This window comes from Salvia splendens, chromosome 13, assembly GCF_004379255.2.
Source record: "Salvia splendens isolate huo1 chromosome 13, SspV2, whole genome shotgun sequence".
NCBI classification, from domain to species: domain Eukaryota; kingdom Viridiplantae; phylum Streptophyta; class Magnoliopsida; order Lamiales; family Lamiaceae; genus Salvia; species Salvia splendens.
Genome location: NC_056044.1, coordinates 21,620,966 through 21,763,196, shown reverse-complemented (window position 1 = coordinate 21,763,196; position 142,231 = coordinate 21,620,966). Strand labels below are relative to the sequence as shown.

At 40.5% G+C, this 142,231-nt stretch overlaps 12 protein-coding genes and 3 non-coding genes across 22 annotated transcripts; 7 read left to right on the top strand and 8 right to left on the bottom strand.

The window, feature by feature from the left end:
* Window positions 1–1,108: 1,108 nt before the first annotated feature.
* LOC121762788 (CBL-interacting serine/threonine-protein kinase 11) lies at window positions 1,109–2,899 on the bottom strand. The gene has a single exon (XM_042158779.1). The coding sequence runs from the start codon at window positions 2,642–2,644 to the stop codon at window positions 1,397–1,399; it is 1,248 nt and encodes a 415-aa protein (XP_042014713.1). The 5' UTR covers window positions 2,645–2,899; the 3' UTR covers window positions 1,109–1,396.
* Window positions 2,900–23,204: 20,305 nt separating this feature from the next.
* Window positions 23,205–24,907, bottom strand: LOC121761445 (EPIDERMAL PATTERNING FACTOR-like protein 6). Its single transcript, XM_042157088.1, has 3 exons — window positions 24,471–24,907; window positions 24,277–24,323; window positions 23,205–23,509 (listed from the first exon to the last, which is right to left on the bottom strand). The coding sequence occupies exons 1-3, from the start codon at window positions 24,622–24,624 to the stop codon at window positions 23,306–23,308; spliced, it is 405 nt and encodes a 134-aa protein (XP_042013022.1). The 5' UTR covers window positions 24,625–24,907; the 3' UTR covers window positions 23,205–23,305.
* A 23,172-nt stretch (window positions 24,908–48,079) lies between these two features.
* On the top strand, window positions 48,080–50,524 carry LOC121761868 (protein GRAVITROPIC IN THE LIGHT 1-like). Its single transcript, XM_042157562.1, has 2 exons — window positions 48,080–48,456; window positions 48,801–50,524. Exon 2 carries the CDS (start codon window positions 48,829–48,831, stop codon window positions 50,188–50,190), a length of 1,362 nt encoding a protein of 453 aa, XP_042013496.1. The 5' UTR covers window positions 48,080–48,456; window positions 48,801–48,828; the 3' UTR covers window positions 50,191–50,524.
* A 1,069-nt stretch (window positions 50,525–51,593) lies between these two features.
* Window positions 51,594–52,463, top strand: LOC121760690 (transcription repressor OFP1-like). Its single transcript, XM_042156323.1, has one exon. The coding sequence runs from the start codon at window positions 51,594–51,596 to the stop codon at window positions 52,461–52,463; it is 870 nt and encodes a 289-aa protein (XP_042012257.1).
* Window positions 52,464–57,617: 5,154 nt separating this feature from the next.
* Window positions 57,618–61,402, bottom strand: LOC121761867 (probable serine/threonine-protein kinase WNK4). Of its 4 annotated transcripts, XM_042157560.1 has the most exons (9): window positions 61,102–61,402; window positions 60,873–60,930; window positions 60,696–60,800; window positions 60,121–60,386; window positions 59,426–59,643; window positions 59,117–59,274; window positions 58,719–59,034; window positions 58,326–58,646; window positions 57,618–58,171 (listed from the first exon to the last, which is right to left on the bottom strand). In XM_042157560.1, the coding sequence occupies exons 3-9, from the start codon at window positions 60,783–60,785 to the stop codon at window positions 57,765–57,767; spliced, it is 1,776 nt and encodes a 591-aa protein (XP_042013494.1). In that variant the 5' UTR covers window positions 60,786–60,800; window positions 60,873–60,930; window positions 61,102–61,402; the 3' UTR covers window positions 57,618–57,764. The 4 variants fall into 4 exon arrangements, with proteins under 4 accessions (XP_042013494.1, XP_042013495.1, XP_042013492.1 ...); XM_042157561.1 differs by lacking the exon at window positions 60,873–60,930; XM_042157558.1 differs by lacking the exon at window positions 61,102–61,402 and having other exon boundaries at window positions 60,922–61,080.
* Window positions 61,403–61,988: 586 nt separating this feature from the next.
* On the bottom strand, window positions 61,989–68,648 carry LOC121762802. 3 transcript variants are annotated; one of them, XR_006042284.1, is made up of 10 exons: window positions 68,026–68,648; window positions 67,121–67,306; window positions 66,783–66,875; window positions 65,816–65,998; window positions 65,624–65,726; window positions 65,291–65,476; window positions 63,816–64,933; window positions 63,423–63,739; window positions 63,109–63,340; window positions 61,989–62,168 (listed from the first exon to the last, which is right to left on the bottom strand). XR_006042284.1 is itself a non-coding variant. In XM_042158808.1 (9 exons), exons 1-9 carry the CDS (start codon window positions 68,260–68,262, stop codon window positions 63,280–63,282), a joined length of 2,484 nt encoding a protein of 827 aa, XP_042014742.1. In that variant the 5' UTR covers window positions 68,263–68,648; the 3' UTR covers window positions 62,952–63,279. The 3 variants fall into 3 exon arrangements, 2 of the variants coding, with proteins under 2 accessions (XP_042014742.1, XP_042014743.1); XM_042158808.1 differs by lacking the exon at window positions 61,989–62,168 and having other exon boundaries at window positions 62,952–63,340; XM_042158809.1 differs by lacking the exons at window positions 61,989–62,168; window positions 66,783–66,875; window positions 67,121–67,306; window positions 68,026–68,648 and adding an exon at window positions 66,129–66,272 and having other exon boundaries at window positions 62,952–63,340.
* Window positions 68,649–74,993: 6,345 nt separating this feature from the next.
* Window positions 74,994–75,098, top strand: LOC121763138. Its single transcript, XR_006042380.1, has one exon. It is a non-coding gene; the product is annotated as a U6 spliceosomal RNA (small nuclear RNA).
* A 4,450-nt stretch (window positions 75,099–79,548) lies between these two features.
* LOC121760181 (expansin-A4-like) lies at window positions 79,549–80,930 on the bottom strand. Its single transcript, XM_042155807.1, has 3 exons — window positions 80,755–80,930; window positions 80,148–80,460; window positions 79,549–80,058 (listed from the first exon to the last, which is right to left on the bottom strand). Exons 1-3 carry the CDS (start codon window positions 80,897–80,899, stop codon window positions 79,755–79,757), a joined length of 762 nt encoding a protein of 253 aa, XP_042011741.1. The 5' UTR covers window positions 80,900–80,930; the 3' UTR covers window positions 79,549–79,754.
* A 6,029-nt stretch (window positions 80,931–86,959) lies between these two features.
* On the top strand, window positions 86,960–88,137 carry LOC121760689 (serine/threonine-protein phosphatase 7 long form homolog). The gene is made up of 4 exons (XM_042156321.1): window positions 86,960–87,336; window positions 87,410–87,497; window positions 87,580–88,026; window positions 88,114–88,137. The coding sequence occupies exons 1-4, from the start codon at window positions 86,960–86,962 to the stop codon at window positions 88,135–88,137; spliced, it is 936 nt and encodes a 311-aa protein (XP_042012255.1).
* Window positions 88,138–92,741: 4,604 nt separating this feature from the next.
* Window positions 92,742–93,170, top strand: LOC121760688 (RING-H2 finger protein ATL74-like). The gene has a single exon (XM_042156320.1). The coding sequence runs from the start codon at window positions 92,742–92,744 to the stop codon at window positions 93,168–93,170; it is 429 nt and encodes a 142-aa protein (XP_042012254.1).
* Window positions 93,171–101,796: 8,626 nt separating this feature from the next.
* TRNAW-CCA lies at window positions 101,797–101,868 on the bottom strand. The gene has a single exon. It is a non-coding gene; the product is annotated as a tRNA-Trp (tRNA).
* Window positions 101,869–102,248: 380 nt separating this feature from the next.
* LOC121762795 (B3 domain-containing transcription repressor VAL1-like) lies at window positions 102,249–108,560 on the bottom strand. Its single transcript, XM_042158796.1, has 14 exons — window positions 108,098–108,560; window positions 107,773–107,918; window positions 106,971–107,052; window positions 106,773–106,889; window positions 105,808–106,418; window positions 105,604–105,700; window positions 105,325–105,499; window positions 104,832–104,908; window positions 104,636–104,716; window positions 104,322–104,540; window positions 104,180–104,229; window positions 103,773–103,886; window positions 103,412–103,476; window positions 102,249–103,043 (listed from the first exon to the last, which is right to left on the bottom strand). The coding sequence occupies exons 2-14, from the start codon at window positions 107,883–107,885 to the stop codon at window positions 102,388–102,390; spliced, it is 2,457 nt and encodes an 818-aa protein (XP_042014730.1). The 5' UTR covers window positions 107,886–107,918; window positions 108,098–108,560; the 3' UTR covers window positions 102,249–102,387.
* Window positions 108,561–127,558: 18,998 nt separating this feature from the next.
* On the top strand, window positions 127,559–127,665 carry LOC121763102. The gene has a single exon (XR_006042350.1). It is a non-coding gene; the product is annotated as a small nucleolar RNA snoR100 (small nucleolar RNA).
* Window positions 127,666–133,802: 6,137 nt separating this feature from the next.
* Window positions 133,803–136,464, top strand: LOC121760184. 3 transcript variants are annotated; one of them, XR_006041837.1, is made up of 2 exons: window positions 133,803–135,578; window positions 135,875–136,462. XR_006041837.1 is itself a non-coding variant. In XM_042155812.1 (2 exons), the coding sequence occupies exons 1-2, from the start codon at window positions 133,985–133,987 to the stop codon at window positions 136,054–136,056; spliced, it is 591 nt and encodes a 196-aa protein (XP_042011746.1). In that variant the 5' UTR covers window positions 133,803–133,984; the 3' UTR covers window positions 136,057–136,464. The 3 variants fall into 3 exon arrangements, 1 of the variants encoding a protein (XP_042011746.1); XR_006041836.1 differs by having other exon boundaries at window positions 133,803–135,514; window positions 135,875–136,461; XM_042155812.1 differs by having other exon boundaries at window positions 133,803–134,393; window positions 135,875–136,464.
* An 822-nt stretch (window positions 136,465–137,286) lies between these two features.
* Window positions 137,287–139,883, bottom strand: LOC121762481 (trans-cinnamate 4-monooxygenase-like). The gene is made up of 3 exons (XM_042158364.1): window positions 139,056–139,883; window positions 138,341–138,471; window positions 137,287–138,084 (listed from the first exon to the last, which is right to left on the bottom strand). The coding sequence occupies exons 1-3, from the start codon at window positions 139,838–139,840 to the stop codon at window positions 137,486–137,488; spliced, it is 1,515 nt and encodes a 504-aa protein (XP_042014298.1). The 5' UTR covers window positions 139,841–139,883; the 3' UTR covers window positions 137,287–137,485.
* Between the last annotated feature and the right edge of the window lie 2,348 nt (window positions 139,884–142,231).

Below are 142,231 nucleotides of genomic sequence, written 5' to 3'. Positions count from 1 at the left end.
GGATGTCTGTCATTGTGCAGTGGGATGTCCGTATAAGGTGGCATCCGCAGTGGGATGTCCGTATGACGTGGCAGGAGGTGTTTTTGGGATGTCCGTCACTGCTAATGCTCTAACTAAGGCTTAGAGCATCAGCAATGGAGGCGTCAAAACCGCGACGCCGATTTTTCGCTGACGCCGGTTCTAACGCCGAACCATTGCGATCGGCGTTGGCAAAATCGGCGTCAATTTCGGCGTACCCATGCCGATTCGTGTGGTGACGCCGGTTCTAACGCCGATCCTCACGGCGCCATTGTAGGCCCCGGATCGGTGTCAGAATTTAATTTTTAATTTTTTTTTTGAAAACACTATATATACGCGCTTTGGACGTCATTTTCATTCGCACCACTTGTTCCAGAGCCAGCATGGACCCCGAGGTGAAGGATTATCTTCGTGTATTGCTCCAGAGCCAGCGTGAAGAATTGGAGGCGATGAGGAGGGAGACCGGCGGGAATAGCCGCGGCGTAGGTGGCGACAGAGGCGGCGGCGACGATGGTGAAGAATGGCTGGGCGACGACGGAGACGAGGACGGCGCCGAGGAGTGATTTTTTTTACTTTTTTAATTGTACTTTTTAATTTTTGTACTTTTTTATAAATTATTGTACTTTTTTTTTAATTAATGTACTTTTTAAATTTTAATAGTATTATTCGAATTTCCCGTATTTGTCTCGTAAATTAAATTCCGTATGTTGATACGATTGTAAATTAAATAATATAATTGTTATTAGTGATGTGGATAGGTAGTGGGAAGGCTATGTGAGGGCTATTTGATGTCCAATTGATGTGGCAAGCTGATGTGACAAGAGAGTTTTAGTGCTGATGATATGGCAGTATGAAGGCTATGTTAGGACTATGGGAGGTCTTAGACCATTGTGGATGCTATTAAGTCATTCCCTCAATACACATGGGTGTGCCCATGTTGCCCTGGTCTTGTACGGCTGTACCGTTTTATCCATGCTCTACTTTACAGAGTAACTGTAACTGTCACGTTTTTATCCATCCTCACAAAAAATCATTATCAGACACCGTTAAAAACTAGATGTCAAGAACCATCAATAGAAAGAGCCAAAGATAGAAACAACACTAAGTACAAACCCGAACTAACCAGAAATTTGTTTTCATTTTCTAAGACGATGATGAATCGCCCCGCCATGAATTCCAAAATCCGGTACCTGCGTTCTTATTTTTCTGAACACTAAATTTATACACTTTGAATAATCACTGAAATCTGAAACACATAAATTTACTATCACAACTCAAGAGTAAGTATATGTTTTTGTATCGCAAATAAACCCAAAAAATTAAATAAAAAAAAGTATGACGAAACTACCCCTGCAACCGTCGTGGGCCGAGTGGGAATCTAGTTGCTGGTTTCCGGTCGCCGCTGAATCACCGGCCTAATCTTGTCATTCCACAACCCGGCGAACGCAGTGGCATCTCCGGCCTTCCGTTTCACCTCCACCACCACTAACCGGTCTGTTAACCGGTAGACGTCTAGAGACACTACGAAATCACCATTTTGCCCCTCAAGCTCCATCCCGCACTCCTTGGTCTTCCTCAGCTGCAAGCCGCCGCTCTCCGCCTTCACCACCTCCTCCACCTTCTCCATAATTCTCTCCGGCTGCTCCTCCGCCGTCAGACGGTTCACATCCTCCGACGCTACGAATTTCCCGTCGAACAGTCCGGTGAGATCGAGTCCCCTGGAGAAGGAGATGATATCAAACGCGTTCAGATTCTGCAATTTTCTCTCTTCCTCCTTTACCAAACCGATGCTCTCCGATTTCACCTCCGAATACCCCTTCCTGAACCACGGATCGAGCTTCATTTCCTCAATTGAGATCCTAGACTCAGGATTTGTGTCCAGTAATCGAGAGAAAAACCGCTTCAGATCTGGCGACATCCACTTAGGGCACCGGAATTCGCCTTTGTAGATCTTCTTATACATATTCATCAAATTCGGATCGTTAAACGGCAAATATCCCGCGGTGAGGACGAACAAAACGATGCCGCACGACCAGACGTCCACCTTCGCGCCGTCGTAGCCTCTCTTCGCGAGGATCTCCGGCGCCACGTAGGCAGGCGTGCCGCAGAGCGTGTGCAGGAGTCCATCAGATCGCACGTGATCCCCCAGCGCGCTCAAACCGAAATCCGAAACCTTCAGATCGCCATTCTCATCCAGCAACAGATTTTCCGGCTTCAGATCGCGGTGGTAGACGCCTCTGGAATGGCAGTAGCTCACTGCGGATATCAGCTGCTGGAAATACTTCCGCGCCAGATCCTCGCTGAATCTCCCCTTGGCAACCTTAGCGAACAGCTCCCCGCCCTTGACAAACTCCAAAACGAAAAAGATCTTCCTCTTCGTCGCGAGCACCTCATAGAGCTTCACAATGTTAGGATGCCTCAGCCGGCTCATGATCGAGATCTCACGCTTGATGTTATTCACCAGCACCGCATTGTTGTTCAATCTACTCTTGTTGATTACCTTAATCGCGACGCTGCGGCCGGTGGCGACGTCGCGCGCGTGGTAGACTTTGGCGAAGGCGCCGCAGCCGAGCAGCTTGCCGACCTCGTACTTGTTGAACAGAGCGTTCTCCGGCGACAGAGCCATGGTCGAAGCAGCGGTGGCCACGGGCGGCGCTTGAGCGGTACTCGACGCCCTGTGGATCTCTGAATCAACGGTGGAATCTAGTCGCGGAACAACGATTCTGAGGGATTGGATTGTTGAAGAACAGAATTGGGTGTGTAGAAACAGGGATGATTTAGTTAGGTAATACAGCTAATAATAGCTGTTGTGGCAGTTTCCAAATAGTGGTTGGGAACTATTCCAAAAAAATTTAAAGAGTATTTTAATATTTTGGAGACTGGAGAGTTTGAATTTTAATATGGCTGTTGTATTTGACAATGAAATGAACTTACGCGTCATATGAAAATGCCGTCTGTGGTCGATAATAAACTTGGACTTTTTTTTTTTTTTTAAATTAAACTTTGAAGTTTGCTTTTTCTTTATTCTCTTTTTCTTTGCTGGGGTCAAGAGGTGGGAAACGGTGACAATTTAAACAAGATATTTTCAGATAATAATTGTTGGCTGTTTAAATTTTCATGGAAAATGAAAGTCTTGTTATTATATTGGGAAAATCGATAAATGTCTTTTTCTTAGGCAATTGCAACGTGCTTATAAGAATATATTGAGCATATTCGATGTTATCATTTCTTTGTTGATTTTTGGAAAAAATGAAGTATAATTAGCCGTAATACTTAGAGCATCCACATCCGTGCTCTTGCCAGCAAGTATGGACGTGGGTCCAGCCCCACTTTTTCTGCATGCTCTTAAGCAAGAGTACAATACTCACATTCGTGCTCTTCCGCAAGGACGAGCACAAGAGTCCAATCATTCTATTATTCAATTTAAATAAAAAAAATTTCACAAAATTAAAATTCATTAAAAATACCCGTAATAATATTACAAATTACAATAAAATTAAAAATTACATAATTAAATTCCTAAAAAATAAAAATTACATTATTAAAATCTTAAAAAATAAAAATTACATAATTAAAATCCTAAAAATGAAATTACATAATTAAACTACTAAAAAATAAAAATTACACAATTTAGGCGTAAAAATGCCCCCGTTGAAGACTAATCATCATCCGGCAATACCCCCAACGTTCTTTGGAGACCCCGTATCATCGCCACATGCGATCGAAGTTGCTCGGGGTCATATTTGACCTATCGGCCAAATTGAGTTGGGCCAAAACCCCCCACAACGAGTTGGTGGGGGGTTGAGGTGGCACATAGGGAGCTGGAGCGGGTTCGGGATCGGGGGCGGATGGAGTCGCGGCGCGACGTGGTTGGCCGCCGCCTTCTTCCTTCCTTGCGGTCGGCGTTGGGAACCGCTCGGGCGGCGTCGGGGCTACCCAAGTTAGCTCCGGCAAGTTGGCTAGCCACGTCTTCAGAGCCAGCGTCGGATAGGGATACCGACCTTGACCATTTGGAGGAGCCGCTAGAGGAGGATGTTACGCCTCCCCTATACTTCGGATGCGACCGCGTCTCCTGCCAAATGTTGAGGTACTTGAACGGCTTGTAGTTCATGGATTGGTAGGTCGACAAGGCGGAACTGATGATGTCGACCTCGCTCCGGACGCTCCCCGCCGACCGCTCTTCCTGGAGGTAATACCCCTGGAACTTTTGGATTTCTTCGTTGGCTCTGTATATGGCGTTGCGCACCATACTCTCGTTGCGCTCGATTGTTCCAGCCAGCCAGTTTACATTGTACTGGCGACAGATGCGCCACCAATAATGATCGCCGGATTGGTTCGTGCCAATCTCCGGATCTTTGGAGATTGACAAGAACGCTTTGAACAATTGCTCCATATCCGCCGGAGTGTACGATGTGCGGACACCGTGAGTAGGAGGAGTTCGAGTTTGGGAGGGCCGCTCAACCTCGCTCTAGGCTCGGGTGTCCACCAGTATTGCCCTTCGGGGGCATCTTGGTCGTCGATCGGGTAAGGCCGGTAGCCACCCGAAACTTCCGAACCTTGTTGATTTTTGGGGAAAATGAAGTATAACTAGCCGTAGTACTTAAAGCATCCACATCCGTGCTCTTGCCAGCAAGCATGGACGTGGGCCCAGTCCCACTTTTTCTGCATGCTTGTCACGACCGCACTTCCTAAGGATAGGAAGCACGGGAAAAACGTGACTAGTGGGGGAACTAAGAAGCGGGGAAGAAGGGGGAATAATCAATTCAAGGCAATACAACTTAACAATCAAAGAGGAAATTCCATTTAAATCGATCAACGTTTCAAAACCCAAGTCTCATAATGAAAGATAACAGAGTTCAACCATAAAGGAAGTAACAGAGTTCAACAGTTCAAAGAAAATAACAGAAATTCTGAAAACATTGAGTAGCGGAAGCAATTTTGAGAGTTTAGCTACTACTATGTATGTAGACATAATAGTAACCGGAACAGTGATTTAATACGTTCTTGGATCATCGCTCAACATCCTCCGCCTCCCGACCCCGCTCAACCTGCACATAGGGAAAACATATGCAGGGGCTGAGTACTTGGTGCACCCAGTGAACTCATGCCCAAAAACATTCACCGTTAAGATATGTCAAGCCATCATCGTGTGAATCCCGGGTTTTACTTTAAAAAGGCCGAGAGACACTAAAGTTCATTTCCTTAAAAAGTGTCCGCGCGGACCAACATCATCCTCCATCATATACCATATCTGAACCATCATGTGAAACGAGACTGTGGCCACAATCTCGATCACTGGACCGGACGACCTAGGGGATGGCTCACGATCCCCATCAGTGCACTAGTCTAAGTAGGGCGTAGACCCTAGTTAGACCCGAATTCGTTAACCGTCAAAGTCTAGTAGAGTTTTATTCTAGTAGACAAACAGATAGGCAGTTTCAAAACATAAACACGGCATGGCATACTTATAGAAACATCCTTATAACATCGTAAACATATTGATTTAAAATAAACGTTAAAGACTAAAGCCCACCTCAAAAGCTTATGATTTCCGTAAGAATTCCTCGTTCCGACTGTTAGAGTGCGTGCGGACCACCTTCTCGGAAAATACATAAAATTCATATCAATTCTCGGTAACGACGATATTTGGAATGCATGCACTCTAATTCAAATCTTTTAATTCTCTTTCTCGATTTCCGTGCATTTTCGATTATTCGGCGGCCGCCCAAGGCGTCGCGTGCGACGCCGGTCGGCCGCTTACGCTCGTTCTTTCCTTCGTTGGCTCCTCGTATTTTCCATAACGTCGAAAATAATTTCTAAAAATTATTCAAGCGTATAATTTAAATTTTCATAATTATTTACCATTGAAAAAAGGTATCATTTCATACTTAGGTAAATTGTTCATTCTTTAAAAAGTCTTCCGGAAATTAATTAAATATTTTTTTCCGATTAAATTTTAATTTCCGGCCCCTAAGATTAAGCTTAGCCCACCTTATTCCTCCAAAAATTTAATTAGGAAGCCCATCAAATTAAAAGAAGTACATGGCCCAAACTTAATAAAATGTTGGCCCAAAATCATCTCCCTCTCCAACACACTCTCTCTCTCTTCCCTCTTTCTCTCTCCCCGTCGTCCTCTCTCTCTCTCGGCAATCACACAGCAGCCGACCGCCACCACTGCCGTCGTCGTCGTTCTCCCTCCGGCTTGCCACTGTCGCGGCTGGAGCCGCCTGCTGCCGCAGCTGGAGCCGCCGAGGAAGCTGCTGTCTTCGCTGCTCGCCGGCGGGAGCTGCTGCCGCGGAGGAGAGTCCACGTCGCCGCTGCCGTGCGGCTGGGGCTGCTGCCTCGCCACGCCGGGGTTGATGCCTCACCGTCGCGTCACCGGCCGCCGTCATCCGCACCGAGAACGTCGAGCGCGGCTTTCCGCCGCTGCCCGTCGCCGGCGGCGGCTTCTCCCCCTCCGAACCACTCCGAACCCGCCCGGAAATACTCCGCAAAGGCTCGCAACACGTGTTATGAACATAAAGCTAAGTTCTTTCTAAGTTTCGGTTACGCGCGGCGATCGTTCGGTTGATTCTTAGTTGGTTTCTTACTTGAATTGGTTATGGAGGATAATCAAAGCTATATGCATGTAAAGCTTAAAACAACACATGCTTTATGATAGGAATGGATTATACCTCGAAGAAGATTGAAAAAGATGGAAGAAAACACAAGATGGATGGCTCAAAGCTTCCTCCTTCTCCTCGGCACTTCCTCTCGCCGCCTCTCTCTCTCTCTTTTTTTTGTTGTGTAATATGAAGGTGGGGGTGGCTTTTGGGGTGTAGATATTGATGGGAAAGTGGGGAGGTGAAAACCGTGAACATCATGGGGGGAAAGAAAGAACCGTCGGACGTGGTGGGGGGAAGAAGAATTAATTTGGGCTTAGCTAAAATAAATCCATACTTGGCTCCCATGATTTAATTTCCAATTGGGCTAAAATCAACAATTAAATTACAAGCCCAAGCTAGAATGGATTTAAAGAGTTATTAAAATTCAAGTTATTTCATATTTAATTGGACTTCAAATTTATTTTTGGAAAGTCCAAAATAAATTCATACATTTATATATTTTTCGTATTTTCCTTCATCAATTAAAATTCACGGTCCCTTATTAAATTTTGTTATCTCGTTCTTCATGACCAAAAAATTAAAGTACGAGAAATCGTACATAATTTATATTTGGTGTTGTTCCAAATATAATATTCATTCAACCGTTCCTTGCCTTACGCGCGTAGTTATCCATAAAACATATATTTCTTTCCATTTAATTCATTCGTCTTGCTAAAGAATAGCAATTTCATCATCGAACTTTCAACGAGACCTTAAACGTGTCTCCCAACGTTCATTTTTAAAAAGAAAACACATTCCTTTTCCCATCAAACCCATAAACCATAATTTTTCCCATATCACATTTATCGAGAAGCATAGCATTTTGAAATAATTTTATCAATTATTCCGTTACATAAAAGTAAATTTCAAACTTAAGGTACGGGTGTTACATTCTACCCACCTTAACAGAAATTTCGTCCCGAAATTTACTCATTTCTAACGAACAGTTCCGGGTATTTCTCTTTCATTTTATCCTCGAGTTCCCAAGTAACCTCCTCGTGGCCATGGTGTTTCCAAAGTACTTTCACGGACGCGATCGATTTGTTCCTCAACTCTTGCACTTTCCTGTCTAGAATAGCTTCGGGCTTCTCCTCGTAACTCAAGTCAGGATTCAGAATCATTTCCTCCTGATGAACCACGTGTTTAGGATCGAACACGTACTTTCGTAATTGTGACACATGGAAAACATTGTGCACAGTCCCAAAACTTGGTGGTAGTGCCAACCTATACGCTACGGGTCCCACCTTCTCAAGGATTTCATAAGGCCCTACGTATCGTGGCTTCAACTTCCCCTTTACACCGAACCTCGTTATCCCCTTCGACGGAGACACTTTCAAGAACACCTTATCTCCCATATTGAACTGTAAATCCGTACGCCGGACATCAGCATACGACTTCTGTCGGTCTTGAGCTTCTTTTATCCTTTGTCGAATTTGTCGCACGATCTCTATCATTTCTTTGACCGAATCTGGCCCGAGTATTCTTCTTTCACCAACCTCATCCCAGTAAAGTGGTGATCTACATTTCCTCCCATACAATGCTTCATATGGGGCCATATTTATTGTCGCCTGGAAACTATTGTTATAGGCGAACTCGATCAATGGTAGTACTACTTCCCAATTTTCTCCTCTGTCGAGCACCACGGCTCTCAGCATGTCCTCAAGAGTTTGAATCGTTCTCTCGGACTGTCCATCGGTTTGTGGATGGAAAGCAGTACTAAAATTCAGTCGCGTACCAAGCTCTCGTTGCAAACTTATCCAAAATCTTGAAGTGAACCTGGTGTCTCGGTCCGACGTGATTGTCACTGGTACTCCATGTAGCCGAATGATTTCTTTCACATAAATCCGAGCTAGTTTGTCGGATCCATGTGTTATAGGGATAGGTATAAAATGTGCACTCTTGGTGAGGCGGTCTATGATTACCCAAATGGCCGTATTCCCTAGCCGGGTCTTTGGTAAGACTGTCACAAAATCCATAGTGATATGTTCTCATTTCCACTCCGGGATCTCCAACGGTTGCAACTTCCCATAGGGTCGTTGATGTAAAGCTTTTACTTGTTGACATGCCAAACATCTCTCTACAAACGAAGCTATGTCCCTCTTCATTCCATCCCACCAAAATTATCCCTTCAAGTCCTGGTACATCTTTGTACTTCCAGGATGGGCGGTGTATGGAGTCTCGTGTGCTTCGGTCAAAATTTTATTTCGAAGTCCTTCGTCGCCTGGCACACATAGTCTCCCCTCGTAGGTGAGAGCATTATCAGCCTCTTCTCGAAACTTCTCTTGTTCGCCCTTCCTCACCTTTAGTCGAATTTTCTCCAAATTTTCATCGTTGCGTTGCCCTTCTATTATCCTTGTTCGTAGATCGGATGCAATTACCAAGGTGGCAATCTTTCCCTTCACAGTTTCCGGAGCTCTCACCACCTCCAATCGCATCTTGCTAAATTCGCGAATCAACTCCGCTTCCTGAGTGAGAAATGCAGCCAATTGCGGTTGAGCTTTCCGGCTCAGAGCATCCGCCACCACGTTTGCTTTACCCGGATGATAGTTAATACCACAGTCATAATCCTTGACTAGCTCGAGCCATCTGCGTTGCCTCATGTTCAAATATTTCTGCTCAAAGAAGTATTTCAGACTCTTGTGGTCGGTAAAAATCTCACACCGAACTCCATAGAGATGGTGCCTCCAAATCTTCAATGCGTGTACCACAGCCGCTAGTTCTAAGTCATGAGTAGGGTAGTTCAACTCGTGTGGTCTCAACTGCCGCGAAGCGTAGGCAATCACCTTACCATTCTGCATCAGAACACACCCCAGTCCAATCTTCGATGCATCAGTGTAAACCACATAGTCTACTCCCGGTTCCAGCACGGCTAGAACAGGTGCGGTGGTCAATTTCTCTTTCAACAACTGGAAGCTAGCCTCACACTCCGGTGTCCAATTGACCTTGGTCCCCTTCTTCAATTGTTGAGTCATTGGCCTTGCGATTTTGGAAAATCCTTCAATAAATCTTCGGTAGTATCCCGCCAGACCAAGGAAACTCCGAATCTCGTTTGGGGTCTTTGGCACCTTCCACTGTTGTACGGCCTCCACCTTTGCGGGGTCAACTCGAATCCCTTCGGCTGTCACAACATGCCCCAGAATATTCACTTCCTTTAGCCAGAATTCACACTTACTGAACTTGGCGTATAACTTCTCTGTTCGGAGTGTTTCCAGTGTGATCCTTAGATGCTCCTCATGTTCCTTTTCATCCTTCGAGTAAACTAGCACATCATCTATGAATACCAGGACGAACTTGTCCAAGTATGGATGGAATACTCGATTCATTAAGTCCATAAATACCGCCGGTGCATTTGTCAGTCCAAACGGCATTACTACAAACTCATACCCATACCTCGTTCGGAATGCCGTCTTGGGTATGTCCTCCCTTCGTACCCTCAGTTGATGATATCCGACCTTAAATCCATCTTTGAAAATACTCCTGCTCCCCTGAGTTGATCGAACAGGTCGTCTATTCTCGGCAGAGGATACTTGTTCTTGAGAGTCAACTTGTTCAATTCCCGATAGTCTATGCACATTCTCAGCGTCCCGTCTTTCTTCTTCACAAACAACACAGGTGCTCCCCATGGCGATACACTGGGTCGGATAAAACCCAAGTCCAGTAGTTCTTGTAGCTGGATTTGAGTTCTTCCAACTCCTTCGGTGCCATCCTATATGGCGCTTTCGATACAGGTGCGGCTCCTGGTTCCAGATCGATAGTAAACTCCAACTGTCGGTCAGGCGGAGGGCCTGCCAACGCATTGGGAAATACGTCGGGAAACTCACGTACCACCGCCATATCTTCAACTTTCCTCTCCTTCTTGTCATGTCCCTGTAAATACACCAGATAGGCCGGACGCCCCTTTCTAATCATCGTGGTTGCTTGAAGTGCCGATATCACACAGGTTCGTTGATTCATTGAAATTCCGTGGAAGGTAGAGGGCTCCTTCTCCGGGGTTTGTAACGAGATTTGCCTCTCTTGGCATCGGATAGTGGCATAGTTTTCAGCTAGCCAGTCCATCCCCAGAATAATGTCTACATTATTCATCGGCATAACGTGCAAGTTGTACGCCACTAAACTAAGTTCTCCCACCGTGAGTTCTATATTCGAGCAAGATCGTGAGATTTCTACAAGGCCTCCTACCGGTGAGTTCACATTCATCTTATGTTCAAGTTCATCAACAGGCAGTCTTAAAGCATTCACGCAGGAGTGCGATATAAAAGAGTGCGACGCACCCGTATCAAACAGAACAGCAATAGGCATGTCAAATAATGTTCCCATACCTGCCAGATTTTTTTGTTTCGGCTCCCCCTATGGGGCTTTCGCTTGCTTGCGTCCCAAGGAATAAGCCCTAGCTTGAGTCGGGTATGACTGGCGACCCTGCTGCTGCTGTGGAGGTGGTGTAGGATTCCCTCGAGGTCCGTTCAGCGTTCTCCCACCTCCAGTATTGTTGTTGCTCGGGCACTCTTTGGCGAAGTGTCCAACCCCACCACACTTGTAGCACACGTTGGTCCCGACTCTGCACTCTCCCATGTGGTTCTTCTGACATTTGGCACAAGGAGGTGCTCTCTGACGGAAATCTCCACTTTGGAATGGAGCAGCTTGCTTTCCTTTTCCCTGAGAAGAGTTTGGGGTACTCTGGAACCTCTTGTTGTCGAAGGGTGCGCGGTTCCCGTCCCATTTCCTCTTATCCCGGAAATTCTGCTGTGAGGTCGGCGGTGTTGGAGTAGTGGGTGTAACCGTCCTTTCCCGTGGCATCGCTTCCTCCATTTCCAATGCACGAGATAATGACTCGGCATACGAGAGTCTACCACGGCACGCCAACGCCATCCTGATTTCGTGCCTCAGGCCGGCACAAAACTTCTCCGCCATCTTCTCGTCGGTGTTTACTTGCTCGGGTGCATAACGAGACATGTCACATAGGGCACGGTCATATTCTGTCACAGTCATCCGCCCCTATTTTAAATTGTAAAACTCGGCCTCCTTTGCCTTACGGTAGCTCCTTGGAATGTATTTGTCATACAGTTCCTCCTTAAAGTCTTCCCACGGCAGGGTGTCTAACTGTTCCTGCGTCATTGTCCGCTGCTTCGTCTCCCACCAGAATTCTGCGGACCCGGTGAGCTGATAAGTCACGCACGATAGGCGCTCCTGGTCAGTGCACCTCAAGAACTTAAAGATGCGTTCTATGGCCCGAATCCAGGTCTCGGCCTTGGTTGGATCTCTCATTCCATCGAACACGGGAGGACGTTCCTTTCGGAACTCTTTCTCGATGTTCCGTTCCGGCTGTGGCGGTGGTGGTGGTGGAGGTTGTCCTTCGGGACCCACACTGCTTTGGGTCTCGTTGCTTGCCCCATTCTCGTGGTGAACTGCGGCACGTCGGGGAGGCATTCTGTTCAACACATGCATTAGTATAAAAACCTACTTTACCATCACCACTCCACACAACCTTTCCAAAGCGATAACACAACTTTCCATACACAGCATGGTAAAACGAACACAACGATAAAACAACGGAAACTTAATTATCTTAAAACCAACAAGTACGTGTTTCACACGGTCTTTGAAACAGGGAAGGAAAAACAAACGTCAAAAGAAACTACCACATAGTTCGTCAAAACAAAACATTCGAAACTAACAAAACAGTAAAAGAACACTACTCCTCGGGAGCTCTCTCATAATTCGCCCCTTCCTCGCTATCAACTTCAACCTCTCTCGCAAGGGGTTCTTCTTCGGGGTCTTCCTCATCCTCCATGGGATCCTCCTCGTCTTCAAGGGGATCTTCTTCCTCTTCCTCATCACTCTCCCGCACCTCAGTAGCGACGTCGATATGCTCATCAACCACCAGGACTTCCGTCGCGGGAGGTGCGGAGGTGCGCATCCCAAGTCTTCTCCTCTTAGGGCAGTTTGGTTGGGGCGTCTCACTCTCGTACCGACCCCCGCTGTAGGGACTGCGGCTCGATGAGGACGCCTCCTTCCTAGGAGGAGCATAGGGTGGCGGTCCATCACGAGCATCGACCAGTGTTTCCAAGAGAACCTTCACAAAACCATGCATGTCTCCCTGCATGCTGTAGTCGGGAAGCTTATGCCAGACGTATGACCGTGAAGCCTCGTCGGCCCACCTATTCCAAGGTGCTGGTAGTCCATCAATCAATCTCTTGATTCCCTCATAGTGCCTCACTCTGCAGCCATGAGCATCCCGCCATAAGGTCAAGTAATCAGCGACATAAGATATCAAAGTGGCCCTCGCGTCCCTCTCGAACCCGCGGTACATTTCCACCGCCCGCAATCCATTCTTGACATACCTTCCCCTTAGCGGTGCGTGGATCGTGATCGCCATCTACACAAAAGTAAGTTCCCTTAGCAACCAATCGTAGAAAAAGAATAAGCGAGGTAGAAAAGATAAAACGCGTAGAGAACGTCATACGTGTTACCGTTCATATATCTGTCGGTTTCCATAAGGAAAAAGTCATAGCAGTTCTTTTCTTGTTAAGTTATCATCTAAGGATAGATGTTTCGTATTTTATAAACGTGGTACTATTACAATTTCGTCTATCCTTCAATCTAACGCTAATCGCGCTTCACAACGTTTTCCTCGTCTCGTCATTTCATCGTCCTTTGGAATTCGCACCCCATTCATTCTATCACTTCTATTATGCTTCGTTTCAACTTTTGCCTTCTTTCGTGTTGAGCGCGGTGAGACGGAGTGTTGAGTGTTAAGCGAATACTCTTTTAGTCTAGCGAAACGAGTCTAGACTAGATTGAATAAATGACTCTCGATCCAGAGCGGAAGGAAAAAGCGGCTCTGATACCATTCTGTCACGACCGCACTTCCTAAGGATAGGAAGCACGGGAAAAACGTGACTAGTGGGGGAACTAAGAAGCGGGGAAGAAGGGGGAATAATCAATTCAAGGCAATACAACTTAACAATCAAAGAGGAAATTCCATTTAAATCGATCAACGTTTCAAAACCCAAGTCTCATAATGAAAGATAACAGAGTTCAACCATAAAGGAAGTAACAGAGTTCAACAGTTCAAAGAAAATAACAGAAATTCTGAAAACATTCGGAAGCAATTTTGAGAGTTTAGCTACTACTATGTATGTAGACATAATAGTAACCGGAACAGTGATTTAATACGTTCTTGGATCATCGCTCAACATCCTCCGCCTCCCGACCCCGCTCAACCTGCACATAGGGAAAACATATGCAGGGGCTGTGTACTTGGTGCACCCAGTGAACTCATGCCCAAAAACATTCACCGTTAAGATATGTCAAGCCATCATCGTGTGAATCCCGGGTTTTACTTTAAAAAGGCCGAGAGACACTAAAGTTCATTTCCTTAAAAAGTGTCCGCGCGGACCAACATCATCCTCCATCATATACCATATCTGAACCATCATGTGAAACGAGACTGTGGCCACAATCTCGATCACTGGACCGGACGACCTAGGGGATGGCTCACGATCCCCATCAGTGCACTAGTCTAAGTAGGGCGTAGACCCTAGTTAGACCCGAATTCGTTAACCGTCAAAGTCTAGTAGAGTTTTATTCTAGTAGACAAACAGATAGGCAGTTTCAAAACATAAACACGGCATGGCATACTTATAGAAACATCCTTATAACACCGTAAACATATTGATTTAAAATAAACGTTAAAGACTAAAGCCCACCTCAAAAGCTTATGATTTCCGTAAGAATTCCTCGTTCCGACTGTTAGAGTGCGTGCGGACCACCTTCTCGGAAAATACATAAAATTCATATCAATTCTCGGTAACGACGATATTTGGAATGCATGCACTCTAATTCAAATCTTTTAATTCTCTTTCTCGATTTCCGTGCATTTTCGATTATTCGGCGGCCGCCCAAGGCGTCGCGTGCGACGCCGGTCGGCCGCTTACGCTCGTTCTTTCCTTCGTTGGCTCCTCGTATTTTCCATAACGTCGAAAATAATTTCTAAAAATTATTCAAGCGTATAATTTAAATTTTCATAATTATTTACCATTGAAAAAAGGTATCATTTCATACTTAGGTAAATTGTTCATTCTTTAAAAAGTCTTCCGGAAATTAATTAAATATTTTTTTCCGATTAAATTTTAATTTCCGGCCCCTAAGATTAAGCTTAGCCCACCTTATTCCTCCAAAAATTTAATTAGGAAGCCCATCAAATTAAAAGAAGTACATGGCCCAAACTTAATAAAATGTTGGCCCAAAATCATCTCCCTCTCCAACACACTCTCTCTCTCCCCTCTTTCTCTCTTCCCGTCGTCCTCTCTCTCTCTCGGCAATCACACAGCAGCCGACCGCCACCACTGCCGTCGTCGTCGTTCTCCCTCCGGCTTGCCACCGTCGCGGCTGGAGCCGCCTGCCGCCGCAGTTGGAGCCGCCGAGGAAGCTGCTGTCTTCGCTGCTCGCCGGCGGGAGCTGCTGCCGCGGAGGAGAGTCCACGTCGCCGCTGCCGTGCGGCTGGGGCTGCTGCCTCGCCACGCCGGGGTTGCTGCCTCACCGTCGCGTCACCGGCCGCCGTCATCCGCACCGAGAACGTCGAGCGCGGCTGTCCGCCGCTGCCCGTCGCCGGCGGCGGCTTCTCCACCTCTGAACCACTACGAACCCGCCCGGAAACACTCCGCAAAGGCTCGCAACACGTGTTATGAACATAAAGCTAAGTTCTTTCTAAGTTTCGGTTACGCGCGGCGATCGTTCGGTTGATTCTTAGTTGGTTTCTTACTTGAATTGGTTATGGAGGATAATCAAAGCTATATGCATGTAAAGCTTAAAACAACACATGCTTTATGATAGGAATGGATTATACCTCCAAGAAGATTGAAAAAGATGGAAGAAAACACAAGATGGATGGCTCAAAGCTTCCTCCTTCTCCTCGGCACTTCCTCTCGCCGCCTCTCTCTCTCTCTTTTTTTTGTTGTGTAATATGAAGGTGGGGGTGGCTTTTGGGGTGTAGATATTGATGGGGAAGTGGGGGGTGAAAACCGTGAACATCATGGGGGGAAAGAAAGAACCGTCGGACGTGGTGGGGGGAAGAAGAATTAATTTGGGCTTAGCTAAAATAAATCCATACTTGGGCTCCCATGATTTAATTTCCAATTGGGCTAAAATCAACAATTAAATTACAAGCCCAAGCTAGAATGGATTTAAAGAGTTATTAAAATTCAAGTTATTTCATATTTAATTGGACTTCAAATTTATTTTTGGAAAGTCCAAAATAAATTCATACATTTATATATTTTTCGTATTTTCCTTCATCAATTAAAATTCACGGTCCCTTATTAAATTTTGTTATCTCGTTCTTCATAACCAAAAAATTAAAGTACGAGAAATCGTACATAATTTATATTTGGTGTTGTTCCAAATATAATATTCATTCAACCGTTCCTTGCTTTACGCGCGTAGTTATCCATAAAACATATATTTCTTTCCATTTAATTCATTCGTCTTGCTAAAGAATAGCAATTTCATCATCGACCTTTCAACGAGACCTTAAACGTGTCTCCCAACGTTCATTTTTAAAAAGAAAACACATTCCTTTTCCCATCAAACCCATAAACCATAATTTTTCCCATATCACATTTATCGAGAAGCATAGCATTTCGAAATAATTTTATCAATTATTCCGTTACATAAAAGTAAATTTCAAACTTAAGGTACGGGTGTTACAATGCTCTTAAGCAAAAGCACAACACCCACATCTGTGCTCTTCCGCAAGGACGAGCACAAGAGTCCAACCATTCTATTATTCAATTTAAATAAAAAAAAATTCACAAAATTAAAATTCATTAAAAATACCCGTAATAATATTACAAATTACAATAAAATTAAAAATTACATAATTAAATTCCTAAAAAATAAAAATTACATAATTAAAATCCTAAAAAATAAAAATTACATAATTAAAATCCTAAAAAATGAAAATTACATAATTAAACTACTAAAAAATAAAAATTACACAATTTAGGCGTAAAAATGCCCCCGGTGAAGACTAATCATCATCCGGCAATACCCCCAACTAGGGCTGGGGAAAAATATCGAAAAAATGATATATCGCTCGTATCATATTGAAAAATATCGAAAAATTATCGGATTTTCGATATATCCTAATTTTAGATACGAAACGATACCGTATCGTAAGTTTTCGATTCGATAACGATATGAATTTCCTTATATAGCGATATATCGTTTTATATCGAATATACGATACATATCGATATTTTCGATATATCGTTTTATATCGAATATACGATATATATCGATATTTTCGATATATCGAATTTCGGTACGATATATCGAATTTCGGTACGATATATCGTTTATATCGAATATACGATATATATCGATATTTTCGATATATCGAATTTCGGTACGATATATCGAAATATCGATACGATAACGATATAGATATCCTCTATATCGAAAGTTCGATATATCGAAATTTGATATATCGAAAGTTCGATATATCGAAATTTGATATATCGAAACTTTTGATACGATAACGATACGAAATTCTTTCATATCGATATTTTCGATACGATATACGATACAACGTTATATCGTATCGACCCACCCCTACCCCCAACGTTATTTAGAGACCCCGTATCATCGCCACATGCGATCGAAGTTGCTCGGGGTCATATTTGACCTATCGGCCAAATTCAGTTGGGTCAAAACCCCCCACAACGAGTTGGTGGGGGGTTGAGGTGGCACATAGGGAGCGGGAGTGGGAGCGGGTTCGGGATCGAGGGCGGATGGAGTCGCGGCGCGACGGTGGTTTGCCGCCGCCTTCTTCCTTCCTTGCGGTCGGCGTTGGGAACCGCTCGGGCCGGCGTCGGGGCTACCCAAGTTAGCTCCGGCAAGTTGGCTAGCCACGTCTTCGGAGCCGGCGTCGGATAGGGATACCGACCTTGACCATTTGGAGGAGCCACTAGAGGAGGATGTTACGCCTCCCCTATACTTCGGATGCGACCGCGTCTCCTGCCAAATGTTGAGGTACTTGAACGGCTTGTAGTTCATGGATTGGTAGGTCGACAAGGCGGAACTGATGATGTCGACCTCGCTCCGGACGCTCCCCGCCGACCGCTCTTCCTGGAGGTAATACCCCTGGAACTTTTGGGTTTCTTCGTTGGCTCTGTATATGGCGTTGCGCACCATACTCTCGTTGCGCTCGATTGTTCCAGCCAGCCAGTTTTCATTGTACCGGCGACAGATGCGCCATCAATAATGATCGCCGGATTGGTTCGTGCCAATCTCCGGATCTTTGGAGATTGACAAGAACGCTTTGAACAATTGCTCCATCTCCGCCGGAGTGTACGATGTGCGGACACCGCGAGTAGGAGGAGTCCGAGTTTGGGTGAGGCCGCTCAACCTCGCTCTAGGCTCGGGTGTCCACCCGTATTGCTCTTCGGGGGCATCTTGGTCGTCGATCGGGTAAGGCCGGTAGCCACCTGAAACTTCCGAACATTGGGTTTGACGAGGGGCCGAATATTCCATTTCCGGACTAGGAAACGGTTGTGAACCGAACCAATCGGGGTTCCAACCGTGGGAGTGCCAGCGTCGGACAGCGTCTCCGTGCCGCTGGCACAGACGAACGGACGTCCTCCTGCTCGCCGTTGTGGATGCTATTAGCATCAAGTAACTAATTTCTCATATGTATTTATAATTTGGAGTATAGAGCATTCATTATATATTAAGGGATATAATTTTATGTGCATATTATCAACAATACTTAAAATTATGTTATGTTGTTATTGCATCCTTTTTAGGTAAGTCATTAGCACATCAGAGAATCCACAATAGCGGACGTCCTAGCGGGTCGTCCGTCCGGGACGTCCACTATTGCGATGGACGTGCGCTCGGAAGACGAGAGCGAAGGACGAGAAGTCGTCAGCGGCTATGAGCGGACGTCTGTCGGGTCGTTCGCTATTGTGGTGACTCGACGGACGTCTCGGTGGCCGGATAAAACTCTATATATACTGCTCGTTGCACTTCATTTTATTTGCATCACTTGTATTAACGAGTTTCTCACTCTCTATTCTCATATCTATTCAAGATAAATGGAGCACGATAGTGATTCTCTTGCCTCGAGCGAGTCACAAACGCCGATGTTCCCCGTTGGAGGTGAAGGAAACGCAGGTGGAAGTCCAGGGATGCCCGGGATGGCGGGGGTGATGCCCCTAGTGCCAGGAATGATGGGCGGGTACTATAATATGTACCCTTGGATAGGAGGGATGGGTGGGATGGTGGTATGCATTTTTTTATAAACTTTGTATTTTTTTTAAAATTTAATTATGTATGTTTTTTTTAAATAAAATGGTTGCATTTTCCCTGTATTCGTGTCGAAATTTTAATTCCGTAAATTGCATATTTGTGAATTTGTGAATTTTTATTATTGTGCTTGTCCGTCGGGATATCCTTGGGGATGTCTGCTATTGTGCAGTGGGATGTCCTTATGACATAACATGGGGTGTTTTTTGGGATGTTTGTGGGCTTGTCCGTCGGGATATCCGTCCCTATTGTGGATGCTCTTAGCAGTATATGTAAGGAGGGGGAGACGCACACAGGGTACTGTGACTAGCACCCCCCTCCGTTGTGGACAAGCCTGCGACAGAGGAGGAAGCACACAAGGCATCACGCCAAGCGACATTCACTAGCGGCCAAAAGTGTATATATACATCCAACTATCCTTGTAGGAAGCTTCACATTGTGGATGCCCTTAGTCTAGTACTAGAATAAATTTTATTTTTCTAGTGTTAAAAGATATTGAAATTATCTAATATAATCTTCCTTCTACATTCATAAATAATTAGTAGTAGTAAGATAGAGATAATAAATCACGTCTCGCTTAACCCACACTCCAACTTACACTATCCGCTAGTACTATATTGTGCATTTACATATCACATTAAACTTGTTGGTTTCTGAATTACAATAGATAAACCGGGCGTAATACAACCCAAAGAATGAATACAAAAGAACAAACCGAAACGAAATTACAAAATAGAAATCAAAACAGTAAACCGTAAAAGTGGAAATAAGTCGAGTCAAGGAGGCCTCTTTCCGCAAGACGGGATACGCTCCGGTAGTGCTCTCGGATTGGCGTGTCGTCCCCAAAGATAAAACGGCTTTCGTCTCTGATGAAGCAGCACCTCCAGCGAACTGGATGGAGGGCAGAGCTTCGACAGAAAAGACAATGCAGAGAGGGATATGTTGTGTGTATGCTTATGAGTTGGTGTTGTGATGCACGGAATGACTAGCCTATTTATAGGCTCAGTCCACTGCAGGCGTCAACCAGCCATGATGGTTGTCATCATTGCGAGTCTGTAACCGCCGGGTGTTACAAAGCCTTATAAATTGTTAGAGTCTGATCCCGGACGGATGTATCGGAACACGCTGCGAGTCTAGATTCGTTCACGACCCAAGCACCGAACCCCACGACCAGGCCCAAAGAACAGTCCAAAGACTGGAGAGTCTGATCCTGGACAGACGTATCGGGACACGCTGCGCGTCTAGGTTGTTCACGACCCAAGCACCGACCCCCACGACCAGGCCCAAAGAACAGTCCAAATACCACCCAAAGACCAATTGCCAAGATCCAAGTCCAAGGACACGAGTGTGGGCTCAAGCTCGAGGCTCGCGGCGGGGTGGGCGGTGGCGGCGCGCGTGTGTGGGTTCTACAACCCATGTTAGTCCACTATAATTATTACATGTAATAATTCTTCTTATTAAATATTAGTTTAATAAGATAGTTACTTTCAATGTGGAATAATTAACTCTCTTAATTAATTTCATGGTTTCTCTCAGAGCTCATTTAGTTAGCTCGCAATTTTGCCCAATTGTAATAATTATTTTTCACTCACCGGGAATCGGATTTGAGAAAATGAATATAATACGGTCATCTACTCCGAACGTAGATCAACGCTATATCATTTAATTTCACAAAATAAATGTCTCGTTGAAATTATTTTTAGTCAAAATCCTTTGACCGAGCATACGATTCCAACAAAACAACTATAGAATATTTTAAAACCCTATATCAAAATTCTAGAACAAAAAATATCAAAATTAGAATTTTCTTCTTGGTCCTGTATTTATCCACTTTCATTTCGTTCACTTCTAACTTTGTCAATTGTAACCCAATATCATTATCAGATTTAGTAAACGAATTCCAATAAATTTGGAGATGACGTGAATGTATGAAACTCAGGTAAAGTTCAATGCTTCAACGAAAAAAAATGTTACTATATCGAATTTCTTTAAAAGCACTTCATTTAAAAAAATTGGAAGATATGGAGTTCTGTCAATATTTCCAACTACTTTCTCCTAATTATGGACACGTTTAATGCCACGTAAACACGTCTCCATTTCAAAAATTAATCGATCTAACCCGACCCGGATATGGAGTTCTGTCAATATTTCCAACTACTTTCGACAATCATGTTGTGTATGATAATACATGCGTACATGATGTCGGCGATGCTGTCAACATACCACAGCCATGCGGGACCCTTCACTGCCGCTCATCGAGCCTGTAGCACCCCGAATGCCCGCTCCACATCCTTGCGGGCTGCCTCCTGGCGACCCGCAAAATATATCTTCTTTTCATCTGCTGGGCACCTGATCGTCTTCACAAAGACGGGCCACATAAGGTATATCCCATCCTCCAAATAATAGCCCATGTTGTGCTGGTTGCAGTTGGCGACGAAGTTGACGGCCGAACCAACGCCCATGCACTGGTCGTTGAAAAGGGGCGACGATTGGATGACGTTGATGTCGTTGTTCGACCCGGCTACTCCAAAATAGGCATGCCAAATCCACAGCCGGTAGTCAGCTACCGCTTCAAGGATCATCGTGGGATTCTTGGCCTTGAAACCAGTAGTGTACATTCTTTTCCATGCAACGGGGCAGTTCTTCCATTCCCAGTGCATACAATCTATGATGCCTAACATCCCCGGAAACCCGTGCTGATTCTCGTGCATATCCAGCAGAGCCGGGGGTAGGCTTCCGAAGATACCTATCCCCGAATATCTCTCTAACGCCCTGACAAAAATACTTTAGGCAGTCGCGCGCAGTCGTCTCGCCGATGTGGAGGTACTCGTCGAACATGTCGGCCGAACCTCTGTATGCTAACTGCCTAATTGCGGCAGTGCACTTCTGAATCGGCGTGTGGCCGGGTTTACCAGCCGCATCCTCCCGCACCCTAAAATACCCGTATCGACGTTCCAAAGCGCCCACGATACACATAAAGAGCGACCGATGCATCCTAAACCGTCGCCGGAATAGGTTCTCCCCAAGCCGTGGCTCCGACGCAAAGTAATCCTCGTACAACCGCCTGTGGGCAGCGAGGTGATCCCGGGGCACTATAGTTCGACAATGGATGGGTCGAGGCAGCGCCGGCGCCGAGGCCGTTTGTTCCTCCCTCTCCGCGGTCTCCCGCACACGTGCGTGTATCATCCGCACCATGTGTTCATAATGCCCACCACCACCACTACCACTACCACTACCGGCCATTACGGATATATAAAAGAAATTTAGAGAGAGAGAAACTTGTTAATACAAGTGGTGCGAATGAAATGAAGTTCAACCGGATGTATATATAGGAACCAAAAAAAACATTTAATGCATTAAACGGGAATTCCGCGCGGAATTCTGCGGGCGTCAACGCAATGGCGGACGTCCACACGGAATTCCATGCGAAATTCTGTGGAACGCCGCGAAACTGCGAATTCCTTCGCGGAATTCCGTATTCGTGGAAGGGACGCACAATGGCGGACGTCCGCCACGGAATTCCCGCACGCCGGTGGGAATTCCGCGTGGACGTCCACCATTGCTGATGCTCTTTGCTATCAACAACAAATACTGATATTATTTGTCCTATTGGCAAGGAGCTTAGATATTATTGTATGAGGTGTCGATTTCGAGTCTTATTAATATTAGTTGTAATTTTTATCCTTTCTATAGGAGTTTATTTGTAATTTCTTCCTTTCAATAGGAGTTTTTATTAAATATCATTAACTATGAGAACTGGTATGCTACCTACCTTATATCAATATCACTCTTATTTTTTGCACGTTTAATATTATTTTTCGTTTTGATCTATATACCTATATATAATAAAAAAAAACAATAATTTTCAAGAAATTTGCAGCTCATAAAAATGTTTTGGCGCACGAATGTTTAAAATATTTTTGATAAGAGTTATGATTTCAAAATTTAATTATATTTTTAAGTAATTCATATTATTGATAGGTGCTTTTGAATAATAATTGAGTACATCCATCCATAAAAAATAATTTTATATTTATATTTTGAATTATCCACCAACTTTAGTCTCTATTTTTAATGATAAGAATTTCTGTATGAAAAGACCAGTTTCATTTTCCATTAACAATATTTTTAACTATTTTTTCTAATCTTTCTCACTTAATTGTGCATTAAAATCTATAACGTCCACTAGTAAACTATTTTTTCTGGATAAAGGTAGTATACCTATAAACATTTTATAATATAAATAATATTTTCTTATAATATTTTGTCAAGCATGTGTTGTCACTCATAAAGGAGATACATAAAAGATGAAGTGTGGAATGAGGGTGAGGCATTAGCTAGGGTATGTAGAATTTGTTCCGACACTTGCACCTCCATGCTTCCGGGTAGTACTCTGTTGTCACCGACGTTCCCGTTGGCACCGGCACATGAACCGGCTTGCAGGGAGTGCAGCCGCCGCACTTTGAGCTGCATCGCGGCGGAGATGATCCCGGGCCACTGAGTAGCCGTCTTGCTCCTCTAATCTTGTAGCTTTGTAAGCCCTACATCAATAAACTTTTACATAATTAATGTGTTTAGTAGTAATTGAATTTTTACTATTTCCTTTTCTATGATTTGCTAATTCAAGTTTTGGAGGGAGTAGGTTCGGTAGGCCCAACTGATATTTGGGCTTTACTTAGAGGGCCCAATAAATTATGCTTTTTTTTACAACCTCTATTTAATTCTTCACAAAATAAATAATCATTATATACCTCACAAAATTGCATCATTTTGTAATCAATAAATTGCCACTTCCAAAGACCTAATTAGTGATCTATAAATTTTAACTAATCAATGAGGCAGACGAAGCCAAGAATTATGCAGAAAATGGCCCTAATGGGTTGAGAAGGAATTGGGTTGAGCAACAGAAAAATGATTGAATTATGAAAAAGAATAATTTTTACAGTTTATATCTTAATCTTAAGTTTCTAGTAAAATCATTTGCATTTCCAATTCCAGCCTTGCCCCTGTCTAGAAACTAAAGACTGTTGTTTGGTGGTGACTGAATTTTCTTTAATGTAGTAGGTACCACAGAAATTTCAGTATATCCCAATAAATTCTATTTTCAATGTCAAATAATATCAAGAACATAAACAAAAAATTCAGATTCTTGGTATTCAAGATTTTTCCATTTTCCTTATTCTGCAGAAATTACAATTAGAGATAACTAGTGTTGCAAATTAAATACTTTTCCATATATCTAAATACCGTGTTTAGTTTGTATTTCATTTGATTATAAAATAAAAAAAAGTCTTGTAATATTTCTCACCTTGTAAGAAATAACATCAGCTTCAATAGTCATTAAACTCATGCTCTCTGCATAAACCATGAAAAATATCGCAAATGGCATCAATAAAGTGAAAAAAAAACAGAATTTGTGATGAATATTTCGTGTACATCGTTTAGAAAATAAAGAAACTATTTAATTAATATTCAACAACTCAGGAAAAGCAAACCACTGACCTGGAAGAATTTGTGGATTTTGACAGGAAATAAAAGTGGCACAAAAACATAGGAAGAAGAAAAGGATAGTAAGAGCAATGGGAAATCTCAACTCTTTAAACCCATTTCTTCTTCTTGATCTTCTTCTTCCAAAGATATTCAGAGAGATCTCCATGAACACCAAGAAATTTAATTAGTAGAAATAAATAAACTGAAAATATTGGACAATCTTTTTGTGGGATCCAATGATTTTCTGGTGCCCCATGCAACAAAATTCAATAATATTTTTGGGCAGAAAATTTCAAAGATTAATTGGTTTAAAGGGTAGGTATATAAAGATTGGAGTCAGGTCAATTCAGCTTTGGCATATAATTTAATTAATTATTTATTTATTGAGGGAAGGTTTTGCCATATTTGGAGGTGAGATTGTGAAGAAAGTTTGTATTCTGTTTGGGAGTCGCGTCTTTGTTGGTTGTATTTATGTAGGTTTGTGCGTCATAGTAATCAATGTTTTCTATACTAGTTGCTGATGAAGTAGTAATGAAATAAAGTGTGACATGACATATTCTGTGAGAAATAAAATACTAACATGGTAATTTTTTTACTACATGTTATTGTAGTTCTTATATAGGGACAGAGTTGCTGGCTCTTGCAATCTTTTAATAACCATCTTCGCAGTATAAGAACTAATATTATTAATATTGATTTTTAATATAAAAATAATATAATTGTCTATTAGTATAAGATAAGTATATCTAAATTCCGTAAGAAAATCGGCAATGCATATTGCATTTGACATATTTAGAGCATGAATAACGCGACGAGCCGGCCGCAAATCGCGAGTCCCGTCCTGCGCGTTGGAGGAGGAGGCGTACCGGGGCCGCGTTCCCGGCCTGGTGACCGTCCCGCGGCCCAGCCTGGGCGCGCGTTGGAGCTTCCGGGGCGACAAGCCGGGCAGCTACTGTTCATTAATTTTAAATTTTTTTTTTTGCATTTTTAAGTAGAAGAAGAAGAAGGGGGAGAGGGGGAAGAAGGAGGAAGAGGAAGAAGAAGGAGATGGAGAGGGGCGACATTTTTTTCATCAATTTTATTTATTTTTATTTTTTTTGCATTTTTAAGAAGAAGAAGGGGGAGAGGGGGAAGGAAGAGGAAGAAGAAGGAGATGGAGATGGAGATGGAGATGGAGAGGGAGAGGGAGAGGGGGAACGTGTTTTGCATAATTTTAATATTTTTTTTATTTTTTTTGCATTTTTTTAATACTCTAATTTTTTGTATATTTTTTAGTTTATAATTTATTATTTTTGTATTAAAAATAAATTTCTCGTGATATAATTGCTCAACGTATTCTATTTTATGAGGAAAATAAGTTGGAGTTGTGAATAATGTCATTTATTAGTTGCGGCCAGCAGGGTTAGAGCAGTTGGGGCCTGGGCCGCAACTATAGGGGAATGATGACATGGAGCGGACTTGGGGTCGAAAATAGGGACGGGGTTATTCATGCCCTTATAGGATTGTCATCTATCCATGACAATAATATTGAATGAAAGTCGGTGGATATATCCACTTATTGATAACAAAAATAGTTTAGGTCTTTATCTGAGCGATCTCAAAGGAGACTGTAATTGTGATTTCAGCCTTGGGAAAGGTGATCGTCAGGTTGGTCGGTTGTTTCAGAGCATCCACCACGCGTCCCGCGTGTGGCTCGCGTTCCGTCCCGGAGGGACGGTTCCGCCGCGGGAGGCGTTGCAACATTCGTCCCATCCCGTAGCCCGTCCCCAGCCCGTCCCGTAGCCCGTATCCGTGAGACAAGAGACGTGCCGGCCAGTCACGCGCCCGGGCGACGTGTCGCGCCCCCGATGCATGCGTGACGCCCACTCGCTGGCCCGCGAGTGGGTGTCGTTTTTCAAACGGTAATGTTACCGTTAATTTTTTATTTTCTTATTTTTTAATTTTTTTATTTACTCTATAAATAATCCTATTTCATACTCATTTCACACACAAACACACATCTATTCCTCTCAAATCCTCTCTATAACCACTCCAATTTCATATTAAATCAACTCAAACAAATGGATCATTTTGAGCAAATGCGTCAACTAATGGAAAAATCACTTGAAGAAGATCGACACCGAGAGGCGGAGGAAGCCGCGCCGCCTCCACGACGCTCCCGGACATACATCCATCGCAACCGGGAGGAAGCCGCCGCAAGGTTAGTACGCGACTACTTCTGCGATAACCCGATTTGGGGAGAAACCTACTTCCGTCGCCGTTTCCGCATGAGTAAACCGCTATTTCTCCACATCGGGAATACTTTGGCGGCCCGGGAAGAGTTCTTCCGAGAAGGATTTGCCTCGGTCGGGCGTCCCAGCCACACGACGCTGCAGAAATGTACTGCAGCAATCCGTCAGCTTGCGACTGGACAAACGGCCGACATGTTCGAGGAATACCTCCACATCGGAGACACCAGTGGGCGCATGTGCTTGCTCAAATTCTGCAAAGGCGTTCGGGTAGCCTTTACTGATGAATTTCTCCGGAGGGCAAGCACGACCGATTGTCAGTTCCTCCTCGACCCGCACGAACAAGTGCACGGATTCCCCGGGATGCTTGGCAGTGTCGATTGCATGCACTGGCAATGTAAGAATTGCCCGGTGGCTTGGAGGGGGTCCTACACGAGCGGCACAAAGGCACCCACCAAACCGTTGTACTGGAGGCCGTTGCCGACTACCGGCTTTGGATCTGGCACGCGTACTTCGGGGTCCTTGGCTCGAACAACGACATAAACGTGCTCCACCAGTCCGACCTCTTTACCGAAGTTTTGGATGGTAAAGCGCCGGCCATCAACTTCGTCGCCAACAACCGGCTGTATAAAATGGGGTACTATCTCGCCGAAGGCATCTACCCGAAGTGGCCGACCTTCGTGAAGACGTGCAACAGGCCTGCGAACCCAAAGCAGGCTCTTTTTGCGCAGAAGCAGGAGGCTGCTCGCAAGGATGTGGAGAGGGCGTTCGGGGTTCTCCAAGCGCGCTTTAACATCATCAAAGCCCCATCTCGTTCGTGGTTCATGGAGAGCATGGTCGACATCATGTATACGTGCATAATCATGCACAACATGATTGTCCAAGACGAAGGACCCGAGGCGGGAAATTGGTTCGACCCCGAATCCCCCGGAAGCTCAACCGCAAGTAGTCCGCCGCGAAGTGGAACGCATCCGTCAATACAAGAACGGTTGTCTATTCGGGCAAGGACACGCGACTCTAGCGCCCACGCCCAACTCCAAGAGGATCTAATTGAGCACATTTGGGAAAACTTTGGCGGAGAAAATTAAATTATGTCATTTTTATTTTTTTAGGATTTTAATTATGTCCATTTTCTGTTTTTTTGAATTTTAATGTTGTTTTAATTTTAATAAAGTGTGTTTCTTTTAATTGAATTGAGTTGGAAAAAAAATTAAAAATGAAATTTAATGAATAGTAATTTAATTTTAATAAAGTGTGTTTCTTCTGCAGAAGGTGAACTAGATCCCACTTTGGACAAGATCGGTGATCCAATGTATTGTTGATTAAGAACTATAGCATGTCGATTTAAAAGAACACCACCACAATATTCTAACCATCTTTATATGAATTTTATAAGAACTATAGCAAGTCGATTATAACATTGTTTTACTCGGACACTGTATAAGAAGACTATAAATATACTCTGCTATTTATTATTACCATCCATCATTTCATTGGATTCCCAAAGGCTAAAAACATATAAAAAGCAAAAAACAGTTCCACAATAAGAGCATCTCCAATAGGTTAGGACGTAAAATAGCCCTCAAATAGCCTTCACACTGCCACATCATCAGCACTACAATTCTCCTGTCACATCAGCTTGCCACATCAACTGGACATCAAATAGCCCTCACATAGCCTTCACACTACCTATCCACATCACTAATAACAATTATATAATTTAATTTACACTCGTATCAACATACGGAATTTAATTTACGAGACAAATACGGAAAATTCGAATAATAATATTAAAATTTAAAAAGTACATTAATTTAAAAAAAAGTACAATAATTAAAAAAATTACATTTAAAAAATTACATAAATTTGCATAAAAACTAACGCCTTGCAATCCTCCGCGCCCACAACTCTTCAACTAAATCCTTTTACAGTCGAATATGAGCCTCCGTCTGACGCATGTCGGCATGTGCTTGGAGGAGGGCTTCTTCATCGTGCGGTACCCCACCTCGTACGTTGGCGGTGGTGACGCCGTGGCTTGGACCTGCTTCATTATCGTCGGTGGCCCAATCAGTCAGTTGTACACCTTCATCTTCGACGATCATGTTGTGCATGATAATACAAGCGTACATTATATCAGCAATGCAGTCGACATGCCACAAACGCGTTGGTCCCTTAACTGCAGCCCATCGCTGCTCCAATGCGTTAACAATACGCATAAATAAGTCCCGCCTCATCCTAAAACGACGCCTGAAATGGTTGGCGTCAAAACGCGGCTCCTCTGCGAAGTAATCTGTGAACAGGCGCTGATGTACAGCTTCATGATCACGATGCACCACTTGTCGACGGTGGACAAATGGTCGTGGGCGAGGTGCCGCCGGCTGCATATAACTCTGCATCCATCGATCAACCTCACGGCTCGTATAGGCATCTAGCTCTTCGTTCATCATACGCTCGTACTCATCCGCATCCCCACCACTACCACCGGCATTACTCATTTCTTAAATTGATCTTGAACAGAAAGTAAGGTAGAGAGAATACTCGTTAAAACAAGTGGTGCGAATGAAAATGAGGTTCAACGCGCGTATATATAGTGTTTTCGAAAAACAAAAAAAAAATTAAATCCGACGCCGGTTTGGCGCCGATCCGGGACGCACAATGGCGCCCGTGGGGATCGGCGTCGGAACCGGCGTCAGCGCGGGAATCGGCATGGCGACGCCGATTTCGACGCCGATTTCGCCGACGCCGGTTCCAATGGTTCGGCGTCAAACCGGCGTCGGCGAAAAATCGGCGTCGCGATGGTGACGCCGGTTATTGGAGATGCTCTAAAATGTCATTTCCTTGCATCTGTTTTTGGTAGGCCACTTTCCTTTGGTTCATTGTAGTTGGATGCAAATAAAATCAATTAAATTCACTGTCTTTATTTGATTCTTTATTCACATCCATCCGCTACTACTTTTTTTAATTTCTATTTTAGGGGGAAAGATAGCTCAATCTATTACTCTATATCAATTAAATTCACTGTCTTTATTTGATTCTTTATTCACATCCAATAAAGATTCTTTATTCACATCCAATAAAGATTCTTTATTCACATCCATCCGCTACTACTTTTTTTAATTTCTATTTTAGGGGGAAAGATAGCTCAATCTATTACTCTATATCCCAATATTAAACTCTACTTAGCTAGCTAGCTAGCCATGACAGATGTTAACCCAACTGCAAATTGTTACTAGCATACTTTACTTAATTTATAGTCTCACATTGTATGAGCAACCATTAATATAGAATCTCAAACATAAATTATCATAATAACTAATTTACTATATAACATACCACCGGCAATTATCGGTTCGATATTTATTCATCAATAAATACACATTTTTGTTCCATTCACCCATACAATATTACATGGAAAATTAAGTTACATATCCATAGTTTTATTAGAAATTAATTAAAGGATACAAGTTCCTTAATTGTATCGAGATTAGTAGTTTGAAAGTGAGTTGATATCACTATCTAGAAGGGGAGGTGAAGGGAACAAACATCAATTCAGAATCTCAGACAAATAAAACAAGACAAACACAAATACACATGGCAGCCTTGTATTGCAAGACAAGAGAAATTCGGACATGGAGAAATTAACATGAACGTGTGACATTAAGATATAAGGGGATGTGGAAAGATTAAATAATAATTTGACGAGATAGTGATAAGACTAATTTCGTGCATTGATTAAGAGGTTAAATTCACACGTTTGCGGGGTCTAATACATGTTTTAAGCCAGGTATGTAGAAGGTTTTCACCAGATTCAGGAAAAGAGAAGGACATTTGCATAGTCCAAGGAACTGGCGGATAAGTGATCAATTTGAAGAAAAATTACAAGACGGAGGAAATTAAGATGCTGAAGCAGTGGCGTATGGAAGTGGGAACAAGGGGGTACAACTGTACCCCCAAAATTCATGATATTAATACAAGATTTATTGACAATTTACATCAAAGCTTGGTGCTCTAGTTGTCTGTCGCTCATAATTCATCTCCACTGCTCTGAGTTCGATTCTCAGCTGGAGCAAAACTTTCAACTTTTATTCTCCTTCTCTTTTCCTTTTCTTTTTGATTTATGAAAACTACTACCTTTTTATTTCTATACTCAACATTTTCATTTTTGTTATGCATTCTCCTTTTCATTGTTTTAATTATGTTTATGTTTGAATACTTTTTTATTTCTGTACTAACATTTTCATTTTTGTTAAAGTACTTAGTAATTAGTTTTTTTAGTTAGTTAATTATTTGCACTCCTACTAACATTTTCGTTATTGTAATGTAGTACTCTAGTAATTAATTTTTAGTTAGGTAAAAATTTGCATTCCTATTTTATTTTATAGATATTAGGATTGTTTACTTTACTTTAATTATTTTGATTTTCCTTATTATGTTTGTTATTTCATTTATTTTAATTGCTTTATTTATTATATTGATACTCTATTTTTTTTATCATTTTAAGTAACGTAACTCGTACTTCAAATAAAAAAATTCTAAGCTTTTTTATTGCTTTTATTTTTTAATATGAAATTCTTATTTTTAAATGTAAATAAAAGTTGGTGAAAATGATAGTGGAATGTGAGTCTCATTTTTATATATTAATATTATAATAAAGTATGAGTGAAATAAAGTTAGTAGAATGTGAGGCCTATTGCCATTTATGGAATATTTTAATCGAAACTCCTAATGTGGGACAGACTAAAATGGTTAACCGAGACTCTTAAAATGAGATGGATGGAGTATTATTTTTAGTACAACTCGTACTTCATATAAAAAAATTCTTACTATTTAAATTATTTTTATAATCAATATTATTTTATTTATAATAATTATTCTTCATATAATTCGTACCCCCAAATCAAAAACTCTGGATACACCACTGTGCTGAAGGGTAGAATGGAGATTTCTACGAAGGCTTCTAGAAGATTATGTCCGCACCTATATAGGGGAGAAAGCATGCAATTTGGAGGGACCTTCTCGGTAGAGGCCTCATTAAGAGATCGTAGCTCATAGCTCACTCACTTCTGCACACTTGGGTATTCATGAGGGAATCGTAGGGTAGTTCTGGGTTATAGTTTGCTAGACAGTAGTTGGGTAACACCGTCCTCAAGGAGGGCGAAGATACAATTTAAACGCTTTCATTTTTAGTTTCCTGTCGTGGATCTCGCCGAGCTTCGCCGTTCAAAGTTCGGCCCTGTTTGCGGTTGAATTGCTTTTGGTTATTAAATTTCTGTTTTCCGTAATTTCTATGCTTATGTCGATTTCGATTATGGATGTTTATTATTCTGAGTTTGTTGTGATTGCTGAGTTTGATGTTTGAACTTCGTATTGGTTGCTAATTTTGGGTGAAATCGTTGGAATCTGGTGTTGATCGGAGTAGATCTTGTTGAATCGGGAACTATGGAGCTGATTTTGGTTGTTGTTGGGTTCGGACTGCTTGGATCCGGAGTGGATTGAGCATCCGACGTTGGATCTGAAACAGAGTGATCGAGACTTATGCCTAGCTTTCGTGTTTTCATTTCATTCCGTCTAGTATATGTAGATCTGTTTTATTTCCGGTTGTTTGCAAGTTTCCAACGCCCGAATTTCTATATTCTGTTTGAATCTAGATATGTGCTCTGTTTTCTTCATGTTCGAGTTTGATTCAGCTCCTAAGATACATGTCGTTGTTAGTTAAATGCTTTGTTAGTTAGTTGCAGCTTTAATTTCGTACATTTCTGTTTCTGGAATATGGTCCCCACTGTTTACCTGCTTTCTGTTTAGTGATATTAGGAAGTCGTTTGCTCGGTCTAGTAAGCTAGTTAGTTATTTTGTTATCACAAGGTTGTTCGATGCCAGCATAATGTTTACAGTTTCCTAGGTCTAGATGCTAATTTCGATCCTAGGTCTAGTGGTAGTTAAACCTCAACCCAAATTTACGTGGCAGCAACCGTTTTCTAATCCAAAGTTCCTCAGATGCTCTCCTACGTATCCATCTTCATGGGATCGACCCCTACTTCTCTATACTAGTCTATAGTATAACGGGTTGAGGGATCTTTGAACGCGAGAAGTGTGTGTCCAACGACTGAGCCTTCTATATTCTTTTGGGTTCCTAGACCAAGTGATCTAGTGGATTCATTGGATTTAGTGGCTCGACCTAGAACAATAGAACACGAACACATGTCTATTAGCACACTCGCGCACTTCAGATAGCCTTGTTAGAACTTAGAAGAAACTAAAGAGCATATCAAGTGTGACGCCCCGGACTTTTAATCCCCTTATTTGTAATTAAGTTGGATTATCAGCTCGATTAATTCTCGTTTGGAGGGCATGGAATTTTTCGTGGTAATTTCCGACGTCGGATCAGATTAAGTATTTTGTGGAGAGGAAAGGAAATTAAGTGCAACAAAGACTCTTATTTCAATAGCAATGTTGAAATAAATGTTATTGGAATTCATTGGAGAAAGATAAGAGCATGCGTAACGCTTGGGGCCGAGCCGCAAATTGCGAGTCCCGGCCCGTCCCATGCATTACACGGAAGTGCGGCACGGCTCAGGACCGTCCCGGTGACGCGTGACCGGCCTGGGGAGCGTCCCGCGTCCCGGCCCGGGACGGGGTTGCACGGTGACGGGCCGCAAGTCCCGCGTCCCGGCCCAGCGTTACACGGTCTTCGGGCCGGGACGCAAATCCAATTTTGTTTTTTTTTTAAATTCGATGTCTATAAATACGAGCTTGCGTTCCATCCATTTCAATCCCGCGTTCCATTTCAATACTCTATTATACCCTTTGTATTTTCGGCGTCAATGGATTGGTTCAACAGCGATCAACGTGGATGGAGGAGTTCGTTAACTCGAACAATTGGTACATACCGTCATCGCAACCATCGCAGACACAGCCTAGTCCGGGAGTCGGTAGCAACGGCGACATTACATCGCCGGTCAACACCGACGAGTTCGAGGTCAGTGAGATGGAGCCCGCTCAAGAGCGGGGAAAGGAGAAGGTCGGGGAGGAGGATGGGCCGAAGAAGTACACTCCGCTCGAGACAATGTGGCTTGCGAGGAACTACATCGACGTCTCCGAGGATCCTATCATCGGCAACCAGCAGACCGGCAAGGCTTTTTGGGAGCGGATTGCGCAGAAATATAACGCTGGCCGTCCGGAAGGGTCGAGCGAGCGTAGCTACGTGAAGCTGCGCAAGCATTGGGGCCGGGTCCAGGCGGATATGAGCAAGTGGAACGGAAAGTGGGCCAACGTAGTCCGTATGTGGCCGAGCGGGCACAGCGAGGCGGACCTCGTCGAGAAGGCAAAGGAAGCGTTCTTCACTGACGGGAAGAAGACCTTCAAGTACTTCGAAGTTTGGAAGCTCGTCGAGAAGAGCCCGAAGTACACCAGCGGTGCTGAGCCAGCGGCAACTGGGGCGGCGAAGAGAACCAAAGTTTCCGCCTCCGGAAACTACTCTTCGAGCGAAGGAGGTCCGGCGATCGACCTCAACGTGACGGACGACGATGTCTTCTACTCCTCTCCTAGCATTCAGAGCCGCCCGACAGGAACAAAGGCGGCCAAGAGGAAAGCAAAGGGGAAGGCAGCTGCGAGCAACTCCGCTATGGTGCCACCGCCGACCAATCCGTCTCTGGATAAGATGTCCGACACTTTGTCGGAGATGAATATTACATGGCGGATGAGCCAGCTGACGGAGTTGACAGCGAGGGATACATCGAAGATGTCGGACGAGGAGCTCGAGTTGCACCGTGAGATGATCGCCTACCTTCGCGCCCAAATGAAGAAGTAGTAGTCGTGGCCCGGGTTTCTTGTATTTTAAATTTGCTTCGTCTAGTAATGTAATGTTAATTTCGAATGAACAATGCATTTTCCCGGTTTCAATTGTTCAACGAATTGCGTTTTCGAGTTAAATAGGTTGGAGTTGTGAATAGTGTCATTTATTAGTTGCGGCCCGAGTTGCGGCCTGCAGGGTTACAGCAGTTGGGGCCTGGGCCGCAACTGTAGAGGAATGATGACGTGGAGGGGACTTGGGGCCGGAAATGGGGACGGGGTTACTGATGCCCTAAATACAAATATTACATGTCTCGTTTTCCGAGCAATAAGGTCAAACTACAAATTATCCTACACTACATCTTGAGAGGGACAACACCAACTAGTGACTAACTAGAGCTTTGGTCAAGAGCTATTTTAAACCTAGCACTTCAACAAAGTTGCTAATGTTGGCAATAAGACAAGTGTGTGTTGTACTAGATTCTTCTTTTTTCTTCCTCCACCTCTTCTCGATTTTCCAGCCCCAAGAACTCCAAGGAAATGGCAGCCCTAAGACCTGCAAAGTTAGCACATAAAAAGGGGTTAGAAAAGAAGAACTTATAAGGAAGAAGAGGGAGAGGCAAGCTCAATTAAGCTTAAATGAAAGTAGAGAGGAGCCAGGCTGGATGGAACAGCCGAGAGGCTGCCCTCCTTTGGCTAGGGAGGCAGCCATTTGTCACATTCCCATCTTACACCAAGATAGGAGCCAAGTCAAAGAGGCATAGGGGGAAAGAGCCACTGTTCATGCTCAATTGAGGAGGAATTTGATTCCTTTTTACCGTCACAAGGACTAGGGGGAGAAGCGGTCAAAGAATACAGCCCAAACTTTCACCAATGTAGTAAGGAGAGCATTATCACAAGCTTGTAAAGGAGCTGAAGAAACAGCCCCCAAATAGCATCACATCCTCCCAAGTTTCAGGCACAAACTGCCAACAAACCAAGGGCTATATAAATAGCCACTACCCTCCTCTTCTCCCCACCCTTTGATCACTACAAGTTCACATTTTACCATAGGGAGAGAGAGCAGCAAAGGGGGAGGAGCAAGGAGAGGAGTCAACAACAGAAGAAGCAAGAAATACACCAAGCGAGGTAATTCCCTCAACACCATCTCTCGCATCATGCTAGACGAATAGATACCGAGTATAGAGACTCGATAAGAAACCCACAGTAGCATGAACAATCATCACGCTAGGCGACTCGAAAATTGGCCGAGCAACAATAGTTACAACAGTTTAACAAGCTCTCTGCCCAAGGACACAACTTTAAGGTGATATAGTCAATCCCCCAACACCACTGAATTGAACCAAGGATTCACAAACAAATAGGAATCTCATTCCAGTGAGCTAACAATCCTCCCAAAAGAAGATCATAACTTGCTTTCACAAGATGCAAATGGAATTCTTAACATGTTTACTGCCATAACTCGTAAATAAAAGAGTAAGAAGGGAGAGGGGGAAAGGAGCTTAGCTTAGGCGACGGACTGTCCGGCGTCGAGCAAGCAAGCAACGGAGGTGCGAGGACAGCGACTCTACTCGCCGAGCCTGTTTATGTGGGCACGATGGGGCGCGTGGTGCGGCTGTTCGCCGGAGAATGCTCCTACCGTTGCAAGGAGTTTCCACCACCGGGGAAGGAAATGCGGCGGAGAGGGAAGCATGCGCCGACGGACTCCGGAGCCGTCGCAACAGCAGCGTTTTCGCCGAGTGAACGGAGGAGAATCGACGCCACTGTGCTCGATTGATTTGGGGGAAATCCCTAAGATTTATTTGAGAAATAGAATTGGGGATTTGGGTAGAAGAGGCAGGGGCCGACTCTGGAGCCGCGACGCGATCCTCGCCGGAGATGCGAGAAGGAGAAGGGAAACGGAAGGTGGCGGCGGAGCTTGAGGAAGAAGCCGCTGTTCTTCTTTTTCCAATTTCAGGAAATGGAATAAGAATGGGGGAGAAAGAGAGAGTTACGGTGGGTAGAAGGGAGTATAGGAGTTTTGGGCCTCTAAATTAAATGAAGAGGATGGGCCAATTAATTAAGAGTTGGGCCGAGAATAAATGATTGGGCTGGAAAATTTAAGTAGTAGATTTGGGAGATTGATTTTTTTTGGAGTGGAATTAATTTAAGAAATTGAGCTTGTAGCTTAATTAATTTCCGAGTAAATTATTGAGTTCCCGAGGATGGAAAATATTAAGGCGGAGAAGCGAGGGCCGACCGGCGTCGCCCCGCGACGCCATGGGCGGCCTTAAGAGGTCTTAAGAAGCCTTAAGAAAATTCCAAAATAAAAGGAATTTAAGGGGGGATTTTAAGAATTCATATTATTTGAGAAAATAGAATTTCTCCAAAGGAAGTAAAGAAAATAATTAAGTGCTGCAGAGCAGTAAAGCCAAGTTAGGATTTAAAGAGAAATCCTATAAGCCGAGACTAAGAGATAGATGCTATCCTGTAGGATGCATGCATTCTTTTCAGAGAAATAGTTCAAGTGCTAATTAGCGTGTTACGCTATTATTTTCAAGGGAGAAAAATATTCAGGGGCAAATGAGGCCCAGCGAGGAATTTAAGTGAAGATAAGCACAAGAGGTGGGCTTTCTTTTAATATCCAGCACTATAGTGTGGATATAAAGCAAATGTTTTGAAGTATGAAATATCTTTTCTAAAAAATGAGAATGTGACCATCTCTTTTAAAGTTGTTGTCATGCCAGAAAATATTTATTTTTGAGACCTGTCTGATAGGGCTATATGCCGAGACTTTTGGCGATGCCAAAAAGGTTAGTAACGAATTCGGTTCCCAATAGGACCGCAAATCCTATTCGGAATTAAGTGCACAAGAGCTGTGAGCCATCCTAGAGAGAGGTTGGCCGACGAGGGTGCTCGTTGAAGGTGGCCACCTTCACGGCACACTAGTTTCTCAGACATGGCAGAATACCAAGAACTTAGACTGCAATCGGACTTTTAAGATCACAAAAGAATTTAGTATGCTCGGGCCTTTTAAGAAAAACCCTCGGGTGATACTGTGGATGGGTGACAACTTATATTGTATGTTTTGTTTTCGGCATGTGTTCACTGAGTACTCATGTACTCAGCCCTGCATGTATTTATAAACGTGCAGGTTGAACGTCAAGATGGAGTAAAGAGTGATCGGAGTCGATGCTATTAAATAAGCTTGTGGATTTCTCGACGATTCGTGTCTCCATACACGAAGTCGTTCAGAGGGACCTATTCCGCTGTGTTTTGTTGAATGAGAATAGTAATGTCTCTTCATTGAACTCTGATTTAGTTGACATATCAATCACATTATTTTGAGAATTATATCGAATACTTGACTGCTATTTCGATAATATCATATTTGGCCTTTGATAAGTTCTTCAGATTTTCCCCCTTTTCTATCCCCGCTTCTTTAATCTCCCATTAGTCGCGAATCACCCATTCTTGTTATCCTTAATGAGAATTGGGTCATGACAGAGTGGTATCAGAGCAACAGTTTCTTTCTTACTCTGATATCCACACACTCCTTCAGTCGAGATCTAGACTTGTTCGCTAGATCCTTCCAAGCAATCGACTCGATCAATACTCCAGGACGTTCAACCAAGTTGAAAGCCGAAAGAGAAAGAAAACTTTTGAAATAACTACACAAAGTGCGACGAGGATGCCCACCTCGTAGAGAAAATAGAAAGGACAGTGAAAGGACAAGTACTTTTCCTAAAAGATGTAGTTCAAACTGGAACTACAAGGGATGAACCATAAATCCTATTATTGCTTTCCCGAGCAATTTGTTTTTGAGATGAGGGTGAGACAAGGTTGAGTATGAAAGAGTGAGCCAAGGAAACACGAGCTTTCACCAGAAAAGCCAACGCCTAGTGCATAAGGGCACAAGAGGGGCAACTGTTGAGACAGAAAGACAAGGAACGGTGCTATAAGGGAATAGCACAAGATGGACCCTCATGGTGACCAAGTCACCCGTTTAAATCCAAAGAAATGGTGTTCTTCACCACAAAAGCCTTATGGAACAATAAGTTTGAGATGAAAACTTAGTCTGATGACTTTAGATCACGCAGTGTAGTGGCCGTAGAGGATGACCCCCTTAGACTCGCATGCATCCCTTTACGTTGTGCTTTCGCGTTCTGTATCTTGCGTAGCCTTCTCTGACTCGGATCCACCCTCGTGCAGATGGAGGGACAGGACCCAGCCAGACCTACGCTTGATGCTTATGAGAGCTTGGCAGAGTATCTGCTTCGTGCATACCGATCCTATCGCCCGCTTTATGGAGAGGGCATACTACCGATCTTGAGTAGATTCTTCGTGCTGTGGGAGAGGACCCACCAGTACGGTACATCTGAGCTCGACGACATCCACCAGTTGGTCTCAGTACTCCCCGATGAGTGGAGGGTTTGGGCCACGTGGATGTCGAGCAGCTATATCTATAGGAGGGTCGACACGCAGGAGATGATTGGGGATTTCCGTGGCTTCATATCCTTCATCTTCCTACAGTATGTTCACTTCCAGGACGTTCCACCTGTTGCGGAGGGTGACTTTCCACCACCCCCACTTCAGTGGAGCATGTCGACCCCTCCTGAGGGCAGCACCCAGGGCCGCCACGACCATGAGGCGGGATCTTCCCGACAGCCAGGGACGCATGAGCCAGAGAGAGATAGGCACGATCCAGAGAGGCGAGGCAAGGCCCCGATGGTAGTCGCCGATAGGGATGAGAGTCCGGGAGAGGTCCGGATGACTCATACCATGGTAGCTCAGGAGAGGACTTCCGTGCCAGGTTCCGCCGGCAATCAGAAGAGATGATGGCTTGGCTACAGGCCATCCGCGCTGAGATGGAGCTAGAGGAGATCCTCTTCCCCATAGTCGCAGCTCCACTCCCAGCGCACGAGGACATGCCGGGGGCAGTACCTGAGGACCCTATCCTGGTGTTGGATAGTGATAATGACTTTGAGAAGAGTTCGGGAGTGAGCTCTCTAGGATCTGATGAGGAGCGGTAGGTGGATTGTACCATCAGAGACATCCTAGTATGATGGCGTTCTGATGTAGTGTTTTCTTTTGGAGATTTGAGCAGACTGTTTTGATTAGCACGTAAGGCCCGAGCTGTTAGAAGGGCAGTGGCTAAGTACTTTTGGTGATGTTCCGTAGTACCGGGACTTCATGATGCGTACTTGGATGTGCGTTCTTTTGTAAAAGACCTTTCGAGGCAAACTCTATGATGATGTTCTCGATTTACGATATATATATGAAATCCTGTTGTCTTAAAGAACAGTGTTCGTTTATATCTTGGAATTCCACGTTTTCTGTTTAGCCATCGTGAATGATGTGAATTTATTAAAGACGTTTCATAAACCACCAGGATGCCACCACGAAGAGTTGGCAGGCCACGAGGCCGAGGACGTGGAAGGGGCCGAGGACAAGCCCAAAATAATCTTCCCATCTATGAAGGGGAAATGCAAGAGGAGTGGAATGAAATAACACCACCTCCATCACCAATTCCACCCCCACCACCACCACAACCCCAGGACCGTCGGGTTGAAGAGATGTTTCTGAGACAGAACCCACCAACGTTTAACGGGTTAGGAGACCCAATGGTGGCAGAAACATGGATCCGTGCACTGGAACGCATATTTAACTTTTTACACTGCACGGACCAGGAGCGGTTGTCCTACGTGACTTTCCAATAATTATTCTTCATATAATTCGTACCCCCAAATCAAAAACTCTGGATACGCCACTGTGCTGAAGGGTACAATGGAGATTTCTACGAAGGCTTCTAGAAGATTATGTCCGCACCTATATAAGGGAGAAAACATGCAATCTGGAGGGACCTTCTCGGCGGAGGCCTCATTAACAGATCGTAGCTCATAGCTCACTCACTTCTGCACACTTGGGTATTCATGAGGGAATCGTAGGGTAGTTCTGGGTTATAGTTTGCTAGACAGTAGTTGGGTAACACTGTCCTCAAGGAGGGAGAAGATAAAATTTAAACCCTTTCATTTTTAGTTTCCTGTCATGGATCTCGCCGAGCTTCGCCGTTCGAAGTTCAGCCCTGTTTGCGGTTGAATTGCTTTTGGTTATTAAATTTCTGTTTTCCGTAATTTCTATGCTTATGTCGATTTCGATTATGGATGTTTATTATTCTGAGTTTGTTGTGATTGCTGAGTTTGATGTTTGAACTTCGTATTGGTTGCTGAGTTTGGGTGAAATCGTTGGAATCTGGTGTTGATTGGAGTAGATCTTGTTGAATCGGGAACTATGGAGCTGATTTTAGTTGTTGTTGGGTTCGGACTGCTTGGATCCGGAGTGGATTGAGCATCCGACGTTGGATCTGAAACAGAGTGATCGAGACTTATGCCTAGCTTTCGTGTTTTCATTTCATTCCGTCTAGTATATGTAGATCTGTTTTATTTCTGGTTGTTTGCAAGTTTTCAACGCCCGAATTTCTATATTCTGTTTGAATCTAGATATGTGCTCTGTTTTCTTCATGTTCGAGTTTGATTCAGCTCCTAAGATACATGTCGTTGTTAGTTAAATGCTTTGTTAGTTAGTTGCAGCTTTAATTTCGTACGTTTCTGTTTCTGGAATATGGTCCCCACTGCTTACCTGCTTTCTGTTTAGTGATATTAGGAAGTAGTTTGCTCGGTCTAGTAAGCTAGTTAGTTATTTTGTTACCACAAGGTTGTTCGATGCCAGCATGATGTTTACTGTTTCCTAGGTCTAGAGGTTAATTTCGAGCCTAGGTCTAGCGGTAGTTAAACCTCAACCAAATTTGCGTGGCAGCAGCCGTTTTCTAATCCAAAGTTCCTCAGATGCTCACCTACGTATCCATCTTCGTGGGATCGACCCCTACTTCTCTATACTAGTCTATAGTATAACGGGTTGAGGGGTCTTTGAACGCGAGAAGTGTGTGTCCAACGACTGAGCCTTCTATATTCTCTTGAGTTCCTAGACCAAGTGATCTAGTGGATTCATTGGATTTAGTGGCTCGACCTAGAACAATAGAACACGAACACATGTCTATCAGCACACTCGTGCGCTTCAGATAGCCTTGTTAGAACTTAGAAGAAACTAAATAGCGTATCAAGTGTTACACTCTCATGCAGACTATAAATTTAATCAAGTCGTAATTATAACTCTAACGGTGTATTATAAATTCCAATTTAAAATTTTCCATCATCACACTATTATTTATCGTCAATTCTAGCTTACGACATATAATTGCATGTTTGTACACATAAATTAGTTTTAATTCAATGAAGATAGTGTGTGTTTTTTCTAATATATAGTAGTAATAAACAGAAAATCTTAAATTAGTTTTTAATTCAATGAAAATAATGTGCATTTTTTTAATAAATAGAAATTTATAAAAAATGAATCTTGAGATCTTGATTATGAACATTAATCACCTTCTACGAGGTCAACAGATTCAATACACGCACAACGATTGTGTTCTTTAACACATACCTTATGTTTGGCTTAAAAAAACCACTTTAAGGACTGTCGGGTTGTAAAAAGTATATCTCTATCTGGACACACATTTCTTGTGATATCCTTCTCTTTTATCACTCTCACCACCTCCCTCCTCCCTTCATCCACAATCGTATCTATCTATCTATCTCTAGAGATGCCCACCGGTTCCGGTTCCGGCGGTTAACCGGCAAACCGGAACCGGCGGTTCCGGTTCCGAACCGGAACCGTGGCAATTTTTCCGAACCGGAACCGTCGCAATTCGGGTCGCGGTCCGGTTCAGGTTCATGATTTTTCGAACCGGAACCGTCACCGAACCGGCGGTTCGGGACGGTTCGGAACCGCCGGTTAACCGGCGGAACCGCCGGTTCGGGCGCGTAAATCAAGGCGTCAGGGATGGGGCTGACGGCGGCAGCTTTTCAGCGGCAAAAACCGGCCGGTTCCGGCGGTTTTTGGACCGGAAACCGGCGGTTAACCGTGAAAACCGGCGGTTCCGGCTGTTTTCCGCCAAAACCGCCGGTTTTTCCGGCGGTTTAGGCGGTTCCGGTTCAGAACTGGCGGTTTCGCGGTTCGGTTGTATTTTTTTTTTTAATTTGAAATTTGGATTTATACAACAAATTGGAACAAGACAATGTATAATTCAAATAGAAATACGGCGAATAAAGAAGAAATGATATCTATTTTATTGAGTTTGAGTTGTAAGTTGTAACGGACAACGATACATTACAATTTACAATATGTATACAAGTATACAACATACAATAATGTAATATAAATTTAAAATTTGGACTTATACAATAAATTGGAACAAGATAATGGATAATTTAAATTGAAATAAGACGAATATGATGAAAATGATATCAATTTTATTGAATTTGAGTTGTAACGGACAACGATACATTACAATTTACAATACATATACAAGTATACAACATACAATAATGTAATATAAATTTGAAATTTGGACTTATACAATAAATTGGAACAAGAGTACAAGACAATGGATAATTTAAATTGAAATAAGACGAAGAAGGTGAAAATGATATCAATTTTATTGAATTTGAGTTGTAACGGACAACGATACATTACAATTTACAATACATATACAAGTATACAACATACAATAATGTAATATAAATTTGAAATTAAATTCTTCCATTTCCCCCCTAGTTTTTAATCTATAAATACCCCCCTCTATTCTCATTTACATTCACCACACTCTTATGTTAATAAGAGTTTCTCTATTCAATCTCCCAATTCTCTCTCTTTGTCTCCAATTTCTCATTTGTGCTATTGTGCTTCCATTTAATTACTCAAGTGCTACTCTTATTACGCATTGTTATACACTCATACTTGTTCCCGTAGTTCTTCCATTTTCCCCTCCATTTCATGTTTTTTTATTTGTAAATTATATTACATTGTTGTATGTTGTATACTTGTATATGTATTGTAAATTGTAATGTATTGTTGTCCGTTACAACACAAATTCAATAAAATTGATATCATTTTCATCTTATTCGTCTTATTTCAATTTAAATTATCCATTGTCTTGTTCCAATTTATTGTATAAGTCCAAATTTCAAATTTATATTACATTATTGTATGTTGTATACTTGTATATGTATTGTAAATTGTAATGTATCGTTGTCCGTTACAACTCAAATTCAATAAAATTGATATCATTTTCACCTTCTTCGTCTTATTTCAATTTAAATTATCCATTGTCTTGTACTCTTGTTCCAATTTATTGTATAAATCCAAATTTCAAATTTATATTACATTATTGTATGTTGTATACTTGTATATGTATTGTAAATTGTAATGTATCGTTGTCCGTTACAACTCAAATTTAATAAAATTGATATCATTTTCATCATATTCGTCTTATTTCAATTTAAATTATCCATTATCTTGTTCCAATTTATTGTATAAGTCCAAATTTCAAATTTATATTACATTATTGTATGTTGTATACTTGTATACATATTGTAAATTGTAATGTATCGTTGTCCGTTACCACTCAAACTCAATAAAATAGATATCATTTCTTCCTTATTCGCCGTATTTCTATTTGAAGTATACATTGTCTTGTTCCAATTTGTTGTATAAATCCAAATTTCAAATTAAAAAAAAATACAACTGAACCGCGAAACCGCCGGTTCCGAACCGGAACCGCCTAAACCGGCGGAAAAACCGGCGGTTCCGAACCGGAACCGGAACCGCCGGTTTTCGAACCGGAACCTGAACCGTGAAATAGCCTCACGGTTCGGTTCCGGTTCCGCCTTCGACCGAACCGGAACCGGCGGTTCCGAACCGGAACCGCCGGTTCGTGAACCGTGGGCAACTCTCTCTCTCTCTCTCTCTCTCTCTCTCTCTCTCTCTCTCTCTCTCTCTCTCTCTCTCTCTCTCTCTCTCTCTCTCTCTCTCTCTCTCTCTCTCTCTCTCTCTCTCTCTCTCTCTCTCTCTCTCTCTCTCTCTCTCTCTCTCTCTCTCTCTCTCTCTCTCTCTCTCTCTCTCTCTCTCTCTCTCTCTCTCTCTCTCTCTCTCTCTGTGTGCGTGCATGTGTGTGTGTGTGCGCCACGGACCTCACGACCAAACTTTATCTCGTCCAATTAAGTGTTTTTGGTGTGATTTGCATTTCATCACTAGATTTCCAAATATAAGCATATTTACCAATTTATTTGAACCGGCTTCAATTTTTAAGGAATTTGTTTGATTCTTCTACAACTCTGTTTGATTCGTCTACGTTCCTTTGACGTTGTTCAAGTTGGGAAAAATTTTATTCTAATACGTTGTTGCTTGAATATGATTCGAATTTCTTGATTACGTTGAATTTAAATTGTAGGTAGGATTATTTTGAATAAACATTGTTAAATCTAAACGTCTACTACGCAAACGGATTGTAGTCTCATATTCCTTATTTCTCAAAATATGGAGGAATCAACAAACACAATCAGTGGCTCTCATATCTACTACTCATGAATGGGTAGTAGCAACCGTCAATCATGATTCAACTATGAAAGTGTGGCAATTGAAACACCTGTGATTTATTTGTCATGCGGTTTAGATTTAATTATAGTTAATTTATTCTCTAAAAAATCAAAGATGACTTGCTACTTCTCTACGTGATGAATTTATACCGAATCACAGATCTTCTGGTATGTCCCCGAACTCGATTTATGATCTTTGTACAGACAAATTTGATACGAATTTATAGATATTAATCCAGAACTAGAGACAAAATCGAACTAGGAGTGGAAGAAGGGATTTTCAAAATATTCCATAATGATTTTTGAAAATCACAATAATGAGGGCTAGAGTTACAAAATTTTATAGATTCTGAAAAGATGTTTTTCTATCTCATGTTTATAGAGTTATCAAGTCTGATTAGGGATCCATTGAAATTGCATCAAGCGTCATCTGTTGGACTTTACTAATTAAATTCAGTGTCAATTTATGCGCCCCCGTGGAGTAAATTACTATTAATTTGAGCTTTCTCTTTAATTTAATTAGTTATCGTATTTGAGATATATATTTTATTAATTATTTAACTTTGCTACTACTTTGATTAATTAAAACCTTTTATCAAGATTAGTCCAGTTAAAAAATATTATTAATAGTAATAAATAAATCCAATGGACTGTGTTTTAAATTATAAAAACTTTTTTTAACTGAAAATATTATCAACCCATACTTTTTCAGGACCCGATCGAGTGCAAGTCCAAGATATTAGGTTTACTATGTTTTCAAAAAACCACAACCATAGATTGGTTAAAGTAGTGCAATATTAATATCATGTACTCTATGACAAATACAAGGATTAAAAAATAGTAACAATCACATAGTTTTCATATTTTGCTTTTAGCAAATAGAAACAAAGACTCTTCTCAATTTTAATCCATTCAATATTATATCATAATATCATTGTTAGTCTACTAACAATCACATAGTTTTCATATTTTGCTTTTAGCAAATAGAAACCAAGACTCTTCTCAATTTTAATCCATTCATATCATTGTTAGTCTACTAAAACAAGGAAACTTTCGTACTGACACTTCAATGGTAATTTAGAATCTACTTACCATTTATGGTAAAAAAAATAAAAATAGACAATTAATAGGGGGACGTACTAAAATGGTAAAGTGGACAGTTAATGGGGACGGAGGGAATAAAATATTATTCCCTCCGTCAGGCATTAAACATCTCATTTTAATTTGACACGAATTTTAAAAAATATAATAAAAGTGAGTCGAAAAAGTTAATGTATTAATATACTCTTTCCATTCTTTTGTAGTAGATACATTTTTTTTGCACGAAATTTAAGAAAAATTGTTTTAAATGAGTTAAATAAAAGGAGAATAAAGTAGAAAGGAAAAAGGTAAAGAGATGAAGAGAGAATAAAATGCTTTTTGCCAAAAAAGGAAATGACTAAGCTACAATGGACCCAACTAAAAAATGAATATAACTCAGCTACAGAGTGACGTAGGGGGTATTAGTTTTATAATAAAATAATAGGGGAATGAGTTTGTGGAACGTGAGATCTATTACCAAAAGTAGTACTCCCTCGGTCCCAACTAAGTTGAGTCGTATTCCTTTTTTAGTTGTCTCAACTAAGTTGAGTCATTTCTAGAAAACACTCAAATCACTCTTATTGCATTCCATCACCTACTTATTATCTTTCTTACTTTAATTTTCTTTCATACTTTTCAATACAATTTCTTAATCTCCGTGCCCAAAAGTTATGACTCAATTTAGTTGGGACGGAGGGAGTAGTCAAAATTAAGTGGGACAAGTATTGACGTATCGACCGAAAAAGAAAGTAGTGACAAGTAATGACCAACGGAGAAAGTAGAAGCATATACTCCTTTTGTCTCTCTGTAGCTGAGTCATTTTCCTTTTTGGATTGTCTCATTATAGCTGAGTCATTTCATTTTTTAGCAAAAAGTAATAACCTTTATTTTTTCTTACTTTATTAACTCTTCATCTCTACCTTTCTTTTTCCTACTTTATGATCAATTACTTAACTCACTTAACACAATTTTTTCTTAAATCATGTATTAACTCACTTAACACAATTTTTTCTTAAATCATTTCTTTTTCCTACTTTATGATCAATTACTTAACTCACTTAACACAAATTTTTCTTAAATCACATATTAACTCACTTAACACAATTTTTTCTTAAATCATGTACTATCCATTACCTAACTCACTAAATATAATTTTTCTTAAATATGTGTCGAAAATAAACGCCCTGCTACAGGCCGAGAGAGTACTAGTAAGAGCATCCACAATGGCGCCTAGCGCACCGCCTAGCCGAGGGCCGGCGCTAGGCGGTGGCTAGGCGAACCATTGGAGGAGCCGAAAACCGCCGAGCGATTTTCTGGAAATCAATTTCGCCTAGCGCTAGGCGGTCAAAATCTGCTGGGCTATGCGCTGGGCGATCCGCTCGGCTCCATTGCAGCGCCCGGATCGTCCAGCGCATAGCCCAGCAGATTTTTTATTTTTAATTTTTAATTTTCGAAACACTATATATACGCGATTTGCACTTCATTTTCATACGCGAGGGAGCCGGCGAGTGATTTTTTTTAAGTAATGTACTTTTTGCGATTTTGAATGTAATTTTTTTTATTAATGTACTTTTTAAAAATTTTTGTACTCCCTCCGTCCCGAGCTACTCGCTCATTTCCTTTTCGGCACGGAGATTAAGGAATGAGTGTATAGGAAAGTCAAAAATGACGGCTGTAGGTGAAATTTTTTACTAAAAATGGAAAGAGTGCAAGTAACTTGGGACGCCCAAAAAGGAAATACGTGCGAGTAGTGCGGGACGGAGGGAGTACTTTTTTAAATTTATTGTACTTTTTTTAAAATTAAAATAGTATTATTAATGTTTCCCGTATATGTCTTGTAAATTAAATTCCGTATATTGTGTTATTAGTGATGTGGCTATTGATGTGGCTGGACTATTTCTGATGTGGCAGGAGGATTTTTAGTATTTATGATGTGGCAGGAGGAGTTTGTGGCTAGGCTATGGCTGGGCTATTGCTGGGCTATAACTACTGTGTATGCTCTAAACGACGAATATAGTTTCAAATTATTTATTCGTATGAAATAACGGAAGTACCCTTGACTCGAATTCGAAAACTTTTCCGCCTTCTCTATTTCCGTGTATTCGCAGTACCCACTGCAGATTCCCTACTGTTCTTTTCCTTCTCGAAAACACACAGGCCTGCTGCTTTATACGACGTCGTTGCACGCAATGGGACATGCAGTGCGTGTTGTCAGAGGCCATGACCACCACACTCACATTCCAATTAAACAAACTACTGCTCACCTTCACCAATTTCTCTCTGCCACGACGTCGTATACCCCCAAATCCCCCCGTTTATTAACCCTAATGATTGATGTCCCCGATTTGCTCGCCTTCATCAATTCATCAATGCCGGATGCAGCGGCGTTACCCTCACTGCTGCTCTCTCCTCCGTTTTGAGTCTTCTGCGGTACGTCTAATTCGAATTTTTTAAGCTTTTTTTTCTTTCTCGCTTTTGCCTGATTTGGCGAATCTAGGGTTTATTGAAGAAAAGGGGCGGACTTCAATTTTATTCGTTTATTTTTTAGCTCGTTTTTTTTTTATGTTTTCTGCCTTTGATATTTTAATTGGAGACCATATCCAGCTTTTTATCCCTTTAATTCCGGGGATGATTGAAATTATTATTTTTTTTATCTCTTTTGCAGCGGATATTTTTTGAGGCCTTCTGTAGCAAATTTTCCCTTATTTCTTTTAAAAATACTTAAAAGGTTTGGTTCTTAGTCAGGTTGGTTGAAGTTGTTGATTTAACTGCAGATATTGGACTAGATTGGACTTCTGGCAAATGGGATTGGAGTCAGATAATCAGTGGATGGCGTTTGCAGCTAGTTCTAAACCTCCTGCAAATATAGCTGAAATCGTTACAAAAATCACCAAAGTTTCTAAATTTAGGTCCATTGGTGTATTTCATTCGTCGGAGAATGTGGACCACGCCCATGTTTACCCGATGATTTCTGGCAACAATGCTCGTTTACCGGATGAACAAAGTGACGAAGATGCTCTGTTTTGCGCCAAAAAAGTCTCTCCGAAGCATGCCGAGCTGCAAAAGAGTGGAAATTTATGCGCCCCTGTGGAGCTTGTGCAGTTGTTTGACACGCTTCTGGCGTTAAAAATAGCGTATGTTAAGCTCCAAGAAGCGCACGTTCCGTATGATCATGAGAAAGTTAGAGTTGCTGATGAAGAGGTTATGTTTCAGCTTGATACGCTTGGCAAGATTAAGAAGGCTTATAAGGAGAAGCAATTGAAGGAAGTTAATGCCTCTTCTGCTGGTTCAACTCTTTTTCTTACTGAAGTTAAGGTTAAGGAGCAACAGCTGGAGAAGTTGAAATCCCAAGCCAAGAACAAGGGCAAGAAAGTTGCTAATATGCGTAAAAAGCTTCAGGAGTTGGAAATGAAGAACCGAAAGCTGGCTGAAGAGATTGAGGAGCGCGAGAGGGAAAGGTTTGCGGGTTTGAATCATAATTCCTTGGAGAGTGTTGTCCGAGCTGTTGGAAAAGCTATTCATGATTTTGCAAAGCCATTGATTGCCTTGATGAAACATTCGGAGTGGGATCTAGACCAAGCTGCTTATGCAATACAATCATCGGTTGTGTATGCAAAGAGGTCACACAAGAAATTCGCGTTTGAAGCTTATATTGCCAGAAGGATGTTTCATGGGTTTCTGCAACAGCCTTGCTTTTTAGGGAACATAATGAAGTTGGATGACCCTATCGTTGCTTTGATTGAAGACCCACAATCTAGTTTTGCCAAGTTTTGCAGAGCAAAATACATGTTAGTAGTTCATCCCATGATGGAAGAATCATTCTTCGGTAATTTGGACCACAGGAATTTCGTGGCTAATGGGATTCACCCATATACCCCGTTTTATCGTGCATTTGTCAGAATGGCAAGATGTGTATGGTATTTGCAGGCACTAATTGCTTACATCGAGCCTGAAGCTGAAACTTTCGGTGTTAAGCAAGGAACTGAGTTCTTGGATGTTTACATGGAGGTTGTAGATGAGCTCAAGGAGTACAAAACCATGGACAACGACCACCAAAGATACAAAGTTGAGTTCATGGTAATGCCTGGCTTTATGCTAAGGGGCAGTTTGATCAGGTCTCAAGTATATGTTTCTAAAGCGGAGTTCTCAAATGGCCGACGTTAGGAAGAACGAATGAGTTTCAATACTGTTTGTGAGAACATTTTGCAAAAAAATTTCGCTATTTCCATTACAGTCCTAGGCAGTGGATCAGGCTGCAGCTTGGCTTAATGATATGGCATTATCGGTGCATTCGATTAAACCGGGTTGTAAGATTATCAGACTGAAATACATACTCTGTAATTACTAATTACACTACCTGCTGCATCTTTGGCAGCGCTACTATATTGTGTATTACTCTTAACTAGCATCCTATTCTGTATATAAATTACCTTTATGCGTTTCAGATAAATGTATATAATCTGCTGTTGTTGAATCAGAAGTTGAGTGATCTTTTCTCTGGTTTTGAGTTTTAGTATTTTCTTGCTTGGTTTGAAAAGTTTGCATTTGAAGCCAATGTTGAAATTTTATGACTGGAGTTTGTTGCTTTCAGAAACAAATACACACAGTTGGTAGAAGGAAAAAAAAATCATATAGCTTATCCAATTTGATAATTCTCCCCCTTCAAAATTGATTCAGTTAATTGTTGTTGCATTAGCTATTCATTTGTTTTAGTGAATGATACTTAAATACACGCATCAAAATTATCATCTATATGCAAAAAGCAATCATATAATAAAACACGAAATTAGAATATTGCTGTCTAATAAAGAATCCCAAATTTTGTACTACCTTGCAAGCATGGGAGTGACCAATCAACTTTATACAGTTCAAATTGTGTAAGCATCCATCACTTGTGGAGCTCATAAAATAGGCAAAATACAGCTCTTTTCTTATACATATGGGCCTCTCTCTATATTTATTTTGCTTTCTTAAAATTTCTTTTTGTAATAGTTCACCATAGTTGATTGCTTCTCATTAATCATAACAAACAAGTGTGCTTTTATTTACTAAACCGAATCATACCAAATATATGAAATAAACTTTATAATATTGTCAATGTGGAACCGAAATCATGAATACAGTACTCCCTCCGTCCCATAATAGATGGCACACTTGGGAAATTGCTCGAGATTTTAAGAAATGTTGTTTTGTGTGTTAGGTGGAAAGAGAAAATAGTATATTTATATTAATATGAGAGAGTTTTTTTTTAAAAAGGAAATGTGACATTTTTTGTGGGACAAACTAAAAAGGAAAGCGTGACATCTATTATGCGACGGAGGAAATAATAAAAATAAAAGATCTCGTTATGCAAAAGAAGAAATCAGCAAACCTGGCCTTGTAGCCCACTTTCATGCCAATGATCCCCACACTCTCAATTATCAAACACACCCTCATTTTCTAGTATTTAACTCCACCTCTCAATTTCATTCCCACACAAATCACAATCTCATACAACAAATTTCTCTCACTCTCCATACATAAAAAAAAAGAAACTAGTACTCCTACTATATATTTTTGTTAGGTAAATGGGAAAGCATAGTTTCAAGCTATCGGAGATGATGCCTAACGCATGGTTACACAAGTTGAGAGACATGAGTAAACTCCCAACTCACAACAAAAACATGCCTTCTTCAACCAAGTCTTTTTACTCTACTTGGGACACCACTAATCCCAATCTCATCGACAATCGCTACCCGCCCACCAACAAACGAAGAGCCGTCTACATGCCATCTCCCACAAAAATCGCCCCTTCCTCGCATCAGCCTGGCCCTATTCGGGGTGACCTCACCTCTCTTGGCAGGATGGACTCCTCGGAGTCCTCCCAGTCAAGTTTCCACTACAATGACTCCCTCAGTGGCCCCCACCATTCATACTTGAACTCGTGTGACATCATCATTGATGTTGATGACATGTCTTACGACTCTACCACATGCACCGATACCCTCACGAAATTCAATGTGGTATCAGAGTTGGCCATCCAGACTACGCCACCAGGGAAACACGAGCGTGTTTCCCTGGAAGGGTCTGTTATGTTCCGTGACACGTCACTCAAATCTCCGTTGGACAAGCCGAGAAGGAGCCGGAAGTCCTTCTCCGGCGGAGTGAAAATAAGCCGGAAAGTCGGCGGGAAGAAGCCGGAAGGCCGGCGGCCGAGAAAGCCGGAGGAGGAGAGGAAGAAGGGGATTTTATTCACGGAGAGCTTCGCCATTGTGAAAGCTTCATTCGATCCAGAAAATGATTTCAAGGAATCGATGATGGAAATGATCGTTGAGAATAAAATCAGAGCATCTAAAGAATTGGAAGAGCTTCTTGCTTGCTATCTCTCACTAAATCCAAATCAATATCATGATACGATCATCAAGGCGTTTCAGCAAATCTGGTTCAGCATGGCTTAACACCATTTTTAGAAGAAAAAAAAATTAGTTTTTCTATATTAATTTGGTTGAATTTTTATATGGTGTAAGAAATTAAGTGTTTGTAAATGTAATTAACTACATTTGTAAAGATATAGCATGATTACCCTTCTCTTTTTTTCATATGATAAGGATTTAATGTTATTCATCAACCTAATTAATTAATTAATTATGTGCATAGTAGGCCAGGTAAAGCATGAATAATAATTCCACTTTTTGGAGTTTTGCTTCATGGAAAAGCAAACCATATTTTACATACCATGTCAACCTACATAGAAGAAATGTGTAAGAACTTATGTCAACAGTTTATTACAAAGAAGATAAGAGTGACATTGTTGTGTAGAATATTTATGTTTTTTCAGGGTGACTACTACATTCATATGTAAGTACATATATTCCTTCTGACAGGTCTGGGAATTAGTATATTTTAGTGCTTTTGTTGTTTCCTTTTAAATTTTTTATTTTAATAAAAACCTTTCAAGTTTTCGACCATATATAAATTTTAACCGCGTATACAGGTGAGAACAAGGGGGTACAGCTGTACCCCAAATTTGATTTACATAAGAATATATTTATTGAGATATGTTATTGATACACTGGTGGTCCAGTGGCAAGACCCTTACAGTTTGTTATTACCAACCTGTGTTTGATCCTCTCTGATAGCGCAACTTATTTTTTTAGCTATAGTTACAAGCATTTATGTTTGGACACTTTTTAAGTTATGGTTATTCTTATTAGTCATCTAGTATTTAATTTCGTCCATTTTCTTCCTATTTCTGCATGCATTTTTTTTGTTATGTAATTATTTGCACTCCTATTTTCTTTTTTTTAGAAATTAGGTTGTTTACTTGTTTACTATACCGTGTTTTAATTATTTTTTAATTTTCATATATTATGCTTTATTATTTACTTTTTTATAATTGTTTTGATTTTTTATAAGTGAGCCAAAAAAGGAAATGGCTCACTTATCTTGGGACGTCGCAAAAAAAATGTGAGTCGCTTATCTTGGAGGGAGGAAGTACTATATTATTTTGATTATTTTATGTACTCCTCCGGTCCTACAATAAGAGTCACATTTTGTCATTTCGGTCTGTCCCACAATAAGAGTTATGTACATTTTATTTTTATCATAATTAGTAAGTAGGTCTCACATTCCATTATTTCACTTCACTCTCATATTTCACGAACTTTTTCAACGCACTATTTTTTTACATTTCTTAAAACATGTGCCCACATCAAATGTGACTCCTATTGTGAGACGGATGGAGTAATAGTAATACTCTTCTTAAATAGAAAAAATTTTGTATTATTTTTATTTATATCATTTTACGTAAGTATTTATTGTACACCTCGTACCCCAAAACCAAAATTTCTGGATACGACAATTATTTTAACGCACTAAAAACTTGTAGATATGAGGAGACGAAGGTAGGGCTGAAAAAGCCACTTTTTTGAGTTGTCGAAAAATAAAGTAAAGGATTTAGTTGTTCATGCATCAATAAAGGCTGTCTGCCTCTTTCTCTAACTTTATTTCATGTAATTTCAACGACATATATTCATCATATTTCGCATGCCATAATCACTAAAGCTGTCACCGGGATTGAATTTGATTTTCGGATTTGATGTTACTCGAAAAAATATTAGTCTCTTCATACACTAAAAATAAGTATACTATTATCTTAAATTGATAAAATACGAGAGAATAAAATTGATTAAAATATTAAATTAGAGTTGAATAAATATGAGAAAGATGGAAAAATAGGGAGAAAAAGAACAAGTGAACATATTACAATAAATGGACTTGAACTAAAATTGACGGATGAAGTATCATGTAGAAATTTGAGTAGTGATAAATATACAAAAATTGTATACTTGATTGAACTTTGTAAATATTTTACATTAAAACTAGTTTATAAATACTCCTACGAGTTAACTTTAAATAAATTACATGCTAATCCTTTCGCAACAATTTAGAAAATTATTAAAATTTTAAATTAAATATCTACAAATTTAAGAAAAAAATAAGTTAATTGAATAGTGTATAATTATTTCGAATAAAGCTCGAAATAATGTGAAATTTGTTATACTAAAATTTTCATATCACTTCTTTTATATTGCTACTGAATAATATACGTAACAAAATTAATTTGTTATGCAATACTCCTTCCGTCCCACAAAGATTGTCTCATTTTTCCATTTCCGTCTGTCCCACAAAATTTGTCTCATTTAACTTTTTACCATTTTTGGTAGTAGACCTCATATTCCACTAACTCATTTCTACTTATATTTTATTATAAAACTAATATATAAAAGTAGGACTCACATTCCATTAACCTTTTCAACTCACTTTTCATTATATTTCTTAAAACACGTGCCCGGTCAAAGTGAGACAATCTTTGTGGGACGAAGTAAGTATAATTCAATTAAATTTAAAATTTAGGGCATAGAAAATTTTGGGTCTTATAGGATAGAAAATAATTCACTTCTAACTCTTTCTAGATCGATTATCATGTAAAGTAAAGCCATTTTCGACAATTTTGGCTTTTTTACATTAACATTTCAGTTTGAATTCTCAATTTTATTTTATGAAAGAATTGCAAATTTAGTCCATGAACTTTGTAACTGCATATTCGTGATCCCTAAAGAAAAATATTAGCACCACAAATGTGTTTCCAGTGATATTAGGGCAACGTTAAGAAGCTTTAGTGTTAATATTTTTCTTTAAGGACCATAAATGTTCAAATAGCAAAGTTTAGAGACTAAACTTGCACTTATCTCTTAATATTGTGAAGTTTGGACGTTGTTTGTACAAATTTGGCATAGCACATAGTAATTTATTTTTTGATTAATAATTAATATAATATGCATATTATATCTAAATAATTTTATTTTATACAAATGAATAAAAACTTAAAATAGTGAGTATTATAAATATTAGAGCTCAAGGTGATTTATTTTATGAAGGTGCTCGTTGTTTTTAATTGTTATATTTGAATTTTAAGAATATTATAAGGGAATTAATTATGGTTGAACAGAACCCCTAAAAACCTGGGTTTGAGGGGACTCTCCAACAAAAAGCTAAGCATGTACCATAAATCACCGTTTGGCATTCTGCCAATTTATCCTCTATTTTAATCCCTTCACCAACAATTAATCATTATATTAGGATTATACTATATAGTATTAGTTAGGCCGCATACAAAAAGGAAGAAATGTGTGACAGATCACGAATCGTATCTATATATATACTATATTTTATAATGCATCAGCTATTCTATAAATGCAAAATTAAATATGTGCTTTAACCAAATGAATCACATTTATTTTTTTCAGATATTTTAAAAATTATTGTTGATGTTACAAAACAATTTCAGCAAATTAATTGCTTTTCGAAGAAAGTTCACTATTATATGTATGTTTTAGATCGACTTGTAATTTGTACGACCACATCGGAAATAAATTAAATAGCACCTAATTAAATCAGTACTAGTGTAAGTATATTTTTTGGTTTAAAGAAAAACATGAAAGTATGTTTTAGACTTATTGGTGGTAGCTAGGGATGTCAATGTAGCCCGCAACCCGTGGGCTGGCCCGAATAGCCCGCCAAATTTATAGGGTTAGGGCTGGAAATTTCTAGCCCGATAAAATTAAAACCCGATTAGCCCGCACCCGATTAACCCGCGACCCGTTAGGGTTAGACCCGAAAACCCGATGGGCTGGCCCGAAAACCCGATAAAATTTCTATTATTCTATTTTTTACTCCTAATTCGACACTTCATTGATTAATTTTAAAATATAGATAACTAAAAAAATAACTTTCAATTTTATATTAAATATACAAATTTTATATTGAATTTTTATTAATATAATAATTTATAAATAAATTAAAAACTTCAAATTCACTTAAAAATATTTAAATTTCTATAACATGCATTATAATTTCACGAAATATCTCAAATATTAGTATTTGATCATGTTTATGATTGAGTTTGACCATATATCTCAAATTTATCATAATTAAATATTTTACATTTTATGAATATAACTAATTTTCATTATTATTTATTGGATTGATCGCATGTTAATCTTATCGGTAGCAACCTGATTAACCCGCTGGGCTAGCCCGAAACCCGAGCTTTTAGGGTTAGGACTGAACTTTTACAACCCGAAAGAATTCACAACCCGATTAGCCCGCACCCGATTGACCCGCAACCCGAGTAGGGTTGGCCCGAAACCCGATGGGCCGGCCCGATTGACATCCCTAGTGGTAGCTGTCGAATCTTGTCACACATGAATGATATCAAGAAAAGAGAGAAATTTCACACGGATGTAGCATTATAAAAATTTAAATATATTCCTTAACACAAATGATTAGTGATGATCTGGATATTTTTATTTATTTGATCTCGTATCACATTGTAATTCTAAGATACAAAATATTATGGAGCCTATTATCAATTATACTTTGAACACAATAAAACATTTGAATAAAAAGTATTTAGTGAGAGATTGAACACCATAAATGCGTAGGGATTCACCTTCAAGATTTTATAAAGGCGTGTCAACATGAAAAATTATACTAATATTATGTCTAGTAATTAATTACAACTTGACATAATATGCTAATACAGTTATGGCTGTTTTCGATTTGATATAGTAACAATGTTTATTTTTATGATTTCTCATAATTATGTAGAATAAAATTTGACATCAAATTTTTCAGAAAGAGAGATACTTTTATTTTCAATTAGTTTTGTTAATAATAATATCCAAATTAATAAGATATCGTATCATTGAGACCATATGATTCAGGAGTAGAGACTTAAGTAAGAAATTTCAAACAGCTAATAATTTCACGTTGCACATTAGTAAAATCAAAGTTGATTGCATTCACCATCAAAATAGACAAAAAAAAGTGGAGGGCTCTCAATTTTTAGCATCAAATCCCAAATTTTCTATCATCTTTTTAGAGGTTTTATCATCTTGTTCGATGAATGAATGTGGAAACATGGCTGTCTTAGATGGCCTTGGTCCCTTCCACCCTGTCTCGATGCTACATCCGATGAAATACCCCGTCTCGATAAAAACACCAACTATACACATGACTCGCACTCGACACAACACAAGAGAAACGTCGACACAAAAAACGCTGCTAAGCTGAATATAACACAACTCAACAATGACAACACTAAAAATTGATTCACCATATACAATTGTGAGACCTATACTTACAGGATGTCGTGGAATTTCATGTAGGCATCTACAGATTCTAGAGTGACACAATTAGCCTCTCCGTGCTCTCTGTTCTTGTCTTTTAGCATGATCCGTGAGCCTAACCTGATAAGCGCCATTGAGTGTTTTTGGGGTTTTACTCAAACCTTCATAAGGAGATCGGAATCCTATATTCTCTACTGCGTCAACGGTCTTGAACAGTCGCCTTCTGTTAACCTCGTCCACTAGTGACCGGTGCAGCAGCTGGCTTCGAGTATCTACTAAAGACCGATTCCTAGTAAGCCTAGGGGTTTCCACGGAGTATTTTACCCCCATGGCTGATTTTTTTCCGGGATAGAACCTTGAATTTGGGCTTACTACATGTTCGTGTTCGTGTTCATCTGCAGAGTAGTAAGCCCAGTTAGAATACTTCTCAGAATGCGTGGAGCTCTGGGAACTGGTCTCATCAAAAAAGTCACCTACAAAGACAGTTAAGCACATAATCTTGATTATGATGATCTCGGCCTCAAAAAACACGAACTTTGCTTTGATTTCCGGTTTGAACGAATTAATCAACCCATCGATATATGGAGCTTGTGAATCAGTGACCTAATGAGATCGCAACGAAAATACCTTGTATCCAGTTAGGCTTCGCCTCAGCTGTCCTGTGAGACGCAATAGAGCCCAAGGCGGACACTTGGGAAGACGAGGATGGTGAGAAAAGGTTTTGGTGATCATAATCATCTTCTTGATAGTTCAGTACATGAAGATGAGCTGAATGAGGATTCTCAGCCTTCCAATCCGGAATAAGACCCGAGATCTCCCCGTCAATCATGTTGGCTATCTCTGATGGCCGCCAGTCCATAATCTCGAGCTCCTTCACCATCTCATTTGCCACATCAATTGGGGTATCACTCACGATATCAAAGGGAAAGAAAACATTCCGTACAGCACCTGAAAACAGAGAGCTTAAAGAATCAGCAACAAAAACAAACCGAGGGAGTGGGAAAATCACGCAAGTTCTACCTTCTTTATCAGCAATCTGCACTTTGAGAATGATGTCGCCATCCTCATGGTTTAACTTTCCAGTGATCGTCATGTTAGTTCTCGGAGCATCATCATCGTTCAGCTCCAGATGCTCGAGTGCGATCTTGTTGTTCAAGAAAGGCTTTTGGCACCCGATGCTTGAGTCAGAACGATCATCAGCTTGATCAACAGCAAGGAACGGGTCGAGCATCAGCTCCTTCGCTGAAAGCCTCTTTGATGCAGTCTCCAAACATTTCCCAATGAATCTCTGTGCATCCAAGTCTTGAACTTTGTAGAATGCCCTTGGCTTATTACCCTTTGAATCATGAACGATGAATTTCAGTTTATGATTAGTTTATAAACGATTTCGGGCAAAAAATATGGTGTAGTGATCTTACTGATATCACTTTCTTGTATATCTGAGCAGGACTGGTGCATTCACTATATGGATACTCAGAAGTAATCATCTCCAAGATGCACATTCCATACGAGTACACATCGACGAGCTCATTGTAGTTCTCTTCATACAACTCGGGTGCCATGAACTCAGGCGTACCTAGGAGCACAACAGAGCTATATATAAATATGAGCTCCATTATATAACACAGAATGTGCCTAACACGAGATCTAAACATGTGTCCACAGTTCGATCAGTAACCTCAGCGGTGCTTTGAGAAATACTAGAAGAGAGAAGAGCAACCAAATACCTATAACACTGTGTGCTCTACCTCGGAGAACTGCTGCCAATCCAAGATCACCGATCTTCACTTCTCCGAGGTGACCATTAACGAATATGTTGTCACACTTGAGGTCTCTGTGTATCACTGGAGGATCGTGATTGTGCAGATATACAAGGCCTTCAAGTATTTGTCGAGACCATATCTTTATAGCCCGGATGTTCACTCTTTTATACTTCGCCCTATACCTGCATTGAAGCCAAGACAATATAAAGAGTTACAGAATGACAATGAAAGCAAAAAAATTAACCATAACCATATAGTTTTTGTTCCATTTACTTCTCAACTTTTGATAACTAATAATCTATTCTTAGCTATACCTAATTCAGATGTTTCATCACACACCCAGACAAACATTTGTTAAAGCCATAGAGTTATTGTTCATTCAATTTCTCAACTTTCGATAACTAAAATAGATTGTAACCTCATCGTAGGCATTCCTAATTCAGATACTTCTTAGCACAAAGATTTATTAATGCCATAAATACGTTTTGTTCATTCAACTTCTAAGCTGTTGATCAACTAAAAATACCTAAAATATAATCTTAGCTATACCTAATTCATATGTTTCTTCACACACACAAGCGCGCGCAAAGATTGTTAATGCCATCTCTATTAGAACTGTAATTTTCTACAAAGGCCTATTAGTGGGGAGGGAAGATTACTCTCTCAGGGTCCCGGATGTGAACATTTCGGTGATAAAATTGAAAGTTCTGTTCTTGACATCAATCCAAGAAGTGTAGAATCGGATGATTGAGACGTGATTGAGGGTGCTGAGAAGGTGAACCTCGGAGTAGAGACGCTCCAAGTCCTCTGAGGATTGAAGCAAGTCGACGAGCCTGATTTGGTTCCAGGCTACCTCCATCCCGAGCATCTCATCAATTGCCTTGTACACCGTCTTCATCGCGCCCTTCCCCAACACCTCCTTCAGCTATCAATCAAAACAAAGTATAGGATGATTATTATAGGATAATCAAAGCCAGCAGCCATAACTTAGCCACTTAATATTTCATTGAGCTGAAACAAACGAATAGTGAATATCTGTAAAGCCAAGATAGTTACCAGAAAAATCAAATTGTTTCCTTTTATACCAAACATCAACCATAATTAAATAGTACACTTGATATTTATGCTTCAATTTATTAGGAAATTCATATTTATACATGAAAACTTGACTCCAAAAAAACATGATTTATACATGAAACTAGCAATACCAATAGAGAGAGGGAGAGAGAATTACTCGACCATAACGACCGCTGGGATCAGTTTCAACGTAGGGTTGCTCCTCCATGGATTCATGGCCATGCTCACCGAATCTTGCTTTATACATGTTTGCTTAAATCTTCTGCAGAATTTCAGCAGTTAATTAATCAAAGCAATCAACTTTTATGGAAAAGAACTCTTATTATATACATACACAATAATTGAATTTGATTGACGTATAATCAAGAGAGAGGAGCACACACATGTTTCACCTGAAATTGCAGTTTAGTTTTAAAAAATGAGGAATAAAGAGAGGCATCTATATAAAGTTATATAGAGTGTTTTCTTCAAATTTCGCGAGAGAATAATACTAATAATAATAATATTAATATTAATAATTATATAATATGCAGCCCAGGTGTTCGACGAAAAGCGACAGCCACCTTGACTGAATATTTCTATTTGTAGAGAGTAATAAAGTGGTGAAAGGAGGTCGGCGAGTGGTAAAATGTTGAATGGTTCTACTAATTGGAATGGAAGGAGAAGTTTGCATGCATTGAATAAGGAAGGTTGCGACGCCTCAGGCAATCTTGGAGCAAGTTATTGTAGCAATAGCAATTACGGAAACCCTAGTTTTTCACGTCCAAGGCAAGAAATTGGGGTGGTTTTGGAGAAGGTCTTTACTAAGTAGCAGCATTTGTATCAAATTTAATTGATTTTTCAAATTCAGTTGCCACAGCGTAGACGAAGACAAAATTGATGATATATATATATATTGAGGTGGAGAGTTGTATTTGGATATGATGAGATTTTAATAGAGAAAAAGTCCAAAAGAGAGTGTGACGTAACGGAGTTGGCGGCTTAAGTTAGTGTGTGTGTGGCGCACTGTTTCAACCTTCAACGCCGTTACAAACGTCCCAAGTTGTAAACTTAATCAGATTGGCAATTTTGAATTTGCCTCTTCAGATAATATTATCAGCCGTAGTAGTAATCCACTGATTTTTTGTCAGATGTCAGGTCATAGCAATAAAATAAACAAATATTTGTATTCGTAATTATTTATCACAATAATGTAGTGAATTGGAACAATAGCTACAACTACATTTTTAGTTTCCATACATTTTCATTCTTTACAAATATTGTTAGAAAGTCTTTGAAACATTTTAGTTAGTTTCCATACATTTTAATTCTTTACAAATATTGTTAGAAAGTCTTTGAAACATTTTAGTTTGGACCAAAATATCTTCAGACTATAAGAGCTACTATTATTTCTCTTTTTTTTATGAGAGAGGACCATTTCATTTTCGCATTTGATTCATTCATTTGACGTAATCCCCATAAGAAGTTGTTAAAGTATGTTACAAATAATTGCTCGTCACCAAAAGCGAATTAGGAGTAGGAGGGGGCGGGCTGCCCCTCTCGACTGTCCTGAGAGCCTAAATGTCCTGTAGCGTCGAGCCGGAAAAATAGTATAATCACCCCCTCATTCATGAAAAAACATGAATACTTCCTGGAAATAATTTTGATAAAAAAAATGTTAAAATCCTTCCAACGGTAATATATCAATATCCAATGTCCATGAACTAAAAATAAGTAGTAGTATATCCTTTCAACCATAAATATGGCACAAAAATATGAGGAAAAGGAGGTTTGGTATATGTCAATCAATTTCTTAATAAATAAAGTGGAAGCGATGCATTGGGATAATTGTTGGAGTCGTCGATATTATAATGATGGAGCTGTTGATTTCTTCTATATTTATCCAAAAAAAGTCTACTATATGAGTGTGGGGACCTAATTAATTACGTGCACAAATAAAATTCCTAGGGAAAATGAAATGTTCGCCACAATAATTATATTGTACTAATTCAGTTTCTTCAAAAATAAAATTGATAGTTAAACAAAAATCAGTGGAATGTAGAGCTGTAGTCCATCACTAACTACTATAAATGTTACCCCATAAACTATAAAATCATACCATCATGGAGTACTAAATAAAAGACGAAACACAATCTAGACAATTAATTGATCCAATAAATATAATCCAATATATTTCTATTAATTTGATTTATATTTCAAAAATACTTTGCAAAAATAGAATATATACTATATCCATCATAAACATAATGCACACCTTGTTTTCTTTATTTTCGTGTTTGATTTTTCATAATTAAAAATGGAAAACGAGGGTAAAATATAAAGGAAAAGTGAATTGATTATGCAATTCATTTGGCTCACATGAACACATCTATTGTCATCTAATCGGTCACCTAATAGTAATTATCTACCAAAATTCCATCAAACTAGTTTCCAATCATCAATGGGTGATTGAAAAGCTGCTTCTTAAATTATAGAATAGATAGTTTAGAACGTCAAATTTGCTGTCTTGCCAATTGATAACAAGGAATGAGAAGTTGAGTTATAAAAGATTGTTCACCACCAAACCTGACCTTAGTTCATCGGTAACAATGGCTCGATGGAGCTAAGTTCACACGATTGAACCCGAACGCTATACCACTGTATCCCACGTACGAATCATACGAGAGTGGTTATGGCTACCTACTTCCGTTTATAGTTAGTCTCTGAATCCGCATTGCCCCCATCAGCTCTTCTGTACAAGTTCATAGGCACAGAGGAGGGAACTCGTCTTCATTCTTCAGGTGGATCGACTGCCCTGCAACCCTGAGAACGGATAACCCTGTTTTAAAACCCTATAAATGATCGATACTTTCAAGAAACGAGGGAGCAGATGATGTTTGAGTACCTTCCTCCCTGTGTTTCCGAGCCCATAGTTGAGCTTGATAAGACCACTTCTGCAAGGTTCCCAATGGAACCAAACTCGATTATGCACCCATTGATCGGATTCCCACCTCCAGGTGAACGAGGAGATTGGCACGTTACATCTGGCCTCTTTCTTTGTCCTCTTTGTGCAGGTAGCACATCACGGATGCCATTTATGGAACAATGTGACTCGACAGCTGGGTATGAGCCGTTACTATGGTTGTATTTGTGGTAGTTTTGGTTGCCTGGAAAGTTATTCCTTCCCCTCCAATTGGAAGGCCTCTCCATGTAGTAAGTACTCTGCAGAGAATGAACTCGTAAGAAAAGAAGATAAACGTGAATGCAGCCAAAAAAATAATGAGAGCGAATTCTATACCATATTCGGGAAGTAGGTGCCAAGTCCTCGAGCTTTCGCTGTCCCTTCACGACGCGGAGAACCAAGTAAGGTAGAATCCATGCCAGCATACATAATGTGGTCCGTGGGCATGAAGTGTATATCAATTTTCGGGAACTCTTTCTCCTCGAGTATTACTGATTTACGAACAACTTCCCATGGCTTCTTTTGGATATTTGAAGGCAGTGATGAAGGATTCTTGGAAGATGCTGCAGATAACGCAAACCCATGGCAGAGTTGAGCATGAAGCAAGCTCCTAATGTTGCTGTCGTAATCTCCAGTTAGATCAGCTAGTGGATTGAAAGTTTCTGATTCGCCTCCCGCGCTTGCAGAGTCAATTTCTCTAAAATCAATAGGTCGATTTTCAGTAATGCTTGCCTTTGAAGTCGAATTAGAACCAGTAATGCAGCTGCAGGCAGCTTCATGGTTGTCCATACACCATTGAAATGTGTTATCCATTTGAACGCATTCTTCTCTGTTCTTCAGCCAGGGATTGAAGCCAAACTTCTCCGAATCACATGCTGAACCGATTTGGTGATCCTCTGAGGTTCCACTTTCTGCAGATGATCTTGAGGCAAGATAATGCAGTTTATGGAAATGATTCTCAGGCAAAGATCCGCCATTACTGGAGCTTAATGCATAAGCTTGCCTGTCACTCCTTGAATGTGAATAAGATGTTGCGAGGCCATACTTCCTCCTTGAAACAAAAGCCTCATCAGCAGAATCGCAAGCTTCCGATGCCATCTCAGGTGAATCTTCCTTCGTCGAGTGCCTGTCTAGCTCACCACTAGACTCTAATATAGATATCTGTTCATCAGAGACACTTCCATTCTCAAAATCACTGATGGAAGAATTTCCAAGCATGTCATCATCAGATAAAAGTTCAATCGGGGATGATAAAGATGCAGTCAACGACTCTTCATCACTAAATTCTAGGGCCAAGGGTCCAGCGCCACTTTGATGTTGATGCTCATGTCTTGCACGGGTATTTGAGAAAAACTTACGGATCTCCTCCCCAACTTCATCTGTTGGGCGTAAAAGAATCTGACCGAGCTTGTGAGCACCATACTTAAATGCACTCCTTATGCGGAAAAAATTTCCTAGTACACAGCAAATATAACTATTGGTAAAAACAACATAAATTTCCTTGAGAATATTTTTTAAAAACGATATACGTATTTGAAATATACAATTACTACTCCCTCCGTTTCCTAAAAATAGAACCTTTGGAAACACCGCGGGTTTAAATGCAAAATTGGTAAAGTAAGAGAGAGAAAGAGAAAAATGGGTATTTGACATTTTCCATTTCCAATTAGTGGATTGTGAGGTCAACTTCCTAAAATGGAGAGTTTTTATTTTTAGAAAACTGACTAAAAATGAAAGAATTTCTATTTTTAGGAAACGGAGGGAGTATTTGACATTTTCCATCAGCTTGACAGCTATCTAACTCTCCTAACCTCTGTGTACACTGCGCCCAAGATTATTGTTTTCCTTCAGTGGGTCGATAATATTCAGATGTTTTGGTTGAAATGCTTTCGGGTTTGCATCAAGTCCCCTGGATGGAACTGAAAACAGTTCCATGGACCTGTTCAAGAATTCTTCAGTAAGCAGCAGACGGTTGCACCGGTGTTCGGGCATCTTCACTGCATAAAATCAAGAAAATAAATCTATTACGGGCAAACAAGGGTATTTAAAGCAGAAAAGTGTATCAGCGTGTGTCCACTATCAGATAGTTGAATCATGGTAAAAAAATAATACTATCACTGAATTTATTGAAGAGGATTGCTCACCAACTATTTCAGGCAGGGATGCTTTATGAACTGGACCTTTTAAACTGATGCAATAATTATCCCAGTCAAACTGACTGTAGTAATCCAGAAATCTATAGAGGACCTGTGTACAAAGAACAAAAGTAAGGAACTAACAAAAACCCATCCATACACTTCTCTTTCCAAGAGCCGTATTAAGTGAGAGGTACTCACCGACAAAGGGCTGTCTAGCGATGAATGGAAGAAATGGAATATGTATAAGACAAGAATTTCCAAAGCATATGTCGAAATTAAACCATGGTGTGCCCCAAGTATACGACTCTCATAATAGCACCAAGTCTTAACCAGGATAATGCTGCGTTTAAAGACGTGATTTTTCCCAACAAGACGATCCACCTGATCAGTAAAAGTTCAAAATTTGTGTTAAACAACCATACCTCACACATGTGACTTCAGAGGTTAATATTTGGAAAAAGGAAGCATTAAATATCCCTGCAAGTGCATAACTCGGCAATAGTCAAGCAACCTTGTACAATTGTGCATAGACTTGAAAGAGTTGAACTGGAAAATGCGTGGAACAACAAGCTAAAAGAAAGCTGAAATAACACTCCAGTTTTCCAATATTCTCCTTTGCATATGACCACATGAACACACTTCAAAAGGTATTAATCATTCTGCAGACAATATGGGACTTCAATAAATCCACGCAAATTATATACACATTAGTATATGCACATGCGCATGCACATGCACATGCACATATATATCGAATACAAATACTTCAGAGTTCATACTCATAGGAAAGGGATTTCTACTTTTGCATTCCATGCTAGGGATATACTACTATATATCAAAAAGTAATTATTATTCCCTCCGTTCCATGTTAATAGAGTCATTTTCTATTTTAGGAAGTTCCAAGTTAATTGAGTCATTTCTATTTTTGGCAAGAAGTAATTCTACCTTTTACTTTATTCTCTCTTCATCTCTCTTATTTATTCTCTCTTACTTTATTCACCAACCATTTAACACACTATTCTTAAACGACGTGCCGAAAAGAAATGCCTTTATTAACAAGGAACAGAGGGAGTATCTCGCAAAGCACCAAAATGAGCATATGATCGAAACACAATCCTCGACATTTTGGTGACCAACTCCTGAAAAATGAAGACTTTGCAGTTACCTGCTCAAGAAAACAGAGCGTTGAAAGTCCACCTAGCTGATTGAAGGATAAATCAACCACAATGTTCTGCACAAAGCATTTCACAAGTTTGACCTGCCATCAGTAGCAAGATATATTAATCAGTCCTGATCCCCAAAAAATGTAAGACAGTAATGGCTTTCAATGTAACAGAGTGCATATGTAATGAGTGAAACTGTGAAAGCTGGTATCTTTAACTCCTTAAACAAAGCATACCCAGAAGCTACATCCAAGTAGAAAGGTAGTACTAGTATTAATAACAATGAAAAGTAAAAGCAGTAGTATCATCTAGTTCATATAGGGCATCTAAGAAGAAGTACCTCAGCATCAATAAACTGAGTGTCCTTTACTTGGTACTCAGTATCTTCATTCTTTTCTTGAGCCTCTAAAAGAGAGAGAACGTCATGGGGCAAAGATTCCTCCGCATTTGGACCTTTTAGGATGGTCAAATCAATATCACCATCTGGTAGGTACGTCTTTAGAGGCACTGACCCATAGGGAACAACCTGATGATACCAACACGAAATAGCCAACATTAAATGAGAGAGAAATGAGCTGCTATATTAATTGATTAATTTACACATAAAAGAATCCACTATGCAAGTTGTTTGACCTGGAATACAATGATACAGAGAAACATCCTTCTTGGGGATTCAAAAGAATTAGATTAAATTAAGTTAATTAGTACATTTCTTAGTGGGAAAATAACTCATCCTAGTTTGGCATGATCAGCACATAGTATAGGATAGGACCATACACACACATCAGTTTGTTTTACTATTTACCACATAAAAAAAAGGAATCCAGATAGGTCAGACTTCAGAGCCCAAATTAGTCAAACGCATTCGATCTTTTGTGGCAACCACTGTTCTTCATAAATTGCAAAATCAAGATTAGTACTAAATCCAAACACTACGAGCCTAAGAAGTCGTAAAAGCTTTGTCTTTCCTCAACATAATTATCTCTAATCAATTCCAGTCTCTCCCAACTACCACCTTCACCATTAATAACAAGTTAAGAAAAAAAATTAAAATTCAGATCCATAGAAAACAATGATAAAATAATCGTAAATCAGCAGAATCATACGCTCCCACCGACATGCACATTTAAAAAATAATTCAATTTGAAAAAGAATGTGAAAAAAATCTAATTGAATTTCGGGGAGAGAGAGAGAGAGAGAGAGAGAGAGAGAGAGAGAGAGAGAGAAAAGACCAAAATCGATTACCTCGCAATTCAATTGACTCTTGACGAGCTGCTGAACGTAATCGATGACGTCTCTCCTCTTCTCCTCCGAGTCGAGTGTGGGGTGTACACAATTCAGCACCAGTTCCGCCGCATCCCCCGCCGCAGACAAACACTTAATCAACCCCGGATCAGCCGGAGGAGACGCCTTCCGCGCCACGCCAAAATCCGCCCGCTCCTCCGCCGCTAAAACGTCGATTTCGGAGCTCAACTCTCCCATTCTCGATTTCAGTTACTTACAATTAAACAAAAACACAATTCAATCAATGAGAAGAATTCTCACTTCTCCATCTCTTAATCATCATCGTTTCACTCCTTAACAAGTTAAAACCCCAAGCGAAAGGTTTAGAAATATTTGGGGTTTTGCGCAGACATAAAGCAATAAAATTCCAGCCTTAATTTCTATTTTCCTCAATTTTCTGCCAGATTTCTTCAGTCGGAGAATTCACCTTCCTCCAAATCTCTCCTTCCCATTTTCAGTTATTTGCAGAGAGCAACGGAGAAAACAAAACCGCTCCCATCTCTTTCTCTGCGTAGTGAAAAAGATCTACAAATAGCGCGGCAGCAAGGCGAGACGCCACGAGAAAGAGGAAAAGAAAGAATAGTCGCGTTTTCTATTTATGTATTTTTATTTGCTTCTGACACACGACGACGTCGTTTAATAGCAATTACGTGTCGTACTGTGTCGTTTTCGTGGGGCCTCGGTTACGGCTGTGGATTTTGTAGTAATAATAAATAAAGTTTAACAGAATTTCGTTTCCGTAATTTTACACACAAATTTCATTTATGTGAAATCGGATCATTATACTCTTCTTCACATGGAATGAGATCTCTTACATAATTTAATTTTAGTGATTTAACTTCGATTTACAAATAAATTATTAATATAATGTGAATTTGGTAGTTTAGAGAGACGCCATTCCTCAAAAACACAAAAAGAAAACCATACCCGTTTTAACTTTGGTAAAAAGTTATAAAAGGTGGAAATGTTGCATTTTGGAAAAAAATATCATTTTATGTAGCTAGTGACATCAACAATATCTTTTGCATCCAAACAATTTTTTGTGCAAATGCGCAAATATCATGTACAATTTTGAGCAATAGGAGTAGTATTTAATTATGAGTAAGTTGTGATTTTAACTAAGATAATGATAATGATAATAATATTGATATTGAATTATTTTATGTTTTGGACTATATGAAACACGAGTAAGATGTATAGCAGTATTATTTTATGAGTTAATTACTAGTATTGCAATTTTATTGATTTAATAGTATTTTATAACGAAAAATATCGTTCACATCATTATGTTGTCATTGCATGTTACGGTGAAATGGTATGTGATTTTAAAGAGATTATAGATTTATTGGGTTGGGAAATGGAAAGTTGACATTATTCTTGTTTCCTTACTAATGCGCATGGATTATATGCTTTTGTGAAAGAAAAAAACTTTCTTTAAGTACTGAATATTATTATTAGCCCCTATACTTCATCTATGTTATATTTATATAATACTAGACTACTAGTGGTATTATTTTTTGACTTGACTTCCACATTTCTCTATTTCCTAGTATTATCCACTATTATGAATTGATGAGTGTACGTATACTAGATAAAGGATATGTTATTTCATCCCATCATTAAATATGAAGTAATCTCCGTTTGTCAATTCAAAATCAACAATTTTTTATGTATTAATAAAGATAAGATAAAAAAAAGTGTTATACAGATTGCTAAGAGCATGACTCTAACGTTTGTGGATCAAATTAATGAAAATATGGGATTTTTTTAGAAAAAGAAGAATATCTTTAACGTTTTAAAACTATCACAAATTATATAAATGGCCGATTTATGGATTGTGCTTAGTTCGATCGGAATAGTAGTATAAAAATAAAACATGAAAAACTAAGATACAAGTAAAAAAAATACAAATGTTAATTCAACTATATAGAAAAGAAGAAAAGCATAAACAAATTGACTTAAAAGATATGGTTGTTCTGTTCGTGTAGCCAATTTGATTTCCTTTAGTCTATGATATAGTCATAGTCACAGTTTAGGAGTAATAACTGATAAACTATTCTTACTACTCATAGTATTTTGTTCAAGTATTTGTACCTTTTTCGAAAAATGTACTATAAATGAAGAATTCACTAATTAAGAACAGTTATTGCAGATAAAAGGATGAAAATACATTCAATGTGGATGGAGTCAGCGCGACGATTTCTTTAAAGTTAAAAGGAAAAATTGTTTTAAATTTTCTGTAAATATCAAATACCCACATATGTTATGTTAATAACTATTCCTTCCTTTGTCCATGAAATCATATCACAATTTATCCTTTTATATATCTACAATTTAAAGTTATAGTACTACAATTTATTTCTTTTATCTTTTTTTATAGTAGAGTGAAAATTTAATTTCTCTAAAGGGTATCGCCTTAAGGGCTACTTGATATGATGGAAGGGAATGAAGGGATGTGATGACATTTCTAACTTCATTTCATTTTTTTGCTTGGTATTTTTCTTCTTTAGGAATCATCATTTCATTCAATATAGGAATATAATGACCATTCCATTTCATTCTCCTTCTTTTTATTTTAAATTTTAAAAAATTTATACTTCCTCCGTCGCAACTCAGTTAAGTTAAAAACTTTTGGGCACAGAGATTAAAAAATTGTATTGAAAGTAGGAGAGAAAAATAAATTAGGAAAAATAAAGAAATTATATAATAAATGATAGAATAAAGTAAGAATAATTGGATATTTTGTTATTTGTCCAAATAAAAATGATTCAACTTTAATTGGGACGGATGAAGTATAAATTTTATAATTGAAACACACGCACATATGGACTACAACCACATGTGCGCGCGCACACTACCACCACACGTGCGCATACAACACCACACGTACACACACATGCAAGATATATTAATTAAACTAATACAGTACTTAGTTAGACAAACTAAAATGCAATAAAATATTGAATAGCTAGAGAATCACATCTGACGTGGCAGCTAAATCTTTTTATGGTCGGTTCGTGAATTTCAAGTGACAACCTTATCTATGTTACACGTATAATATTTGGCAAAAATGTCTTTGAATAAATATTTTTTTGGTAGAATCAATATATTAAATATTCATATTTTATTTCATTATAATATAATTTATAGTTATTATGAATAGTATCAATCAAGGAATAATAATTTCATTTCTTCCTTTTGTATTTATTGTACTTACCAAGCACAACAATGAATTCCATTCCCATTTCCATTCTCCTCATTCAATTCTATTATACCAAAAAGCCTCTAAAAATTTCTAAATTAGAAAAAATATCATTTAAAGTCCTTAATTTACATTTCTTCTGTCTTTTTTTTTTCTCCTTTCTCCACTATTTTCTTTCTCGCACAACTTCTCCTTTCTCCACCTCTCTCTTCTTGCTCCTTTTTTTTTATGTAAGTACTATATAGTGGGAAAGTTTTTTTTTAGTTCACGAATTTCGCCAAGTAGTCCATTCGTCCCATAAAAATATGTGTACTTTCCATTCTTGTCTGTCTCATAAAAATATGAAAATTTTCATTTATGGAAAGTTGTCTCCAATTCATTACTCATATACATCAATTTATTTACAATTTATAGCACTATGACCAACATTACAACTCATTAAACACTAATAATAATGTGGGTCTCACTATCCACTACCACTACTTTAACTATCATATTCATCGTCTTTCTTACTTACCAATTGTGCATTAATTCGCGTGCTATTTCAATTGCCCATATTTTTATGGATGATGGAGTATCATTTTCGGTTTTGAGGACAAGTGCGACATTCTAGTGAATAACATTTCAGAATGTTATAGGGTCCTCTTGTTTGCACGGGAGAAGCCCTTGTATGGCATGCTCGAATGCATTGTGTATGTACTCGAGTGGAAGTTGGCTGCAAAGCTGGAGGACTATGTCAGACCCAAGATAAGGAAGAAATTGAGAAGATAAAGGACAAGATTGGGGACTATATGGTGAGGGAGGCCAATGAATGGAACTATCAGGTGAACACTAAGTTCAATGAACAGTTCTTAGTCGAACTACAGGACCGGAGTTGCATTTGTAGGCGTTGGATGTTGACCGGGATACTGTGCAAACACGCAATTGCTGCCATCGAGATTGCAACGGAGGATGTGGACTCCTTCATAGCTAAATGGTACTCAACGGAGACATTCCAAATGGTGTCTGTGCCTGTCATCTAACCGGCATAAGTACCGGAGTTGTGGCCAAGTACTCCATATCCCGATGTTGTTCCACTAGACCTTGCGCAACTGTCCAAATGTTCGAAGGGAGCAAGGCAGAAAACGGCCGAAGAATTGTTTAAATTCTCCTGGCCTGCTCCATGCCAATTAAATACTCCATCCGTCCCACTTTAGGAGTCCCAGTTGAGTTCGGCACGGGTTTTAAGAAATGTAAAGGAAAGTTGGTGAAAAAAGATAGTGAAATGTGGGTCCTACTTTTTTATATTAGTTTTATAATAAAATGTCAGTGAAAAAAAGTTAATGGAATGTGGGGCCTAATACCATTTATGAAATATTCCAACCGGGACTCATATAGTGGGACACCCAAAAATGGTAAACCGGGACTCCTAAAGTGGGACGGAGGGAGTATATCATTTTAACCAATACCAATAAAATACCACATTTGAGTTGATATTACTAAAGAAATAAGATTAACTTACTTATTGTGAGTGTGTATTCAACGCACTCATTTTTTTTCACGATGGGTTTGTCACTACCGGCAAGGCGCTCGTACAAACTACCTTTGACGGATTTGTCACTATCGGTAAGGCGCTCGTACAGACTAAGTTTGGCGGCTTTGTTACTGTCGGCAAGGTGCTCGTGCGTAACACATTCTCAATAATATTGGAAAGCTATTGGAAGGCAATTTAATGTTATTGATTTTGAAACCAAAAACTAAATAATCGTAACAATAATCCAAGAATAAGGGTCAATACATTACATTTTCAACTACCGCCTCAATAGCATGAACCTTAAATATTATATCGAAAGCCTCTTCAATTTTTTTCCTGGATACAATAAATAACGAATAGTAAATATTTAGTATAAAGTAATCACCTAACTATGAGGAAAAGAAATAACTTAATAACCTCATCTTCTACTGTATTTTCGGAATTCATGGAAGGGAACTTTGGTAGGGTTTTCATTTCACTCCATCAAATTACTTGAACATACAAACAAGTGTTACAACAACAACAAAGACCAAACCTCAAAATATTCACTAATTCCTCAATTTTGTCCTTAATTTCTGATAAATTCAATGCTAAACCCTCAAAATCGGAACCACCGACTAAGGTTGACGACAAACAGGCTTCGACTTCTTAAATTGGCTCGCACCACTTGAAGAAACTGCATTCCTTCATCTCACATACAAAGTAAAGCTTCCCCTCTTGTCGGTTTGCCTTGGCTGGTGACATATACCGATTTTTCGATATACTGCATATTCGGTAAACCACGGTATACTGCGGTATAGAAAAATTGATACCGTTATCGTATCAAAAGATTTCGATACGGTATCATACCATACCGATAATTGCGGTAAACCGAAAAATCGGTATTTTTGATATTTTTTCGGTACAGTAAGTGTGGTATTTCGGTATTTTTCCCCACCCTACATTCTACTGGATCATCACACAATTATACCCACATTTTATTCACATTTCATAAATTCTTTGCATCTACTTTTCTTCATATTTCTTAAAATTTGATAATTCTTTGATAATGTATGCGGTTATATTTTGTGTACTAGCTTAATTTATGGGTCATTTTTATTTGTGTTTAATTCAAGTACTTGAAGTTTTGTATTTAATTACTTAAGTAACATATTTCGATAAAATATTGAAGGTATTTATTGTCATATTTTCTTCAGAATTTCAACAACATTAGCTACATTATATGGACGAGCCAATTTTTTTACAATTGCCAAAAATAGCTTAATTAATCTGTTAGAGAGCTTGAATTAGCAAGACAAACTGGATTGGTTATTTACGGTCATAAAACTCATGTTATACACTTTACACTAGACATAAGACACGGTTCAACGACTTATTATCATTGGATTAACAAAAGACGTATTACTAGTATACCAATTCAACATCTTACTTTTTTATTTGTAGTAAACAAATTACCAAAGATACATTACTATATTTAGCGGTTATAAATATACCAATAACTCTTGACTAAAACATACTAGTATTGCAAAAAATGTGAAAATCACTGGAATAGTCGTCCCTTGATCAAAATTTCGAGGCCCGAGCCCTGTTGAGGCCCGCATATATTGAGGCTCAGTTCGGCCCAGACCCATGTCTAGTGCGGGCTGGGCTGGGCTTGGCTTTTATTAATTTTGCTAGGCCCAGCCCGGCCCAGGCCCACATTGCCATGTGGGCTCGGCATGGCCCGATTGGGCTGGACTTTGATTAATTTTTTTTATATGTATTTTAAAGATATGCTAAATATATTATATAAAAAAAACATATAACTTGTATTTATATCTCATTTACACTAAATCTAAACTTAAATCATGTGTTTAATTTCATTTACTGACTTTGTATACACATCATTTTTTGTGTTCTTTATTCTATCTAAAAAGTAACTGCATAACTAAAGGAAGAAACAATAATGTTAGTTTTCTTAGTAGATTATGACATATGAGTTGATATTATATTTTAAAACTACAAGTATATAAACTAACTAACTAATTTAAAGAATTCTATAATTAATTATCAAATTTTAAGGTTTGAATATGTAATATTCTTAAAGATAAATTCAGAACCATCTTTTTTTGCATCTTGGATAAAAACATAATAGAAAAAAATTAGATGTAGTTAAGATGGAATGTTGCATTCATAATTTTGTTGGAAACTTGTGTAGATATTAGACTATTACTATTTGAGTCCATTCGGAGAATCCAACAAATTGGAACGATATAGAAAAAATTATTATGTCTCATGCACAAGATGACATGCATAAATAGAGAAATATACTACTATTAGTGATTAATCACCTAAATATTATTTTTTAAAACTAATTATATAAGGTGGGCCTGGACCGGGCCTGGGCTGAGCTTCAGATGGTCCTGGGCATCGGCCTAGCCTGGGTTTACAAAATGGCCCAATTGGGGCCTATCTCAACTAATGAGCCCGGCCACCGGCGGATCAAATTAATAACAAGGGGGTACCATTGTAACCCAAAATATGAAATTAGCCTAGTGGTAAAAGCATCATTTCTCCACGTAGCGACCTGGTTCGAACCATATGTAGCCCATTTTTCGCTATTTCTCTCAAGTTTGTTACTGTCTATTACTCTATTATGCTTATATTATTATCTAATAATGTTTGAATATATGTTTATAATTTCTATTATGCTCATATTTTGAAGTTTCTATAAATTAAAATAAATTCTTTGTTATATAATTATTTAAACCCTCCCCCCAAATTTATAGTGAAATTTTTTCAAGTAATAAACAAGAATTTTTTTTTAAATGAAATGACTGAATGAAATTGAGATAACAAAAAAAAGATAGATTGAATTTTACATTTTCAAGTTAATATAATTATTTATCGTACCCTCAATATGAAATGTCTGGATCCACTACTGAGCCCGGCCCAGACCCACTTTGTTTCACTGGTGGGCCAGGCCTGGGCGTGGGCATGTCCTCCTGGGATTGTGGCAACAAGCATAAAACAGCACATTCAGAATGCAACAAAAGGGCAGACAGAGAACTAACATATATGCAGATCAGTAAATCATGAAAGGGAAGGCTTTGAGAGGTCAAAAATCTGCATTTTGATTTGGTTTTCCAGTTACAAGGGGAACTCATTCAGGATTACACTATATAATCTATCAAATGGTTAATATCTACCCTGCAAAAACAACTGGGTCATTACAAATCCCTTGTTGGTAAATTATTTGAGGATATCATCATTCCACTATGTGCAAGATATATCAAGAATTAACATCCAACAATAAGCTTAGGGCCCGTTTGGTAGTTATGTCATGTTTCGACTAGGCATGATACAATTCATGATACTTATCATAGTTTCAATTAGTTAAAAAATATATATTGGGTGTTTGGTAGATTAAGATAATTGTGAATTATCTTATTTAAGTGTTTGGTTCAACAAGTCACAAATAAGGATTAAAATTGTAATTGTCAAAAATATCCTCATTAATTTTATTTAATTACTTAATTTTCCTTATGTTGCCCTAATAATTCCTATAAGTATGGGTTATGTTACCCTAATAACAGCCACAGCCGCTCTTTCTGTATTATCAACACACTACCTTCACTTCTGAGCAGTGCTTCCATATCACGAAGAATCCGGTGAGTTTACTCACTTCCGTCTGAACAAGTAGGCGTATTTCGTTTGTTCAAATGTCCATTGTTGATGCAGTAGCTGTTCATTGTCCATTGTTTTGCCGCCTTTTTTTTGAATGACTTCTTTCTGTTTTAGCACTTTGGATATTGTCATTTCGTTTTCATCATCTATGAAATGTTTTGTTTTGCATAATACTTCTACTACTGCATATGCACTTACCTGCCCCTTTTTTTTGAATGACTTCTTTCTGTTTTAGCACTTGAGGAATCCAGAATCTTGTATTTTGGACAATAATCAGAGCATAAGCATTGATTAAGGATGAAGTATGATAGGTTGAGGAGTATAGGGGGAGGATATAGAGTGTGGTGGGGGACTTTGCTTCTGTATTGCATTCGTTGCAGATTGTGCTGCTGGTATCGGGGTTCTATACGTTAAGGCACCCCAAGCTCCGGAGCAAGTCGCCGCCCATCTCTATTGATACAAATACATCAGTAACATAATCGGGCACTCGAGCATTGCATCCAGTTTAAGAGGGCATCTTGAAAGTGGTTATATACCAAATAAAGGAGTTTTCGAGGAAGATAAAATAAGGATATGTACAAGGAGGAATGGACAACTTTGTATATCTATTAATAAAAAAGGACGTCTTCCAAAAACAATTTTATTCAATTTTCTTAATGAATGAATGTGCTTATGATAAAGTTCAGAATATGGTATAACAGCATATGCATCAATAAAAATTCATTCTTTGTTGCTATTGGGGATAAAAGTATGAAATGGTGAGTCGGACAAACTCAATCCTTTGCAAGCGTACTGTGAATATCTGTACCAAACTTGAACAAGCTCAAGAGGCCCAAGTTTTACCAAAATCTGGAAATAGGAAAACGCAGACAGAGCTGCAATGTGTCCAAGAGATAATGAAGTCACACAATTAGAGATTGGAGAAATAGTATAACAATTAGAAATTGGAGAAATTAGCGTTGAAATAATCCAAGACATTCGAGGGGTTTTTTTCCAAACATTTCAGATAAATCTTGAAGAATACTTGCAAAAAACCTAACCTTGATTCAGAAATAGAGTCGCGGGAGAAATGGAGTCTCGCCGGAAGTAATAGAGTCGCCGGATGTTTGAGTCACCGGAAAGAATGGAGGGAGGGAGGCAGAATGTTTTGTGAAGTGAGGAAGAGTTGTTATGTTTTGTGAAGTGAAGAATTTGTGAAGTAGGCGTATGTTTAATGAAGTGATGGAGTGAGGAAGTGGTGTTAGTTTTGGATTAGGGTTAGAAAGTTTTAAATTATGGGTATAAATGTATTTTGCAAAATTAACTAGGTATCCTTGATATGTAACATGCCAAAATGGGTGGTTACATAACATGCCAAAACATAGATTTTTTAATGGGCTTTGTGCGGGCCGATACAGAACACGGGCTATTAAGTTTATTAACATAGCTACCAAATGCACAAATAAACCCGGATTAATCCTCTTATCTAATCGTAACATAGCTACCAAACGGGGCCTTATAGTTCATAATTAGATTAAACTAAACGGAGTAAAAGCGAAAATTGGTCCTAAACATATGTCCACTTTACATTTTGGTCATAGACTTTTATCTTTTCAACTTTTATATCCTGAACATTTCAACTCAGATTACAATCGATCCTACATTAACTGTTCCATCAATTTTTAACATAACCATTTTAATCCCTATTTTGACCAACTTAAGCATGTTGATTGTGATTACTACTCCCTAATTAAAATCTTAATTATTTTGGGGTTATCATCTTCGTTCTAAGTCATCATCTTCCTCAATAATCCTAACCCCAAATTGATGACAGAGAAGCTCCTCCTTCTCACTACCTGCTGCTGCCGCCTCCCTCCAGCGCCGTCGTCCTGCCGCCTCCGGCGGCATCTCTCCCTCTCCCTCCGACTCCCCCTTTCTCAAGCCATATCATATTACTAGGTTTCAAAACTACTTCTTCCTCCTCGTTGAAAAACGAAGAAGGTAGAATTTCAGTGGGAGGTGGTGGAATTTCAGTCGGCGGTAGATTTTCAGAGACAGGTGGTGGAATTTGAGTCGGAGATGATGGTTGCGGTCGATTCTCAGTAGGAGGTAGTGCTTGAGGTCGATTCTCAGTCGGATTCGATGTATTTTTACTCGGAGGAGGCGGATTTTCAGTCGAAGGACCTGCCTTGCCCTTCTCCTTCTCCTTCTCCTTCTCCGTCGACTTATCGTTCTCTTTCTCCATCTAGGGTTTCTTCGTTCTCGTTCTCCTTCTCGTGCGCCGTCGTCCAGGAATACACTCCACCATCCGATCGCCGCTCAACGGTGCTATCGAAGTGAGAGAAGGAGGGAGAGACCTTTTGATTTTTGTTCAAAAATTGCAAGACTTATTTCTTACTCTTCATTTCCTTTTTAAATAATTTTGGTATTTTAAATGATATCTCCTTAAAATAATTAAGGTTATAATTAGGAAGTGGTAATCACAATAAACATACTTAAGTGTCATAATAGGGATTAAAATGGTTGACTGTTAAAAATTAACGGAACCGTTAATGTATGACCGATTGTGATCCGAGTTGAAATGTTTGAAATGTAAAAATTCAAAAGATAAAATGTATAATTAAAATAATAAAATGAGTATATGTTTATGACCAATTGGCCTTCACTCAACTAAACATTAAATAATACAATGTAGCATGTGTATCTATATATATATACTCTATACCAAATATAGTATCTTTCCAAATCTTGTTTTACATTTTAAATTAATTATACTTCGTGGCCCAAACTTTTACCCCATTATAAATATACCATCTCATACCATAAGTTGAATAATTTTTTTACTCAAATGCATTAACTATTTTCATCAAAATTCATATATTAAACTTATTTCTTTGAGGCGTGGAGAGTAGTACATTAAAAATTTGCATTTTTTTCAAAAAATGAGACTAACATATGTGAGAATTTAACATTTCAAATTAGTAATTTACCAACTACTCGTATCAAATCATTGGTAGTATTAATATAGTAGAGTCGAATAATCGACAACGCATATTGGCTTTACAGTGAAACACGTTGATAAAGTGTGTGTGCATGTGATTGCATATTAATTACTCAATAAACAAGTTCAATTTATATTTTTATTTATATATGAATAATAGTAGAGACAGAATGGCAAAGAGAGACGCAATTAAGGCCAAGCGGGTACTAACAACTCAACATACCTCTGCTTGAACCTCTCTATGCATACCAATCATAAAACACAATGTTCACCAAATTTATATCATCAATTTATATCATCCTACCTTAAAATTACGATCTAAATCCGCATTAAAATTGAGAGCCTTGGAAGGTCTGGCCAAACTGCCAATTCGCGGGCACCACGTTGTTCGCAGTGACGGTTCTGCCATCACTGGCTGTGACACGGAAGGAGAGGGATTGCCCGTTGAGATACGAATTGGCTTGCCAGTTTTGGCCAAAATTTCTCGACATTGTTTGCCAACCAGTTTTCGACCCTTTGACTGATAGCTCATGGACGTCTCCTGCACCCGCGACGTTGCTAATTAGAACCAAGTTGAAGTACGCGTGACCGTTGATTGTGAACCTAATCCCCCCTTTCTTTACACAAGCCACCCTGCATCAATTTTTATACTAGAAATTAAATTACCTATGTCAGAGTATTAATTTTTATTTAATTAATTAAATGAAGTGTTTTTGAGAGACCTTCTGTAGGATACCGGCACGATGCCAGCGCGGTACTTGGCGATTTGGAGGAAGGCGGGTTGTGCCATGTCGAAATGTTGGAGGGGCGGGTTGCACCATCCGCCGTTGTTGTTAGGGAGGCCGTAGTTGGGAGGGCAGAAGTTGGTGGCAGTGATTTTGACCGTGCCGGGCAAGCACGACCGGGAGTTGCCTGTGCACCGCATTTCGTACCATGCACCGCACGTGAGGCCGTTGTTGAAGAGGGCCGTGCTCAATGCCGCGGTGTTGGTGCCGTACCCTTGGCTATACATGTTGCCGTACCCACATGCCCCACCTATACATATAGTAATTTATGTTACTAAGAGATAGTCTGATAGAAAAGATAAATAAATAAAATCATAATAAGAACACACATTTTAGGTCATTTTGGATTAGATAATTAACTCCAAGATAAAAAAGAGTTATCTATCTTACTCAACAACCCGTATGAATGTTATTAAGTAGTAGTACAATCGGTTAAAATCGCACGCATGTTATTAAGTAGTAGTACAATCGGTTAAAATCGCACGCAACGTAAAATGCTTTTATGAATAATGATATGATAATGAGAAATGAATGAGTAACATACCCATGGTACCGGAAGCATCGGAGCCGCCGTAGAAGGTGGCATGAGCATTTTGCCAGCCTCCAAAATCAGCTCTAGCAACGCTCAATCCAAGAATGTGTAGAGCCAAGATAGAAATAGTAGCAAGAGAAACTAAGTTGGCAACCATTTTTTATTGAAGTTTTTTTAAGAGAGGTAGAGGCTTGATGAATGAAGTGAGGATAAAAGGGCGAAGTAGGAGGTATTTATAGAAATAAAACACTTAATTTCAAACAATGATTGCGAAAATAGAAAAATAGAAAAGGCGAAGGGAGACAGGATGGTGATAACAGCCGGCCACGAGGGGGTTTCTATGTGGTTTATGATAAATTAAGCATTTTTATTTTTATTTGCTGTTTTATTTATTTTTTAATTTTTTGGCAGCCAAATTATGAACATTTTTTAGATTGTAGGACCCCTCTTGCACATGGACGCAGCATCTTTATGTATTGTATGGAATTTCTCTATTTTCTTATATTAATGTCTTCATAAAAACGACTATTTATTATTTATAAGTCAAGATTTATTAAACAACTATTCGCAATATATTTGGCCTTTTGTGATTTGTTTCATATGTACAACGCTCAAACCCATTGGGGTGAGTAATAGTCCAAAACCAGAAACAAAAGTTATCCAACAAACATAACTCTTAGTCTCTTACTCTAGATGCCTATCCAAAAAGATGCAACATTTAATCAAACGGCAGAAGCAATAAAACCATGAGACCAACAAATAACAAAGAGAGAGAGCTAGTGAGGGTTCGTCGATGTCCACCCAAACTCACATTAGTCCGGTTTGAACTAAGCTCTACAGTTTTGTTTTTTTAACACTCTGTAAGAGACCTCATATTATAAAGTTAGATTCTTTTTATATATTGCTTGCAGCTTTGCTTATTCTTGACGTGAGTTACGATTTACACCCAAACTGAAATTCTCCGTCGATGTGACCGTAAAAAAGAAAAATTGGGACACCAGCTTTTAATCCATGAAGCGCTCGCTATAGGAAATCGATCCAAACAATATTGGCAGAATATTTAAAATGTAAAAGATAAAATAACGGGACGAAAATATGTAAGGTGATTTATTACATTATGTAAATAAAATGGTGATCATAGTAGTAGGATAATTGCAAAGGGGCATCTTTCTTCTTAATGACACCGATTTACTCTAATCACGTAATTAACGTGATTTATATGTGTGGCAGAAAGCGGCCAAATGAATGACGCCTCGACGCGACAAAAGCATAAATGAATTTTCTATCAACTTAATTTGGCCGATGTTAATGTTACATAGTTAGCAGACTGCTTATGTTTTCAACTCAATTATTCTAGTCTTTCACGTTAACTTGTATTCACTAAATGACAAGCTCCAAACATTAAATTGAGAAAAAAAATATTATACTCCATGTATATGTAGAGAGAGTGTGTTGATTATTAGTATAAGAAAAAAAATTATAGTGGGAACATGAAACTATAAATTGATTAACATCAATACATTTTAGTATTATTACTGTAGATATCTTATACGTTCACTCAATTTAATAAATACAATTAACTTTAATTAAGAATGTTTTTATTTAATTATTTCTATATGAGTATGACTGTGAATGAAATCATTCAAATTTATATACAGACGTCCTTTGTCGTATGATCATGTCTTGCTTTGTATCTTTTGTTAATTATGTGAGAGATTGGGATTTCAATTTCAATATTTTTCTTTCAACTAAAAATTAAATGAAAAAATAAATTGTCATATATGTGAATATCGTTATCTTTTTTCTCATTGTAGTAGTGTAATTTTAGATAACAGGGAGAGGGTTAGATGGGATGGATCTATTTCCACCGAAAGTTAGTTTACAAAAGCTACTTTATAATATATGTTAATTTCTTTATTATGTGTATTAAAACAGCAAGTAGGTGTATATATGTGTGTGCTGTCTTATCATTTTCCTAAGTACTATTAACAACTCAAAATGTACCATGCATTTTACAACCTACTTATTTTGTAGTACTATCTATATATTATGCTTAAATATGTGAAGTTAGGATCAGAGACAGAACAAAATATGTGTCTGGTTTTGTTGGATGTTGGTTGGGTTACAAATGAGATGTTCGTGTGTAATTTCATAAGAGAGCTTCCACATGTATAAATTATAATCTCATGCAATGATTGAAACTATTGTACCCCACAATATGATATACTCTTTGTAATATTTGAGTTTAAAAATTATAGTAGTATTTATTATTTCACACAATTTGTGGTACGTCTATATTGTTTGTAGTTATGTTGATCTACATTTAATATTACCTATTTCTATTGATAACCTACATGAATGGTGATAATTCGTAGTTATACTCAATTTTTTTATAACCGTGAATGAAATGCGTCAAATTTCAATTATTCAATAATCCAACTCAATCAAATTAAAATTATTTAAATGAATAATATGTGATACTCAATTTGTATTTGACTTCTTAATTATTTAACCGTCGATATTTAAGAATTATTTTCTAAAATTTCAGCCACAAAAGCATATTAGAATATATTGTGATAAACCTAGCTACGTTAATTGAACTTTATTGGGTAAAAAAGTTGAGTAATCGACAAGAAGGATTAAGAGGGATTAGCAAGTCATTGTCGTTAATGACGATAATCAAAGTCAATTTATACGGCGGCTGTCTCATACAAAAACAGCTCATGCGCATAAGATTAGTTATAAATTTCATCCCACATTTATTTATGATAACAATAATTGTTACGTTAAGGGCATTCACATTTCACAATAAGGCCCCAAAAACATTAGTATTGGTACGGTTGGAATTAATTTTTTTTAGTTTAAATTGTATTGATGTTTTAATTTATGTTATTTTTTTTAAATTAAAAATTAAAATAACAAAATACTATGGAAAATGGTGAAATTAGTGCAAGTGTTGTGGATGAATTAAAATGCAGACGTGACAGAGGAATATCGATGTCTGATTTTTGGGGTGTTATTATGGATGCCCAAATTATTAGGGAGATTAATTTATTTCATTTTGTATAAACATTTAATTCAAAAGAAATCGTTGGCATTCGAAATCATAATCTTTTGATTGTAAGATTTCGAGCTATTCTGACAGTTGTTCTTTTTACGCACTAATATTATTCATTTTGTTTGTATCGATTGTGATAATTTGATCATTCAAATGATATAAAGATCTGAATTTATTTCTGTAATGGTATATATGTCAGTTATATTTGAATTTAAAAAAGGAGAATTTTACTTTGTCTGTATTGATCATAAATTGAACATGTTGAATCCCTCGTAGCTTTTTTTTGTGACAAAATTATAAACGAAACCAAAAATCAAACAAAATTGCATATGATTGTGTGACAACACATCACTTATGAAGATTTCTGAAGATGCGATTCCCTAATAATGAAACAACACCAAAATCAGATCTAAATATCATTCACATGGACGACATTGAGTTTCTACATTATTTCGACCAAATAATTGCAAATAATTTCTAAAAAACGAAAAATAAAAAGTTTCCTCCGTAAGTAGCCATCATAGTATATGATTCAACCTATCTCTTTCTTGTGTACATTTTCCATACAGGTGGCCTTTTTGTCCAATTCAAAAGTAACCACGAGTTTAACTACTCCATGCGTCCACCATAAATTGTCCTATTCGTGAACGACATATATTTTAATGAGAAATTGGTAAAGTAAGAGAGAATGTAAAAAATATAGGTAAAGTAAGAGAGATATGGAGAAAAGTAGGTGAAGTACTAGAGAGGAGAAAAAGTGGATAAAGCATGAGAAAAAAACTTTCTATTTTTAGAAATGGAACTATTTTTTGTCGATATCAAAAAATGGCAAAATTAGACTATTTTTTGTGGACGGGGGAAGTATAATGCATATAATTCGTGTCATCATCTAATGACTGCACAATACAAATTAGGACATAAATATAGATCTAAATTTATAGTAGACATAGCATGTTGAGCATATAAAGAGAATAACTAGAGAATTAACTTTTTTTGTAGTTTGTTTTGTATGATTGGTCGATTCCTGCATGGTGAATTTATTACTTTGGTTATCTATATGCACAGTGTCCGATGCAGAAACAATTCTCGGTACACAATTAAATCATAAAAAGTTAGAAACTCTCTTTAAATTGAATATGCGTCTTATAACAAAGAATGTTTTGACGTTGTAAAGATTGTGAACTCATGTCCTCTATAATAGAGATCTATATTAACTGCACTAGGGGCTTCGGGTACATGTGCTTACATCCTTTTATCTACATTAATTAATTAAACTATAATAATAAAATTATATGTCTTATTCTAATCCATATATCTTATGTCTTAAATCGTCGATTGTCATTCCAAATGCCCGACAAATCATAGTTTTACATTTTAAAAGGAACACTGAAGTCTGAAACCAAATATGCCCTTATAGCATCCATAACTCAATTTTTTGTCACTACACAATTTATTTTCATTACACTATTTATAGTTCTACACTACTTTTTACCTCATAGCACCCACAATCAACTATTTTTTCACTTATTTACTCATGGATCATACTTTTTTTTATTTCTTTCAATTAAAAATGTAATTAATTAAAAAGTCTTTAATTTGAATACCCAACTAACAGTAATACTTAAAAAATAAAAAATTAAATAATTAAAAAACTGAAAATTATATAACTAAAAATCCTAAAAATTAAAAATTACATAATTCAAATCTTATTTTTTATTGAGGCCCAACTCTCCCTCGAGTTCCCGAACAAACAGGGCATGCGACTCCATTTTGTTCCATCATGAAATTGCTACCATATAGCCAAATAAAACCTGGAAAAATTCTTTTTTTAGTAATGCATGTTAATTGAATTCCATTTTAATGAAGAGCTTTAGTTGCATTCCGACCCAGGGAGTGACGGACAACCGTTATGCGTCATTAATAGAGTGACGCATAACCATCATGCGTCGTTATTTAGTGACGCATAAGTATTATGCGTTGTTATTTAGTGACGCATAAGCATTATGTGTCTTTCCCTAGCGACGCATAAGAATTATGCGTCTTTCCCTAGCGACGCATAATACTTATGCGTCTTCCGTCGGGTTTTAAAACAGGCAGAAGGCTTCACAGCACAGAGCAGAAGCCGCGACCCAAGCGACGAATCCCAGCAATTTCCGGTGAATTTCCACCATTTTGCAATCATATTCCGGTAATTGTTCTTCAATCTGGCTAAATACATCCTTTATTGCTTAATTTGTGCAGGTTTTCTGTAATTTAGCAAAATTAAGGTTTATGATGAAATTGATGAATTTTTGGACGATTTTTGTTGTTTTGTTGCCTATAATTAGGAATTATGTTGAAATTAGGGGTTATGATGAAATTGATGGAATTTTTGGTTGATTTTTCGTAATTTTTGTATTTCATATGCATATAATTTAGCAAAATTAGGGTTTATGATGACATTGATGGATTTGTTGGTCGATTTTTCGTAATTTGTGTATTTCATATGCATATAATTAAATGGGTAGAAGTAATTGATTCAGTTTTTGTAATTGCGCCCCTTATGTTGCCTAATTTGAATCTTGATTATGTCTCCAAATTAGAATATAGCTTGTCGTTGTCAATTGAAGTTGCAATTTAGTTAGATTGTTGAGTTTTTATGAAAAAAATTGAATCTTGGGTGAATGTTTTGAAGTAGATTGCATCTGCAAGTTCCGAACAACAGTTATGTTATAGACCCGAGGATCCATCATTACTATTTCATCAAAACGAACACATTTCAGCCTCATTGTTGGCAAATGGCACAACAAATGTGATGAGAGTTCGTAGGACGGAAAGTAAGGTTTGGGCAGTGCCAATACATGAAAATGTGATGTATTGGCTTGATGTATGGGGTTTCAGAGGCGTGGTTGAATGTGGAAGGCCGATGAGGATGGACAACGAGCTTTTAACTGCCTTGATCGAGCGTTGGAGGCCTGAGATACACTGTTTCCACCTACCAGTTGGATAAGTTACCGTAACCTTACAGGATGTGCAAAGCCTGTGGGGTTTGAGAGCAGACGGTCGTGTTTTCACTGGCCGTGACTACCCTATTGGATATGAAGATTGGCCCAGCAAGTTTCGAGATTGTTGAGATGGATACCTGACGCAGAAACAGAAACGAAGCAGGGTGGTTTGTTGATGACATCTCTGATCCACCAAGCGACGATACCTTTGGGTGATGGGCTGCATGAGTATGCATACATCCAAAGAGCACGTATACATGCTTTGATCTTGTTAGGGGGGCTTATTATACCGGACACCACAGGGTGCAAGGTCCTCTTTATGTGGTTAAATGCGTTTGACGATCCGGAAGAAGTGGCTAATATCAGTTGGGGTAGTGATGCTTTAGCATTTCTGTATCATTATCTGTGCGAGGCTTCTGTAGGCAGACGGAAAAGAGATGTGGGTGGACCTATGCTTCTTTTGCAGCTGTGGGCGTGGGAAAGAATGTCTACATTGAGGCCAGCCTTCTTGATATCGCCTATGCACACGCCGTATACCCTGTGTGGAGCCAAGTAATGTTTTTTTACATTAACTCACTTAATTATGTATTATTTTGGTAACTTTTGACAATAATATTATGTTTAGGTGGCACGAAGTTACTGAAATTGGAAATGCTCCCCGACATTCAGTAGCTCATTATCGTGATCAATTATCACTAATTCGTCCCGGCCAGGTGAAATTTATTTTTGTTGTCTTAGTTCATGAATTTACTATAGTATGAAATTAATTGTGATTTTTATATTATGTTTTTGTAGTTTCTGTGGACACCGTATGCAGATTGCATCCTGCCTGATTACTGCATTGATTCGACTGCATCCTTCTTGTGTGACACTTATTTGGTGTGCTGGTCATTTGTCGAGGCACACGAAGCTAGACGCGTTTGCCGACAATTTAACCGCTACCAGCGTATTCCTCAGTACTGTGATAGGATGCTACATAATGTCGGATATTTGAGTAAAAGTCACCGCCGTGGGAGGAAGGGCGCTGATTGGGCTAAGGTACATAAGTTCTTCATTGATGAATGGGACTTGAGACACGACAGGTTCCAATCAACTTTTGACCATGCCACGGCGACCATGGATGGTCGCATTAATCCGGGCTATATGGCGTGGTACAATAGGATCACAGTGTCGTACCTAGTTCAACATGTGACACAGTCAACTGTTGGGATGAACGAGTCAGCCTCTTCTATGAAGAAAATGGTATGTTATGTTTTTTGTATATAAAAATGTATTTAGTTTGAAGTTTGTATAGATTGATTGTAATGATTTTGTATTTGTGTTATCTAGGTTGAGACCCTTCAGGGGATATAGCATTTGACCTCTGAACATGACATAGACCCTCGGTTACGGCAGATTCGGGAAATGGCTGCTGAGGCCTTTCGTACGACGGACCATACTGATGTGAGGGAGTATCCAACTTCGCAACGGCGAAATGTGGTCATGCCGCCACGCCCACCTGACTCAACTTATTTTAACACAAGAAATTCCCGCAAGTGTACGGGGCTAGTGTAGCACAAATTAAGCAAGAGTATCGTATCCCACAGAGACAAATTGTGTAAACTCAAGTACCACGAACCGATTTCAACTACTATTTAGACAAAGCAAACGTTTGGTTTTGATATTTAACTATTAAACATAAACAAAGTAAAACAAAAGATAAAGTTCCAAATAAGAGAACGAGGTGGAGCTTTGGATCCGACTACAATACCCACAATGTAAACAACTCAACAACTTTGATTACCCGTTGAAGTCTCTAGGATTAGTAGGACAATCGCTATTCTAGGCTAAGCCCTCTCTCGAGTGCACTCAACCCGTTGATTAACTATTAATATTGAAGTCTCCTTCTAATACTTCACAATTAACTCCTATACACAAAAGATTCAAGCCCTCACTCTAGAATTCCTTCTCTCGAATGCAAATTATCTAGGTGTTGTTCATTCTTTTATCAATCCTAATTAGGTATCTCTCGATTACTCAAAACTAGGTCAATATATCCAATTGTTAGCTAGGCAATTGAATTGAAAGGCACAAAAATGAAGCAACCAAAACTCTACAAATGATTTAGCTACTCATATACAACTCAAAAACATAAGAATAAACCATAGTCATTGAATAAAACATGAAAACCAATGAAAATACTCCCAAGGGTGGATTGAACGGAAATTCGTCTTCGTCTTCAATCTTGTTGAGGATCGGGACGCCTTTCCTCTCAATTCCACTCTCCAAACCTTCAAAAGCTGCTATGGGGCGTGTATGATATCTTGAGGTCAAAAACCTAGGTCTCCTTTTATACCCGGGGCGGAAATAATAGCAATTTCAATCTCGCAGAACACATCGCCCGACCGGGCGATTTTAAGTCGCCAAAACGCCCGGTCGGACGAACTTTCTGGAGTTCGCGACTAAAACGCCCGGTCGGGCGTTTCCCATTAAATATCGCCCGGTCGGGCGTTTTCTCTGGAATCCTCTAAAAGCATTGTCTTCGTCTTCGAAAGGGCTTCGCGTGAGTATCTTGCACGCCCCCATCGGAGTCCGGATGAGAGAGTTATGGCTATTATACGAAAGTCGCGCATTGAAGCGCACCCGGTCAGGCGATTCTTCCTTCAAGCTCGTTTTCAAGTCATTTTCACCTGTTTTAGCTCCAAACACTCGACAAACTCGTCAAAACACTTATGTAGTGGATATTGGATGTAAACTCAAGTAGTATGCTACAAAAACACTGAAATGTTCACATTAAACATCCAAAATACTTGCTAAACCACGAGTTTATCACCACCAACTTCTCTTCGTCATGGACTGCCGGGTGTCTGGACGGGTGGGCACGGGGTTACACGACAGCATAGGTTGTCGCAGCAGCAACAGCCGCAACCTGAGTATGCGGTACCAGAGCCCTTGAATCCGGAGTACGATCCCCCAGGATGGTATCAGTTGAGTGGTGCAAGCCACGAGCCCTTGCAATGGGAAACACGAGCATCATGTGATTCATTCTTTGGCACCGGGTCTGATTGGGATACAGCTCTACCAGGACATGATCCATACTTTCAGAATTATCAATTTATGGATCATGTGGGGGAAGAAGAAGGCCAGGAAGAAGAGGGCGGGGAAGAAGACGATGAAGTAATATTTTGACAACCGACCGAGGGATCCTCACGACCAACTGTGAAGAGTTCATCAAGTAAGATTGGGAATGCTATGCACAATGTATTCAGGGGATTTTCAACAAGGAAGAACAAGGGGAAAGCTCCAACAAAGTTCACGCCTTCGGGAAAATAGGTTTTGGTCATATGTTGGTATTTGTTTATATTGAAACAGGTTGTGGTCGTATGTTGATTTTTGAACATTTTTTATGGGTTGAAACAGTTTTCGGGCTTATGTTGGTATTGTCGGGCATATGTTGATATTTGTTTATATTTGTTTATAAAAATCATAGTAATTGTCATAATAAAAATCATAATAACTGTCATAATAAAAATCATAATAACTGTCGACAACATCTCACAAATGTTGATACATAAATATAGTAGCTGTCAAATATGCCCCAAACACAAATATCAACAACATTCATCCTCGACGCCATGCCCTCTCTTGTCAGCAGTTACTGCAATTCAACATAAATTTCAATACAAAACATAACATATTTCCAATACACAAATCAATAGCAAATATATACCACAAATTTACTGAATAGCACCTGCTGAGCAATTTCTTCGGTCATGCCCCTCAATCCCGCAATTTCTGCAACGGCGGGGAGCCCTCGGTTCATCTTCCTTGCGGACATCCATTTGATTAAGTATCCTCCTTCTTCTAACTCGGCCACATGTTCTAAGAATCAACTGCTGAGGGGTGATGCACAATTTCCATGAAGGTTCAACCCAAAAATCTTCGTGTCTTGGTGCATCAAATGAAATTTGACAATAGTACTGTGATCTCCATGTACTTAGGTAGTAGCACTTATCTATGAGGTCAATCATAACATGACCTCTGTCTCTAGCAACCGCACAGTCAAAGCCCATTTGTTCAACCCTCGCAGATGATCCAATACCATAATCAACAACTGGTGGGATTTCTGAACTCCTCAAAGGTGAATACTCAACAAATAATTCAATACACCCACTTGAATTTTGAGCATTGTTGAACATAAGCATCACACTTTCATCATTGCAAATCACAGAACATGTATAACTCATACCGGAAGCAAAGACTATACATTGTCTCCATAATAATTCAATTGTATGTTGGTTCATATCTATTTTCATCGCATCACAGATCATTGCTACCAATTCAGAATAGGAAACACATGAATTTAATATGATGGAGCTCCTCGCACGAGGCGGTTCATAACCAATACCCATATGTGGTAGTTGAACTACTCTACCACCCCAATACAAACTCACAAATACTTGCATGATTTCTGCATAAAAAACATTTAAAACAACAACAATTATGGACATTTTTCCTACAAGCCCTAATTTAATAAATTGGGTAAAACTAACAAATGAAAGCAAAATAAACATGAATAATGATGAATGTAGCTAAATTGATGAACAAATTACTGGATCTTATGGAGAAATAGCCGAAAATCGCCGTAAATCCGAGAGAGGAAATGAAAGTGTATCGGTGCGCTGCTTTTGCCTTCTGGTCGTTATAAACTGACTTAAAGACGCATAAGGGTTATGCGTCATTAGGGTAAGACGCATAAGGGTTATGCGTCATTAGGGTAAGACGCATAAGGGTTATGCGTCATTAGGGTAAGACGCATAAGCATTATGCGTTTTTAAACGACGCATAACCCTTGTGCGTCAATAACGAAAGACGCATAAGGGTTGTGCGTTTCATTAATAACGACGCATAACTCTTATGCGTCACTCCTCCATTTGGAATAAATCTAATCTCCTTCATTAAAATGGAATTCCATTAGTGAGCTAGAACAAAAATAGAAAGAACTCAATAAAACCCCCTTATTGATAGGGCGATGCGGGGAGGAGGGACTGTGGCTCATTCAGCCAGCTCCTACATTGCCTCTATCATTTGCCACCTTCATTCCAATCAGACTAAGGGGCCCTCACTAACCATTCAAGCCCTCTCGCAACGACCTCATTGGTTCACGACGCGTGGTGGAACAACCCGCCCCCCTCACGCGGACATAGTGAGTCATATAACACATCACTGGAGTTGCGGATGCTATTTGAAGCCCACCAAAGTAGCAAGGCCCTTTTCTTTAATTTCATTTCCACCTTTCCTACAATTAATTAGTTCCGATTCTTTTTTGTACTACAAGTTATTAAAAGGTTTTCCGGTTCAGGTTTCTTACAAGAACAAATGGGGAAACATGACGCCCAAAGCGGTGGTATTTTGTATGTAAAGGTGTAACTTTTGTTACCATGGATGTTTAGCTCTTTGTACAGAATTTATCTTCTCCATATTATTAGTACTATAAAAATGGAGAAAAATGTGGGCTTTATTAAAGATATTTTATGATGCGATTACGTCCACATAAAACACGATTGAAAATCGAGAAAACATATGTGTCTAATATCGACCAGTTAGAGAGGTCAGAATCATATCATTTAAAGCTTGACATCTCACCGAACCAAAAAATAAATTCCGAAAAAATGGAAAATAAAATCTCCATGTTTAAAAAATATCTGCCCTGTTTCTGTCTGTATGCAATTGTGCAATTATTATGTCTTCCTATTTGCCACACAAGTCACTATTCAACTCTGCAATTGTGTGTTAACGAATAAATGATTTATGCTTGCAGGACCAGTTCTCGATCAACCCTTTATTCAGCTGTTGATGCTTTGCCTTAAAAATCATTTCTTTCCCATATCCCATGATTTGAAATTAATCCTAGTACTAGATTATCTCAAACATCTCTCTGTTTCTTGATATTTCTTGCAAGCAATGAAGCTCTAATGATGGCACATCACTACCGTCGCCTGCTGCTTGACCCTTCCGACATCACCGCCCCTGCGGTGAATAAAACCAGCCCCTCTTACGATGGCGGCGATTTCGACGGCAACATGATGATCATCTTGGTGGCTCTGCTCTGTGCATTGCTCTGCGCGGTGGCCCTCAACTCCACTGTCCGTTGCTTCCTGCGCTGCAGTGCGTCTCGGGGAGGCGGGCGCGAGGCTGCGGTCAAGAAGGAGGCGCTGAGCCGGATCCCGGTGGTGGCCTATGTAGCCGGGCCGGCCACGGACTGCCCTATTTGCCTCGGGGAGTTCGTTGCAGGCGAAGATGTACGCCTCTTTCCGACGTGTAATCACGAGTTTCATGCCTCGTGCGTCGATAGGTGGCTTATTTTGCATTCGTCTTGCCCCACTTGCCGCCGGCTGTTGATATAAGGTTGCTGATTAGTCTTTATAGTTATTAGTCATTAAGGAGTGTTTTAAGATTTTATGTTTATGAATCTCTTGTGTTGATTAGGGAATGAATTCAATTGAAAAAATGAGTTACATAGATTTGTGAAAGTGAAACAAGTTACTACAACATTGTTGTAAGAGAATTGGAAGTGCAAGAGATACTACAAAGGCAAGAAATGGTGGCTAGTATTTGAGTAGGGAGATGAAGGGGGATTGGGAGTGTGGTGATGATGGCTGCTTGGTGTTGGTGAGGGTTCCACCGTGGTGCGGTGGCGGTGGGCTGCGTCGCCTCTTGTCCGCGGCCCCTTCTCAGCCCACTCGAGCTCTTGCTGTTTGACTGTGGAAGGATATCCCAAACAGCAGCCTACATTTCCTGCCTTGTTAATGTATCTTTGGCTGAACCTTCTGCCTAAACAGTCTATGCATTTTCTTCCTTCCTTCATGTCTCCCATTCCAATTGCAACACATTGCCTGCAGTAAACTCTCCCACAAACCTGATAAAATAGATTAAAATTCTTGATAAAGATTGTGCGGATATTGTTGGTATGGAAATTTATTAGTTTACCAGGCAACGGTGGCGAAAAATGTAGGTGTAGGTGGAGCAGACGGCGCTCTTGAAGATGGTAACCGAGAGGGATAAGGGATAAAAGGCTAGGCATGGTGAATTGCAGAGAACAAAGTTTATGATTCTCTTATTTCTGTATTTCTGTGTGTTTTACATTGTATACAATGATCTCTTTTTATAGGAGAGAAATACAAGTATATTTGGAAACAAATCAATCTATTCTAGGTATAATCACTAATTGGTATTCTCCTAGAATAGATTTATTTCTTTCCTTGATTCTTTCCTTGAATTGTGTCTTCTAGGGTTTGACACTCCCCCTCAAGTTGAGCTGCGGCATCTCCGATGCTCAACTTGCCAAGAACTTCTTTAAACACTTTAGAATTCACAGCTTTGGTTAAGATGTCTCCCAGCTGATCCTCTGACCTCACAAATGGAAATTCTATTACTCCTTTTTCTAGGTTCTCCTTAATAAAATGTCGATCTACTTCCACATGCTTAGTCCTGTCATGTTGCACTGGATTTTCTGAAATACTGATCGCCTCCTTGTTATCGCAGAATAACTGACTCTTCTGTATTGGAGGAAATCCTATCTCCGTAAGTAACCTCCGCAACCACATAATCTCCGTTAAACCACTCTTGATTTCTCGGAACTCTGCTTCCGCACTAGATAAGGCAACGACCTTTTGTTTCTTGCTTCTCCAAGTGACCAGGTTTCCCCTACGAACGTGAAGTATCCTCCCGTAGATTTCCTGTCAACTGGATTGCTTGCCCAATCAGCGTCAGTGTATCCATGAACCTCCAGATCTCCTCCTTTTTCTAGGAGTACTCCGTATCCTACAGTCCCCTTCAGATATCTTACAATCTTCAAGGCAGCCTCCATATGGTCTTCTTGCGGTTTGTGCATAAACTGACTGACTATACCAACTGCATAGGTAATATCTGGTCGAGTATGTGAGAGATAGATCAACTTTCCCACCAATCGTTGATACTTCTCCCGGTCTGCTAGCTTTGCTACTTCTTCTATCTTCAATCCATGGTTAGGTACCATAGGAATATCTGAGGGCTTGCAATCTAGTAAACCAGTCTCTGCTAGTAAATCCAGTACGTACTTCTTCTGTCTCAGGAAGATTCCCTTCTTCGATCTCAAGACTTCGATTCCAAGGAAATATTTCAGTGCCCCCAACTCTTTCATCTCGAACTCCTTAGATAGATTCTCCTTCAGATTCTTGATTTCCTCTTCATCGTCTCCTGTGATAATCATGTCGTCCACATAGATGATCAGACATGTCACCTTGTCGTTCTTCTTCTTAATGAACAATGTGTGGTCAGAGTGGCTTTGTTCATACTCATGCTTGAACATTGCCTGACAGAATCTCCCAAACCATATCCGGGGAGACTGTTTTAGTCCATACAAGGTTTTCCTCAATCTGCACACCTGTCCGTCTCCGAATTCTCCAAGAAAACCTGGAGGGGCTTCCATGTAGACTTCCTTATTTTCTTCCAACTCTCCATGTAAAAAGGCGTTAGTAACATCCAGCTGATGTAAAGGCCAATGTCTAGATGCAGCTATAGACAACAGTGTTCTAACTGTATTTAGCTTGGCTACCGGAGAGAACGTCTCTGCATAATCCACTCCATAGACCTGAGTGTATCCCTTAGCCACCAGTCGTGCTTTATACCTCTCGATTAAACCATCTGCTCGTCTTTTGATTATGAAGACCCATCGACATCCTACTGGCTTCTTTCCCTTTGGTAGAGTACACTTCTCTCATGTTCCATTCTTTATTAAGGCATCTATCTCTTTCTACATTGCCTCCCTCCAATGTTTGTGTTTCATCGCCTCCTCAAAGGATTGAGGAATCTCATCCTCATAGAGGGCAGCCTCAAAAGCTCTAGCCATTTCTGTGAGATGTCCCTGCACAAGATTAGTTACAGAATATTGGGACTTTCGTCCTTTCCAGTCTGGAGAGTATCGCCAAGGAGGAACGCCTCTCGTACTCCTTAGCGGTAACTCTAACTCATGTCAGCTTGTTCCTCAATTTCCTCATTCTCCCTGTCACTATTAGTTTCTTCCACAGGAGTAATATTTCCAGAGTTATGACTATTTACCTCAGGATCCCTGACCGGGGTAGATAGCGAGGTGTCGCCGAACTCCTCGTCCTGCACATTGGAACTTGACGGCCCGGTGTTACCGCTAACTGTATCTTGTGGACCGACGTTTAGAACAGGTTGACTTGGACTCGTCAAGTTTCCCTCCCCCTGACTGTTGTGATTCTCTTCCTGGTTTGGTGTAGGCTCGGGTATTGGTGTAGGTGTAGGTTCGGGTACGGGTGTAGGTGTAGGTTCGGGTATTGGTGTCGGTAGCCAGCCTAGTGAGTCATTTTCTGGAATTTCTGGTCGACTCTCCCCCTGACCGCTAGGTTGGCTATAGAAGTATTCTCCCTCAACAAAGTCACAATTCATGGTGGTATACATGGTTCTTGTTTTAGGATCATAGCATCTGTAGCCCTTTTGATTCCGGCCATACCCTAGGAAAACACATTTAACAGCACAAGGGGAAAATTTAGACCGCTCGTGTTTGGGAATATGGACAAAGATGGAGCACCCAAATATCCTAGGTTCTAGACGAAGAGATGATGGGATAGTGGCTTGGGCAGATAGGATGTCCAAAGGTGTTTTGAAGTCCAGGATTTTGGTAGGGAGACGGTTTAGAAGGTAGACAGCAGTGGCTACGGCTTCTGGCCAAAAAGATTTTGGGATTCGGGATTCGATTAGGAAGGCTCGTGTGACTTCTAGAATATATCGCTTTTTTCTTTCTGCTACCCCATTCTGTTCAGGAGTATGTGGACAGGTGGTTTGGTGGACTAATCCCTTTTCAGTGAAGAAAGACTGCATTTTAGAATTGACAAACTCCCCTCCATTATCGGATCGAAGGATTTGGATATTGTGTTTGAATTGAGTTTGTACGAAGGTATAGAATTGGGTGAACTTGTCAAAAACTTCAGATTTTGTTTTTAAGAAATAAACCCAAGTCATGCGTGTATAATCATCAACAAACAACAAAAAATAGCGAAAGCCCGATCCCCCAGTAACAGGTGCAGGCCCCCACACATCCGAATGAATTAATGAAAAAGGAGTTTTCACTCTAGTATTATTTAACTTAAACGAATGTCTATGGCTTTTGGCCAAAAAATATGTTTCACAATTAAAGGTATTCAACTTAGGAAAAAGCAGACGGAAATATCCTATAGATGGGTGCCTTAACCGGCGATGCCAAAGCCAAGCCTGCTTATCGGTCAGTCCGTGAGACAGCAACGCAGTACTCTGATGGGCCACCTCATCCACATAGTACAGTCAGTGTCGTTCAGTGCCACGCCCAACTATCGTCCCCGTTTGGGTATCCTGCAGTAAACAGAAACGAGGCTGCATTAGTAACTTGCAGTTCAATTCTTTAGTCGCATGACTAACTGACAATAATTTGTGAGATAGTGACGGAACAAATAAGCAATTCGAGAGTCGAAGGGTTTGGGAGATAATGATGGTTCCCGCCCCCTGAACAGGTGCCAGATCTCCACTCGCAGTTTGAACTTGGGTTTTATTTGACTTGGAAATACTTTCAAAATCAGACATATCAAAAGATATTGTGTCAGTTGCACCACAATCAAAAATCCAATTTTTATTCTTTTCTCCTATTTCTGAGGTAGATGACATGGCCAAGGCTTCAAAGGAATTTTGGCATTTTATTGTGGGATGTATCACATGATTTTCACAAGGTTTAGGGGCTGTAATGTGTTTATGAGGAATTTTGGGGAGTTTAGAGGAGTTATTTTCGAAGTGGGGTACGGGGTGCAATATGTGAGGAGTTTTGGGGCTGGAAACAATAAGTCTATGGGGATGGGGTAAAAAACGTGATTTGGCAGAACTTGGAGGGTTCAAATGAGAGAACCCTCCTTTACCTTCACTCCAAACCCTAGACGGGTCCGCCGTGTTTGCTTCTCCTTCAATCTGCACTCTCGCCGCCGTGACAGTGGCCACGGCTTTCTCCTCCCCGCGTCCGCCATAATTTCCGGTGGTGGTTGGAGTACCGAAACCACCCGCCGCGTGCTCGGCGTAGGCGGCTTGGCCTCCGACCGCCGCTGCTGCTGATGCTGATGCCCTCGGTCCGCCGCGATTCGCCGCCCTCTGGAGCTTGGATTTCTTCATTTCATCCCACCATTCGGGATACCCATGAATGAGGAAGCAGATATCTTTTGTATGCCTCTTTCCTCCGCAATGGCTACAAAACAATTTGCTTTTATCTTCGTCGCCTTTGCGGTGATTGGCTGGATACCGGGACGGCGCCGGTGGTGGCGGTGGAGGCTGACTGGTCCTGTTGCGGTCGAATACGATCAGTCCCGCTCCAATTCTGGAGCCTGGTGGTTCGGTAGGTTTCAATATTCGCGCATTGTCGGCATTGCGCCTCACCATCGCGTATGCCTCTCGAGGAGTCGGTAATGGCTCTTTGTTGATGATCTCCTTCTTGACTGATTCATACCGTTCATCGAGTGCGGTAAGAAACTGATACACCCTCATCCTTTGGGTCCGTTGATTGTCTTTCTTGATTGACGGAGGATGGTCAATCGTGCTTGGATCTCGGGTGTCTATGGATATCCACAGATCCTGTAATTTTTGCCACAATGCTTCCAAGGTCATTCCTCCTTGTTTGATCGTCATACATTGTCTGTGTAGGTCGTACACCTGAAATGGATCTCTCCCGCTGCCATACGTGATTGCCACGCCCTCCCAAAGGTCCTTGGCGGTCGCGTATTGAGAAACTTCATTTACAAGGTCGGATTCGATGTTGTTGATAATCCAATTGAAGGTGCAGTGATCTCTCTGCTGCCACCTCGGGTAATTTGGGTCGGTTATCGGCGGTTCGGGGTCTGAAACTCCTATTATGTGAGAGGTCAGCCCTTTACCGCCAATAGCCCTCTTCATCAGGTTGGCCAATAGGGGATAGTTGTTCCCATTGAGCTTTGTTTTGATGGTTACTTCCCTAGCGATTCTGGCTGGGTTGAGGGGTTTTTCGAGCTCTGCCTTGATGAAAATTCCTTAAATTTCAGGAATTCGGCAAATTGTGCCGCGAAATCTGGTGGAAATTTGATTTGGTTTGAAGTGTTTTTGTTATGTGGATCTGTGTTTGAACTCTCGGTGGTTTCTGACATTTTGTTTGCTAACAGGATTAAGGACAGACGGTCGGGAAAGGTAGCCTTGGGACGGTGATGAACTCTCTCTGAGTCCCCACCTTAATAACCTGCTCTGATACCATCTTGAAGATGGTAACCGAGAGGGATAAGGGAAAAGAGGCTAGGCATGGTGAATTGCAGAGAACAAAGTTTATGATTATCTTATTTCTGTATTTCTGTGTGTTTTACATTGTATACAATGATCTCTTTTTATAGGAGAGAAATACAAGTATATTTGGAAACATATAAATCTATTCTAGGTATAATCACTAATTGATATTCTCCTAAAATAGATTTATTTCTTTCCTTGATTCTTTCCTTGAATTATGTCTTCTAGGGTTTGACAGGCGCAGATGTTGGTGTGGGGAATCCCCGGCCTACGCCTCCTCCTTCCGCCTCCGCCATAGGCAGATACGGAGCTCACGTCGCTCGCTTGACTCATATCATCATATGATGTGAAGCTCATGTGGTCCATAGGGGCGGGAGACCTAACCCCGGCCCCATGGTGGTGGCTGTGGCCGTGTAGGCGGTGAGAATCACCTTGGTGGTTGTGGAGGGAAGCATGTTGTAAAGCTCTGCAGAAGTCTAGGCTGGGGAGTTTGGATAGGTAGGAAGGAGAGTTTTGCGGTTGGGAGATGGGGGACATTGTGGTGGAAGGAGAGGGCTTCTTCTTTTCGGCATTCTTGAGCCAATTCTTGGAAAGAGAGGTTCACAGAGTCATCTGCAACTCCCACATACATATCTTCAAGCTCTTTTCTTGCCATTGTTAATGTTTTTTTGTCTCCCATTTTGCTAACAATGTAGGTAGAGGAGGATGTAGAGGAGAAATTGAAGGATAAATATGGGGTATGTAATGAAGGAGGGGAGGTTGAAAATGACAAGATTTAAGGCCGGTTAAGAGTAGGTGAATATAGTGAAAATAAACCATGATTTATTTGTGTGGTGCATGCAGGCCTAGTAGTTTAATAGGTTGTTAGCATAATTACAACTTATGTACATACAAAATTTAGGCCATCCGCAATGGGGTAGATGATGGCACGCCCGATGGCGCGCATCGTCCACGCCCGCCATCGTCCGCCCCATTGCGGGTGCGTGACATAGGCCGCGGACGATCGTCGCGCCCTATACTAAGGGCGCGGAGTATAGCGCGGACGATGCCCATCGTCCGCCCCATTGAGGCTTACACGGACTATGGCCGCGGACGATAGGCCATCGTCCGCGCCATCGTCCTGCCCACTGTAGGCTACGCGGACGATCGACGTGGACGATGGCACGCGGTTTCATTTTTTTAAAAATAGAGTTCATTTGTAATTTCATTTCACGATTTCACTTTCGAAACTTATTACATTTAAATAATTACTACGAAATGGATTCAAGTCCTAATAGTCCTATGTTTAGCGGAGAGGCGCGTTGGCCGGGTACAGAACCCGGCGAATATCGTTCGTTCGACGCCGACACCCAGTACGATCCCGATTTCAGTACGGAATCGTACGGGTTGTCTGACATGGAGCCGTCTCCAAACCGACGAAGCGCTCCCTCCCGCCGTGACACCGCAGCGGCCGATCCCGAACCCGCCGCGACCGCTTCCGCCCCAGCCAGAAAGAAGCGGAACCGGCAGCGGGCGCAGAAGTTTCCGCCTCCCAGAAATTGCGATGAGTACGCCCCGGCCGTACGAACTACACCGACGACGAAACCCTCATTTTGGCCCGGTGTTGGGTAGATATATCGGAAGACCCGATTTTCGCAAACAACCAGAGGCAGGTCGCGTACTGGGAGCGCATCGCCGGCCTCTACAATGAGGCCAAGCCGCCGACCGCGTACAAGCGCAAACGTGAGCAACTCCGCAAGCACTGGGATCAAGTGAAGAAGCAAGTGAACTTGTACGCGGCGGAGTTCGAGAAGTTCACGCGGGCACAGGGGAGCGGCGAGAGCTTGAGCGACGTGCGCGCTAAAGCGCTGTTGTCGTACCGATCGATGTACGGCGACTTCAAGCACGAGGCCATCTGGGCACTCTTGAGGGACAAGCAGAAGTTCCAAGGTGGAATTCTGCGCACTGGTGCGCCGAAGAGGACGAAGACCACCGAAGCTGGTGATTACACGAGCAGCGGCAGCAGCAATCACCCGGTTGACCTCAACCGGACGTACGTGGATGAATGGAGTTCCGGCACACCGGTGTCCTCCCGGCGTCAAGGCTGCGAAGGCCAAGGGGAAGGCGGCCACGACCTCATCCTCGACCGCTGCAAACCCATCTCCGTTCCCGGAAACGCTCCCGACCCAGACGGCCACCGCGTTTGAGTCGTTGGCAACAGCGTCGATGGCGAGGACGTTATTGCAGACGCACAAGGCCCTCAAGAAGTGTACCGACCCCGACGAAGCCGAATATCTCCGGGCGTTAATCGATGAGCTGCGTCGGAAGTTGGGAATTGCACCGACTTAGTTGTTTTTTTTAAGTTGAATGGTGTAACTTTTTTTTATTAATGCGTCGCCATTTGTTATTTAGACGTTTTTTATTTACTCGTTACTTGTTATTTGAAAACATTTAAATTAATTAAATAAAATAATAAAATGATGATGTGGCGCGCCTTAGGGCGCCCCACTGCAGGTGGGGAGGAAGGAGGATAAAACTGATGACGTGGCGCGCCATATGGCGCGCCTTAGGGTTCCCCACTACTGATGCCCTTATGCATTTTTAATGTGTGTTGTGTGTTGGGGTCTTGGCAGTATATACAGCAGGTTACTTATCGTATTGAGGAAAAAAAATTAAAAAACTAATCAAACACAAAAAAGAAAATAATAAAAAAGTTGTGGATAAGGGGTTTGAACCCGACGTGAATCGAACACGCAACCTTCTGATCTGGAGTCAGACGCGCTACCATTGCGCCACGGATCCACTTGTGTTATTATCACTTAGTCTTTTATATGGATGTAATAGTTTCATTACTGCACATTATGATATTTATTGTATGCTTATTAGTACTTCATTTTTGGCTTATCGCTTAATTAGTTTGGTATGCTCGAACTGCATATGACATATTGGGAGCCGTAGGGGTGTGAAAACGGGTACCCGAACCTGAAATTTCCCTAAATTCTATATCCCATACCTGATCCCAAACTTATTCTAACACACGAGATCATGTGAATTCCAACTAGATCATGATCATGATGGATGTTATGAGAGATGGAGAGTAAGAATTATTAAGTAAAAACATATGAAGAAAAAATTCAAAAACAAACTACTACTTTGGGGGCTTTTTGACCAAACACGATCCATCCACCAACACAAACCAAAACGATATAAATATATGTAAATATCTACACAGTTTTAACAAGATAGAATCTATAATCTAAACCAACTAAAACGCCTCTCTAAGAAAATCTCTATATCATCTCAACAACAAAACAAAGATCTTCATCCCTCTTGGCCTTCTGCAGTGCCTCCGCCGTCAGCCGAGCAAGATTCCGACCTCGGCACAGCCCCATTCTGCCCCGCGTACACTTCCATAGGGAAAGCAGCCGTGTTCATCAATGTAGTCAAGCTCATACCCGACGCATCCGCGAGGATCTCGTCTTCCCGGTGGGGATCGCAGTTCAAGTCCAACCCTCCTCCCTTGCTCGTCTCCTCCACATTCGCGTGGTCCCCGTTGCTGCCCGTCTCCTTCTCCAGGTTGTTCATGTTGAGGAGCGCCAGCCCGGCAATGTCCTCCTTCTCGAGCTCGAGTTTCGCGGCGGACTTGCTGTCCTCCTTCTCCTGCGCGAGCTCAGCCTCACGCTCCGACTGCCGTTTCTTCTTGCGCATCATCAGTGTCTTGAAGCGCCGCCTGACGGTCAGGCAGACGTTGCACTTGCACGTGGGCTCGTGCTTCCCCTTCCCGCTTGGCGGCTGGATGCAGACGATGCACGAGCAGCCCGGACGGTGGCGCGGGTGCTTTGTGGTGGCTCCGGCCGAGTAATCCCCCATATCGGCTATGTTGTCGCCGAGAACCGCAGCGTTAGCCAGCGCGTCCAGCCCGGACGGCTCCCCTTCTTTCGACACTGCGCTTTCTGAAACCTTCCGCTTCTTGTTTTCTGCGGCCGAAGACGAGACGAATAAAATCTTAGGAAACCATATAAGAGAGAGGGAAAATAGCAAGACATCAAAAGAGAGATTTATATAAAAAAGCTCTATATCTTGTAATTAACTTAGTAATTTGCAAATAAAGTGCAGCATATACAAACAAATTTCCATAGCTTCAAGTATCACCTCGACCTAAAACAATGTTCATAGCTACATGCACATAAAAGACGAGAAGGCCTTTAACGAGAGGACGTCACCATAAGCATGTGAAAAGTGTGACGTATGTTTGCGAGATAACACTAACTCGAGTTTCCATATGTGTTCGTGTTTGAGACAAATGGGGGAAGGGGGCTTTTGAGAAATTAGACCAATCCCTTACCTTTGTTGACACTCGAGGGCTTGAGATCTATCGGGCTTAAATCCTCTGGAGCAGAACACATGGCCCTGAAAATATTACCGTAAGATTGGAAATTCGTATTAGCATCACAAAATAGACTAATTATGAAGAAATCATATCAACCAATGTCAAATTTTTTAATTATTCGAATACGAATAGGGGTTCAATGATTTAAGTTTACTCATCCTGCAATCCTCACACATCAAAAACAAAATTATGAAGATAAATATTCATTCTATTAAGCCATAAAAAGGGGGAAGGTCCTATTAACTCAGAGGCTTCGAAACAGATCATCAGCGTTAAATCTAAAATGTCGTTAGTTTTTGTCGAAAACTTCGCTAACCTGCTCGAGTCCCAGGTATTATCAGAACATATCCACTTTGCAGAGACAAGAGCGCTGACAGGCAACCTTCGCCACTTTGAACAACTGTTACATTGAGCCAGTTGTTCCTGCTCACTGATAACACAACGATGTCAGTCGTTTATACCCAAAAAGAAAACAGAATTATACGATATATAGCACTTGCATAGAACATCAACCACTTGAATTAGTTGCTGCAAATGATTTCATGCCGAGATATCGAGAGGCCTTTAAAACCACAAGTCTATTAACTTTTCACATCATATTCGTATTATAGAGCAAAAGAATTAGTCAAGAGGTATATTTGTAAGCAGACGACACGACTACAAGTCCACGCTTGAATGAATGCTCATAAAAATTGTAACCACATCAAATATAATAATCCTTACCCAGAAGGTTGAGTAATGAAAATAATCCTCTTTCCAAAAACGGGTGGTTCCTACACAATATAAGACAATACAAAACACAAAACGACTATAAGCAGAAATCGTGGATACTCAATCGGAATGATGGTTGCCAAAACTCTTTTACCTCAAATTCTTCGAATTCATACCCATCAACTGTGACCACAGTTGGCTCAGAAGAAGGAGCTGGACGAAAAAGCTCCTGAGCTTCTTCCCAAGTGACCCTAAGTTCCGAAGCCTCGTTGTTGTGCATGTGAAGCCTCTTGTTTTTAATGTTTCTAGCCTTCTTCTTCTCTGATATGGTCAGATGTGGGGGTTGTGAATCATCAGATGCTCTGCCTCCGTTCTTCACATCATTTGAGACATCAGAGCATCTCGATCAGAATAGAGATCGGAATTTATAAAAGCAAAAGTCATGGAAAACAGCAAATAAGAACATACAGAAGTCGGAGTATCATTAATCCCAGAAAATGACGCCTCCCCCGGAGAATCGCAGTTCAAGGCTGGTGGTTGTTGTGGCTCCTGCTCATTGCCAAATAATATTTGTAAAAGATCAATAAATCTTTCAAGTTTCGAATAATTCAAAATCAAGAACCCTACAAAGAAAAAAGAGGTGGCAATGCCTAAAGTGTCTGACCTGCACATCAGTGTTGGTAGCTGCCTTCCGACAGCCTATGACAAGCTGGCCCCCAGGATCTATCCGACTAAATATCACTAAACAGAAGGAAAAGACGGCATGAAAACAAATGAATTAATCCATCAACATTCAAACAGACACGCAAAATAAGCTCTAAGAGATGTAGCAATTGATGGTAAAGCCAACACAAAGGACAGCACCAAATGCTTAAGAGATTCAAAGGTTTCAAAATCGAATTTTATCTTACTCAAAGAGTTACCATTAACTTCGCATTAAACAATAAGACTTCTCATGTCAGATGGTATGAGGAAGAAGATCAAGAAAATGAATTATTAAGGTGAATAGAGCAAAAAAATGCTATAGACAACAATTAATGAGGTTCTTACCAAGTGTCATATAGTATATGATGACAAATGTCAGATGAAGAAAAATAGAAAAATTAAGAAGTGGTTTTCATCTCAAGGTTCGACACAACACACAAGAAAGGATGTACCTGTGTCACCAGCTTGTAACTGCATATTTTGGATGCACGGTGTTACGCCCTCCAAAACATACATCCGGCTATTATTATTAGGCCAAAATCTGAACTGAAACGTCCACTCCTTTCCCTTTATGTCCTGAATCCGTATTGGTATACCCTCTGATTGATTGATAGTAGGAAAATATGCCTGCTCCACATTATTTTGATTTGCAGAAAGTAAGAATCCAAAGATGGAGAATATCCAAACTTCTATATGTAATTTAATGCAAAAGGTTGAAATCAAATACTCACTTCAGCACACGCTTTTGGAAGGACCAGGCGACCAATTCGCCCAGCATCACTGGCACTCAGAGTCTTCTCGAACAATGGTATGATAGTGGATTTGAAACTGGGATTCAATGGTTAAGGCACATTCTTGATAAATGTTAAAAGACATATGATATAAAGCAGGCATGATATAACTGGAATTATGCATAATTAAATTTAAATGGATACTCTCCAGATAATTGTTGCAGCTCTTGGTCCGTGATCCTAGGCCAGTACCGAGGAAGTAACTGACTGCGTCCTCGGCCTTCAGCTGGAGGCCTAGGAACACGTGTCTGTGAAGAAGACCCTTTATTCGACTCTGAGCTGGGTTTGGGGGGTTTGGGTGAAATATGTCGTGCCCTTTGCCCATGTTGCAAAGAACCTTTTGTCGGTTCATTTGCTTCGACTATCCCACCGGGAACAGGAATAGGCAGCACACTGTTTGAACTACCCAAAGGAGAACTCAACGAGAACTTCAGGGATGGAAGAGCTAGAGATTCATACATATCTTTGACCCCTTGTTTCGGTCTGCTGTAGTCAGATTTGACAAAAACTGGTGATGAACAATTTTGGGAGTGATTCTGTACGCGGTTACTACTTTCTGCAGATCTAAGCAAGGATTCATCTTTTTTAAGCTCAACTGATGAAGGTACGCTATTGGCCCCTATAGCCCTCGTCAGCTGCAGAAGCTTTTGTGTGCTGAATTTCTCATCTTCAACTCTACGTTCAATAACTACTGGCTGGGCCTCCCTAGTAAAAGTTTTGTTGGTAGATTTGATGCTTGTAATATTATTAGGAACCTGCAAAAACAATTTAAGGATCAATATCCTAAAACTAATCGAGTCATATGTAAAGATTAAAAGCAATTGGCTAAAATCATCTTCCAGCTTCAAAATAATTCAGTATCTAATACTACTAGTCAGTACAGGAATCCCTGTATAGATCAATAAGCAAGATTTAGGGCTGAAACAACGATAACTGCAAGTTATTTTGAAGGAGATATTCCCATCTCATGACTTAAGATATCATAATTGTTGGAGTGCTATATACTGACCATCAAACTTCTTTGAAAAGTTGAAAAAGAATCAGCTCGAAAAACACATATCAGATAACGGTACAGAGCAAGCATTTTTCAATAAGTAAGAAACTCTAACCTGTACTGGTTGTGGAGACTGAATTTCCAAACGCTTGGCACAAGTTATGCATGCAACACCGCCGAATTCCATGTATTCAAATAGATGTTTTGAAGCAATACACCCACAGTGAACAATCTGCCAACCGAGAAAGAACAAAGAGTTTAAGGTAATCGTGAAGGGTGTAAGCTAAAGGTATGGAGGCAAAACTATCATTACCTTTCCACATATTCTGCATTCCCTCCAACCAGATTCGTCTTGATGGTACGTTTCACAGTAAACAGAGTTCTCATACGCAGATCTGAAATTCACATCAAACTACATCATGGGCAGAAAATATAGGCAGAGAAGGCAAAAATCGCGAAACAGGCTATCAATCCATATCAGTATAAATAGGCAGTAATCAGGCAATATGCAAAATAGTTAGAGCTAGAACATTAGAAAAACATTGAGCTAATAATCAGATGTTTAAACTAATACAACGCCAACGATAAGAGGAGTATTCGCACCATGTAAATGTTCTCATGCAACTCAGATATGAGCTGCTATAGCCAAAAATACTCTTGGACCACACATACAACAATTCATGACATTTTTACTATATATGGATCAACCAGTCCATTGCCAACTATGATATTTGCATTAGTCCATCACTAATCCCATCAAAATAGCAACTTTATATCATCCTTTCCTTTTATCTTCGCAAATAAGAAAATCACAAAATAAAAGAGGCAAATAGCAGAGTGTCGTGAAGCTCAACTTCAGCAATTCAATGAAAGAAAAGGCTAAACTTTTGTCAAGAAAATTGCTAAATATAGGAAAAGATAATCAAATGGCAGCAAAAAGAAAAGCCTATTGATAGTAACAAAATGGGAAAAACAAAAAAATTGCAGAATGGCTATATTTCAGGAATCAAAATTGCACATCCCAAACTACCCTTGAGAAATTGGAATCAGACCTGCAATGGCAATGAGCTACAACATCAAGAAAGAGGGCCATAATTGGGATTTAGAAAAATTACCCGCACTTGTAACAAAGCCCAGCAAATCCACCGGATTTCAAGCTCCAACCTTTCTTCGAATCCGACGACGTCGTTCCGCGGCACGCCTCATTCATGCAATTCTTGGACCCCATTTCTCGCAAATTCAGTTCCTAATCCTTGATTTCCTTCAAAACCCCAAACCCAAACTCGTAAAGATAAAAAACCCCCTAAACCCAGATCAAATCAAATTCAAACAAAATCAACAAATTCCCACACCCCAAATCACGGAAAACACAACACTATTCAACCCCCTCAACTCAAATTCTTCACTAATTGAAAATAAAAATCACATCTTTCAACTCACCTCGTCCGAATCTAATGAATCCAACGTCCGCATGTGCTCATCCTCAAACAAAAACAGAACTCGCGCGCCCAATTGCAGAAACCATGTAGCCTTGAGACCTCAAATTGAATCTGAGACTTCCGCAATTAAATAAAAAACACCAGAAAATAAAAAAAATTAAAATTAAAATTAAAATTAAAACAACGGCAGGTCGGTGGCCGATTCGGCTAATGGCAGAGAAAAATCAAGTTGAATATAGTAAAACCAAAAAGACGATTTATCTATATGTTTAGAGAGAGAAAGGGAGAGGGAGGAGAGAGAAAAAAACGTTTAGGCATGCAGAGAGAAAATGGGTGCAACGATATGCATGCACGATATTTGAAGACCGCTTCACAGTTCATCCATTCTAATAAAAAAATTCCCCCAAAAATCAAATCTTTTTTCAGAATTTTCTATTTTCTGGCCTGTTGGGGTTTAGGTTTCCTAGTTCTTGAAGATTATTACGGCGTGTGGGGCGTTCAGACAGAGATTAGTATAATAATTGGATGGCCAAGGTATCGTAGATTTCCTTGTTTTGGGTAAAATGTGTCAAAGTTTTTAAGAGCATCCGCAGTGGGGCGGACGATTGGCTGTCCGATGCCTCGGGCGCGCCATCATCCGCCTACTGTGGGTGCGCGGACGATGCCCGATGCATCGTCCGCAGACGATAGGGCATCGTCCGCCTCATCATCCGCCCATTGTAGGCGACGCGGACGATGCAACGTGTTTTCGTTTTTTTCCGAATTTTTGTCCATCTAAACCTCGTTAGTCATTCTATTTTTCATACGAACATTTCTCTCATCTCTCACATTCCATACGACTATTTCGATAATCTCTCACAAACAAAAATGAACCACGACGACGACTGGAGTACCTCGGAGGGTGTTAGTCGGACCTTGACGCGAGCCTTATTCGATGCCGTCAATGACGCAATGGCGGATTGCTTAGCCGAAATGCCTTAATTCATATTGTAATGTATTAATTTTAAATGAAATGAAGGTTTTTTTTTTCCAATTTTTATAGTTATTTAAATATTCAAATAAAGAAAATGCTTAAGGCGACTTATAGGGCGCTCTACTGCAGGTGGAAGGCTAGGAGGATAAATTGCAGACGTGGCGGTGTATAGGGCGTCCCTTAGGGCGCCCCATTGCTAATGTCCTAAGTAGGTCAGGGCTGTAAACAATAAATCTTTAGAGCAATGGAAATATGGTGAAATACATCTTGTGGAATATTTACTTGCCATATTTTTTTAATGATGCCGTTTTCGAAATTTTGAGATACTTATTAAAAATTCAACATTGTCACTAGGTGTATAAATAAATAAAGAATACTCCATAATTGACAAGATTTAAGCGTTTTATTGATATTTCTAATTTACCATAGTACCTACAGATACAGATACACATACACGACCATGGTAGTATCTGTACCTTACTAGTACGTACAAATAGACAATAGGTGCGACCAAATCATCAAACATGGTGTAATATGGTACATTATTTAATACTATTAACTACTTAAAGAGAGATTGCGGTGAAGGAATTTCTTTGGATCGGATAATTGTGCGTTTGTGTAAGTCACTAGTGTGTGTAGGTAAAGCAAGTAGAAGCATTAGACTTTATCGATAAATAAATGTACGCAGGTTGACACGGACAAATATTGTAAACGGCTAAAGTGGGACCGTTGTATCTCGTCCAAGAATACAAGTAAAAGCATGCAAGAATCCTATTGTTACTAAAACCAAGCTTTAATAGTTACGAATTCATATACTCCATAATTACATATGTATGCAGTGATTGGAGCCATGCTTTTGTAAATGGGATGGGGCAGTTTTACTGTTAATAGTTACTTATGTGTTAGTATGAATACAGCTAAAACATAGCGAGTAGGGTTTGTGAAAAAAGTATAATTAGAATATGAGCGACAGAAACTAGAAAACTCCAAGATAAAATTCAATATAGATAATAATAAAATATAAAGAATATATTTTTAGAATAAAGAGCTTCTGTATTACTATTACATGATATATTGCAAATAATAAGTACTAGGATGCGTAAAATATAAAACTTCTTGAATAATACTAATGATTTGTAAAAATAAAAATTTTGTGAATATAATAATTATAAGAATAAAATAACACCTTAAATTAAGACACGTTGTGCTACTTTCATCCTACTGCATGATTTGAACATGCACTTACTAGCTACCTCGATGGGAACTTTAGGCACAGCATAGTCACCTTCAATTAGTATAGTCATATTTCATCCATTAGTATAGGTAAGCATGCAATTATAATTTATACACGACTAAAGTCAAGCTTTTTTAGCAATATTGACTCCATATATATGTACATATTATTGCATTGATTCAATTATTTAATATTCGAATATATACCGACTTTAATTAGTACCCTCTTCATAAATGAAATATAATCCCTACTACACTCATAATTATAATATGATCATATGAATGTGTAAAAAATATGCATTCTAGCTCATCCCTTTCAAAAAGTTTACATTCTCACAAATAGATTTAATCCAATGAAAAAACTAGTCGGTGCCTCGTACTGAGTTCTTGCGGATAGACTTGCATATTTATTACTACAATTTTCGAACTATTTTATTTGTTTTCAACTCTGTCACAATCATTAACAAATTCAAGATATAGACAGTTATGCCATAATAATTAACAAATCCATCTACTGCAAAACGTTTCAATAATTTAACATCAGAAAACCTACCATTTAGTCTATAATTTACTTATTTTTCTTAGAATTTAGAAATCGAACTCTTCTACTTGAATCGCCCCTATGGACTATGCCTGCACATGTTTTGTTTTATCTTTAGATAATGAATACAAAAAAAACACGCACATCCACAATTAGTTTTAATTGTACTTAATTACAATTAATTAGAACTGGGAATTAATTTGAGTTTATTAATTCTTTAAAAACAGTTTATAATTATGCAACTAAAAACAACGCAGCATTGCTCTTGAGCCTTTTTCTTTTACATTTCCCTCTTTTATTCCGATTATATTGTAGCTAATCATCTGACCAAATATTATGATCCTAGCATATTTTTTGTTTATCATCTTTCAAATTAAACAAGTCTCTATCTAATACTCTTACTACCGAGTAAACAATTCTCTAACTAATACTATTCCATCCCGATTGTTTTGCTTCCATAAAATGTATAGTACTCCCTCCATCAGCGATTTGAATCTAGTTTTTTTTTGTTTTAGTATATTTTCTTTTAACTAAGAGCATCCAGAATGGGGCGCCCTAAGACGCGCCACATCAGCAGTTTTATCCTCCTACCCTCCACTTGCAATGGGGCGCCCTAAGGAGCGCCCCTATGCATTTTTATTTTATTTGAATATTTAAATAACAAAAAATTGGGAATAAACTTCATTTCATATATAAAAATTAATACATTACAATACGAATTAAAAAAAATGCGCAAACTCAACGACGGCGGTTACAGGCCCACACTTCTTCAATCATGTCGTTCATGAGTTGCGCATGGTCTTGTTGGTTGCGCATTGAGGCCTGTCTAGCTAGAACCTCGTCGACGCCCGACGGCAATCCTCTAGGGGGGGCTTGGTCGCCGTGCTGGACGAGCTAGATGCACCGTCATCATCGTTCCACTCGGTGATGCTCCAACCTTCATGTTCGACTATCATGTTGTGCATGATAATGCACGCATACATGACGTCGGCGATGATTTCCTTGAACCAAAGACGAGCAGGCCCTCTCACAACGGCCCACCATGATCGGAGCACACCAAATGCCCGCTCGACATCCTTCCGCGCCGACTCCTGCTTTTGCGCAAATAAAACCCTCTTCTCACCCATTGGGCAGCTGATCGTCTTCAGAAAAACAGGCCACCGTGGGTATATGCCATCGGCCAAGTAGTACCCCATGTGGTATCGGCGCCTGTTGGCAGTGAACTCGATGGCCGGGCCGTTACCGTTGCATTGCTCGGTGAAGAGGGTGGAGGAGCTGAGGACGTTGATGTCGTTGTTCGACCCGGCTACGCCGAAGTACGCATGCCAGATCCAGAGCCGATGGTCAGCGACGGCTTCGAGGATCAAAGTCGGGTGGCTGCCCTTGTATCCACTAGTGAATTGGCCTCTCCACGCCGTCGGACAATTCTTCCACTCTCAGTGCATACAGTCGATGCTCCCTAGCATCCCAGGAAAGCCGTGCGCCGTCTCGTGCATCTTCATCAGGCCCAGGCAATCAGCGGCAGTCGGCTTGAGCAAATATGTGTCGTCGTAGGCCTCCACAACTCCCCTACAAAATTTCTTCAAGCACTCCCGGCCTGTTGTCTCCCCGACGTGGAGGTACTCGTCGAAAATGTCCGACGTGGTGCCGTATGCCAACTGACGGAGTGCAGCCGTGCACTTTTGCAACGGTGTAAGGCTGGGTCTGTCGATGCCGTCTTCCCGATACGTCAAGTATTCATCACGTGACGACAACGTCCGAACAATGCTGAGAAATAGGTAACATGACATTCTAAACCGTCGGCGGAAAACAGTCGGTCCCCACCGTGGTTGATCGGCAAAAATAGTCTTCAACCAGACGTTGGTGAGCTGTCGCATGGTCGCGTCGGACAGACCTCCGTCGCCGCCGCCGCCTCCTCGCGCTGCAGTTCGAGTAAGCATTCTGTCATGGCCTCTTCAATGGCTGCATCTAAGGCTGCCGAGGTCTCTGAGTGCGAACTACCTGACTCCGAGGAGCTAGAACTAGTGGTGTCATCGTCGTGGTTCATTTTGGTATGTGAGATAGGTAGAAATGTGAGAGAGGAGCCAAACGAGAGAGGCGAGATGTTCGTATGAACAAGTGAATGAGAAACGAGGTTTAAATAGAAAAAAAATAAAAAACGCGTGGCATCGTCCGCCGAGCCCACAATGGCGCGGACGATAGGCCATCGTCCGCGCTTCAACAGCGGACGATGCATCGGGCGTAGGCGTAGGGCGCGAACGATGGCGAGCACCCACAATTCGGCGGACGATGGCGCCCACGGACGATGACACGCATCGGGCGTGCCATCGGGCGTCCCATTGTGGATGCCCTAAAATGATCAAGTTCCAATAAAATTGAAAATCACAATTCCACAATTCAAACACATTCATTCTTCACTTTTCTCAGCAGACTGAAAAAGGTTTCAAATTTAATTGAAAGTAAAAAAACATTACAACATAGTACAATTAAACAAACACATTCATCCTTCACTTTTCTAAGCATGCTGAAAAAAAATGTCAAATTTCATTGAAAGTAAAAAGCATTACAACCTAATACAATAGATACAGGATCATTTTCTTATTGAAAGAATTGCACAGACAGTCTGAAGCATATAGATACCGATAACAAAAATTGCTGCCAGTAATAAAACCATCTTCCATGGAGTCAAGATGTATGAACTCTTAAAAGTTGCATACCAAGTTTTAGCTTCACTAGAACTGTCTTCTTATGCGCGAATAAACAGCACTGAAAAAATTGTTGTTGTAGATACCAAACGTATCAATATTCTTGAAGACATCCGACACTTCTTCATCATTGACCATCGTACAAGATAGTATGTATGCTTCCCTCACCAACTTCACATCAGCTGTATTCTCAAGAAGTGATTTCATAAAACTCACATATGGAGTAATACAATAATTAGTAAATGAATTAGGAGAAAGCTCATAAGCAATAAGATTTGTAAACAGCACTTTGGTGTGTCACTAGACCTGCCCAAGGTTTACCGAACCGGCGGTTAAAACTGAAACCGTAACCGCTGGTTGCGGTTCCGAACCGAAATCGTGAGAATTTACCCGAACTGAAACCGTCAATTTTTAACCGTGGTTCAGTTCAGGTTAAAAATTTTTCGAACGAAACCGTGCCGAAACCGCCGGTTCCAGTTTGGAACTGCAAAAAACCACCCGAAAATCATGAAACCAAGCCGGAACCGAAAAAAAGGGCTGGTTAACCAGTGAAAAACGTAAAAAACCATCCAAAAAACCGAAACCGGCAGTTTTGGAACCAGAACTGTAACAGCGAAACACCCTCCCGGTTCGGTTCTAGTTTGACAATTTCCAAAACCGGAACCGGCGATTCCAAACCGTAACTGCCGGTTCCTTAACCGTGGGCACCTCTATGTGTCACTCGTTACACAAAAGAAGGGGATTCAAGAACCCTAGATAGACACGCTCGGTGAAAGTTGATACCTTCAAACATCTAGAGCTTAACTGGAATTTTATTCCTTTTTGTATCAAAAGTGTGGCAAAATGACTTGGTTTTAATCTAAGCTCCTGCACCAGATTGAGAGCTCCGCCTTATGACAAACTCATGTTTTAATCGGTTTAATTGGTCTGTTTAGGTGCTTAATGTCGAGTTTATTGCTTGAATTGTCTATTTCCAACCAATTATTATATCTTTTGGAGTTTTATGTGTTTGTTGAGTGTTTTAGGAAAAAATAGATGGAAAAGGAGGCAAAATGTGACTGAATGGAGCAGCGAGGCCGTAAATAGCATCACCCGACTGGGTGAATATTCAGCTCTTTAATACCACCCGGTCGGGTACAGTAATCCAGCATTGGAGAGGCAGAAAAGGGGCGAATACAAGCACCCCGCTTGGTGCTTTTCTAGTTCAGAAATGTTACCCGGCCGGGTATGTTGCTTTGACGAATTGTTTTCGCTGAAACACGATTTTGAAAAGAAGAAAAAGGCTAGGGTTGCAGTTACGGACGATCATTTCAATTGCTTGATCACCATTTGATTGTGTAGGATTAATTAGATTAATCGGGAGATGAAATAATTAATCTAGAAATAAGAATAATTCACATCTTAATTCAATAGAACCGGGGACAGTTGAGGTTTTGAATGGGGTCTTTGATCTTTTTGTGCTTTTGGGAGTTATGGGTTTTAGGATTAGAAGGGGACTTCAATCCTAGCACCTAATCTACAGTTTTTCACCTCGGGAGGGGGTTTAATCTTTAATTGTGATCTACTTAATAACTCTAGGGACACTAAAAGGTAAGACAAATCGATTGGATAAGAGCTTGGAATTGTGCATCGGATCCTTGAGTTCTACGTTTTCTCCATATTACCTCTTCACAACTTGTTTACTTTTTTCAATTGTCTACTTGCTTATTATATGCTTTCAGTAGTGTTAGAACAAATCAAACATTTCCCGATTGTCTAGATAGTAGTTAACATTTGTTCGTAGTAGTTAAGTTGATACAAATTTATCTCTGTGGGATACGATACTCTTGCTTACTAATTGCTACACTAGCCTCGTACACTTGCAGATATTATTTGTGTTAAAATAAGTTGAGTCACCTTCTTGATTTTTTTTTTTTGGTTTCAGTATATTTGTGGATAAGTAGTTCATTTTTAGTTAAATGATAATAGACCATAAACTTCAATAGTTCATTCAACTCACATTATATTTAAAATTAACTATTTTTATTTTTCATTCACTTTGCATAACATTTTTTTAAAACACATATAATAAGAAATAAGACTCCTTATGTGGACGAAAGAATTACTAATCTGTAACACCTCTACTTTACATCTTAATAAAAATATCAAATTAACTCTTTAGCATTAATTGGTCATCCATTTAAGTATTAAACTTCCGATGGTATAATTATTGGCAATACTTTGACAATATACGAAAAATCATTTCACATGATGGATCCGCGAATTATTGATGTTAGTAAATGCTGGTAGAGAATTATGACACAATGAATTTACGTGGTTCGATTTACTGAGGTAAATCTACGTCCACGGGGAGAAATGAGGGCAGGTTTGTATTGCTTGATCTGCGAAAATACAGCTTACAACACAGACTTGCTATATGCTATTTTATCTCTAGAGAGCTTAACCCTTTTCTATCAGATCTAAGTTCTATTTATACATTGAACTAGGATCGTGGTTTGCAGCCCCACTAACAAGATCGGGGGTGAGCAATAACTGCTCAATAACTGCTTCATACCACTAAATAGATCGTGGGTATAGTGGAGGTCGTGGAGGCCTTTCGTGAGTCCACCAACTCCTAGTTCGGTCGAATGCTGAGACCGAACTGCTGGACTTTACCGATCAGCTCTTGCCGATCTGAGAGGAGAGCTTGACTGGTCGGCTTTTACCGAGCTGTAGGCTGAGTCCGAACTCTTTGGTCGTGCCGAACTCTTTGGTCGTGCCGAACTCTTTGGTGCCGAACAGATACTCTTTCTTGGGCTCTGGGCTGATGGGCCGTCACTGTTATTGGGCTTGCCATTAGGGTTTAGTTCGTACCCCATCACTACCCCCCCCGAAAAGCGAAGTGGATCACTTCGGCGAGGTGAGTCACTTCGGCATTCTGGATAACGGTAAGGGGGAGGCTGACGTCAGGGGACGTGCCTAGCGCATGCCTGCATTAAATGCGACAGTAAAATCCGGCCGTTGATTCCTGAAAAGGTGGGATTCGAAACGGCGCAACGATTTCGAAATCTTTCCCGTATCTGATAAATACGCTCTTTCTTCATCATTGAAGCACTTTTGCTGTTGCGTCTTCTATACTCTCTTTCTTGCGAAAATTCTCTCTCCGCTTTCAAGAATTTTTTTCAGATTATCTTCACCTTCAAAAAGTAAGAAAAATGTCTTCTTCTTCTTCTTCGGAGTCGGGTAGCGTTAGGAAAGGGGGTAAGGGGTCTTCTAGCCGGAAAGAATCCGGGGAGAAGACCGTAGAGTATTTTCACAGTATCTTGAGTAAGGATACTGTGATATCCCTTTACGAAAAATACTCTTTTCCTGGGGGGAAGGCGGTGGTACCTGACGGTGATCACAGGGCTGACTCCCCGCCGGAGGGTTACGTCACCGTGTACGAGGCCTGCTTAGAATGCGGGCTTCGTTTCCCCCTCCCTTCTGCCTTTATAGATTTACTAGATTTTTTTCAGCTTCCTTTAGGCCAGGTGACTCCGAACTCTTGGAGGCACTTGTCGGCCTTCGCTGCCGAACTCCGTAGGTTAGGAAGGGATTTGTCTTTGAAGGCGATCCTTAAATTCTTTCAATTTAAGAGGAAGGGGTCTTGGTTTTACTTGATCCCTTTACAGCCTTTTAGGGCCTTTTGTAAAACGAAGTGGCCGAAGTGGCAAAATCGCTTCTTCTACTATGATAGGACCGCGGCTCCTAGTTTTCCCTGGAGAGGGCCGGAGTCCGTTATCCGTCACCCTCGGCCTGAACCGTTGGACGAGCTCGACGGCGAGCTCAACAAGATTCCCATAGTTAGGAAACAATACACGGAGTCTGAGCTCGTCAAGGGTGACGTCGTGTTCGACATCGCGTCTTCGGACGAAGAGGCCGAGGGTGAGGATTTCTCTTTATCTTTATGCTCTACTGCTTTAACGAAGAAAATCTGACTTTGCTTTCTTGCTTTTTGGCAGTGTTCATGTTGAATAAGGCTATCAGAAAGTCCTCCGAGCTTGTGGGGCCGGAGAGAGAGAAGGCTACCAGCTCGGCGCCTGATGCCGAGAAGAATCCGAAAAGGCAAAAGACCTCTTCGGGTCCAAAGAAGCCGGAGTCGACTTCGGCAAATAGGAAGGGGAAGACCCAGAAGCCCCCGAGAGCGCCAGAGAAAGACATGGTCTTGGCGCCTCCTTCGGAGCATATCTGTGAGCCATTTCTATGGCCCACGGACTTCGCCGAGGTGAATTGTCTTCTTGATTCCTTGGCTTGGCTTCTGTCCTGTATTTTTGGTGCCCTCTGTTAACTTTTTTCCTTATCCATTTTCAGAGGAATGATATGCTCTCCAAGCTCGTCGCCGTCGAACTCTCCAAAGCGTCCAACGACTATGCCGAGATGCAGAGGAAATTGGCGGCTGCTTGTCACCGGGCCGAGCAGGCTGAGGCAAACTTTGAGAAAGCCAGGGCTGCTAGGATTTCGGCCCAGGATGAAGCTCAGTTTGCCAAAAACCAGCTCGTCATCCAGCGAGAGCAGACGAAACAGAGGGATGCTGCCGCCGTGGTTGCCCAAGGAGAGGGTCTCCGTGCCTACACGGAGAGACTCTTTTTGAGCAGCCAGTTCTCGGCCTTTGTCGGTAGTCTGGTAAGGCTAATTGCCGATAAGGGCGAGCAGGGGGCCGACGTCGTGCTGCCTCTGTACAGCCGAGAGATAGCAGCTCGGCTTCAGAATCTGCCGCTCCTTGAGGAGCTCGCTTCATCTTCGGTCCTGCTTTCTGCAGACCGAGTCCGGAGTTGTCGAGCTGATCGGGACGAGAACCTGGAGGCTATCTTTGCCTCCGTGGGACCCGTTTCACCCGCTACGACTTACAACGGAGAGGGTGAGGCCGAGCCGCTGGAGCGGGAGGCCGAAGTCGATCAGGCCGGGCATCCGGAGAAGGAAGCCGAAGTCGAGCGGGCCGGGCATCCGGAGAAGGAGGCCGATCAGGAGGCGGAGGCGAGGCCGGCAGGAGGCGAGGCTGAGGCTGAGGTAGCCCAGGAGAAAGAAGCTGTACCAGACCGAGGAGCCGGAGACGAAGCTGGCGGAGTATGATTTCGTCTCCCTTCTCTTAGTCTAGTTTCTTCCTTGTAAAATGGCCTTGATGCCCTCCTAGTGTAAAATTTTCCTTGTGAATGAAAAATTCTCTACACTTGTCTTCGTATAGCTTTTCGTACTCACCTTTATTCCTGTTGTATTTTACTATCTGCTCGGTACAACTGCCGAACTAATATAGCTGCTTTGTACCCAAGGAGATGGAGATACTTCACTGGAAACGGCTGTACTCTTCGGCTTTGGACGAAGCTGAGAGAAGAGCTATAGCCGATCAGACGAAGAATGACGAGCTTCTGGCTCGTTTAGTGAAGCTGGAGGCCGATATCAAGGACTTAGAGTCCGATAAGAAAGATCTGGAGGCCGAGCTGAATACGACCATTGCTGAGAGGACTGCGTACGAGGATTACATCCGTGTGCGCGGGGGATTGACCATATCAGATGTTCAGAGTCGAGTTGACGAACTGTGGGAGGAATATCTTGTACTCCGGAGGAACAATGCGCTGGAGAGCTCGGCTTGCCAACAAGTTGTGAAATCACTACGGCGTTGGGCTTCTCGGTACAACATTGTTCTTTCTCGGCGCCCCTCCATAGAAAGATTCCTTCGGCATATCGTGCCAACAGATGCTCGCACTCCAGATCAAACCTCTGGTTCCCTTGTTCAAAATCCTACTCCAAGTCAACAACGAACTCCGGAACAGCCGGAAACGTCTAGACGAGAACGGGCTCAGGAGCAACCGGAATCGTCAAGACAGGGACGGACTGAAATTCGCCGAGGAGTTGTGACTATGAGCGAGCAAGATCAGCAGATGCTTATTGCAGAGACTCTTCATCGCCGAGGTGTTAGGACTTCTCGGGCTCGGGGAAGAGGCGTTGGGTCGAGGATAGCATCTCGTCGACCTGCTTATTCTTCATCTGCTCGGAACGACCGAACTCGGCTTCCAGAGGATTTTGTGAATAGGTGGCTCAACTTTAGCAACCCCGGACAGTAGAATAGTCCTTTGTAATAGTAGGGTAGCGGAGTTGTATGCTGAACAAGATTTGAAAAATGAAATTTTGTTTCCACCTCTAACACTGTATTTACAGCTTAGCGAAAAAATTTCATCGTACTTGTCCTCGGTCTTATGAAGTATACTTCTTTGATCGGACTTGGTCCTTGGTCTTATGAAATAAACTTCTTTGACCGGACTCGTCATTGGTCTGATGAAATAAACATCTTTGACCGGACTCGTCTTTGGTCTGATGAAATAAACATCTTTGACCGGACTCGTCTTTGGTCTGATGAAATAAACATCTTTGACCGGACTTGGTTTGTGTTCTAATTTGGCGATTTTTGTCGCCGGGATCGAACTTTCCCTTGTCCTAATTCGGCGAGTTTTATCGCGTGGATCGGACTTTCCCAGTTAACCGAAGTGGTCTTATGCAGTAAACCTCTTTGACTAGACATGGTCGTCCTCGGTCTTATGAGGTAAACTTCTTTGACCGAACTCGGTCGTCCTAATTCGGCGAGGTTTATCGCGTGGATCGGACTTTCCCTTATTGCAGTTCGTTTCAGACGAAGTGCTTATTAAGCTGAATTGCGGTCTTGTATCCTCCTTGGAAGCTTGGACGCACAATCGTTGGCTTATTGCAGTTCGTTTCAGACGGACTGCTTGTTAAGCTGAATTGTGGTCTTATATCCTCCTTAGAAGCTTGGACTCACAATAGTCTTTAATAATCGATCTAAAAAGGGGATCAGTCTTTAAAGAACGATATACCTTGGTACCATTTGTAAGAGACGACAAGCACATAGAGACAAAACACATAGAGAAAAAAAAGAAAAAGACGAAAGAAAAAAAAAAAACTTTAAACTTTTATAAAACGACAAGTAAAAGATACAAGTAAAAAAAAACAAACAAATAAAAACATGTACCCCTATGACCGAACTAGACACAAGACAGACTGACCGGACTTTGTCTCTTACAAGTGGAACTTCTTGAGGTTGGAGACGTGCCATGTTCGGGGTACTTGTTCTCCTGACATGTGAGTCAATTTATAAGACCCTTTGCCGAGGACTTCTGACACCCGATATGGACCCTCCCATGTGGGCTCGAGTTTGCCCAGCTTTTCTGCTCGGCTTACTTCGTTGTTTCTCAAGACGAGATCTCCCACTTGAAATTGAAGCTTTTTCACCCTTTGGTTATAATACCGGGCTACTTGCTCCTTATACTTGGCTGCTTTTATGCACGCCAATTCTCTTCTTTCTTCGGCGAGATCTAGTTCTGCTCTCAGTCCGTCGTCATTCATTTCTGAGGAGAAATTTAGAGTTCGGGGACTGGGTACGCCGATCTCCACCGGAATTACGGCTTCAGTGCCGTACACCAGACTATACGGAGTTTCACCGTTGGAGGTTTTGGGTGTAGTTCGGTAGGACCATAGGACTTGAGGGAGATTTTCTACCCATTGTCCTTTGGCTTGTTCTAACCGAGCTTTTAACCCTTTCACCAGAATCCGGTTCGTTACTTCCGTTTGTCCGTTTGCTTGGGGATGGGAGACCGAAGTGAACCGCTGTTGAATGTTTAGCTCTTGGCACCAATTCTTGAACGTCTTGTCGGTGAACTGAGTCCCATTATCCGAGATGAGGATGTGGGGTATGCCAAATCGGCACACTATGTTCTTCCAGACGAAGTCCAATGCCTTTGAGCTCGTTATCGTAGCTAATGGTTCAGCCTCCACCCACTTCGTGAAGTAGTCCACGGCAACGATAAGGAATTTCATTTGCCGAGGAGCTTGAGGAAGTGGTCCCACTATGTCTATGCCCCATTGCATGAAAGGCCAAGGGCTTTGCATAGTGTACAGATCGGTCTGCGGCATCCTTGGGACATTTGCATGAATTTGGCACTTCGTACACTTCTTGACGAGCTGCACTGCCTCTTGTACCATGGTTGGCCAATAATATCCCCATCTCAGAACTTTTTTAGCTAAAGCTCTGGCTCCGATGTGGCTACCGCACGATCCTTCATGAACTTCTCTGAGGATGTAGTCCGTCTCTTCTGGTCCTACGCACCGCAATAACGGCTGGAGGTAAGACTTTCTAAAGAGGACTCCTTCATGAAGTTCGTACCGAAGAGCTCGGCACGTGATCTTCCGAGCTTCTCTCTTATCCTCGGGCAATTGTCCTTGATCCAGATACTGCAAGATCGGCGTCATCCAGTTCGGCGAGCTGGATACTGAATGTACCTCGGCTTCATCAATGCTTCGATGCATTAATTCTTCCGCCTTTGAGCTCGGATCTGAGGCCAACTTACTTAAGATATCTGCTCGGCTATTTTCCGCTCTGGGAATACGGATTATCCGAAAATAGGAGAAACTTCGGCTGATGCTTTGCGCTTTGTCCAAATACTTCTTCATTCTCTCGTCACGGGCTTCACTTGTACCCAACATGTGATTTACTATGACTTGTGAATCACAATGGACTTTGAGAGATTTGACGAGCAGACTTTGCGCTAACTGGAGTCCGGCCAGGAGGGCTTCGTACTCGGCTTCATTATTAGTAGTGGGGAATAGGAACCGAAGTGAGTAGGTTACCTCGTGTCCGTCGGGAGCGACAAGTAGAATACCAGCTCCACTTCCCATCTTGTTTGAAGCTCCATCTACGAATCCGCTCCAGCAGTCCGGCGGTTCTACTTCGGATTCCAAGGGCTGTGCTAGTTCGGCATTGGCAGAATTCTTCTGTTCGGCAATAACAGGAGTTGCTTGATCGAACTTTGCTTCTGCAAGAAAATCTGCCAAGGCTTGTCCCTTGATGGCTTTCCGAGGTAGATATTCAATTGTGTGCTCTCCCAACTCTATAGCCCACTTGGCGATTCTGCCTGATGCTTCCGGTTTGGTCAACACTTGCCGAAGTGGCAGATCAGTTAAGACGCATACCTTGTGAGCATAGAAGTATGGCCGCAGTCTCCTTGCTGCATTTACTAATGCCAGAGCAATCTTTTCCAGTGGTTGATACCTTGTTTCTGGACCTCTTAATGCTCGGCTTGTAAAGTAGATGGGAAGCTGCTTTAGGCCTTCTTCTCGTACAAGCACCGCGCTGATGGTTTGATCCGATGCCGCTAAGTATAAGAATATTACTTCGGCTTCGGTTGGAGCAGAGAGCATAGGAAGCTCGGCTAGATAACTTTTGAGCTCGTCAAAGGCCTTTTTCTGCTCGGCTCCCCACTCGAACTTTGGTGCCTTTTTCAACACCGTGAAGAACGGCAGTTGCTTTTCGGCTGCTTGAGAAAGGAATCGATTCAGTGCGGCTAGGCATCCGGTTAGCCTTTGCACGTCATGTATGGACTTCGGCATTGCCATGTTTTGAACAACTTGAACTTTTGAGGGGTTTGCCTTGAGTCCGTCCTTTGAAACCCAACAACCCAGAAACTTTCCCGAATCTACCAAAAAGGTACACTTTTGGGGATTAAGTTTGAGGTTGGCTTTCTTGAGCACGTTGAGAGTGGACTTGAGGTTGTGCTCGTACTCCGAAGTGCTTTTGCTTTTGACGACTATATCGTCAACATACACTTCGACCTCCTTTCCAATCAGGTGCCGAAAAAGCTTGTCTACCATCCTTTGATAAGTGGCTCCGGCATTCTTTAAACCGAATGGCATCTTTTTATAAGCGAAAATGCCGAAATCAGTAATGAAGGCCGTTTTTGAAGCGTCAATCTCATCCATTAAAACTTGATGGTATCCTTTGTACAGATCAAGAAAACAAAAAATTTCAAAGCCTATCAAAGCTTCTACTTTTTTATCTATGTTCGGAAGGGGATAGCAATCTTTGGGACAGTGCTTATTTAGATCGGTGAAATCTATGCACATCCGCCATCCTCCTTCCTTTTTCTTGATCATGACAGGATTGGCTACCCACGAAGGGTACTTCACTTCGAATAACACATCCGCCTTCAATAATTGACGGACTTCGTCATGGATGACTTGATTTCGTTCTGCCGCAAAGAGTCTTTGCTTCTGTTTTATCGGCCGGACTGAAGGATCAATATTTAACCGATGAGTGATTACCTCGGGGGGCACTCCGGTCATGTCCAACGGAGACCATGCAAAGACGTCTTTATACTCCTTGAGGAGCTGGATGGTTTTTTCCCGAAGTAGGGGCGTTCCCGCGAAGCCGATCTTAACCGTTCGGGATGGATCGTCTTCGTACAGCTGAACTGTCATCGAGTTCGGCTCCGGTATGACTTCGGTCATCGCCTCTGACTCCGGCTGCTGTGATTGCTATGCTTGGTGGTGCCGATCAGACTGCTCGGCACTTCTAAGCGCAATTTGCAGACATTCCTTTGCTCTCTTTTGGTCACCTCGGATGACCGCTATCCCTCCTTTAGTGGGGATCTTGATGGTGAGGTGATAGGTGGAGCAAACGGCCCGAACTGTGTTGAGCCAGTCTCTTCCCAGGATGACGTTGTACGGGGACCGAGCTTTCACCACGAAAAACTCAATCATCGTACTGGAGCTAGTAGGCGCTTTCCCCACCGTGATCGGAAGGCTGATAATACCTTCAGGGCGGGTGTCCTCCTGGGTGAAGCTCTTCAGGGGAAGCGGAGCCGGACTGAGCCGAGCTGGGTCCACTTCTAGTTTGTCGAAGCACTCTTTAAAAAGAATGCTAACCGACGCTCCTGTATCCACAAACACCCTGTGGATCAGTTTGTTTGCCACTCCGGCTTGGATGACAATGGCGTCTTGGTGAGGAGAGATGGCCGGGACGGGATCAGCAGCCGAGAACGTAATCACTTCGTCCTGCTTCAGCCTTTTATGCGTTGGCTCCTCTCGATTGGAGCCTCTGCGTTCTGACTTTAGGGACGACTTGGTCTTCCCGGCAGGGAGCGCGTCAATAGTCTGGATTACTCCATCATATTGCGGCTCGTCATCGTCTTCGGGATCCGGCTGCCTTTTCGGATCCTGAGGGGCGCAGTTCGCACCACTCTGCTTTTTATTCTTCTTTGGCTGCTTACTTCGGTATTTTTTCAATGTCCCTGCCTTCACAAGAACATCGATACCTGCAGCCAAGTTTCTGCACTCCTCAGTATCGTGACCGTGGTCTTGATGGTAGGAGCAGTAGTTATCCTGTGGTCGGCGCGCGGCTGATTTCGTCATCCGCTTTGGCTTTTCGAATAGGTCAGAGTGCAGTTCGAAAATTTCCGCTCTCGGCTTGTTCAGCGGTACGAACTGAGCGGGCGGCTTCTCGGGATTGAGACGAGGTCCCAATCTGTCTTGCACCGGAGCCCTTTGAATTCTTTCAAATGGAGTCCGGCGAGGATGCCCCTGATCGCTATGATCGGGCTTCCTTCTGTCTCCTCGGGACGATGAGCTGTCTAACGACCGTTTACGACGGTCTGCCTCATCGGCCCGGGAGTACTGGTCCGCAATGTCCCACATTTCCTGAGCTGTCTGCGGACCGCACTCAACGAGCTTCCTGTAGAGAGCTCCGGGCAGGATTCCATTTTGGAATGCCGAGATGACAAGCAGATCGTTGAGATCGTCTACTTGCAGGCATTCCTTGTGGAATCTTGTCATAAAGTCGCTAATTTTTTCGTCGCGACCTTGACGAATGGAAAGCAGCTGAGCCGAAGTGATTCGGGCTTCCGCTTTCTGAAAGAACCTCCTGTGGAAGGCATCCATTAGATCTCGGTAAGATCTGATGCTGCCCTGGGGGAGGCTATCGAACCACCTTCTCGCGTTCCCGATGAGCAGCTCGGGAAACAGCTTGCACATGTGGACCTCGTTGAGACCCTGGTTCGCCATGTTATATTGATAGCGCCCCAAGAAATCGTGAGGGTCCACGAGCCCGTCGTAAGTCATCGACGGAGTTCGGTAGTTCTGTGGTAGGGGAGTTCGGGTGATGTCGTCCGAGAACGGAGTCTTCAGTGCTCCGTACACGGCGAATCCGATATCTCGTCGGTATGGAGGAGATTGAGTTCTCCTGTGATTCCGGTACCGAGGAGGAGCTGGAATATGTCGGGGTTGAGGATTCTTTCTCCTGGGAGATGCGACACTACTGCGGTAGTGACTTTCTTGTGCGGAGGGAGAAGGAGAATCCGTCGTTTTCGTCTCCGGCTGCTTTTGGCTTTTTCGCAGGAAGGTTAAGAATTCCTCCTGCTTTTCAGCCAAAAACTGCTTAACAGCCTCATTCAAATCGGGCTGCTGGGAAGACTCAGTGGGACGATTTTTGGAGCGGCTTGTTCCTTCGCCATGAGAACTGGTGGTGGATTTATCCCTAGGCTGTTTTCCCGACCTATGGGATGGATTGGCTTCCTCCTGGTTCTCACGGGCTGGAATACGGGTATTCTGCGATCTGGTATGCATTTTTTGGGTGGAAAAAATGGATCAAAAATTCGCTTTATCACAAATTTTGTTCTCTGTTCCCACAGACGGCGCCAGTGATGGATCCGCGAATTATTGATGTTAGTAAATGCTGGTAGAGAATTATGACACAATGAATTTACGTGGTTCGATTTACTGAGGTAAATCTACGTCCACGGGGAGAAATGAGGGCAGGTTTGTATTGCTTGATCTGCGAAAATACAGCTTACAACACAGACTTGCTATATGCTATTTTATCTCTAGAGAGCTTAACCCTTTTCTATCAGATCTAAGTTCTATTTATACATTGAACTAGGATCGTGGTTTGCAGCCCCACTAACAAGATCGGGGGTGAGCAATAACTGCTCAATAACTGCTTCATACCACTAAATAGATCGTGGGTATAGTGGAGGTCGTGGAGGCCTTTCGTGAGTCCACCAACTCCTAGTTCGGTCGAATGCTGAGACCGAACTGCTGGACTTTACCGATCAGCTCTTGCCGATCTGAGAGGAGAGCTTGACTGGTCGGCTTTTACCGAGCTGTAGGCTGAGTCCGAACTCTTTGGTCGTGCCGAACTCTTTGGTCGTGCCGAACTCTTTGGTGCCGAACAGATACTCTTTCTTGGGCTCTGGGCTGATGGGCCGTCACTGTTATTGGGCTTGCCATTAGGGTTTAGTTCGTACCCCATCAACGGTTTTGCAAAAATGATATACATAATTAAAATGAAGAAAAGATAAAGTAAAAAAGAAAATAATATAGAAAAGAGTATAATTCGTGTGATGCAAGGCTTCATTAACACAGTCCGAAATAAATACAACTAAACTAATTTGTAGGAGAGAGTATAATTTAATTGATTAGCGTGTAAATTAAATATTAGAACTACAAAATATTTTCATTTTTAATCCAATATATGCATAGCATTTTCTTATCAAAATCATTGTTTTGATCATAATTTTATTAATCTTTTTAAATATTATAGTGTAAAATTATATTTATTACAGTATTTTATAAATGTAATCGTTTATTTTAAATATAAATAAAAAATAAAATAAATTCATGTGAACAAACCATACTAATTAATAAACTTTTTAACATATTTCAAACAAAATCAAACTGAAAAAACATATAAAAATCTAAAGCAGTTTTATATTTCAATTTGATTATTAGATATTCAATTTTCGATTATTTTGGTTAAGCAACATAAGTATATAGGTCCAATGTGATTGTACGGTGTTTCTTAGGCGGGCTTAGAAGATCCTGCTTGTTATTCAGCCCAATGCAGGCCCAATATCAATCCATGATCTTGAAACCCTAGCTAATCCACACGCCTATAAATACCAATCGCAAAGACTCATCACATTCATATTCAGCTCTACGCAGCCTTCATCGTTTTTTCGGATTTTGAATTTTAATTTGATGTTCAGATTCAACTGAGCCAAGCAATCTCTTCGCAAATTCAATCTTCTTCTTTAAAATTTGATATAGAAATATATTCTGTATCGTTTTCTGTTTTGTAATTTAATTTCCATCTCTTCCTATGAAATACTGTAGATAGAATGTGTGTACAAATAAGCCGATGCTCTGGATGTAAAAAAATGAAGGTAGCATGGTAATGTGCACAAAGAGAGATGTTGCAAGGTCGGCATGTCTGCCCCCTCCGATTTTTCATGACTTGGGGGCCTGGTTTTAGACCTACAATTTTTTTATTTTCTTTTTCTTATAATTACTGAGTTTAACAAAATGCTTCGATAATTGGTTTTGTTTTTAGTTCTATAAACTTTTTGTTTATATTCCAAGATTTTAAATTAATCCAAAATCACTCTTTTCTGGAGTTTCATTTATAGAATATTTGTCTTCGTATGTATGATGTATCGGCCTTTAATCTGGGAAATTTTCATGATAATATTCAATTCGTTGCATTCATTCTAGAACAAAATTGATTCTTTGTTATCCACAAGCCCATCCACAATCCCATTCTTTATTTATCCTTTGTCAATCTTTTTTTCTTCATTATATGTATTAGTCTCACTTTTTATTTTTTTTAATTATATTCATTAATTTATGTAATTGTAAAACTTAATTAGATAAAATATTGATGTAAATAAAATCTAAATTTGTTAATTTATAACTTAATTAAATAAAATTCCTCTATAATTAAAATCTAATATTTATTAAACATTTAAAATAATATTTAAATTAAATTCGCAATTAATTTCTTTTCTATTTAATACTTCTAGTATTATTTATTAGGGAAGATAATAATTTAAAATTTCAATTTAATTAAATTCGCACTAGATCAGAAAAGCTGTTATTTTTCAAGTTAATTCATATTATTTGAAAATAGGGGGAATTGCAAAAATATTATTCAAAAAATACCATTTTCACTTTTTGATCAGCCGACATTCTGAACCTTTAATTGCAGCTAACGCATAAAAAATCACTAAGGGTATCCACTATTAGGCGGGCATGCCTAATACCTCGCCTCAGTTTTTGTCCATAGCCCTAATTTTATTGTCCATAGCCCCAAAATTCTATTTTCGCCATTATAGTGGACAACTCCAATAGCCCCCAAATTTTCTAATTAATTTTCATTTTTAAATATTTTTTAGTTTCAATCAGATGTAATTTAAATAATCGCAGCGTAAATAACTAGAATACGAGGTAATTAGGGCCGAATATTCGTTGTATTGCAAACCGGTAATACAACTCCACTCGCGGCGAAGCTTCGTCCGCCGCCCTCCCCCCACCAGCCGCGTCCGCTGCCCTTCCCCCCACCAGCCGCGTCCACCCTCGCGGCGGACACCCCCCCACTATAATAGCCGCGCCTACCGCCCTCCTTCGCGGCGTCCGCCGCGTCCACTCCATAGTGGACGCTCTAAGGTTGTCCACAATAAGGCGGACATCCCAATAGTCTTGCCCTAGTTTTTGTCCATAGTTTCAATTTTTTTGTCTAAGCCTCAAATTTTTGTTTCTGCCACTATAGTGGACACTTTTAATAGCCTCCAAATTTATAATCAATTTTCATTATAAAATGTAAATAATTAGAAAACGAGGTAATTGTGGTCGAATATTCGTTGTATTGCAAAAGAGTAAAAATATACAACGAATATTTAAAATAAAATACAACTAAAAACTCCGCCACTGTCTACTCGGTGTAGGAGTTGGTTTCCTCGTCTTCTTCTCCTCCTCCTCGCTGCTGCCGGCTGCGGTTTCCCAAGGAGCGTCATCAGCCAACCCTAGCCGACGCTTATACTGAGTGATGAGCTTCTTGTAGATGTTCCTGACGTACGGGTCATCGGTGGCTACGTATTTGTTGCATACGTCTTGCAGTTGTTGCATCAACTGCACATCTATGTTATCCCTCAAGACCTCGTGGGGACCTTGCACCATGTGCTGTGGGATTGGGGCGGGCTGGGGGATGCGAGATCCAGACGCGGCTGACGGTTGACGGGAGGCACTTCTAGCCCTTCTGGCGCTGCGGATAGAGGCATGTTGTCCCGGGGGCCGTCCTTGCCTAGTGTGTGTAGCAGCTGGCTCTTCGACTTGCTCGTCGGGCTGCTCGAACGAGTGTGAGCCGCTTCCGCTGCTGTAGTCCCCGGCAAGGTTGTGCCTTGTACGCTTCGGACCAGGAGCTGTATTGACCTCTTGCGCGCAGATTGCCTTGAATTTCGGACTATCTGCGAGGATTTGATATTCTTCCCACATTGTGAACTTCGGCCAGCCATCCGTGTGGTATTGTCCCATCGACAGGGCCATCACGTCTGTCCCGCTTCGGCCACTCTCAGCGTGGAGAAGGTTGTTCTGCTATATGCACGCGAACCGCTTGGTAGCCAGCAGAATCCTACCCCATTTTTTGCAGATCTGTTCTGGGTCGCGCTTATCGGCGCCAGCGGGTTTGAACTCGTCGTATGCCATCATGACGCGCCTCCAATAGCTCCCCTCAGTCTGATCGGTGCCCACTATGGAGTCCGATGTGATGGCATCCCAAGCCCTCGCCACGACAATTGACTCCGCTTTGGTGTAGAGCTTGCCCCGTTTGGAGCTAGAGCCACCGCTACCGCCGACGCCACTGCCCTCGCCACCGCCACTGCCGACGCCGTTGCCCGAGCCGCCACCGCCGCTGCCCGAGCCACGGCTGCCGCCCATACCGCTGACGCCGCCGCCGCCAATGCCTCGGGTCGGAACAGGCGTTGCCACCCGTGCTGTCGGCGTATCCGGGATGCCGGAACTGAGCAGACCCATCATAGTATCCAATGCGTCTTGATCTGCTTCGGTGAAAGGCGATTGGTTGGATTGGAAAGGGGACTCCGGACACGGCTGGTTAAGCGCGTCGAGGTTGGGTCTGTAATCTCCAAATGCGGAGCGACTCAGATTCCGCTGAAAATGTGGGGGCGTTGGAGAAGACCTCCACGACTTAGATGAAGGAAGGGTTGGACTCGATGCCCACGACGGGGGAGATTGACTCCAAATCCACGGCTGGGACGGAGCCCCGCCGTATCCCGACGGCAGAGAAGGATGTCCGCCATATCCCGATGGGTGTGAAGGATTGCCGCCGTAGCCCGATTCCTGCGACTCGGGTGATTCATCATCTCCACCGTGCATTTTTGTAGAGTGAAAGTGCAGATAGTGAATGGAGGGATTGTATGAAAATGGTGAAAAAATAGGTGGTGGAGCGAAAGGACGCCTGTTGCGTCCTTGCCCTCCTTTCGCCTGATGCTTGTCCGCCGCCTCCCGCCGCACTGTTCCTCGTCCGCCTCGGGGGCGGACATCTCCCCCACTAAAAACCGCCCAAGGATCGCCCCCGCCGGGGCTATAGGCGCGGCGGTCCCATGGTGAATGCTCTAACAATACAAAATTACATTCAATATGAAATACTATCAATTCAATTTTCCAAGCTATATATAAATATAAAACTAACACATTACCTCATTAATGTGTGGTACATAAGTTCCTTATAGAAGTATTTATCCATAATAGAAATTAAAATAAGACAAATAATACTCCTAGTTGTTACTTAAAGTATTTAATTGGAGAGAGAAATAGGTGGCTGTAACTATTAAAATAGAGATAGAACGAATGATGAATATTTTAATAGAAGTGAGAAAACGTGGTTGAGTGTATTCATTGGAATGAGAAGTTTTCCAAAAAGAAAATGTGTCATCTTAGTTTGAACAAATTGAAAAGCAAAATGTGTCATAAAGTGTTTATATTTATTTTAAAAAAAACATTGTACTGTATAAAATTAACTATAACCTTTAAAATTTTCATATTTTTATTTTCAAATTTTTATAGTAAAATATATATAAACTTTTCTTGAAAAATCAACTTTTTGTATAGTACAAGTATAATTTAAAGAAGGTTAAAAGATCATTTGTGGTCCTACACTTATGATAGTTTTATGATTTTGGTTCAAAATATTATTTTTTGAATGATTGCACCCTGAACTAATGAAAATGGTTCGGATTTAGTCCATTTTGCATGGAGCCATCAATTTTTAACGGTCAACGACAATTAAGTGAATTTTGACTGGATTAACAACTTTTAATTAGAATATGAAGTATGAGAACCCTCAATTTTCTTTTAATACTGCAACCTAACATTTGTTGTTGCTTTGTTATAAAATGACTAAAGGTCATTTGTGGTCCTAAATATTCTAATTAAAAGTTGTAATTCAGTCAAAATTCACTTAATCGTCATTGATCGTTAAAAATTTAACGGCTCTATAAAAAATGGACTAAATCAGGAACATTTTCATTTTTTCAGGATGCAATAATTTAAAAGATAATGTTTTGGATCAAAAACGTAAAATCGTATATGTTTAGCACCACAAATGACCTTTAGACATTAAAGAAAAATATAAGAAAATTTTGAAAATCACTCCCTCGTCACCTAGAGTCCTATTTCTTGGAAACATGAGTTTTAAAAAATGTTAAAAAAAGTGGATGATAAAAAATTAGTGGAATATGAGTTCCGCTTGTGAGTTAATTAAGAGAGGATAAAGTAAGGGAGAAGAAAAATGTAGATATGGTAGTATTTCTATTTTAGAAAACGTTTTGTTTTTAATGGGATAATTCAAAAAGTAAAATGTTTTATTTTTAATGGGACACAAGAGTATTAGTTTTATTATACTCGCTTCGTCCAAGGAAGATGACCCTTTCTTAGGAATCATGGAATTTTATTCACTTTTATTTTGTGTGTTAGGTGGAGAGAATAAAGTAAGAGAGAATAAAATAAAAATAAAAATATTTCTATTTTAATAATGATTTAGTTTGGATGTAATAAACTAAAAAGTAAAGTGTGCTATTTTTGGTGAGACCGAGAGAATAGGATGTTTAGGGGAAATGAGTTAACAAAAATAGTAAAAGTGTGAGATCAATGTAGGCCTATTTTGGGATCATGAAGTGTAGGGCCATCCAATCGTCGACATATCTTAGCTAGAGATGCCCATCGGTTCCGGTTCTGAATCGGCGGTTCCGGTTCCGAACCGGAACCGTCGTAATTGGGGTCGCGGTCCGGTTCAGGTTCAAGATTTTTTGAACCGGAACCGTCACTGAACCGCCGGTTCGGGACGGTTCGGAATGGCTGGTTCGGGCGCGGAAGCCAAGGCGTCAGGGAGGGGGCCGAGGGGCGGCTTTTCAAGCGTGAAAACCGGCCGGTTCCGGTGGTTTTTGGACCAGAAACCGGCGGTTAACCGCCTGTTAACCGTGAAAACCGGCGGTTCCGGCGGTTTTCTGCCAAAACCCCCGGTTTTTCCGAAAAATCAATTTTTTTTTCGGATTTCAAATTCGAATTCTTCCATTTTTCCTCCATTTTTATTATAAATACCTCCCTCTATCCTCATTTACATTCACCCCACTCTTGCGTTAATAAGAGTTTCTCTCTTCAATCTCTCAATTCTCTCTCTTTGTCTCCAATTTCTCATTGTGCTATTGTGCTTTCATTTAATTACTCAACTGCTACTCTTATTAAGCATTGTTATACACTTATACTTCTCGTAGTTCTATAAGTTGTCTTTCTTTCTCAATTGCTAAAACAAAAATAATATATATTAATCCCGTAGTTCTTCCATTTTCCCCTCATTTCATGTTTTATTATTTGTAAATTATATTACATTGTTGTATGTTGTATATTTGTATATGTATTGTAAATTGTAATGTATCGTTGTCCGTTACAACTCAAATTCAATAAAATTGATATCGTTTTCATCTTATTCGTCTTATTTCAATTTAAATTATTCATTGTCTTGTTCCAATTTATTGTATAAGTCCAAATTTTAAATTTATATTACATTATTGTATGTTGTATACTTGTATATGTATTGTAAATTGTAATGTATCGTTGTCCGTTACAACTCAAATTCAATAAAATTGATATCATTTTCACCTTATTCGTCTTATTTCAATTTAAATTATTCATTGTCTTGTTCCAATTTATTGTATAAGTCCAAATTTCTAATTAAAAAAAATCGAACCGCGAAACCGCCGGTTTTCGAACCGGAACTGTGTAAACCGCAGGAAAACCGGCGGTTCCGAACCGGAACCGGCGGTTTTCGAACCGGAACCGGAACCGTGAAATAGCCTCACTGTCCAGTTCCGGTTCCGACTTCAACCAATTCGGAACCGCCGGTTTTGGAACCGTGGGCAACACTAATCTTAGCTGTACTGCTATAAACTCATGATGAGAACCAAACGCACCCTAGCTGTACTGCTAATATAGAATATGGAAAAGTAAAAAAGTAGAAAAAGCATTCAACATTATCCAACCGATATTGATATAAATAATGGTGCACATGATTCTACTATTCTTTTTTATGCTATAAACGGTTGTTATTCTCATTTGGGGAATCAGAGTTGCTAACATTATTATTCAAATTGGTTGTGTTCCTCAATTTCATTGAAAGAGTTATCATGGCAGCTTATGGTGCTCTGGTTTCTATTATGCATATTATAGACACACTTCACAAACACCCTTCCCCTCCCATTTCCATCCCCAAACCACAACTTCATTCTCTTACTCAAAATGTTACCTTCTTGCAAGAGTTTCTTGATACTTATATTTCCCCTTTTGCCGATAGCTGAAGCTGATCCATTGGAGCGTCGCATTGCTGATGCAGTTTATGCAGCTGAGGATATTATTGAAGCCCAAATTGTGGTTCAAATTCATAAACGATCCACATCTGTTGAAGATCATAGCTTTTACACTAATCTACAAAATGTGATAGAAGAAATGGATCTGATCACGAAAGAGGTGCAAAAGATTGGAGTCGAAGCTCAGCTGCAGCAAAAGCCTGTTGCTCCCTTGACGACGTCGTATTCCACCCAAAACGTGATGGTGGGCTTTGAACAGGTGTTTCTTGAAGTTTTGGATGAGCTCACTCGGGATCAACGCAACCGCCAAATCATCCCTATCACGGGGATGGGCGGAATTGGTAAGACCACTCTTGCCAAAAGTTTATTTGAGAGTGGACTTGTTAAGGAGCATTTTGATATTCGTGCTTGGACTACAATTTCTCAAACTTATAATGTTAGAGAAACACTTGGGCAAGTTTATTTTCAAGCAAGTGGGAATGAAGATTTAAGCCATTTGAATGACAATCAATTGGGAGAGAGATTATATAAGTTTTTATATGGCAGGAGGTATCTCATAATAAAGGATGATATGTGGAGTGTGGATGTGTGGGAAAAGATAAAATCTTTCTTTCCTGATTGTGGAGATGGGAGTAGAATAATTATAACAACTAGGATGTCAAACTTGAGCGCTCAATTGAATGAGTCTCACAGGGTTGATATGGAGTTTCTGGATGAGGCTAGTAGTTGGGATTTGTTTTCTAAGACTGTATTTGGGAAAGAGAGTTGTCCTATTGAGTTTGAGAATATTGGCAAGAATATTGTAGCAAATTGTAAAGGGCTTCCTTTATCAATTGTTACGGTTGGAGGAGTTTTGGCAAAATCTGAGCACACGAGAGCATATTGGGAGCGTGTAGATCAAAATTTGAATTCAATTGTTAATAGTAGCAACGATGATTTGTGCTTGAGAATATTGAGGATGAGCTATATCTATTTGCCAAACTATTTGAAGCCATGTTTTTAATATATGTCTGTCTTTGAGGAAGATTGTAGGATCCGTGTAGGAAAATGTTTGGAAACAATTGCGCAAGAGTAGTTTAAGGAATTGGTGGAGAGAAATCTGAATTTAGTTGATGAGTTGGGGTCAATCGGAAAGGTTAAGTATTGTAAAATCCATGATTTGTTGAGAGATATGTGTTTGAGAGAAGCTGAAAAGGAAAGGTTTCATTATGTCATAAGAGATGATCCTCCATCAAATAATTCCGAACGCCGGGTTGTTTAAAGCTCCAAATTTGTTAACAAGTGAAGTTTTGGGATCTTTGTTATATGCTCGCTCCTAGAGGCTGCAATAACATTGTTATCATGGAGAATCTGCAAAGGAATAAAGAATTTGATGTTGGATGAGGAGGTGGTTAAAAGAATTCCTAATGTGAAGGTGTTGCATATAAGCTACCATGGGAAACAAATGGGGGAAGAAAAATGTGTAAGATATCTTCTATGTTTGAGTAAATTGGAAAACTTGCGCTTGTACAACCATGATGGAAGTGGTGAGTGGTGGCAGCGGATTAGGTTGCCCCATTCACTCAAGAAGTTGATTATCTATTTTCAGTTTTATCTCTCTTCAATTATCTATTTCATTCAATCTTCTACTTTATTTACTTTTTAACTTATTTATTGAATTTTTTCAGTTAATTATTTAGTTTTCTTTATACTAAATTTCCGTATAAAAAATGCTTTAATTACGGTAAGACGAAGAGTGTAATATACTAAAATTAAAAAATAAAAATAAATGGGAGAGCACAAGTTTGAAATTGAGTTGTTGTACTTGTACCAAATTCTGCAGAGAAAAAGGAAGAGCCGCAAACAACTGTAGGGCATTTCCAGATCCTCAAGTTTGTGGAGCTGTGGTGGTGTAATTGTTTAGAAGATTGGATTGTCTCATGCAACAATAATAGTGGAGGAACAAGAGAATTTATACAGAAACCAACCTCCATGACTCGAACCCCTAGCCTGTTGATTGGATGAGAAATATCTTACCAATCGAGTTACGCTTCATTGTCAAATAACTAAGGTTCGTACACCTAGAGATTCGTTGTTTTCTTTTCATCTCCTCTAAATATAAGATTTTCTTTTTTCAATTTCTATCCACTGAGTTAATCATATAGTTTAGTGGGACGGAGGGAGTAAGTATTTGTTGGGTAGGAGGTATCCATTCTAATGGATGATATGTAACGTATATAGTTATGAAACAAGATCATATTTTCGAACCACTCCCATCCTAATCTTCAACTTGAATCTGTTATGCCAGCAACCATATCAAAGACCCCCTGTCTGTATTAGCAAGATGCAAAGTCTACAAATGTATTTTTGTACATCCTTTAAAAGGCAAAGGGAGAACTCCCTTGTCTTCCCTATTTCAAGGTCAGAAATAGTACTCCCTCTGTCCCATTAGAAATGAAACGCTTTCCTTTTTGGATTATCCCAATAAAAATGAAAGGAAACAACATTATTTCTACTTTTTCTTCTCTCTTACTTTACTCTCTCATTAACTCACAAACAACACTGCATAAAATCTCGTGCTGAAAATCAAATGTTGCATATTTATTGGGACGGAGGGAGTATTAGGTTTAGGGCAAATCAAAACACTTTGTTTCTCCAACAATACATTAGTGATCAAGGTAATGATCTAGCCACAAGAAACTCACCAGTAATTATGCTAAAACAATGAGAAAATGAACAAAAACATGTCAAGACAATTACTTAGCACAGGACCTACCCCCTGCCAACATAAACACAAGACCGTCATTCCCAAAGTTTACATTTTCACTACTCCCTTCGTCTCGCATTAAGAGTCTGATTTGAGTTTTGACACGAGTTTCACTACTCCCTTCGTCTCGATAAAGTTTACATAGAATCTCTCCGGCGGCTTGAGCTTCTCGAGAGGCATCAAACTTCTCGGTGCTGTCTCTCCTTCGGGTTGGCCTTCCTCCTGCGTCAGCTCAACCTCCGCTTGTGTAATATATATACATACTCATCCCTTTCAAAAATTTTACATTCTCACAAATTATTTTGATCCAATGAAAGAACTAGTCGTTACCTCATACTGATCATTTCTAGTAGACATAGTAACATTGCTCGACCCTGGATGGGGCTTTTTACTGACCATGTCACCATATTATTATCGTATAGATCGCATCATCCCAACATTCACAAACTTTTCTATTTAAATACAAGAGTGTAACGTGTGAGAGTATGTTTGACAAATCAAAAGATTGAGTAACATTAGAAACATCAATATTACAACATAACGTCCACTATTTTCAAAACTCCAACATCGAGTCGCACTTAAACACATCATCGTTACAAGTTACGTACAACATTACTCCTACCCCCCCCATATATTTCAATACGCCATCACGAAATGCCCAAGGAGAGCTTTTTTTTTTTAGATTTTTCAAAATGATCTTGGTTTCAAGACAATAGTGGAGTGCTTCAAAATGTGGAGGCTGAACTGCCCGCCCTTCTCCGATGTGTCGATCTTCGACTGCCCCGGGGGAGGCAACAGCTCGAAGTTCTGCACAAGCCGCCCTATCGTGATGCCGAGAATAGGCAACGCTAGAATGATCCCAGGGCAGCTCCTCCGGCCAACCCCGAATGGGAGGTACCTAAAGTCGTTGCCGTTGGTCTCGACTTTAGCCTCCTCCTCCAAGAATCTCTCGGGCCTAAACTCTTCAGGTTTTTTCCAGTGGTCGGGGTTGTTGGCCAGCCACCAAGCGTTCACCAAGATCTTGCTCTCGGCAGGGATGTCGTAACCGCCGAGCTTCGCGTCGTGGAGGTTCATGTGGGGCACTAGTAGCGGGATGGCCATCCGGAGGCGGAGGGTCTCTTTGATCACGGCCTGGAGGTACGGGAGCTTGGTTGTATCAGGCTCTGTTATTTGGACTCCCGGGCCAAGTACCGTGTCGAGTTCGTGGCGGAGCTTGCTCTGGATCTCGGGGTGGTTCACTAGCTCAGCAATTCCCCACTCAATCGACCATAGAGTTGTCTCAATTGCTGCAATTTGGAGACAAGAATTGTTATTAATTTTCATATGTGAAGGTAATCAATCTACTATGTAACATGTCACAATCAAATCCAAACATTTCCATAGCTAGGATACGTGGCGTGGAATGCGAGCAATATGTGCGAAAATCATGTGACAACAATATCCATTCCCAAGGATAAAATTGGAATCTTTTACTTGGTTGAATATAAAAGTGCACCAAATCACATGGAGACTTATAACAAGGATTTGCTAGGAGAAACATACCAGCAACATTAATATTCTCAACAATGTAAAGGACATTATCCTCATTGATCTCTCCCTTCTGCTGGGCTTCAAGCATGTGATCGATTGCGCATTTTAGGCCATTATCGCCCTGTTTCGTGCTCACGAGCTTTCTATAAATACAAAAAGCATCCAATCAAGATTGAAAAAGGAAAAGGAAAAGGAAAGAAAGGATTTCTTGATACTTATTCACATAGCTAGAATAAAAATAAGAGAGCAACATTATTGCACTAATACATTTTTATTTACTAGGATCAAATCACAGTCCAAAGCCAATAAGAAAAGGAGCAAAGTTGTCATCTTCATTTTTTAAAAAGCTATGAATACTATGCATACTAAAATGCACTAATGCAAAAGTAAAAGCAGACCCTATTCAAGCAATCACAGCAAGAGACACTTTTGGCCAACAAATGAGACAATAAGCATGGGTTCAAAATTGAGTGGAATCCAACAAAGATTTATGCAAGCAGATAAGACTCAATCCCCCTGTTCAATACCTTTCCCTCAAAAGTTAGTTGTATATCCTAAAATAGAAGTTCCCACACAATCATATAAATAAAGCTAAGCCCCACATAACAACATCAACATTCAAATAAAAGTTAATTAAAACACAATCAAGTCAGCAGCCAATTAGAATTAAGAAGGACGAATCTGTGTATATTTCATAGTTTGCATCGCTTAGAATTGATGAACTTACTTCCTCTCATCAACGAAATAATCCTTGAAGAGCTGCAACCTCCTCTCCTTGACCTGCTGGCACAGCTTTAGGTAGCCTCTGAGGAAAGGCCTCAAAATTGGGATGAAATCGCCGTAGTTGTACTCGAAGCTCTGCGCCAATCGGCTCCTCTCCCCATTCAACGCCTTTAATTTCACAAACAGAGGATCCTCCTCGCTCTCAAACCTCCGATCGAACATGATCCGGTACATGTTGTTGTACATCATGAGCTGCAGCCGCCGCCTCAGCACGATCCCCGTCGTCGCCGACTCCGGCATCTTCTTCACGTCCTCCACGACCGCCTCGGCCTCCGCCTCCCACCCCTGGTGGTACTGCTGCACCACCTTGTTGGTGAAGAACGGCACCGTCATGATCCGCCGCATCTTCCGCCAGTGCTCGCCGTAGACGGTGAAGACCATGTCCTGGCCTTTCCCGGTGAAGATGTCGAACACGACGTTGCGCGTGCGAGATCCGAACTCGACCCCCTGCGTGTGGAGCACCTCCTTGGCCAGATCCGGCGAGGAGACGACGGCGAGGTTGCGCTGCCCCATGCGGAGGAGGAAAATGTCGCCGAAGCGCTTGGCGTACTCGGTGAGGTTGCGGTGGTTGAGATCGTCGCCGACCTGGAGCCAATTGCCGAAGATCGGGATGGGAATGGGCCCCGGCGGCAGGTTGAACTTCTTGCCGCGGAGCTTGGAGACGACGGCGGCGACGACGATGGCGGAGAAGAGGCCGATTAGCGCCTTCTCTAGAAGGAGGAGATCCATTTTAATTTCAGCGGGAGTTGGTTTGGGTTTGTAGAATTGCGGAGGTTTTAAAGAGGAGAGGAGAGGAGAGGAGAGGAGGCATGTGTGGAGAGGGTTTAGGTGGTGTGGGGCCCGGTGGTGAACTGACGGCGTCGGTAGATTTAACGGCGGGAGGGTTCATTACGTGGTAAGTGGAAGGAGTGGAAGGGGTCGGGGGTAGGTGGCGGGTTTGGTGAGCCACACGTCAACAACCCTTTTTGTGGTTTTTATCATTTTACCAATCATTTTTTGGATATGTTTGCTCAAAGATATAACCTACTATAAATATGTTTGCTCAAAGATATAATTATGTGATTAATTTAATTTAATTTAATTTAATTTAATTTAATTTAATTTAATTTAATTTAATTTAATTTAACTTAATTTACATAAGTGTAGCGCTCCTTTATAATCATTCTTCAATATTGTTGTTAAATTGCATCTAAGTGTACAAATAAATTAAGAAAAAAAAATTAAACGTGGAATAATGACGTGAGTGGGTCATGGGGAGTCTTTGGCTCTTCACCTCTTTTGTATTATTAAAAACATACACAATTAAATACTAAAACACCATTAATATGAATTACGGTCTTTACTTAATTCTAATAACAATGTAACCATGAAAAAGTTCTTAGTTTTTTACAAGGGTCATTTATCTATATTTAATCTACACATATATAAAAGGGATATTATGAAAAAATTAACCAAATGACATTATGATACTTTTAAATACATGTAGTATAAAATTATAAGTTGAAATAATTTAATACAAATCATAAATATGTAGAAGTGAAGTTTTTTTTTGGTTTTTGTCATAATTGGGAAGTGAATGGTTGGAAGCGAGGAAGTGAAAAGGATTTTGGAAAACTGTTTATATTGAAAGTTTCATTGTTCAATCCTAGCGTATTTGTGAATCCATTTTCTATAGTTAATACTCTTAAACAAGGAAATGATAAAGTACATTTTAATGATAAAGTGGACAATATTTTTTTGAATTGCACTGCATACTATCAATGTCATACACTTCCATATCTTGAACTTGATAGTTATTTGATCTCGACATAGGTTCTTGTTCTAAAAGTGTATGTAAATATATAAAACCATTAAATTGAATTTTCAAATTTACATATATTTAAAAAATATATATATTTTGTCGTGTATAGCACGGGTGAGATACAGATACTGGTAGTATTATGTACTACTAAGTACTAACTAAAATTTGTAAGAAATACTAATGTTTCGGGTTTAACGTCTTGTGCTACAACTAATTCTCAATGAAAACGTGGCTTTAAATTTTTTTTTAAAATCTCAAATTGGCAATTTCAAACGACCTTAAAAAACTACCGCACCGCGAGGTACGATGCCACAAACGCTTTTCCTTTATACACACGTGAATGAATCTAGCAAAGTAGGTTTTATTTTTTTATTAAATAAAAAACGTTTGTCTCTTACGAAATGTACAAACATTTATTTTATGAAATTGGAGTTGTTGTTATATTGAGTGGGTTGAGATTGATTTGTAAGAATGTTAGCCGACTTCCGGACGGCGGTGGACCTCGAGGAGAAGGCTTATCTTCGCGTATTGCTCCGGAGCATGCGTGGAGAATTGGAGGGGTTGCAGAGGGATACCAGCGGGAGTAGCCGCGGCGTTGGTGGCGACGGAGGCGGCGGCGGCGACGACGAAGGGCTGGGCGACGACGGAGGCGAGGACGGCGGCGAGGAGTGATTTTTTATGTAATTTTTTTATTGTACTTTTTAATTTTTGTATTTTTTTTAAAATTAATGTACTTTTTTTTAAAATTATTGTACTTTTTAAAATTTTAATAGTATTATTCAATTTTCCTGTATTTGTCTCGTAAATTGCTACGATTGTAAATTAAATTATATAATTGTTATTAGTGATGTGGATAGGCTATGAGAGGGCATGTCTAGTTGCATGTCCAGATGATGTGGCAGGAGGATTTTAATGCTGATGATGTGACGGTGGCAAGGCTATGGGAGGTAGACGTCTCCAAACCGAACCGGCCCGGAACCGTCGCCGGCGGTTCCGAACCGGAACCGGAACCGTCACCGGCGGTTCGAACCGGCACCGGAACCGCCGGAACCGCCGGGCCGGTTCCGGTTCCTCATTTTATGCAAACCGTAACCGGCGGGTCGGAACCGCCGGTTCCGGCGAAACCGGCGGTTCCGAACCGGCGGTTCGGCGGTTTCCGACACAATTTCAGGCCTACTCCCTAGCCTTTTCACAATGTCAGGGTTAAACCGGCGGTTCCGGGCCTAAACCGGCGGTTTCCCACCGAAATTTTCAAAATTTGAAAATTCAAACGGTCCGTAAACCGCCGGTTCCACCGAAAACCGGCGGTTTCGGCGGCG

Bases quoted from the DNA above. Each gene is read 5' to 3' on its own strand.
- LOC121762788 (XM_042158779.1), bottom strand. From the start codon at position 2,644: ATGGCTCTGTCGCCGGAGAACGCTCTGTTCAACAAGTACGAGGTCGGC.
- LOC121761445 (XM_042157088.1), bottom strand. From the start codon at position 24,624: ATGGAGATCTCTCTGAATATCTTTGGAAGAAGAAGATCAAGAAGAAGA. The intron at 24,324-24,470 runs GTCAGTGGTTTG...TGGTTTATGCAG, and splicing joins AAATCCACAAATTCTTCCAG to AGAGCATGAGTTTAATGACT. The intron at 23,510-24,276 runs GTGAGAAATATT...TTATTGATGTAG, and splicing joins CTGATGTTATTTCTTACAAG to GGCTTACAAAGCTACAAGAT.
- LOC121761868 (XM_042157562.1), top strand. From the start codon at position 48,829: ATGGGATTGGAGTCAGATAATCAGTGGATGGCGTTTGCAGCTAGTTCT.
- LOC121760690 (XM_042156323.1), top strand. From the start codon at position 51,594: ATGGGAAAGCATAGTTTCAAGCTATCGGAGATGATGCCTAACGCATGG.
- LOC121761867 (XM_042157560.1), bottom strand. From the start codon at position 60,785: ATGTATAAAGCAAGATTCGGTGAGCATGGCCATGAATCCATGGAGGAG. The intron at 60,387-60,695 runs GTAATTCTCTCT...TTTGATTGATAG, and splicing joins CCAGCGGTCGTTATGGTCGA to CTGAAGGAGGTGTTGGGGAA. The intron at 58,172-58,325 runs GTATTTTCGTTG...CTGTCTTTGTAG, and splicing joins GAAGCCTAACTGGATACAAG to GTGACTTTTTTGATGAGACC.
- LOC121762802 (XM_042158808.1), bottom strand. From the start codon at position 68,262: ATGGGAGAGTTGAGCTCCGAAATCGACGTTTTAGCGGCGGAGGAGCGG. The intron at 66,876-67,120 runs GTACTTCTTCTT...TACTGATGGCAG, and splicing joins CTCAGTTTATTGATGCTGAG to GTCAAACTTGTGAAATGCTT. The intron at 63,341-63,422 runs GTACTCAAACAT...ATCCGTTCTCAG, and splicing joins TCGGAAACACAGGGAGGAAG to GGTTGCAGGGCAGTCGATCC.
- LOC121760181 (XM_042155807.1), bottom strand. From the start codon at position 80,899: ATGGTTGCCAACTTAGTTTCTCTTGCTACTATTTCTATCTTGGCTCTA. The intron at 80,461-80,754 runs GTATGTTACTCA...CTATATGTATAG, and splicing joins CGATGCTTCCGGTACCATGG to GTGGGGCATGTGGGTACGGC. The intron at 80,059-80,147 runs GTCTCTCAAAAA...AAATTGATGCAG, and splicing joins GTGCCGGTATCCTACAGAAG to GGTGGCTTGTGTAAAGAAAG.
- LOC121760689 (XM_042156321.1), top strand. From the start codon at position 86,960: ATGACATCTCTGATCCACCAAGCGACGATACCTTTGGGTGATGGGCTG. The intron at 87,337-87,409 runs GTAATGTTTTTT...TATTATGTTTAG, and splicing joins TATACCCTGTGTGGAGCCAA to GTGGCACGAAGTTACTGAAA. The intron at 88,027-88,113 runs GTATGTTATGTT...TGTGTTATCTAG, and splicing joins CCTCTTCTATGAAGAAAATG to GTTGAGACCCTTCAGGGGAT.
- LOC121760688 (XM_042156320.1), top strand. From the start codon at position 92,742: ATGGCACATCACTACCGTCGCCTGCTGCTTGACCCTTCCGACATCACC.
- LOC121762795 (XM_042158796.1), bottom strand. From the start codon at position 107,885: ATGGGGTCCAAGAATTGCATGAATGAGGCGTGCCGCGGAACGACGTCG. The intron at 105,500-105,603 runs GTGAGTATTTGA...AATGTGGAGCAG, and splicing joins TTCCAAAAGCGTGTGCTGAA to GCATATTTTCCTACTATCAA. The intron at 103,477-103,772 runs GTTAGCGAAGTT...TAATATTTTCAG, and splicing joins AATACCTGGGACTCGAGCAG to GGCCATGTGTTCTGCTCCAG.
- LOC121760184 (XM_042155812.1), top strand. From the start codon at position 133,985: ATGTTACCTTCTTGCAAGAGTTTCTTGATACTTATATTTCCCCTTTTG. The intron at 134,394-135,874 runs GTAAGACCACTC...CAAATTCTGCAG, and splicing joins CACGGGGATGGGCGGAATTG to AGAAAAAGGAAGAGCCGCAA.
- LOC121762481 (XM_042158364.1), bottom strand. From the start codon at position 139,840: ATGGATCTCCTCCTTCTAGAGAAGGCGCTAATCGGCCTCTTCTCCGCC. The intron at 138,472-139,055 runs GTAAGTTCATCA...TTGTATTTATAG, and splicing joins TATTTCGTTGATGAGAGGAA to AAAGCTCGTGAGCACGAAAC. The intron at 138,085-138,340 runs GTATGTTTCTCC...TCCAAATTGCAG, and splicing joins TGAGAATATTAATGTTGCTG to CAATTGAGACAACTCTATGG.